Source organism: Lithobates pipiens, unplaced genomic scaffold (assembly GCF_037356315.1).
Source record: "Lithobates pipiens isolate NorthernLeopardFrog02 unplaced genomic scaffold, aLitPip1_a1.2 Scaffold_13, whole genome shotgun sequence".
In the NCBI taxonomy this organism is placed as follows: domain Eukaryota; kingdom Metazoa; phylum Chordata; class Amphibia; order Anura; family Ranidae; genus Lithobates; species Lithobates pipiens.
Genome location: NW_027507718.1, coordinates 404,058,877 through 404,174,143, shown reverse-complemented (window position 1 = coordinate 404,174,143; position 115,267 = coordinate 404,058,877). Strand labels below are relative to the sequence as shown.

The following is a 115,267-nucleotide window of genomic DNA, read 5'->3' as shown; positions in this document are numbered from 1 at the left end:
TGCATATTGCCTGTGGTCAGTAGGAGGAATAGTGTCCCATATTTGCTATCCTTGAATGGAATAGTGCCCCATCATTGGTGTCAGAGGGAGGAATAGTGCCCCATCATTGGTGTCAGAGGGAGGAATAGTGCCCCATCATTGGTGTCAGAGGGAGGAATAGTGCCCCATCATTGGTGTGAGAGGGAGGACTAGTGCTTCATCATTGTTATCAGTGGGAGGAATAATGAACAATAGTTGGTGTCAGTGTGAGAAATAGTGCCCCATTGTTGGTGTTAGTGGGGGGAATAGTGCCCCATCTTTGGTATCAGTGGGAGGAATAGTGCCCCATTGTTGGTGTCAGTGGGAGGAATAGTGCCCCATCATTGGTGTCAGTGGGAGGAATAGTGCCCCATCATTGGTGTCAATGGGAGGAATAGTGCCCCGTCATTGGTGTCAGTGGGAGGAATAGTGCCCCATCATTGGTGTCAGTGGGAGGAATAGTGTCCGATAATTGGTATCAATCAGTGAGAGGAATAGTGCCCCATCATTGGTGTCAGTGGGAGGAATAGTGCCCCATCATTGGTGTCAATGGGAGGAATAGTGCCCCGTCATTGGTGTCAGTGGGAGGAATAGTGTCCGATAATTGGTATCAATCAGTGAGAGGAATAGTGCCCCATCATTGGCGTTAGTGAAAGGCAAAACATTTTTGTATAGATATATAAAATACATTATAAATACCTTTTTTCCTCCTTTTTTTATAAGTAAGCGGGTGAGTCACATAGCAGGTCCCGCCTTCTGGAGCCTGCAGCGCTGATGGATGTCCCACTGGTCCAATGGGGGGCCGCGGGACGTGTGACATCCATCATAGGCGCTGCAGGCTCCAGAAGGCGGGAATTAGTGTGAGATTGGCCCTTTGGCTCTCCTCCGGCTGTCGGCTGTGAAGATGGGTGTGCACCGCACACCATGGCTGAGCTGCTGCTGCAGGACACATGAAGTCTCCTGGTCAGGTAGGTCAGTGTGTGTCACTACCATAAGCATGCCCACAGGGTGTGCCGGGTGTGCCCAGGCACACCTTTATCATCCCTGTGCTCTGTCTGTGTTTCGCACATTTTGTTTTGTGCTGACTGCCTGCAGCATGTCCCTGCGTAACTCAGTCACCAACACTGCCTGGGGTCGTGTCCGGCTGGCAAAAACAGCTGTGTGCTGCGAGCGGGAGGATTGAGCAGGAAGAGAACTAGGATCACAGCCGCAGAGTAACCCAGCCGGGAGCCACATTTGTCAATGCACCTTCAATAGTAACGGCTGCAGGTCCCGCAGGTGCCTGGCGGAGTGATCTACATCTGCGATCCGCCCCCTCCTCCGGCCTTTCTCTCCCTTAGAAGCAGCGGACTAGCCTGGATAGCGGAAGGTGTGTGGCTTCAGGCAGTCTGCTAGATTGAGGTGAGTGAGTGAGAGAGACAGCATTGAGCAGGGCAGCGGGTGGGCAAATGATGCACCAAAAACAAAAATAGCCAACCAGTTGATGGGCCTTGCCCTGGCTTGTCACTATAACTATATATATATATATATATATATCATTTTTTTTGTGTAAAAATAAATATATTATATATATTACGTATACAATTAAAACTATATGAACCCTGGCTTGTCAGCAAAAAAAGTGCTTATATATATATATATATATATATATATATATATATATATATATATATATACTGCATGACTTTGGTATAAAAAATAAATCCCAAGTGTATATTAACCACTTCCCATATGGCCACAGGCTGGGAGATCTATTGTTGCTGGGGGATATTTCCTTGTGGGGTGATCTATTGTTACTGGCAAGATCTATTGTTGCTGGGAGGGATCTATTGTTGCTGAGGGAATCTATTGTTCATGGGGGCACCAGTAAGCCAGGCAGCAACCAGTAAGTGAGCTTACCCCCTGCCACACAACCCCACCGCCCAGCCAAAAAAACCCACGCTGCCGCAGCCCCCCTCCCCTTGTCGGCCTTGGACTTTGGGCTGAAGCCCCTGGTCTTTTTGACACCTAGAAATGCCCCTGATAATCACATTCCTTCTGTTCTCAGCTACATAAGAGCTACGGGGAGGAGAAACAGCAGCACACTGAGCTTCCCAGTGGCTGTGCAGCAGGGGCGTGTCAAGTCTAATTATTGGAGAGCACACTGAATTCCCAGCATAGTTAGAGAACCGACCATAGTGTGTTCTCCTACCTAGTGTGGTCAGTTTTTAGTAGGAAAGCAGAGGGATTGGTAGGAACACTGGGGATTTCACATAAAAGAACCACTACAAATAGAACAGGAGACTTTCTCATACAAGTATGGGGTACACATGCACATTTAAAATGCTGAGGTAACAAACATTTTAATGCAGCATACACACGAGCGCAATGTCCTACAGTAAAAGTCAGACGGAAGCTTTTCATTGTATATTCCAATCGTGTGTATGCCTCATCAGACGTTTTACTTCGAAAATTCTGATGGACCTAGAAACGGAACATGTTCTAAATATTTCAGATGGAACCAATTCCTATCGGGAAAACTGCTCGTCTGTATGCTGTTCCGATGGACCAAAAACGACACATTCTCTGAAGCAAGTATGTGACGGAAGCACTCAGTGTGGTAAAACTAGCGTTCGTATTGGAGCTAGCACATTCCTCACGCAGCAAATTCTGTGATCTTTTAATGCAGCGCATTCCTTTCTTCTTTATAATGCTGGAAGAATTAAGATGTTTTGCTGCTTCTCACAAACTTCTTTCTTCAGTATTTCTCCTCATCTCATGAATAATATTGTATTTTGTTAAATCACGATCTCCATAATAATGTTTACAATAATTTTTTATAGTCATATTTTATTTTTATTTTTATTTCATCAAGATCTCCTTTTTTTGTATTATTGGAAAATTATTTTCTAGTGATCTCCATATATAATTACATTTTTTGTGTGTCAAGTTACCACAATAATATTATTATCTTGTATTTTTTATTAACCTCAAGGAGGTTGGTGTCCCTTGTTAATTTGACTTTGTATTTTTGAAATGTACCTGCCTACTCACAAACAAACTGTCCTTTTTGAATAAAAACACATAGGCAAGTATTTTCAGAAAATAAAATCTCCATTTATTCTGGTTAACAAAATAAAGAGGAAGGCAACACTAGAGAAACTTTTGGAATTTGCGAAGCCTTTTGTCCTCCAGGGTACACATCAAGTCTGTGGAAAGGAAAATTGGTATCTTGAGGAGTACATATAATAGGGAGCACAATCTGGTCCAGGAATCTCAGAGATTAGGACCAGCAGCAGATGACATATCTATCCCCAGGCCGTGGTACTACACCAGCCTGCATCTTCTGTCAGACCAGACTGAACCTAGGTCATCACTTCCATCTCTTCGCTACAGCCTTCCCTCCAAGCTTCCCTTCAGCCTTCCCTGCACCCTTCCCTGCAGCCTTCTTTGGAGGCTGTGCCTCTGGTGGTGGACTTGTAGCAGGAGGAGGAGGAGGATGGGCTTGCTCATATATGTGGCTGTTATCATTCAGCTGGCCCCTCAACAATAATTCCCTCACAGAGGAGGGAAGGGTCTCAACAATAATTCCCTCACAGAGGAGGCGATGGCCCTTCTCCAATTTCAGAAATCTTATGGCTAGATAGCAGTCATAGGCCTTTCCAGCGTTGGGAGGGCTCCTGAGGACATCACTTGCTTCCCTAATGTGGCCCAGTGGTGCCTCCTCCATCATCGTCCCCTTCCTGGGCCTTTTGGTTGTAAGGCAGAGGGGAGGCACCTAGGATTGGTTGAGGCTCCTACTGGGCCCAGCCACCTCCTGGCTGCCACTGTGCACATCCTCCTCCTGGCTGCCACTGTGCACATCCTCCTCCTGGCTGCCACTGGGCACAGCCTCCTCTTGGCTGCCACTGGCCATGCCCTCCTCCTGGCTGCCACTGGGCATGCCCTCCTCCTGGCTGCCACTGGGAACGGCCTCCTCCTGGCTGCCACTGGGAATGGCCTCCTACTGGCTGCCACTTTCTAGACCCTCCTCCTGGCTGAGCTCATCATGTGTAAAAAAAGGGACATCGTTTTAGTTTTTGGTTCATCAATCACATACAATTTTCAGCTCATGACTTGCAAATTGAATGTTAAGAAATGGAAAAGACTATCATTCTTAAATTTTTAAATCATTAATTTGTAATCAATTATAACATCTAGTTAACATCATTAATACTAGGACAATAAATATGTCTAAAAATAATATACCTGGGTCCAGCTGGGCACATCCACTTCTTCCAGGATGGAAGGCCCAGGTTGTTGCTCGACAGCCTCTGCTGGGGTTGAGGGAAGGGTGGAGGGAAGGCTGCAGGTAAGGGTAGAAGGAGATTCCCTGCCTTCAGTCTGTTCATCCAGGAACCGCAGTTTGTTGAAGTGCCACAACCTGGGGACATACACTTGCGCTGCTGATGCTCCTGATCGGAGTGATTTCTGGATCTTATTATGCTCCTTCTTATACATGTTCCTCAAGATCCCAATTTTCTTTTCCAAGAACACGATGGTTGCATCGGGGACCCAAATCTTCCCAAATTCCAGAAGTTTCTCCAGCGTTGACCTCCTAGCTTGTTTATTATAATATAAGCTGTGTTTCACCTCCCACAAATTCCTTATCTCCCTGTACTTGTCAATGAAACTGGCCATAAATTCTGGGTCCTTAAAGTGATTCATATTTTCTGTAAGACAATATACAAGACAAAAACACTAATGTCAGCCTAAACTCTCCTAATCTTATCCCAATATAGGCCTCAATCTTGAAGCAGTATAGGCCACCGATGTACCAAAGTTAAGATTTTACCTTCGTTAGAATGTTCGTCCTCCTTCCTCAGCACACTGAACGCATGTACGACACGCGCGTGTTACTTTATATACACTGCACATGCGTCGCCCGCCCTGACGTTCTTTCTAGTCTATTCCCCATCCCTTCACTTGGTGCTCAGTAGAAGCGATATGCCGGAGATACAGCAGATGTGTGATTGGAGTAAGGAGGAGGAGGAAAGCCCGGAGGCCGAAATGTCCCAATTCTGAAGGCGACTGTGACAGTGGGGTCACTTTGGACACAGGGTGAATAAAAGAATCCCCCGATATGGTCTGTGATAGCCATATTCAAGGCTGTATATACATTGTATATAGATTGGATGTATACTGTATATGGGGGTTAAGTATCATTGCTGTGAGGAATTAAGTTGTTTTGCATTTCTATTGTTCATTTAAGTCTGTCCTTGTGTGTATTGTAAAGTGCCAGACAGACTGGCTGCCAACCCTTTGTGAAAAGATGTGTATTGGGTGGGATCGTTTGAAGCCTAGCAGACGTCAGGATGAGGTGTTGAGTCTTGGGATGTGTGGGTGGAGCTGGGCCCTTGTTCATGTTAAAGCATGTGCCTTGAATTGTGTATAAAGTTACAATGTTTCTCAATAATAAAGTCATTCCTACTACAGAAGAGACAGAGTGCGTCTCGTCTTCTTCCAGAGGGGTCGGCTCCTATAGGAAAGGGTCGTTTAGCTGTGGATATTGGTAGCGAGTGGATGTGTGTCTAGGAGAGGGAACATCGTAAACGGCGTTAACCCCCAGTATATTAGGGGTGCCGTTACATTGGTGGCAGCAGTGGGATCTTCCCTCCAGTTACTGAGACACTTCAAACCACCACAGTAAATGACCAGCTATGCAGCCTGCAGGAAAGCCACACTGAAAGACTTACTTGAGAGCCGTGGAGGGACCAGTGGGACAAAGAACAAGGCCACCTTGATCAGGGAACTAACCGAGATGGATCAGAGGGATGGTGATGCAGGACCCCGGTCAGTTGAAGACTTGTTTCAGCAACGAGTTCGACAGCGGGTGGCATTATATGGTGCTAACCCATCAGAGACCGCCATACAGAATGCCCCTGTCTTGGCTGCCCCAGTACCTAACAAACGTTTTCTTGTCCACACGGATGCTTCCATGTTTGGACTGGGGGCGGTGCTGAGCCAAGTTGGGGAGGATGGAGGAGAACACCCTGTCGCATACCTGAGTAGAAAACTATTACCCCGGGAAGTGAGCTATGCGGCAGTGGAGAAGGAGTGTTTGGCCCTGGTCTGGGCCCTTAAAAAGCTGAACCCTTACTTATACGGACAGGAATTTTCACTGGTCACCGACCACAACCCATTGGTCTGGCTTAACCGGGTCTCCGGAGATAATGGCAGGTTGCTGCGGTGGAGCTTAGCCCTACAACCTTACAACTTCACCATCAGCTACCGACCCGGTAAGCAAAACGGCAATGCTGATGGGTTGTCCCGGCAAACCGATGCCCTCCCGGGCTCCTAGTGCAATGTTGATGGGTTATCCAGTATTGGAAGAATGGACCCATGGACTAACTGCGGAGTCAACCCGTCAGGGGTCCCCTCCTCTGTTAGTCCCCTGCCGAAAGGGGAGATGTGTGACAGTGGGGTCACTTTGGACACAGGGTGAATAAAAGAAACCCCCGATATGGTCTGTGATAGCCATATTCAAGGCTGTATATACATTGTATATAGATTGGATGTATACTGTATATGGGGGTTAAGTATCATTGCTGTGAGGAATTAAGTTGTTTTGCATTTCTATTGTTCATTTAAGTCTGTCCTTGTGTGTATTGTAAAGTGCCAGACAGACTGGCTGCCAACCCTTTGTGAAAAGATGTGTATTGGGTGGGATCGTTTGAAGCCTAGCAGACGTCAGGATGAGGTGTTGAGTCTTGGGATGTGTGGGTGGAGCTGGGCCCTTGTTCATGTTAAAGCATGTGCCTTGAATTGTGTATAAAGTTACAATGTTTCTCAATAATAAAGTCATTCCTACTACAGAAGAGACAGAGTGCGTCTCGTCTTCTTCCAGAGGGGTCGGCTCCTATAGGAAAGGGTCGTTTAGCTGTGGATATTGGTAGCAAGTGGATGTGTGTCTAGGAGAGGGAACATCGTAAACGGCGTTAACCCCCAGTATATTAGGGGTGCCTTTACAGCGACTATTTAAGGCTACAAAAATGGCCTTTCTTGAGATGGTGGAGATGGTGGTCATCTTGAGGAGGAACGACTATGATGGCAAGAATAGACCGTACACCAATCCGAATATGAGAAAGGACAAAATTATGACGAAAGTTGTGAAGTCTGCACACAAATTTTGGGGTACAATGATCAAAGGAGCAAATAAGGAAATGCTGGTCAGACCTGAAACTGAGGGAGCTGGATCAGTATAGAAGGATCAAGAAAGTGCTTAGAAAAAGTAGGTTGTTGTCTTGTGTTCTGATTCTTATTATTACTTGCATGCTGTGCCATGTGATTTTCTTTACTGTAGGACATTTTAAAATGGCAAGTTTCAGGTTAGTGGGCACAGTAATCGGTCGTAGGAAACATTGTTCGCTCATTAAATACAATGTTTTGGGCAGATACAGGTTAAATACATTTGGTCATGCCTAAATATCTGTGTGCTAAAGTATACCTTTTGTTTCATTCTCATAGGGGACCAAAGACTTGGAGGACACCACTAGGGATGAGCCGAACACCCCCCGGTTCGGTTCGCACCAGAACTTGCGAACGACCCCCGCATTCGGTACGAACGTTAGAACCCCATTGAAGTCTATGGGACTCGAACGTTCGAATTGGAAAGTGCTAATTTTAACGGCTAATATGCAAGATAGTGTCCTAAAAAGGGTTTGGCGACCTGCCTCCTGCCTCAGGGGACATGGGTCACTGCAAAAAAAAGTTTTAAAAACTACCGTTTTGGCGGGAGCACTGATTTTAATGACGATTAAAGTGAAAAAAAAAAGTGAAATATTCCTTTAAATATGGTGCCTGCGGGGTGTCTGTAGTATGCCTGTGAAGTGCCACGTGTTTCCCGTGTTTAGAACAGTCCCTGCACAAAATTACATTAAACGGAAATAACACCATTTAAAACTGCTTGCGGTTTTAATGTTATATCTGGTTCCTGCAATATGGTTGAAAATCATTGAGAAACATGGCATGGGTAGCCCTCCCTGCCCATTACCAGCCTATTTGGGTCTTGTACGCATATTAAGGGGAACCCCGTACCCATATTAAAAAAAGGAAATGCGTGTGGCCCCCAGGCCCTATATACTCAGAACAGCAGTATACAGGCGGTGCAAACAAGACAGGGACTGTGTAGGTTTGTTGTGTTAAGTTGAATCTGTTTGTCATTTTCAACCGGTACATTTTTAAAGTGTAGCTCCAGTCAAAAAAACTATCTTTAAGCTTTTTGGAAAACATAGGGAAGGGTTATCACCCCTGTATAATTTGTTTTGTCGTCCATCTTTTTTCATCTCACTTGCTACTGTCTCCTTGCGTTTGCAAGTAGGAGATGTTTGTAAGTTGGATGTTTGAAAGTAGGGGCCTGCCCTATATTATAGCGGTATGTACTGGGTACAGAGCACGCAGACAGCACGCACTATCTCCTAACACTACTGACTGCAAGCTCTATTATTAACCACTTGTTAGCCCAATGTTTGCATAAAGTGAAAGATGAAGTTATGCTGAGTAAATAGATATCAAACATGTCACTCTTCAAAATTGCACATGCCCGTGGAATGGCGCCAAACGTCGCTACTTAAAAAATCCCCATAGGCGACGCTTTAAATATTTTTTTACTGGTTACATGTTTTGAGTTGCAGAGGAGGTCTAGGACTAGAATTATTGCTCTCGCTCTAACATTCTCGGCGATACCTCACATGTGTGGCACATGCGAGCACATGGGGACATGGGCGCTTTAATTTTTATTTTATTTTTTTATTGTTCATTTTACTTTATTTATTTTAGTTTGACATTTTTTTTCCCAAAAATATATTTTTGATCACTTTTATTCCTATTACAAGAAATGTAAACATCCCTTGTAATAGGAATATGGGGTGACAGGTCCTCTTTACAGTGAAATCTGGGGGGTCAATATGACCCCACATCTCACCTCTAGGCTGGGAAGCCTGAAATAAAAAATAAAAAAAAGATTCTGGCTTTGATCGTACTGGCGAGTTGGTAGAAGCACCGGAGGGCGGTGAGGGGTGGGGGGCGTCTATGGCTGGGTATTTCAGGGTATCACCGAGTATGGCTGGGTATCTCTGAGTATGGCTGGGTATGGCAATTTATGGCAGGGTATTACAGAGTATTGGCGGGGTATTGGCGGGGTACTACAGAGTAATAGCAGGGTACTGCAGAGTATTGGGGGTACTGCAGAGTAATGGCGGGTACTGCAGAGTATTGGGGGGTACTGCAGAGTAATGGGGGTTACTGCAGAGTAATGGGGGGTACTGCAGAGTAATGGCAGGGTACTGCACTGCAGAGTAATGGCGGGGTACTGCACTGCAGAGTAATGGCGGGGTACTGCAGAGTAATTGCGGGGTACTGCAGAGTAATGGCAGGGTACTGCACTGCAGAGTAATGGCGGGGTACTGCACTGCAGAGTAATGGCGGGGTACTGCAGAGTAATTGCGGGGTACTGCAGAGTAATGGCAGGGTACTGCACTGCAGAGTAATGGCAGGGTACTGCACTGCAGAGTAATGGCGGGGTACTGCACTGCAGAGTAATGGCGGGGTACTGCAGAGTAATGGCGGGGTACTGCAGAGTAATGGCAGGGTACTGCAGAGTATGCACTGGTATTGCAGAGTATTGGCAGGGAATTGAGGGGTTAAATTCGGTGAGCAGCGATGTGGGCACTGCAGATGCAGCCCACATCGCTGCTGACACCGATCTCTTTCCCCTCCGCTGTACCGATCGGTACAGAAAGGGGAGGGAGGAACAGGCGTCATAACATGACGCCGGTTTGTTTCCAAGTGATCACTCCGTCATTTGACGGAGCAATCACGTGGTAAACGGCCGCTATGAGCGGCCGTTTACCGTGATGCGCCGGGTCCTATGGACCCGGCGGTCACGGATGCTCTCGAGTGCGCACACCTCGGGGCACGCGAGAGCAGAATTCTGGGAGGCCGTTAATTAACGGCCTCTCTGAGTTAAACAACCGCCCTGAAGCCGTTAATCGGCAATGGGCAGTTGTTAAGTGGTTAAAGCTAGATCACTAGCTATATAGGTGAGGTGAATATAGTGGTGTATACTGCAGTCAGGGCACAGACAACAACCACTACACAGCAGCAAGATAGGAAATCAGCCAAAAACGATTGGTGTGTACTGTGTTGAAGGTACACAGAACACCCACTGCTTCAGATGCAAAGTAACACACTACAGGAGGCCGCCTTAAAGGCGGCCTTATATAGTGTGGGGCGTGCACTACACAGCCTGAGCTATGATTGGCCACAGGCAGGATGCCTGTGGCCAATCATGGCTCTCCTCGCTGCCGGCGCTGCGATTGGCCAAGCATGCGGGGTCACAGTGCATGCTTGGCCAATCATCGGGCAGCAATGCACTGCGCCAACGCAGTGCATTGTGGTCCGCGCGCGCGTCACTCGAATTTTGACGCGAACGGCCAAAACGTTCGGAATTCGCCGAACGGCCGAACAGCCAATGTTCGAGTCGAACGTACGTTCGACTCGAACACGAAGCTCATCCCTAGACACCACTTAACAGAGGACACCAGGAACCCCCCACCTGACAAAGAAAGGGAACTCCCAAAAACACCAAACCCCGAGGATCTGGAGGAAGGAGAGGTGGAGGAAGTGGGCGAACTTGTCACAACAACAGGTAAGTGTCTGACACCCCAGCTTCAGGTAATATATGTATGCCTGCATATTTATAATACATGTTTTTCCCCAAATTTTAGGTGATTTGCTGGTTGTGGAAGAGCAAGCTCCAAAATTCATAAGTGCAAGTGCACAACTCCTAATCCAGGACATCATGACATGGAATCATGAAATCGACATCATAAGTAATAAACTAATTTTTATTGAACAACAAATGAAGAACTTGATTGGTGTGTTGGGGGGAATTTAAAAGATCTTAAAAATGCAACCATTGTAATCATTGTTCTAAAAACACTTTTTTTGTAATTAGTAAGAGCCAAATTTTGAAGATGCATACAGTGTGTCAACATGTGCTATCTGCCATCAGGGGATTTCAATGTATGTGTTTTGTGGGTGCAACCCCTTCCTCACAAATGAAGTAGGTGAGAGGAAGGGGTTGCAACCCCAAAACACATCCATTGATCCCACATGATGGCACATGTTGACATTAGGTATGGGATCAGGAGGTAAATACCCATTTTGACTCCCTAATTGTGTGCATCTTCAAAATTTGGCTTTTACAGGGGTGACATCACCCCATCTGATGGGGACATATTATAATGTCTGATATTGCCTTCTGGTTTTCTACGTTGAACTTTGTAAGTTCCAAAGTTTTGTATGTTATATGTTATTAAACATGCCTATTTTGAACAAAAAACAAAAAAAAAACAAAAAAAAAAATACAAAAACAAATTATTTTACCCAAAAATTTGAAAACACACATGTGTGAATGTGCACAGAGTAAAAACTTTGCTCATCAACAATGTGTGGCTTCTTATTTCAATGGCCAATACCAGTTTGTGAATGTAATTTTGTGTTTACAGTGACAATGGGGCTTATTTACTAAAGGCAAATCCACTTGGCACTACAAGTGCACTAGGAGAACCTAGGAGGCAGCCAAAAACAAACACAAGCAATAAAGAAAAATCAAGATTTTATCAGATAATTTTTTTTTTATTAAAAAAAAAGTTTAGACATTGTCTGACATAGCAATGGCCCCCCATAAAATAATTTACATATTTCTGCCGAACTTCACAGGCGCTTTGGGGGGCCAAAGTCCAGCCTCAGGCCCAAGTGAGGCAATATAATTTTGGGCACTTTTCCTTACAAAATTGTGCAATATGCACAATTGCTGTCAGAAACAGGCAGAACCGGCTGGCCATTATCCCGAAGGTATTCTCAACAGCTCTTCTCGCTCTGGCCAGCCGGTAGTTAAAAACCCTCCTCTCTGGGGTGAGGGTCCTTTGGGGAAATGGCCTCATCAGGTATTTGCCCAGACCGAACGCTTCATCAGCAATAAAGACAAATAGGAGCCCTTCCACATTGTCCGCATCAGGTGGCAATGCCAGGCCATCAGTCTGGAGACGCTGGTAAAACTCCTTCTGGGCAAAGACTCCTCCAACCGACATTTGGCCATTCTTCCCCATGTCCACATAGAGGAACTCATATTGTGCTGACACCACCGCCATTAACACTATACTATTAAACCCCTTATAGTTAAAATAGTAAGACCCCGAATGTGGATGTGCTTCCCATCTATAGCCCCTCCACAGTTGGGAAAGTACCATCAGTCGACAAAATGGGAGGCCACAGTCTGCCATTCCTGTGGCGTTGAGGGGAACTGTGGAGTCAAAACAGACAAAAAAATATAAGCACTTTTGCACATAACATTGCAAGCAGATAAAACAAAAACATTCTTGGCCGAAATCAGTATACATTTTTTTTAAAGGAGTATTTATTTCAAGACAAAAATCTAAGGTCCACTTATATCATATTCCTCCCCCCCTCTGATGGCCCATTGTAAAATTTTTAGGGGGGGGGGGGTTTGAGGTGACTTTGGGAGCCAAAAAAAAGCCTCCAGCACTCTGCCTGAATTTAAGGACACACATAACATTTGTACACATTTTAGGCTGTGTTTTGGGTAAAGCACTACAATGGAGCTGACAAAATACATTGTTAAGGGACTAGGCTATAGGTGTATATGGGCCCAGGATAGCATGCTGGGGAGGTTAGTGAATGCAAATATGCATGAAAGCCAAAAAAGGAGCATTAAAAGCTTCCAGCATGCATGAGGACAAAGGGGACATTCAATGCATATTCCAATCATGGTAATTAGGGAACGATGAAATGAATACAATACATTAGCAAACACTAAATATATATATTGTGATGTTAAAGGAGAAAACTTATCCTAATATAGTCCTTCTGCAGGACCTGAATGATGGCAGAACAGGTCTCTGGAATAATTATCCCCAGAGCCATGGGGGAGATGCCTATCGAGAACTTGAGGTCCTGCAGACTTCTCCCAGTCGCCAAGTACCGCAAGGTGGCAACGAGCCTCTGCTCCGGAGTGATGGCTTGCCGCATGCAGGTGTCCTGCTTCATAATATAAGGAGTGAACAAAGCCAACAGACAGTGAAAAACAGGGTCGGCCTTTCTGAGAATGTTCCTGAAATCATCAGGATTATTCTCCTGGATCTGACACAGCAGAGGCATGTGTGAGAACTGGTCACGCTGGAGTAACCAATTCTTGGTCCATGAACTTCTCCTCGCTCTGTTCATGCACGGGACTTGAGTCAAAGTATAAACCCCAACACCAAGCCCCCACACAGCACAAACTGTACGACGAGTACATACTCGCAACATGGTTTCAAAATGGTTGGCTGGTCAGAACCAACTTAACAGAATGCACTGAAGAACAGCAAGGCCTGTGAAAATCAGCCACGAGCAAACAAGAACGCACTGAAAAACAGATATGAACTGATTGCATGCACTGAAAACCAGATACAAACCCACAAGTACAAACTGAACAGCAGTAAAACGACCTGAAAAGCACGAATCGTCTCTAACCAAACTTCTACAAACACGAGATTAGCAGAAGGAGCCCAAAGGGTAGTGCAGTGGCTATTGAACTTCCCTTTTCTAGTCTTGTTGTATGTGCTGTACGTCGCCACGTTCTTGACAGTTGGACTTTGGCGTGATCGTGTGTACGTAAAACATGTTTCAGCAGAATTCCCTCAGATCTCTGTCAGAAAAACCTTCAGAGTTTATTCCGATGGGAAAACCGGTCGTGTGTACAGGGCCTCACTGTTGATGTCAGTTGGAGGAATGAGTGCTCCAATGTTGGTGTCAGAGGGAATCCTATTGTGTTCTGGACTGTGTCAACTGTCAAACTGAGCTCAGAGATATACCAGGCTTCAGGTAGAACTTTTCCTGATTTATCTAATACTTTAATATATGTAAAGTGGTGTTTGGTGCACTTTAATTTGAGTATTCACACTACACAGACACACTCCACGGATACACTATAATATTGCAATATAATGTGCCAAACATACAGTGATGCACAGAACTGTATGGCGTTAAACTAGCAGTAACACACACAGAACTATATGGTGTTAAACTGGCAGTAACGCAGACAGATGTAAATGGCATTAAACTGCCAGTAATGCAATCAAATAGACGATGTTCAACCGTCACTACACTGGCGCTATCTGAACTGTCCCTACTCTATCTATACGCTAATGTAAAGATTACTGACACGGTCTGACTGGACTACACTGAAGCTATATGAGCTGTCCCTACTCTACACTAATGTATGTATGAATGACACGATCTCACTACACTACAGTGAAACTATCTGAGCTGTCCCTAATCTAGCTGCACACTATGCAAAGCTGAATGATGATCCTCCTCACTACACTCACACTATCCCTAGAATGACACTAATCTAATATTCTACACTGACAATTGAAGCAAAATAGCACAGTATAGCACACTAACTAACTAATAGCACTGAAAAGAGAGCCCTGTTCTATCTCTCTCCATGCCAAAATCACACAATAAATGGCTGCCATTGAAAGAATACTTTCTTGATCATCAGTGGTGGCTGGTGAAGTTTTAGGATGGGGGGGCGCCAGACCCTGCCCTTCCTTTTTGACCCTCCCCACTTGGTGAAAATGGGCGTGGTTTCAGCTAAATAGTGGGCGTGGCTCTAAGGTGGTGTGGTTAGTGTCTGAGATGAACGGGGGACAGAGGGAGAGGGAGGGAGGGATGGAGGGACAGCAGGCCCAGATCCTACACAACAATAGATATATGTGTATTTTGGAAAGTTTAACAATCAGCAGATAAAGATATTTCACACACCTGGTGTTAGCACTTCAATCACCCCGCCACCATGGTTGTTATAGTGTCAGGATGATTGAAGCGCATTATTTCTATTATAACATTGTAATATAAAATTAAATCATTCAACTCCCCATAATGCAGAATCAGTGGGAGCCCTGAGCGTGTCACTAGCCACATCGCCTGCCACCAGATGCCATCAGGTGTCCCCAGCGGAGTCCGTCCTTACATCAGGTGTCCCCAGCGGAGTCCCTCCTTACATGCAGGATGTGTCCCACCAAATTGCAGCAGCCTGTGTCACCATCAATTGCAGCAGCATGTGTCACCACCAAATTGCAGCAGCATGTGTTACCTTCAAATTGGAGCAGCATGTGTCACCATCAAATTGCAGCATCATGTGTCACCATCAAATTGCAGCAGCATGTGTCACCACCAAATTGCAGCAGCATGTGTCACCACCAAATTGCAGCAGGATGTGTCACCTTCAAATTGCAGCAGCATGTGTCACCATCAAATTGCAGCAGCATTTGTCACCACCAAATTGCAGCAGCATGTGTCCCACTAAGTTGCAGCAGCATGTGTCACCACCAAATTGCAGCAGCATGTGTCCCACCAAATTGCAGCAGCAGGTGTCCCACCAAATTGCAGCAGCATGTGTCCCACCAAGTTGCAGCAGCATGTGTCCCACCAAATTGCAGCAGCATGTGTCACCATCAATTGCAGCAGCATTCGTCCCACCAAGTTGCAGCAGCATGCATCCCACCAAATTGCAGCAGCATGCGTCCCACCAAATTGCAGTAGCGTGTTTCACCGCCAAATTGCAGCAGCATGCATCCCACCAAGTTGCAGCAGCATGTGTCACCATCAATTGCAGCAGCATGCGTCCCACCAAGTTGCAGCAGCATGCATCCCACAAAGTTGCAGCAGCATGTGTCACCATAAATTGTAGCAGCATGCGTCCCACCAAATTGCAGCAGCATGCATCCCACCAAGTTGCAGCAGCATGCGTCCCACCATGTTGCAGAAGCATGCGTCCCACCAAGTTGCAGCAGCATGTGTCACCAAGTTTCAGCATCATGTGTCCCACCAAGTTGCAGCAGCATGTGTAACCAAGTTGCAGCAGCATGTGTCCCACCAATTTACAGCAGCATGTGTCCCACCAAGTTGCAGCAGCCACACATCAAACCCCCCTTACTTACCTTGCAGTGTGTTGTCCTCTCCAGCGATGTCTCCTGTAGAGAGGTCTGTCCTCTCATACTTCCTGGTTCCTCTCTCCTGGAGAGAGAAAACAGCAAGTGACATCATCTCAGATGTCAATCAAATCGCCTGGCTGTAGTAATATATACTACGAATGGGTGGAAGCTAGTCGGCTCTTCAAAAAGCACCGCAAGGCGGGCTAAACACCCGCAAATGAAGCACCACATCTGCAATCTCGTGATTGCATAGACGTGGCGCTTCCCATAGGTGCACTGTATCCGACGTCGGACTGTGTGCCCTTAAGGACCTTTTTTTTTACTGCCTGGAGGGGGGGGGGGGCACCCAGGCACCCCCTATGGACGGGCCACCCCTGTTGATCATATATCACAGGACACAGAGCCTTCATTACATAGTGGGTTAGATAGGCACCTTCGGTGATTGGACACTGGCTAACCCCAATTAAGGAGAATTTCTCCCCTATATAACCCCTCCCATATCGGAGGAACCTTCAGTTTTTTTGTCAGTGTCTAAGGTGGTTGGCCATGTAAAACATGTGCTATGAAGAAAGATCTATGCAGGTCCCTGTGGGGGTCTAAGGGCTATACTATCCGGATCCATATCTCGGGCTGATATTTGACCCCCAAGATGATATGGTACCCGGGCCTTGTCATCTGAAGAAACAAGGTTTTGCCTGTTAGTCCTCTCCTATAGAAGACTGGGCTCTGGGAAAACCAGACTTGTTGTACTATTAAAACAGTGTCACGAAAGTTCTGGCAGAGTCTTTTACAGGTCCAGGTAAGAGGTTCCTCTGAGAAGGAACCCAAAAAACCCTGAAGGTTGGCACAACGCTACATGGCATGATGGGCGAAGATTGGAAACTGTTTTCAGCAGTTCCTGCGGTGGGGACAGGTAAGAGAAGTTAATCCTATATATATTGCATATTATGGATTTCTTCACAAGAGTAGTTGTATGTCTTACCTGGTTTCCACCACTAGAGGGAGTAAAGAGCAACCTGGTGTTTCCTTTCATGCCTTTCCAGGATACACGCTCAGTGAAGCTGGACCGCTCACATCCTCCGATGCAGGCTCTGCCACAGATCTTTATAAATATTGGAGGGTTTTAAAGGAAGAATTATGAATTTTATTTCAGCTTCCTTAAAATATAGCAGAAAAAGGGGTAGATACCCTCCCTCTGCTGCTATTTCTTTTTCAGATGATTCCTCTGACAATGAGGAGAGATCCCTATCATGGGATAGGGATCAAGAGCAGAGGAATCAGAGGAAGAGGAAAGAGTTTCCTCTTCTCAGGCACTCAAGAAGCAGGTCCAGTATTACACTAAATTGGTGCGTATCACTTTCAGAATGCCCGGTGCTGAGGCTGCTACATCCTCTGTTTCTTCCCTGGGGGTCAGGAAAACCCCACAGACTGCCTATTCCTTTCTAATTCATCCCTTAATGGATAAATTGCTGTATGAGGATTGGGGGCATCCCGATAAACTGTTTTCTCCTCCTAAAAGGTTTTCTATGCTTTATCCTCTGGAGGAAAGTTTCACCAAGAAGTGGGAGGTCCCATCTGTGGATGTGTGACAAACTGGGGTTTATATGGTCACAAAACAGACACCCCAAAGCAAAGTACATATTCATTTTTTTATATATTTCTAAACATCTCCCTTCTATTCTATTAATAACCAGTAGATGGCAGAGAAGGTACACAAACAGAGTCTATATAAGGCCACACACCATGTGACTGGAAATTAAACTACTTCCAGCCATAAAGTCAGTGGTCATATCTCATGCTGTTTGTGTGATTCTTTGCAGGTATGTACTCTAAATCGTTCCTAATCTGTATTAACCTGTGATAGAAAGATTCCTAAACATCTTGAGCAGATGCAGAAAAAGTCTCAGCAGATTTTATGTTATAGTTTTGCTGTAATTAGAAGTTTAGAACAGCATGTGTCAGAAACAAGTGAAAAGTGCATAAAAACATGAAAATACTGCATTAGTCAGAACAAATGTCTATGATAAACACTAAACCTTTCTAAATAGGTATATTTAAACCTGATTTATTGGAAATTGCATAGATTTATAGAAGCACATGTTTTCTGTTATTTAATATAGAAAAAAACCTATTGTATATAAAGCTTATGTATTGCATCATACAGACATGCAATGTGCACCATCTTGTGGTTAAAAAAAAGTACTACCATGAAAATATTTGTATTAAAGCAATGCATTGCTAGTATGATTATTGCACACTTAAAGTGTACCAGAGAGATAAAGATAATTATCTATAACACTGAATAACAGGGATATATATGTTATTAAATTTAGTAATGTTCATTGTTATAACTACGTTTTAAAATACTTTAGTTAAAATCGGTATTATATATATTGTTAATGTTTATAAACATGTGACTATAAAAATGTAAAAGATGTATTGTTATGTAAAAATTAAACTACTTCCAGCCATAAAGTCAGTGGTCATAGCTCATGCTGTTTGTGTGATTCTTTGCAGTCCACGCCAAGCTGATCACCTTATCTCATCGCGTCTACAATCATCGGCTCTCTTAATTCACATTTTGAGGCCGGTAACATTTTGGGGGCTCGTCCGGGATTCGTTGTGTTACCAGTGAGAAGGAAGCGCGAGACAAGCGTGAGCCTGCTACAGAGCTACAAGGAGAGTCGTGAGAGTCGTCTGCCTCGTGAGTGCAAGTCTTCAGATTGCAACAGGGATGACGTCTCCTCGTCGTGCGCTGATGTGGGATATCCAGAAACAAATTCATCTGCTTAATGAAGAACAGCTGCATAGCCTCGCTATTACGCTGGAAGATGAAAGAGATGTGGACGTTCCATCAGTGACTGGTACCAACGAAATGGAACTTGTTGAATTTATTGAAGACTACTTGAGAAGTGATCAGCTGGAAAAGTTGGAAGATCAAGGGATGTCTTACCTACTCATCATCCAAGACAAGATCAATGAACTAAAACTTAACAAGGAAAGTACACCAACTGTGGACATTGCAACCGCTGCAAAAAAAATAAGTAGTGGGACTGCAAGGACTGAACAGGTATCGGAGGTGGTGAGATTAACTGATGTTGTTGCTTTATTGCCACGTAGAGAATTTAAAATGCATGGTGGTGTAATTTCAGATCATGGTTCGGACTTGAGTTACAGTAGCGTGTGCAGACAAATTGACGAGGGTCTAACAGAAAAATTCCCTGAATCTGAAATTATACGCACAGTGTTGAGAATAATCAAAACTGGTAATTTTAAAGATATGTTGACTGACAAAGATGATCTTACTGTTGCTGAATTGAAAAGGTTTTTGAAGTCACATATGAGAGAACGAAGTGGTAATGAGTTATTTCAGGACCTTAGCAATGCTGCCCAGCAAGAAAGAGAAACAGCACAACAATTTGTTTACAGGCTAGTGGGGTTAAAACAAAAAGTTCTGTCTACATCACAACATGATAGGCGAGAGCTTAGCTATGACAAAAAACTGGTGCAAGGCATATTCCTTCATACACTGTATCAGGGACTAAATGAGAAAAATTCTAATGTTAGACGAGATATCAAGCCTTATGTGTCTGATTTGACAGTAACGGATGACTTTATCATAGAGCAGGTCACCAGATCAGTTGATGAGGAAACAGAAAGGCAGAGACGCTTAAACAGTGCACCTAAACATAAACCTATTACTGTTCATTCATCACAGACACCAGGGAATAGTGAAAAAGACACCTTGCAACAGAGAGTTGAGGGAGATGTTAAAGCAAATCACACTGCATTAATGGAACTAACAACACAGGTCTCTGCTCTCACAAAGAACCTGGAAAAGATGATGAAGCAAACTCCTCTTGTTGGAAACCAAATGACTAAGCCACTAACCAATGTTCAAGTTCCAGATACAACTCACTGCAAGCCCAGGTGTGATGATTGCATTAAACGAGAGAGTCAGAACTGCTACCATTGTTTCTACTGTGGTTGGACAGGACACAGAGCGGTTGATTGCTTGAAGAAAAGAAGGCAGTTGGGAAACGACAGACGGTCACTGGGAAAGGGACAACCAGTGACCACCTCAAATGATCTGTCCCATGCTAAGGTAAACAGGGTATTCACCCACCGGTCAACTAGAACACTCCCAAAAGAGAATGGATTCTCCAAACAACACGTAGCACAATTAATTGGAGGAAAATGCCTACTGTCATGTCGGATGAATGGTGTACCGGTTGGCATGTTTATGGATACAGGAGCTCAGGTCAGCATTGTCGGGAAGGCATGGTTAGAAAAGTTTCTACCCAGCGTCTCCATTAGGCACATACAAGATTTACTTTGTGATGACAACTTATCCATTACAGCTGCAAATGGTTCTATCATTCCATTCATCGGGTGGATTGAAGTCTGCCTGGAATTCGAAAGTAGTGGACATGGAAACTTAGCCATTTATGTGCCAATGCTGGTGAGTGACTGCTGTAATGACAATCCAATTCTTGGGTTTAATGTTATCGAAGAATTGATCAGAGAAAACCGTGACCGACCAAACAGCACCCAAAACCTGACTATCTTGCTGAGTGAAGCTATGAAAGTAAGACAGAGTGTAGCGAATAACATTGTCAATGCTGTCAGTCAAGCAACTGACCCAGGAGAAATATTCGATAGTCATATGGTCAAAGTGGGGAAGAAGGGACTCCAGATGAAAGGAGGCGAGTTCTGTGAAGTCAAATGCAGAATTAGAGCGTGGCCGAAAGGAGGAATCATGCCATTTGAACCACTTCCCGAATATCCAGTATAGGAAGGACTTGAACTATTTCCTTCAGTGGTAGATGTGCCAAATGGGTTCTCTAAACTGGTGAAGATACCTATACTGAACCGTGCTCAACATGACATCTACCTTCCACCCAGAACAGTATTGGGTACCATTTCTCCAGCAGCTGAGATTCTACCATTGTCGCCAAACAAAGACGATGGAAAGGGAATTGACCAGAAGAAAAGGTTGTTTCATGTAAACCAGTTGAATCAAGTGGACACTGGAAATCAGCTACCCACTAACAAATCTGTTAAGTGGCACCCACCTGTCAATTTGGAAGATCTCTCAGAAGAAGAACAGGAGATAGCGAGACAAATGTTATATGATGAATCAGATGTCTTTGCTCGAGATGAGGGAGACATAGGATGCATTCCTAACCTGAAACTGAGGATAAATCTGAAAGATGAAACTCCTGTCCAGAAACGCTACAATTCGATACCGAAACCCCTATACAAAGAAGTGAAAGAATATATCCAAAACCTTCTTGACCGAGGTTGGGTAACAAAATCTTCTTCTGCATACTCATCACCAGTTGTTTGTGTTCGAAAGAAGGACAGTAGCCTACGACTATGTGTTGACTTTAGGGAGTTAAACCGAAAGACTATCCCAGATAGACATCCACTACCCAGAATACAAGATCTGCTGGATAGCTTAGGAGGATTTACGTGGTTCTCAATCCTGGACCAGGGTAGTGCGTATCATCAAGGCTTTGTGCATGAAGACTCCAGACATCTGACGGCTTTCAGCACCCCCTGGGGACTCCTGGAGTGGAACCGTATTCCATTTGGATTAACGAATGCCCCAGCAGCTTTTCAGAGATGCATGGAGAATGTATTAGAGGGCATCAGAGACAAATGTTGTTCTCCATACTTGGATGACGTACTTTGTTACTCCAAAACTTTTCAGGAGCATGTCAATGATATTAGGCAAGTGCTTAGTCGAATGCGTGAGCATGGTATCAAACTTAGACCGAAGAAGTGTGAACTCTTTAAACGACAGATTCGATACCTTGGACGAATGGTGTCAGAAGAAGGCATAAAAATTGACCCAAAAGATCTTGAAGCGGTATTACATTTGAAAAGGAAAGAACCAAAAACAGTGGGAGGAGTCAGATCTTTGTTAGGATTCCTGAGCTACTACAGGTCCTTCATTCAAGATTTCTCTCGACTTGCTAAACCACTGTATGAACTTTTGCAGAACACTGAGAAAGAATCTGCTACATCCATCCCCAAAAACAATCGGAGGGAATCTATAAAGAAAAACGGGAACAAAGCACAAGTGCCATCTAAAACATTCAATGGACACCCAAACATCAAGCTGTAGTATCCAGACTGGTGGACATGCTAACCAATCCACCAATTCTAGCATACCCTGATTTTGATTTACCCTTCGTCTTACACACTGATGCTTCCAATGAAGGCCTAGGTGCTGTACTATACCAACGACAAGGAGAAAAACTTCGTGTTATTGGGTTTGGCTCCAGAACATTGACTCCAGCAGAGCGCAATTACCATCTTCACTCTGGTAAACTTGAGTTTTTAGCTCTCAAGTGGGCAGTCTGTGACAAATTCAGAGATTACTTGTACTACGCTCCAACATTCACCGTTTACACAGACAACAACCCATTGACATATGTATTGAGTACTGCCAGACTGAATGCTGTGGGTCATCGCTGGGTTGGCGAGTTGGCTGATTTCCACTTCGATATCAAGTACAGGCCAGGTAAACAGAATGCAGACGCAGATACACTGTCACGATTTCCGGTGGAACTCACAAAGAATCTGAGTGAGTACACAGAGCTTGTACCATCTGAGGTTGTGTCAGCTATGTGGCAAGGGAGCAAAGCTGTTGACGAAGAAGAGGCATTATGGGTGGCTTCATTGACTCTTCACTCAGAAAGTGATGTGGCCGAAGAATTGCTGAAAGGACAGACAATCTGCCCAATGACTCAGGAGAATATCAGAGCATTACAACAAGACGATACCAACATTAGAGAAGTGGTCTGGCTTAAGGAGAACGACTGGATTCCAAACCACAAAGAAAAGGAGAGTATGACCAGCAAAACAAGACGTTTGATACATGAATGGAATAAACTCAGAGTCGATGAAGGAATCCTCTACCGACACTCTGGAACTCGAAAACAGCTAGTTCTACCAGAAAAGTTAAAACCATTGGTCTTAAAAAATCTTCATGATGACATGGGTCACGTTGGTACTGACAAGGTAACCCACCTAGCACGTGAACGATTTTACTGGCCATTTATGCAAAAAGACATTGATGAATATGTGCTGAAGAAGTGCAGCTGCATCAAACAAAAGCGTCCAAATATCACCGAAAGAGCACCTATGGGTTCGATTACTTCCAGTTCACCTTTGGAGTTAGTATCCATTGATTATCTTCACTTGGAGAAAAGCAAAGGAGGATATGAGTATATACTTGTAATAGTTGACCATTTCACACGCTTTGCACAAGCGTATCCAACTAAGAACAAATCTGGAAAAACGGCGGCAGAAAAGATCTTTCAAGATTTCATACCACGTTTTGGCTATCCAGAGAAACTCCACCATGACCAAGGAAGAGAATTTGAAAACAACTTATTTCAGACATTGCAACGATTGGCAGGGATTTCTCATTCAAGAACTACTCCATACCATCCACAGGGTAACCCAGTGGAGAGACTGAACCGTACTTTGTTACAGATGCTTCGCACCTTAGAGGAAGAGAAAAAGTCAGATTGGAAAGAACATCTTCCACATATGGTTCATGCATACAATTGCACCAGGCATGAAGCCACAGGATACTCGCCATTCTTTCTATTGTATGGAAGATCTCCTCGTTTGCCAATTGACCTAATGCTCAACCTAAATTTGGAAAAGGAATCAGAAAGTCAACCAACATTTACTCAGAAATGGGCATCTAGAATGCAAGAAGCTTACAAAATCGCATCCGAGAATAGCAAAAAATCATCTGCTAAAGGGAAGAAGTACTATGACAAACAGATAAAAGGAGCACCTCTTCAACCGGGTGATCGGGTCTTAGTACGAAATCTCTCTGAAAGAGGAGGACCTGGTAAACTTCGTTCATACTGGGAAGAATCAGTACACAAAGTGGTAGAAAGAATCAAAGATGGGCCTGTGTACAAAATTCAGCCTGAAAGTGGTAAAAAGACTATTCGAGTACTGCACAGAAATCTTTTACTACCAGTAAATGACCTACCAATTGAAGGACACATTCCAAGAGTACCGATGAAACAAAGACAATCAAGTAACAGAAAGGATACCAGAATGGATGTGGACCAGGAGGAGGAATGTTCAGATGAAGAAAGATGGTATTATCCTTATATACCAGAGACTACAGAAAGTCATGATTGTGTTGTGTCTCAACCAAACTCTCAAAACGTACAGAAAATCCCATTAAGAGTTTCTGCTGAAGAGTTCTATCCTACAACTACCACACCCAATCTTGAACAAGAACAAAATGATGGAACAGTAGTTGGTGACCAAATCTGGGCTACAGACATGGTGGGACTAGACACTGCAGAATTACCCTCATTAAGTCAAGACTTACCTGTGAACCAAGATATGCAAATGGAGAATGATGTTGATGGAGAAGACTCAACTCCTGTCAGAAGATCTACCAGACAAGCTAAGCCTAAAGAGATCTTTACATATGACACACTAGGTCAGCCAAGATACATACCAAGTCAGATTCACACCATACAAACTCCTACAATGCTAGCTACTCCCAGGACATGCCAGGTAGTTAACGTAGCTCCTTGGTGGCAACGAGTACCTATTTGGGTTACTTAAATCACTAAATAGTGTTCAGATACCAATTGAGTTTAATGTCGGGAGCCATTAACTGAAGGAGGGGAGAGTGTGACGAACTGGGGTTTATATGGTCACAAAACAGACACCCCAAAGCAAAGTACATATTCATTTTTTTATATATTTCTAAACATCTCCCTTCTATTCTATTAATAACCAGTAGATGGCAGAGAAGGTACACAAACAGAGTCTATATAAGGCCACACACCATGTGACTGGAAATTAAACTACTTCCAGCCATAAAGTCAGTGGTCATATCTCATGCTGTTTGTGTGATTCTTTGCAGGTATGTACTCTAAATCGTTCCTAATCTGTATTAACCTGTGATAGAAAGATTCCTAAACATCTTGAGCAGATGCAGAAAAAGTCTCAGCAGATTTTATGTTATAGTTTTGCTGTAATTAGAAGTTTAGAACAGCATGTGTCAGAAACAAGTGAAAAGTGCATAAAAACATGAAAATACTGCATTAGTCAGAACAAATGTCTATGATAAACACTAAACCTTTCTAAATAGGTATATTTAAACCTGATTTATTGGAAATTGCATAGATTTATAGAAGCACATGTTTTCTGTTATTTAATATAGAAAAAAACCTATTGTATATAAAGCTTATGTATTGCATCATACAGACATGCAATGTGCACCATCTAGTGGTTAAAAAAAAAGTACTACCATGAAAATATTTGTATTAAAGCAATGCATTGCTAGTATGATTATTGCACACTTAAAGTGTACCAGAGAGATAAAGATAATTATCTATAACACTGAATAACAGGGATATATATGTTATTAAATTTAGTAATGTTCATTGTTATAACTACGTTTTAAAATACTTTAGTTAAAATCGGTATTATATATATTGTTAATGTTTATAAACATGTGACTATAAAAATGTAAAAGATGTATTGTTATGTAAAAATTAAACTACTTCCAGCCATAAAGTCAGTGGTCATATCTCATGCTGTTTGTGTGATTCTTTGCAGTCCACGCCAAGCTGATCACCTTATCTCATCGCGTCTACAATCATCGGCTCTCTTAATTCACATTTTGAGGCCGGTAACAGATGCGGCTGTCTCTTGTGTGAATAAAAACCTGACCTGTCCTCTGGATAATGCTCAGGTGTTTAAGGATCCCACTGATAAGAAGCTGGAAACGTTATTAAAAGCCCCCTTTTCCATGGCTGGCGCTATAGTCCAACCTACACTCGCGACTGTGGGGTCATGTCAATTCCTCAAGGAACAAGTTAAAGAGAAAGTAAACCCTGATGGGTTTACTTCCTCTTTGTTTCCTTGCAAAGGCAAAGCATAATGGGCTACTATGCATCGCATAATAGCCCATTATGTGTCATTTACCTGACACAGGAGCCAGTGATGTCCCCAATTTCCTCGCTGGCTGGAAGCGTCCAATTTCCTCACTGGAAACATGTCTGGCCGGAGTTGCCTGACGTCACTACCGCGCGGGAGCCGCCAGTCATGGCATGTCGTTTAATGAAAACGGCACGCCTTGACCCTTCTAACGTGCGCATGCGCCGAGTACATCGGCGCATGCCCAGAAGGAATCCTCGTACGGGGAATTGTAAATATCTCCTTGTAGGTTCAGGAGATATTTGCAGCACCTACAGGTAAGCCTTAATCTAGGCTTACCGGTAGGTTAAAGTGTGTTGTAAGGGTTTGCAACCACTTTAAGCAAATGCTTAGCCTCCTTCCCAGTGAGGAAGTGGAGAACTATGCAGACCTTCCTCAGGTTCTGTGCTTTATAATTGATGCCATTTTGGATTCCGTCCAACAAGCATCGCGTTTATCACTCCTGTTGGTACACATGCGAAGGTCCCTTTGGCTCAAAAATTGGGCAGCTGAGCTTTCATGTAAAAAATATTTGACTGGATTCCTGTTTAAAGGGGAACGCTTATTTGGGGATGACTTGGATAAATTCATCCAAAAAATTACTGGTGGTAAATCTACTCTTTTACCAATCAAAAAGAATAAACGCCCATCATTCAGATGTTCTCTTTCTCCATCCCCTGGAGCATCAGGCTCTAAGCAGTGGCGACGGCCTTCACAATCTACCTCTAGAGGAAAGGCCCAAAGTCACACCCAAGGGCAGAAAAAGACTTGGGGGCGAAAGCCTGCCAAGCAGAGCCCCAAAGCTTCTTTGTGAAGGGGCGCCCCCACTCGGCCGAGTGGAGGGAAGGCTGCTGCAGTTTGCAGAAGCCTGGCGGGAAGAGATTCAAGCCAGATGGGTATTCCCCTCAGTATCTCTGGGCGACAAGCTAGAATTCCAGGAGATTCCACCATCTCGCTTCCTAAGGTCTGTTCCATGCCTTTCTGCAGTCTTCATCCCAGGAGTGGAAAATTGGCAAGCGGATTTTCTTAGCTGCCAGCAATTATGCCCAGGAGAATGGGCTCTACCTCCCGACATATTTCAGACCATATGTCAAAAATGGGGTACTCCCAATGTAGATCTGTTTGGATCCAGATTCAACAAGAAGCTGGACAATTTTGTGTTGAGAACAAAGGATGTACTTGCTCAGGGGTCAGACGCTCTGACAATTTCCTGGGATTGGTACAATCAAATCTATGCCTTCCCGCCTAATCAATTTCTGCCGCGGTTCCTGGGAAGAGTCAAAAGGGAAACAACGTTGGTTCTTTTAGTACCCCCAGCTTGGCCCAGATGACCTTGGTATGTAGAGATCGTGAAGATGGCAGTAGGCAGGCCTTGGATCCTTCCCCTCCGGCCAGATCTGCTCTCACAGGGTCCAATTTACCATCCTGCTTTACACAGTCTTAATTTGACGGTTTGGCTGCTGAGACCCACATTCTAAAAGACTGTGGACTCTCTGAGTCAGTCCTCTCTACTCTGGTTAATGCCAGAAAGGTTGCCTCCAGGCTTATTTACTACAAAATCTGGAAGGCATATGTTTCCTGGTGTTAACCCAGGGGATGGCATCCTAGAAAGTATTTTTTAATAATACAATAATAACAATAATATAATTATACACAAAGCCACGCTTAGGTTAACAATTACAGTCACGGTTGCTGCCTCCCCTAAAATAAAGCCCCCTAGAGGGATTTAGATATAAGTTATTATGTTACAATTGGGGTCAGTGGTGCTATCTAAGGTATAAGCATATATATTAAATCATACCTTAAAAAATCCCCACTAGGGTTGTCATACAACACTATATAGTAGGCTCCCCAAAAAAGCACCCATCAGTATCCCCTAACAAGGAATACGTATAATAATTATATATATAGAGGTATACTAGTTCCCTGTAGTAATATGACTTATTGTAGGGGAATTTAAACCATATCAAATGTGTTATAGTAAACCTGTGCACACAAGCATGTGTATGTGCTATAATCTATATTAGTGCATGTGATAACCAGATGTCCTAAAATATAAAAGATAATAATAAATAGTAGGTTCCAATAAAACTGATCGACTAAACAGCGAATCAGTCAATCATCAACAAAAACACCCTAATAAAAGTGTGCTGTGCATGGCAAAATATTATACAATGTGACCAGACTAAACAATGTCCAATGTGCAAACACAAAAAAGTAAAAATAAAAATGAAAATAATAAATAAATAAATAAAAGTGAAAAAAACAAGATAATAATAATAATATTGATAGTGATATCCGTGACACCTTAATATAATGCAAAAGAACAGAATTATAAAGATATATAATCTGTATACATAGAAAATTGTCCATATAATTGTTTATAACTTAATATGCAAAAAGGCTAAAAAAGCTGTGAAAAAGTGACTTTTGTGCTTGAAATGTCTCCAAGTGACTTGAGTGCTCCCCCTCAAGGGTTCCTACTCACCAGATCCTGACACCCCTACAGGGGTAATAAGCATATAATTCCACTCCTTCTGGCTGGACCGGCCCGGCACCCTCAGCTTCAGGCTCCACTCTGCACACCTCCAGGGGTCCTCTAATTTACAGGGGCATCTCCCCTTTTATATATATATATGCTAGATGTATTCGAGTCTAGTTCTCAAAAAAGACAAAGGATGGCTCCCATAGTGTAGTAATTGCAAAGTTCAAGTTCCATTTATTTAAAAATCAGTAAAAAATGAAAAATAGAAAATAAAAATAAATGTAAAGAGAAAAATATAAGTCCATCAATTAGATTACACCAACGTCCATCCAGTTAGGTAAAACGACAAAGTCACTCCACTAGCTGGTAAGCAATGTATCTAAAAATATAGATATAATATATATTGTAAAGCTCTAAGCTATATGAAACCAACACCCGTCCAGATTGATCGTTTCAGTAAAGGAACTTGATCTGTGAATGAGCGGCGTGCGCTCCAGCTGCGTTCCACTCGATCGAGCCCCCGGAAGTGACGTAGTGTGCGTGGCTCCGTTGTACGCGTTTCGTCATTGACGTCCTCAGCGGCGGTGCCACTCCACTACATACTACATGCTATAAGGGAGAACATCCAGACGATTCACACCCCTTTACAACAGGGCAGCCAATCAGAATTTTAAAAGAGTCTAAAAACATTTATATGAAGCACCACGTGTATATATTGTTTACGCTCAACATAAAAGTAAATATGTTTTTAAATGCTAATATTTAATAAATCAGCATATCGCTCTCCCATAGGCAACATATTTATCATAATTTAAAGTCAGAGAGCGCACGCTTATGCATTTCAAACTAAACAGACTAGGAACTGCTGGCTTGCACCATTATTATCTATCAGAGGAGTGTGCAATTCAGATACTATTAGGACATCTGGTTATCACATGCCCTAATATAGATTATAGCACATACACATGCTTGTGTGCACTAGTATGCCACTATATATATAATTATTATACATATTCCTTGTTAGGGGATTCTGAGGGGTGCTTTTTTGGGGAGCCTACTATATAGTAGCTAATCCTCCCTTTTTCTGTTAGAGTACCTATAGGGGTGTTATATGACAACCCTAGTAGGGATTTTTTAAGGTATGATTTAAAATATATGCTTATACCTTAGGTAGCACCACTGACCCCAATTGTAACATATTATCGTAGAAAGTATGTCATTAGCAGGATCTTGGCCTTTCTCCACTCAGGCCTAGAAATGAACTTGGCCGTAAGCACTATCAAAGTCCAGATTTCAGCTTTGTCAGTGTTTTTTCAGAAGCCACTTGTGTCACATTCACTTGTCCAGGCTTTTATTCAAGGGGCCGTGCGGTTAAAACTGCCAGTCAAACCTCCAGTGTGCCCATGGGATTTGAATTTAGTTCTGTCTGCATTACAGGGACAACATTTTGAACCATTGAACCAGGATTCTTTAGCACTTTTGACTAAGAAATTAGTCTTCTTGATAGCTATATTCTCGGCCAGGAGAGTTTCAGAGCTAGCAGCTCTTTCAACCAAGGAACCTTATTTGATTATTCACAAGGACCAAGTAGTGATGCGTTCTAATAGGCCCTTCCTACCCAAGGTGGTTTCAGGATTCCATTTGAATCAAGATGTGATCCTGCCATCCTTTTTCCCAAATTCGCAGTCCGTGGAAGAAGAATCTTTGCACACTCTCAATGTGGTAAGAGCAATCCGTATATATCTGCAGGATACCACTCAGATAAGAAAGACTGATTGTTTATTTATTTTGCCATAAGGCCCTAAAAAAGGCCAGGCAGCATCGAAATCCACTCTCTCGAGATGGATCAGACAAGTTATTCTTCAGGCTTATGGTATAAAGGGGAAGACTCCTCCTTTTCAAGTGAAAGCACACTCAACTAGGGTTGTTAGTGCTTCTTGGGCAGTGCATCACCAGGCCTCCATGGCTCAGATCTTTAAGGCTGTGACTTGGTCATCAGTCCACACATTTACCATATTTTATCAGGTGGATGTAAGAGGGCAAGAGGATATCGCCTTCAGGCGCAGTGTACTGCAGGCTGCAGTTTAGTTCCTCTTGTCCGTGGCAGTCAATAATTCTGATCTGTGTCTCCCTCCCCTCAAACTGAGCATTGCTTTGGGACATCCCACTATGTAATGAAGGCACTGTGTCCCGTGATGTATGATCAAGAAAATACAATTTTTAAATACAGCTTAGCTGTAAAATCATTTTCTTGAGAGTACATCACGGGACACAGGCTCCCACCCTTTTTGGATTTTATATGGTTTCCTATTGCTTTGCTACATATGGGAGGGGTTATATAGGGGAGGAATTCTCCTTAATTGGGGTTAGCCAGTGTCCAATCACCGAAGGTGCCTATCTAATCCACTATGTAATGAAGGCTCTGTGTCCTGTGATGTACTCTCAAGAAAAGGATTTTACAGGTAAGCTGTATTTAAAAATCCAATTTTTATACAGTGGGGCAGGAATGAGCCATGATTGGATAAAATCATGATGAAAGTGTTCAATCATGACTCTGATAGTGCTCTGTGCCCTGATTGGCTGAAGCTTTCACTGCTTTAGCCAATCAGGGCTTGCAATGCACTGTTCAGTGCCGCAATGCATTGTGGTTGGTTTGGGGGCCAAACAAACTGTTGAACGACCCACTTGTTCGGCTGTTTGTCGAACGTCCGAACAGCAAAAGTTTGGCCTGAACTTATGCTCGGGCCAAACCGTTCTCCCATCCCTAGTGGGGATGCTTTTCTTCAGCAGGGAAGCTGGTCAGAGTTGAGGCAAAGATGAATGGAGCCAAATACAGGGCAATCTTAAAAGAAAACCTGTTAGCCCTTGTGTACACACGGTCGGACATTCCGACAACAAAATCTGTCGGATTTTGTCCGAAACTGGTGTTGCATACACACGGTCGGACAAAGTTGTCGGAATATCCGATCGTTCGTAGCGTGATGACGTTATTTCGTTATGACGGGACTATGTTCAGGTTAGTAGCCAATAGCTTTGGTCTCGTAATTTGATCTGAGCATGCGTGGCACTTTGTCCGATCGGAATTCTCTACAAACGATCAGACAAAGTCAGATCGGATCATGTTATCGGAAAATTTTATAGCCCAGCTCTAAAACTTTGCCGATCGGATATTCCGACGGAAACAGTTCAATGGAGCCCACACACGGTCGGATTATCCATCGGAATGTCCGACCGTGTGTACAAGGGCTTAGAGCAGGCATGTCCAAAGTCCGGCCCGCGGGCCAATCGCGGCCCGCAGGCTGGTTTTGAACGGCCCGCCTGGTTGTTTAAACACATATATCTTTTGTGGCCCCCGGCGATCTCCCAGCGCCGGGGCCACAAAAGATATATAGTCCGGCTGCCTCGGAGGGAGGAGACGGGACGAGTGCTGTGCACACAGGAGGAGAATTTCCTGTTTACACGGCAGCTGTAATAGGAAGTCCCGTCTCTGCCATTGGATGACTGTACTGTCCATCAAAGGAGGCGGGACTTTCTCTTAAAGAGGCTGTTGTGTAAACAGGAGATTCTCCTGTAAGATGTCTTTGGCGCTCGTCCTGCCCTCCATGGCTGCACTGATGGTAATGGTAGCTGCATTCCTGGCAATGGTGAGTGAATTCCTAGCAATGGTGGCTGCATTCCTGGCAATGGTGGGTGAAATTCCTGGCAATGGTGGGTGAAATTCCTGACAATGGTGGCTGCATTCCTGGCAATGGTGGCAGCATTCCCGGCAATGGTGAGTGAATTTCTGGCATTGGTGGGTGCATTCCTGGCAATGGTGCCTGCATTCCTGGCAATGGTGCCTGCATTCCTGGCAATGGTGGCTGCATTCCCAGCAATGGTGAGTGAATTCCTAGCAATGGCGGGTGAATCCCTGGCAATGGTGGCTGCATTCCCGGCAATGGTGGCTGCATTCCCGGCAATGGTGGGTGAAATACCTGGCAATGGTGGCTGCATTCCTGGCAATGGTGGCTGCATTCCCGGCAATGGTGGCTGCATTCCCGGCAATGGTGGCAGCATTCCTGGCAATGGTGGGTGAAATACCTGGCAATGGTGGCTGCATTCCTGGCAATGGTGGCTGCATTCCTGGCAATGGTGGCAGCATTCCCGGCAATGGTGGGTGAATCCCTGGCAATGGTGGCTGCATTCCTGGCAATAGTGGCTGCATTCCCAGCAATGGTGAGTGAATTCCTGGCAATGGCGGGTGAATCCCTGGCAATGGTGGCTGAATTCCCGGCAATGGTGGCTGCATTCCTGGCAATGGTGGCTGCATTCCCAGCAATGGTGGCTGCATTCCCGGCAATGGTGGGTGAATCCCTGGCAATGGTGGCTGCATTCCTGGCAATGGTGGCTGCATTCCCGGCAATGGTGGCTGCATTCCCGGCAATGGTGAGTGAATTCCTGGCATTGGCGGGTGAATCCCTGGCAATGGTGGGTGCATTCCTGGCAATGGTGGGTGAAATTCCTGGCAATGGTGGGTGAAATTCCTGGCAATGGTGGCTGCATTCCCAACAATGGTGAGTGAATCCCTGGTAATGGTGGCTGCATTCCCGGCAATGGTGAGTGAATTCCCGGCAATGGTGAGTGAATTCCCGGCAATGGTGGGTGAATTCCCTGGCAATGGTGGGTGAATTCCCTGGCAATGGTGGGCGCTGCATTCCTAGCAATGGTGAGCGCTGCATTCCTAGCAATTGTGGGTCTGCAGATAGACACTGACCCTTGTTTTGCTTCACAGTTCTTTATTTAAAATTTTACGTTTTTTTTCCTGAAGCTTCCCTCTTAAAGTGAAGGTGCGTGTTATACGTCAATAAATATGGTGTATCCAAATAATACACTTGAGTTCATCTATTCACCACACACAGCCACAAAGGCAAGAGAATTCTTGTTGGGCCGTGTATTAGTGCTCGGATGGACACGCTTAGACCGAATTTTAGTGGTTCAAAGAATGTCAGGCAAAATGGTCGGCCCTCGCGCATGTTCAGTTCATCAAATCTGGCCCTCTTTGAAAAAAGTTTGGACATCCCTGGCTTAGAGTCTGCAAAAGACTTGAGACTGGGGCAGAGGTTCACCTTCCAGTAGGACAACGACCCCAAAGCTATAATAGAATAGTTTATATTAAAGAAGATTCATGTGTTAGAACGGCCCACTAAAAGTCCAGACCTAAATCCAATTGAGAATCTGTGGCTTGAAAATTGCTGTTAAAGCGGTTCTGCGCCTTAAAAAAAAATATTAAAAGCCAGCAGCTACAAATATTGCAGCTGCTGACTTTGAATAAATTGACACTTACCTGTCCCAGGGTCCAGCGATGTCAGCGGCAGATGACGAGCGATCGCTCGTCTCTCTGCTGCCCCCGCCGCAATCCTCTGTCAGGGAATCGGGAAATGAAGCGTTGCGGCTTCACTGCCTGGTTCCCTACGGCACATGCGCGAGTCGCGCTGCGCATCTCTGCTGGTCCCCGCTGTGTCCTAGGAACTGTGTGTTTCCCAGAACACAACGGGGGGGCGGGACATCTGCGGCGGTCTGCGGCGGTCTGTCCCGGAAGTGGGCGCAGATACCTGGATTATCCAGGTAACTGCACCCCCTCCCCCCTGAAAGGTGCCGATTGTGGCACCCGGAGGGGGGGAGGGATCAGATTAGTGGAACTTCCACTTTAGGGTGGAGAACCGCTTTAACAGATGCTCTCCATCAAATCTGACAGAGCTTGAGCTATTTTACAAATAAGAATGGGCAAAAATGTCACTCTCTAGATGTGTGTAGCACCCTGATGTTTAGGCAGGGTTGCTATTAAATTTATTTACCAAGTGATATTTGCCTTGGTCAATTGTTAGGAGGTCAACCAGAAGTAACGGTTCCTCCAGCCGGGGAACCAGTCGTGGTCGGAGGTAGAAAGGAAGCTGTCACCACAAAGGTTCCATCCGCCTTACTACCGGAGATCATTGTGAGCAAGCTGAGGCCAGTACCAGAGCAGACTTCTCGCCAGCCGGGGACGGTGAAGAAGTGGGAAAGCATCAGCAAGTGCCAAGTCAGTTGATGCTTGTGGAGTGCCAAGCCAGGGACCTAATGTGTCAACAGGGGTGAAGCTTGACCTAGCAGTGAAGCGGGTTGACACTTGAGGAAGATACTGAGTGCTACAGTGAAAGAGCTCAGGGGATCCAGTGGCTAGTAGATCTGAAGTCTAGTGAGAGAGACTGGGAGCTCATTGAGTGAAGACCCACAGTGAGTGAGTGTGGGGTAAAGAGAACTGTTTGTGTTGCAGATAGTTGAATACCTTTATTGTTAGTAACAGATACAAGATTGTTGCCATAGGAGACAGGGGTCCTACCTATACAGAAGTGGTGTCCGGCTGGAGGTCTTCACCTGTATAACTCTCTACCTATAGAAGTTTTGGAGTCTGCCAATCAACATTGCATCTACCTAAGGGTGTCCTGGCTAGGGATGAGCCCGATATTCCAGTCAAAAGAAAGTTCGACTTGAACATCAGGTGTTCGCCGAATAATTTGGGGTGTTCGCAGCAAATTTGAAAGCTGCGGAACACCCTTTAAAAGTCTATGGGAGAAACAAAAAGTGCTAATTTTAAAGGCTTATATGTATGGTATTGTCATAAAAAAATTTTGGGGACCTGGGTCCTGCCCCAGGGGACCTGTATCAATGCAAAAAAAAAGCTTTAAAAACTGCAGTTTTTTGGGGAGCAGTGATTTTAATAATACTTAATATGAAACAATAAAAGTGAAATATTCCTTTACATTTCGTACCTGGGGGGTGTCTATAGTATGCCTGTAAAGTGGAGCATGTTTCCCGTATTTACAACAGTCCCTGCACAAAATGACATTTCTATAGGGAAAATAGTAATTTAAAAGTACTCTAAATGGCATGGGATTACCCCACAGTCCATTACCAGGCCCTTTGGGTCTGGTATGAATATTAAGGGTGTGGTATGAATATTAAGGGGAACCCCGAACCAATTTTTTTTTTTTAAATTGCATGGGGGTCCCCCCAAATTCCATACCAGGCCCATCAGGTCTGGTATTGATATTAAGGGGAACCCTGTGCCAAAATTTAAAAAAAAAAGTGGCGTGGGGGTCCCCCTCAAAATCCATACCAGACCCTTATCCGAGGATGCAACCTGGCAGGCCACAGGAAAAGAGGGGGGATGAGAGAGCGCCCCCCCCCTTGACCGTACCAGGCCACATGCTCTCAACATGGGAAGGGTGCTTTGGGGTAGCCAAAGCACCTTGTCCCCATGTTGATGGGGACAAGGGCCTCATCCCCACAACCCTTCCCTGGTGGCTGTGGGCATCTGCGGGTGGGGGGCTTATCGGAATCTGGAAGCCCCCTTTAACAAGGGGACCCCTAGATCCCGGCCTCCCCCCCTTATGAAATGGTAACGGGGCACAAATTGCAGTGGACATGGTGCGCAGCGACTTATAACAGCACAGTCCCCGCATGCCCCGGGACCCTTCCCCTTATGACGTCACCACCCGGGGCATGCTGGGACTGCACCATCATAAGGGGCGGGGTCACCGGATAACATCACCACACCGCATCCACAGCATTACAGAGGGAGAGAGTGTTGTGTCAACATTGGAAGAACAGAAGAAGGAAGAAGAAGACTACGAAGGAGAAAACCGGGCCACCACTAGCAAAAGAGCAGAAGATAGCGGAGGAGCCTGGGAGAAGAATCGGAGAGCAGGAGAAGAGGCCGGAGAGTGGGAGAAGAACCAAAAAGCGCTGAGAAGTCGGAAGAGACCCCTGAAGTCGAAAGAAGACCTCCGGAGCTGCCTAATAAATTACTTTAAAAACCTGTCTAGTGTGTTTTTTTATTGACACTTTTTCCCCCAGGTGAATGGGTAGGGGTACAATGTATCCCATACTTATTCACATAGGGTGGGGGGCTGGGATCTGGGGGCTCCTTATTAAAGAGGGCTTCCAGATTCCGATAAGCCCCCCGCCCGCAGACCCCGACAAACAGCGGCCAGGGTTGTCGGGAAGAGGCCCTTGTCCTCATCAACATGGGGACAAGGTGCTTCGGTGCTTTGGGGTGGGGGGGCCCGCAAGGCACCCACCCACTCGCCATGTTGAGGGCATAGTACGGCTCAGGAGGGGGGGCGCTCGCTTGTCCCCAACCCCTTTCCGGACTGGCAGGGCTGCAGGCTCAGATAAGGGTCTGGTGTGGATTTTGGGGGGACCCCCACGCTGTTTTTTCGGCGTAGGGGCTTCCCTTTAAAATCCATACCAGGTGACAGGGCTTGCAAGGTGTCAATCTCGCCGCTTTTATAGCGGCGAGATTGACTTCCTTTTCTAGTCCCGTCGTAACTCATCACGTTCAAAATGAACAGATGTCCGTGTGAGCAAGTCCGTTCATTTTGAAGTCCGCCGTAACTCCGTCGGGAAGACCGGTGGACCTAGTCCGCCAGAAAGTCCGGTCATGTGTGGGCAAGTCGGCTTGTTCTGGGACTGGAACCAATTGTAAATTGTAAAAAAAAAAATTGTAAAAGAATAAGTAAAAAGTCAAATGGGGCATATTCGACAGAGCGTAACTCCACTTTTGTTGAGAAAAAAAACAATCCCCTTTGGGTGATCTATGTACCCACAGTGGAGGATTGCACTGGGTGATATTTGGACATATTTTTTAAAGGAGCAAGCTGTGAAAAGAATTTCAGCAATTTGTGGACAGAGGAGATGCTTATTTCCATGTAACTGTCTTCTCTTTGCACCAGTAATTTGTGCATTTTGCAATCAGGGAAATTCACTTCCAGGTCGTGGCCTTGATCTTGAGCCTACTTAAAGCTGTAAAGGCAGGCTTTTACCAAGATCCTGGCCTCTGTATGGGGCACCTCAGTTGTGGCATACATTAATGACCACTTCTCTGTCCTGCATGAATCTGCAGATCATTATTCAGATAATCTGGAGACTCTTTTGAGTTTTTGCTAATATTTAACCCACCTTAAATCATGTCTGACTCCATAAACAAAACTAGAATACCTAAATACCTATGCATGCTGTTGGATACTAGGGAGGCAACCCCCCCCCCCCCCCCAAAGATAAGGGCATTAAAGCAACACATCTCACTTCTTATAGTTCAGCCTATCTCTCCCTGATGTCTGTGAACATGGGTATTTGAGCGTATAGTCTCCTTTTTCAAGGCAATTCCTTACGCCCAGTTTGACACTAGGGTTCAAAATATCATGGCCAAATACAGGCCACTGCGTTCTCTAGGGAATTACCCTGTCTGCTCAGATGAGGCTAGGCATACTGTTAATCTAACAAGCTGCATTCCATATTACATGCCACTAAATGGGATCAAATTCTTGCAACAAAGAACACTGAAGAAAAGTAGTAGTGTTTTAACCACATGCCAACCAGTGCATGCCGTTATACGTCGGCAGAATGGCACGGACAGGCAAATGGGCATACAGGTACGTCCCTTTTAAATATGCCACTGTGCCATCATGCGTGCGCTGGTCGGGACCTCCTTGAATCCGATCGCGGGTCCTGCGGACGTGATTGCCGCAGGGATACCCGCAATCGTCTCAGGTGGAGGAAGAATGGGGAGATGCTAATGTAAACAAGTTCTGCCTAGTGACAGTGTCACTGATCTCTGCTCCCTGTGATCGGAGCAGAGATCAGTGACGTGTCATACACAGCCACGCCCCCTCATAGTTAGAAACACTCCCCAGGGCTCACTTAACCTCTACACTGCCACCTAGTGGTTAACCCCTTCACTGATAGTGTCATTTACACAGGAATCAGTGCATTTGTATAGCACTGATTGCTATATAAATGACAATTGTCCCAAAAATGTGTAAAAAATGTCTGATGTGTCCGCCATAATGTCACAGTCTCTGTAAAAAAAACACTAGGTAGAGTTGGCGCTATACCTTTAAATTTGTTATATGTATCAATTCACAAATCTCTTTACTCAAAAAACACTGTTCGCCACCATTACTAGTAAAAAAAAATGACTAATAAAAATGGCATAAAACTATCTCCTATTTTGTAAACACTATAACTTTTGCGCAAACCAATCAATAATCGCTTATTGTGATTTTTTTACCAAAAATATGTAGAAGAATACGTATCGGCCTAAAGTAAGGAAAAAAATTTTTTTTTAAAATATATTTTTGGGGGATATTTATTATAGCAAAATGTAAAAAATAATTTTTATTGTTTATAGCGCAAAAAATAAAAACCGAAGGGGTGATCAAATACCACCAAAAGAAATCTCTATTTGTGGGAAAACAAGGACGTCAATTTTGTTTGGGAGCCACGTCGCACAACCGCGCAATTGTCAGTTAAAGCGACACAGTGCCGAATCGCAAAAAGTGCTCTAGTCTTTGGCCTGCAAAATGGTCCGGGACTTAAGTGGTTAAAGACATATTAAATAACTACATTTTTCAACGCATTTCAGTGGGCAACAAACCAGGTAAACCTGGGTGGCTAAATATGTAAAAAGGCACATACCAAGAAAACTCAGTCCTTTAAGGCTGAAGGATCATCATTGACATTTCAAAACTACAAAGAATGCTATAGGAAATGCAAGAGTGTGATCAGGGCAGCTAAGACACATTGCAGAGCAGAGTAAAAGAATCCCAACATTTAAAAAAAAAAGTATTAATAGTGTTGAAAAAATATTTATTAGCATTTTCATAAAAAAGACAGTGTTATGGATATGCAATAGAGTTTGTCTGTTTACCTGTCTCCATGTGTTCATCTCTAGAGACCAGCCAACCCTCACCTGACTGCATTTGTAATCCCTTCTCTGGCATGGCTCCACCCTAGCTCCTATCAGAGAACTCTATATTAACCTGTGCACTGCAGGCCAACCCTGCTGATCAACCTTTGTGTGTTTGGCTTCCTGTTACTTGCCGTGTGCTCTTCTGTTGTTCTGTTACCGACTTTGGCGTGTCCCTGACTATCCCTGTTTGCCTGGGATCCTGACCTATTGGGGTGTCCCTGACTATCCCTGTCTGCTCTGTGGCCCCGACCTTGGCTTTATCCCTCACTATCCCTATCCTCCTGTTGCCTACTGTGGGTGTGAGCTGGGGGACCCTGGGGGTCGCGACCTGGAGTCAGTTGCAGCCCAGTCCATCCTCACCACTAGAGGCTCTGGTGAACACCTGCTGGCTCTTAGACTCCGCGCCCCAGGAAATCTTACGCTCTAACCCCGTTGGGATCCGTTTTGGTGTTCTGGCTGCCCTGCCTTCCTTATCACCTTGACTCCCGTCCGCTGCAGTCAGCCGTAGTGTTCACAACCTTGCGGTGCACTCCTGATCCCTACGGTGTGCATCTGTCACCTGGCCTCAAGGTGACCTGACAGACAGTGAACAACATGAGATGAACAAAATCAATAGACGGTTACAGATTCACATATACAAGGAGTCAGTCCGGTCGCTATCGCCCATAGCTAGGCTCCTGCGTACTGGTCTGGTAGAACTGAGAAGAAAGGCCGTCTTCTGGTGTATTAAACGATTCTAGTTAACAGTTCTCGGAGTTCACAACATAATGTAATACTTGTAGGTTGCATTGAGTAAAAGAAAAGAGAAGGAAAGACTAAGGTAGAGAGAGGTAGGTAGAAAGGGGGGGGGGGAGAAGAGAATAGAGGAAGGGGGGGGGTAATGGGGTTAATCAAGAGGAGACATGTAGACATAAGGTAGGGAGGAACTGCGGGAGGGTTGGAAGGGAACTGAGGAGCACTAAGAATTTGCCTGCGGGTTCAACAGCTTATTCTTTAGGGTGTCAGAGGTGGAGAAGCGGAAGCCAGACAGACCACAGCATTGCAAATTTGACAAACGTGTCATTTTTAAGGGCTAACATCTCCTCCATCCTCATGGTGTCATTCATAGTAGAAACCCATCGCGACAGTGGAGGGGTGATCTTAGTTTTCCAATATGATGGTATGAGTTGTCTTGCTGAGGACATGATAAAGCAAAGCGGGTTTTGTTTTTGCGATTTTATTGACCCAGGTAACATAGAAAGGAGAGCAATCTTTGGAGAGGTCGGTACTTTCTTATCATAAATATAATTGTAGCATTCATATACCTGAGTCCAAAAAGGGCGGATTCTCTCACAAACCCACCAGACATGTAGGTAAGTCCCGGCAGAGACATCGCAGCACCAGCAGGTGGCCGGAGAAGACAGAAAGATTTTTTGTAGAGTGGCTGGGTCTCTGTACCACCTAGATAAGATCTTATAATTCTTTTCTTGAGAGTAACAAGAGATCGTTGATTTATGTGTAAAGTGAAACGATGTTTGCCATTCCGGTCTGGAGATGTCCTCACCCAGGTAGGTGAGGACAGTTGGTCGTGTGTTAAGGCCTGTAACAAACTATAGAGGGATGAGAGAAGGTGCCTGGGTGTTTCCTGGAGGGAACACAAATCCTCAAAACCGCTATACGTGCAGTTTATTTGGGAGGAGGGGTGTAGGTGTTTGGTGTAGACATATGTAGGGCAGTGAGCCAGTCACAGGGTCCCCCCTGGGAAACTGGCGTCCCCTGTGAGTGGTGTACAAAAGAGTGTGCTTGAGGCCATTCAGAGCGTTTGAAGGACCCCAGAGTTGTTGCTCCAACCCCCTGTGGGAATGCGGGATTGTCGAAAAGGGGAGTCAAGGGGCCCGGGTCAGAAGAAAGAATGGTGTGAAGGCCCCTTTTGTACCAAAGTTTAAGGGATGTGAGCATCAGTGGTGAGAGGGAGGGTAGGCTAGTGTGGTCACCTTGTGGTTTGTAACCCCAGAGAAGGGCCCGGAGGTCTAAAATGTATTAATAGTAAAAAGGTGAGGTAAGAAAATATTAGTCCCTTAATAAAGATGGCCAGAGGAAGTTGGTCACAAGTGACAGTGAGAAGGCAACTGTTTTAAATCCATTCTACTCTTGGGGTTATATGAAAGAAAAGGAGAGGTATAATAATTAAGACAGTAAGATTGATAACAGTATATTAAATGTACCCTTGTGAATGACAGAAACCTGTATTCAAAAAAGACTAGAACATCTTAATGTGAATAAATCACCAGAAACGGATGGCTTACACCCTAGAGTTCTCAAAGAAGTTAGCTATGTTATAGCAAGACCTTTGTTCCTAATTTATAAGGAAAGCTTACTGACTGGAATGGTACCAGATAATTGGTGAAAAGCAAATGGTACCAATATTTAAAAAACGGTTGAAATATACCTTACATCACAGTGCACACCTCCTGTGCTGCTGCCAGGAAGAAGCTGGGGGTGGATCTGGGAAGCAGAAAGTGCGGGGTCTGGAGGAGGACCAGTGGGAGGGCAGTGTCTGGTGAATGTTGAGACCAGGGGAGGCGGAGACAAGTGGGTGCTGCAGCTGAACAGAAAGGCGCAGGATCTGTAGGAGGCCTTTGGTCCTCCTCTCTGCTGCCGACTGCTGAGACGGGGGGAGAAATGCGGCTGCTTGGAGAAATGCAGGATCTAGTGGAGAAATTTTGTCCTCTTCTCTGCTGCTAACTGCAAGGTGGGAGATGTAGCTGCAGTAGAGGTGCGAATGCGACATAAAGCGGCCTGGAAGGCCAGATTCAGCCTGCGGGCCTTGTGTTTGGCACATGCTTTAGATGGATACATTTTTTACCTGAAGAGCTGTTTTTACACAGAGGAAAGAGATCTCTCTTAACTGTGTTCAGTTTACTCTGGGCCTGCTCATAAAGCCAACGGAACTTATCCTTTTACATTTGTAAAACTTTCATATTGGACTGAATCTTGATGATGTGCTTTTCAAACCTATCCAGCATCTCCTGCAGCTAATCTCTTTCCCTGGGGACTCACCAATAATCAGCATGATACCATGTTCTTTTGTCTGGGGAGCTGTGTATTCTGCTTGTCTCCAGCCATGCTTTATAATGGCTTAAATTGTTCACAAAAGAGTCCAGCCTAGAAGGTGCGCGATCAGTGCACAAAATACTATACTGTCTTCATCTGGTTTACTTCTAAGACAAGCTCTTGTTCTGTCAGTATACCCCCCCCCCCCAACCCCTCCCCCACCACTACTGGAAAATGGTGGTTTACTTTCATGATGTGGAGGGCTTGTTGGTGGATGTGACAGTTTTGAAGTGCCAAAATTGCAATTGGAACGGGAGCCACCCTTGTTGTGGAAGCTGACCTGATACAATAAGGATATTAGAGGATCAGAGGAAGGGGCCATTTTAAATCAAAATGGCACTTCTTTTCGAATAAATTTTATATTTTTCATACTGTAATGATAGGGTGTCCTAAATGTCTTCCTAGCATTAAACTGCAATTTATAGGTTTCGTTTTGCTCTAAATTAGTATTACTTTTTTATTCTTTGTATGCTGTGCATGATCTTTTAATGATCTTTCTTTCTTTGAATTTACATTATGGATGTAACTATATCAAATGTGAGCACCTATTTTCCCCTCTGTTCCAGCGCTGCAACTTCTAAAATGCCCTTTGGTATTCAACACATCTAACATATATAACTGTAAGTTATAAATGCCCATGTTCCCCACCATGTGCTATGGTTTCATCCTCTGAACCCCTGTTCTGCCCAGCAACCATCACCGCTGCTGTCATTCTCACAGAGCCCACAGCAGGAGGCAGGACATCTTTTGACTTAACAAGCAGGTGATTCTGTTGCTTGAACCCAGGGCAGTCCTAGCAACCAATTACCTCACCAGCTTATAGATTCTGCCCTCCGCCCTGTCTGTGTAAGGTAAGGCAGGAAGGGGGGCAATGTGAAGGAGGACATTTTATGTGAAGGAGAGGGAACTGTGCTGTGGAGTGGGGACTGAGGACACTGATGTAAGACCAGGATTGTGATATGAGGCTCAGTTCAGTTCTCTGCATTTTCACATGTACATCTCAGGCAGGGCAGCCCATTCATTTTAATGTACTGCTCCACCCACAAGAAATATAATATCTGTTTTGGAGCCTCTGAGTCTACACCACCACTAATTAAGCAAAGTGTAAACTGAGGAGCTCTCTAAACAGGTCAGGAATGAGGTATGAGGAATGAGGTAACCAGAATCTCTGACCATTCTCCGTTCTCTGTGGACATTGGCCTGGGGGTGGTTAGGAGGGGGGGCACCTGGAAACTAAATCCATTCTGGTTGTCCCTCTTGCCGCACCCTGACCCGATACAGTCTCTTCTGGCCTCCTTTTTTCAGCAGAATATAGGATCCACAGATTTGACCATTGTCTGGGTGGCAGCTAAGGCTTACCTCCGCAGACAATTTATAAGAGAAATATCCTACATTAAGTCCAAAACTAAAGAATGGGAAAATTCAGTACTGGCAGAGGCACGAAGAGCAGAAGCACTCAATGTAGCTGACCCCAATGACAACACCAAAAGAGGGTGGTTGTCTTCCTAGTCTTTACTTAAAAACCTAACCCTACAACTAGCAGAAAATAAACAGTTCTTTTTAAAACAAGCTCATTTTGAGGAAGGTGAAAATACGGGCCATATGTTAGCTTTGTTAGCCAAATCACAGCAGCCAGCATCTCACATAGTAGTGGTGAGGGACAAGCAGGGGAATCTTTGCTACTCCACACAGGCCATTATGGAAACGTTCAAGCAGTTTTTTCAGGAGGTTTATACATCCAAAGTACACCCTTCTAAGGAGGATATTTGTAATTTTTTAGACAGATACCCCATACTCTGTCTATCTGGGAAGGACACTACCCTGCTGAATGCCCCACTGATGGAGGAGGAATTATTAGAGGCCCTAGCTCATGCACAGAATGGGAAGGCACCAGGGGCTGATGGCCTGCCCTCGGAGGTCTACAAACGTTATGCTTCATAGTTGATCCCTATCCTTCTTCAGGTTTATAATAGAGTGTTTGAAACCGGGACAGTCCTCACCTCTATGAGTGAGGCACTAGTGGTGGTCCTGTTGAAACCTGGAAAGGATGCCCTGTCCCCGGATTCTTATTGACCTATCTCACTGCTTACATTCGACGTTAAACTGTTGGCCAGAGTTTTGGCTAACAGATTGGCCAAATGTATTCAAACAGTGATACACAGAGACCAGTCTGGGTTCATTCCAACCAGGTCGACTGCTCAAAATTTACGCAGGTTATTCCTCAATTTACAAATCCCTGTCGATAATCCGGGCAATAGGGCCATTCTTTCATTAGACGTGGCCAAAGCGTTTGACAGTGTCGAATGGCCATACCTCTGGGAGACGCTGTAGAGGTTTGGGGTGGGTCCTTTTTTTAAATGGGTCCAATTACTCTACCATGCCCCGTCAGCGAGAATGAGAATCAACGGTGACGTTTCGGACCCCTTTAATCTCTTTAGGGGCATTCGACAGGGGTGCCCTTTGTCACCCCTGTTGTTTGCTCTCGCGCTTGAACCTCTAGCTATCCATATTAGAGCCTCAGGGGCCATAACAGGGTTTCGCCGGGGCCTTAGACAAGACTTAGTCTCTCTGTGCACGGACGATATGCTGATTTATCTTGGGGACACCGACCACTCGCTGAAAAATGTGATGCATTTAATTGCAGATTTCGGAGAGCTGTCGGGATTTAGTATTAACTGGAATAAATCTGTGCTCCTTCCCTTAGACCCCCTGCCGCAACCTCTTCCTGAGTGTGCCAAGGATATACTTACAGTGGATGAATTCCGTTATCTAGGCATACAGGTGATGGTGGACCCCAACCAATACCTTGCTTTGAATTTGGCTCCTCTACTTCACAAATTTAGAGAGAAATTCACTGCATGGGTGAAGCTCCCTCTGTCGGTCACCGGGAGAGAGAACCTGATTAAAATGGTGTGGGCCCCACAACCCTTGTACGTCTTTCATAACTCCCCCATATGGATACCTCACAAATGGTTCACGCAAATAGATGCTCAATTTCGAGAACTAATCTGGGGAAAAAAGGCAGCAAAAATTAGTTTACATTCGCTGCAATTAGCGAAAGACCAGGGCGGCCTAGCTGTCCCACATGTTCGATATTACATTGTAGCTTCCCAACTTTAACACTTGGGTGGATGGGGGGTGCCGGATGTTGAAGACCCTATTAGATCCCTACTGGTCCCACAAGACTCTACGCTCACTGCATTGTCTCACCTAGACGCGGGTCTAACTCATATAGTGCAATCTATCCCTACAATAAGGCTCTTACACACTCTATGGAAATATGTTAGATCTATTCTGAAGGTAAGGGGAGCCTGTCCCTTCACCCTTATATGGAGGAATAAATATTATAAGGAATTATGTAAACTTACAAATTTTCGTCAGTGGGAAGCAGCAGGTGTGCATTTTATCGCGCAGTTATTTAAAGGTACGGTAATCAAATCCTTTGCAGAACTACAGGAGGAATTCCCAATCCCCAGGACACAGTTTTATCAATATCTGCAGCTTCGGCATGCAATGCATAGCGAGCTTAGGCTGTCCTCTCTGGCGATAGTGACGCATCCCCTGATGAATGATGTGTTGTTGTCGGGGGACAGGAAGGGCATGATCTCGAGAATATATGCTAGATTACTTAATTCAACACATGATGCTTCTAAACTGCCCTGCAGACGGGGGTGGGAGCGGGATCTGGGCCCTATAGACGGAGAACAGTGGGAATTATGTCTGACATCGGCCCCAGTAGTTTCAGTTTCTACTTCGCACAGGCTGTCACACTTATTTTTACTACATAGAGCATACCGAACTCCTTCCAAGTTGCATAAATGGGGGTTTCGTAACTCCCCACTATGCCCAAAATGTAACAGAGATGAGGGTGACTTATTGCACATGATGTGGAAATGTCCAAAACTATTCAGATATTGGCAGTATGTATTAACGACTATATCCCAGGTATATCAAATTCCGATTCCACAGGATCCAGTGGTGTGTCTGCTGGGCGCACTGGAGATTCCCTCTCTCTCGCCCAGTGGCCACACCGCAGTTCTACGTTTACTGTATCTTTCACGCAAAGCCATTGCGAGATTCTGGATAACTCCGAAAGTCCCAACAGGGAAAGGATGGGTGGAATTGGTAAACAATATGCTTATACGTACCTACCAACATAGAAACGTTCTTAAAAATTTTTATGCAATGTGGCAACCCTGGTTGGATACACCTGGACTGGCATCAACTCAACTGATTATGGATAGGCTTCTGCAGATATGATGGGCCGGTGAATTGGTTATGAGAGGGTAATCCACTTATATGAGAAATGGCTGTACCTATACCTGGAGGATCATGGCATACAATTATAAATGCATAACGAGTATGATGAGGAAGTAGATCTCTTTTATTGTTCTTTGTTTGTTGTGGTTTGTTTGGTTTGACCATTTCATGTACCTTGAGGTTCTCATACTCCTTTGGAATAAATGCAGACCTAGAAGAAGAGACCTCCTGTGGGTCACATTGGCCCTGTTAGGGAAAGGTAAAAATTCTGCTAACCCATTGGTTTTCGATACATATGCGTATAAAAGCTAATCTTGTAGATATGACAGTAGGTTACATGTTATAAGCTATATGTAGTGATTACTGCTCCTTCTGTACTTGTAACAACATGAATCTGCCTATGTATGTAATGTTATCCGGTTTTCCAATAAACTTCTTTTCTGATTTAAAAAAAAAAACAGGTCAGGAATAAAGTTTTTATGGAAAATATAGGTCAGGGCTGGGTTATAAAAAATTATCCCATACTATGAAGAGCCTACAGAGCACCATTAAATCCATTATAACAAAATGGAAATAATATAGCTTCATTATAAACCTGCCCACCAAAACATACACACCAGGCAAGAAGGACATTAGCGATGAAAAAATAAAAATAAAGATAACACTGAAGGAACTGAAAAGATCTACAGTGGAGATTGAAGTACCTGACCATAGGACCACTTTAAGAGAGGCTTTATGGAAGAGTGAATAAAAAAAGGCATAGCTTTAGGGGGGGGGGGGGGGGGGACACATTCGAAGCACATAACAGACTATACAAACATATAGAAAAAGTTCTCTGGTCAAAGGAGCCTAAATTTGAACTTTTTGGTCATCATGGGAAACACCATATGTGCAACAAGCCCAATCCTTCGAATGTACCCATGAACATCATCCCCACAGTGACACATAGTGATGGCAGAATTAACAGGGACTTGAAAATTGGCCATGAGTAAAGGAAAAATGGATGGTGCTGAATACAAGGAACTTCTTGAAGAAAATCTGTTTCACTCTGCCAGAGATTTGAGACTGGGGCAGAGGTCCACCTTCTCAGCAGGACACTGATCCTAAACACACTGCTAAAACTACACTGGAATGGTGTAAAGGGAAACATTTAAAACACTGTGGAATAACCAAGTAAAAGCCCAGACATTTATCCAATTGACAATATGTGGTATGAAGATTGCTGAAGACCAATGCAAACTATCTAACTTGTAGGGCGGGGATGTATATATGTTTTTTTTTTTCTTAATTAATGTACGTGCTCAGCATAAATGAGTACACCCCTTTTGAAAAGAAAGAAAATAAAAATATTTTTTATTTTTTTCCCTCAATAGATTTTTATTAAGATATTGTAAATGTTACAGATTCAAGGAAACATATATATGCATTTTTCATAAAGAAACATATTCAACAACAATGTAAAAGAGAACAAAAATGAATCAAAACAAATAATATCCGCTTTGTGAGGTGCATAAGTAGTTGAGGTGTGGCAAACATAGTGAGGCAGATAATGTAATTTCTAAGGTAAGTAAAATTGTGGATTAGTTCGTCTAAGACAAGGGGAAGGGAGTTACTCCACCCAGACACCCCCAAAGGGATCTAATCTGTTCCCGTGAAGAGCTTTGGTACCATGTCTTAGTGGTAGGACCGTTTTGTGTGTAAAATGTACATGTGTGGTTTGAACTATGTCTGTAAGTGTAGGTCGATCAGGATTTTTCCATTTCCTATCTATACTAAGACATGCTGCTAAGAGTATGTGTATTATTATATTTTTCATCTGGGAATTTTTCTATATTCAGAGACAAAAGGGCTAGGGAGGGTGTTCCTGTGATTGTTAGTTTAGTGACATCAGAGATTAATCTGAAAACAAAGTGCCAGTAACGTGTGAGTTTGGGGCAGTTCCAGAATGTGTGAAGTAGGTCACCTTTTTGTCCACAGTTCCTCCAACATGTATCATCATGTGTTGTGTCAAATTTGGAGAGTCTATCAGGGGTCTAATACCAACGATAGGTCAGCTTAAATGACAGCTCCCAGAGAGTAGAGCAGCAAGTAGCCTTATATGTGGAATGACAGGCCTTTTCCCAATGTGCTAGTGTGAATTTTTAGTCTTATGCCGCGTACACACGATCGAAATTCTCTTCGGAAAAAGCTCTGATGGTTTTCCAGACGGAATTCCGACGGAATTCGGCTCAAGCTGTCTTGCCTACACACAGTCACATCAAATTCTGATCATTTATAACGTGGTGACGTAGGACGCGTACGACGTGACTAGAAAAAGGAAGTTCAATAGTCAGTAGCCAATAGCTTCTGTCTCGTAGTTGAATCTGAGCATGCGTGATTTTAGGCGTGTCGGAATTGCATACACACGATCGGAATTAGAAAGTTTTTCCCATCGGGAAAATTGAGAACATGCTATCAATTTTTGGCTGGCGGAAATTTGGACAACTAAATTTCGATGGAGCATACACACGGTCACATTTTCCGATGAAAAGCTCTCATCTGTCTTTTTCTGGCCGGAATTCCGATCGTGTGTTTTTTTCACAGCGTAGCATTGCTGCCGAGCTAGTGAATGTAGTCTTATGATGGAGTAAGTTATAGAAAAGAGATATACCTTTTTGGTGTACTGTGGTGGATCTGAAGAAAATCCAGGCTTTCTGTGGGAGTTCGCACATCCAGGTTTTTAGTGAAGCAAGGCAGTGTTTGGTACGGATTTATAAGAATATATCAGAATTTGGTAGTGAGTATTCTTTTTGGAGTGCGGGAAACGTTTTTATTGCATTTCTATCAATCAGGTCAGATAAGTAAGTTATGCCTTTGTTTTGCCACCCTGAGTAAGATGTTGATAGTATTAGGAGTTGTAGGGTTTCTATGGGTATGTGGATTGTCGATCTATTTGGGTGGGTGATCGATGATTGAATAAATCGGGACCAAACTTTGATAGTCGCCGCCATGGTCGGAGAAGATCGGCTAGGGAGTTTTGCTCCGAGAGTAGTTGCGAATATCCAACAGGGTAAGTTTCCACCTGGAATAAGAGAGGCTTCCACTCTCCCCCAAAGGGTGGTAGGGGAGAAATTGGGAACCACTCCTTTGATTGTGTGAGGATAGATGCCATGTAGTAGTCTTGGAAGTCAACATAACCTGTTTCTCCAGCTAATCAGTGTTTAATTAATTGGGGGCGACCACATCTGGCTTTTTTACCCTGCCAAATGAATTTAGACAGTATCATTTGGAGGGATTTGAAGTAACTAAGGGGGAGTGGAATGGGTATAGTCTGGAATAGATATAGTATTTGGGGGAGATGGAATATTTTGAACGCTGCCAGGTGACCCATCCAAGAGAACTCAGGACGCCAGCCTGGCAAGATCTGTTTGTAGTTTGATTCGGATCGGTATCCGCATTTGGAGCGTACAGTGCCTTGCGAAAGTATTCGGCCCCCTTGAACTTTTCAACCTTTTGCCACATTTCAGGCTTCAAACATAAAGATATAACATTTTTATTTTTTGTGAAGAATCACCAACAAGTGGGACACAATTGTGAAGTGGAACTAAATCTATTGGATTTTTTAAACTTTTTTAACTAATAAAAAAATGAAAAGTGGGGCGTGCTACAGTATTCTGACTGATAAGTAAAGCTTTGCTGATCTTCTTGTAGCCTTCACCTTTTTGTGTAAAGAAATGATTTTCTTTCGCAGGCCTTGCAACATTTCTCTTCCATGTGGTGAAATGGGAAGGGATTTTCTTTGTTAATGACTTCAGCTCCAGAAGGTCTATCCCTCTTCATGACCAGGCCATTTTTTGCAATACGACACTGCGCTACTATAACTGACAATTAGTGTAGGTGTAGTGAGCTTGGTTTAATAAGAATGGCAGGCGACCCTGTTACAATTTATCTAAGTAGTTGTCCAGCGCTGGGACTCCTTCCTTCAAGCCCCTGTGTTTCCGGGTTTAAGCCACCACTTGTGATGGGCCAGTGTTGGCAGGAAGGATCTGCCAGTGGTTAAACACACACACTGAGGGAAGGCCTGACCACCTGTGTTAGACCTGAGATCAGCAGTGAAGCCCAATGATTAGTTGACGGGAAGATAGGCTTTTACAACAAACATAGGGGTTCTGGCCACTTGGGACTCCTCAAAGACGTGTCCACGCTTCTTGTTCAGCACACCATAAATGCCACCTAAACTTGCTCTGGACACTGGATCTCCACCAAGTAGATGGGCTCCATTAGCCTGGGCTGGGCAGTGATGGCAGCAACCCCAATGCAAGAAGAGGACTCTTCTTGCAGTGGGAATGATCTGTCCACCTCCACGATGAATGACATCAGCATGCAGGCTGACGTCATGAATGTCAAACCTGGCACCTCGCATGTTCTCTTCACACAGAACTCCCTCTTTGGTGTCCCACAAGCTAGCAACAACACTGTCCTTGAGCTCATTGAGGTACTGGACACCTTTGATAACATCAAGGACTGAAATGGATATTTTGATGATAGGCAACTCCTATCCTCATATTGATTAGTGGTTCCAAATTAATAACTACTGCAGTAGGGAACAGACACAAAAGATACGCTCAGCATCTTTCCAAATAACCGTTCTCCTTTATTATGACGCATTTGAAGGCTTTTATACACATGATTACGTAGGTATCACATTAATATTACAATTGTACGTTTATGGTAACAAGGGGCGTTACATAGGCAGGCTTATTCTAATCAGAACTCGAAAGAATGCAAAACATGTACTGAAAACATTATTAGTGCCGTGTGCACAGTGAGGGCATCGTGCAATACATATAAAATAGAATACAATTGTATACAGAACCTACAAATTTCCATAACAGTCTCCTCTCTTTTGATCAATATTTTGATCACTAACCATACCTGCTATCACCTTTAACCTGGAACCTCCACACGCTTAGGTGGAGGTAGTCCTGGCCAAAGAGGCAAAAATGACTTTTCACTGTGAAAAACAAATGATTGATAAGACATATTTACAGAGTACTGGCTGTACACTCCTGTGGCCAGAATGGCCTTCTAGCTTAATTGCTGGTATGCTGACTTATCAGCACATGTAAACACAGACAATTGTACATAAAATGGAAGAGGTACAAAAGACAAAAATGACTTCAACATGGCTAAACTACTTTTCAAATATATGTATCCCTTACAATTAAAGTAATTGAATCAAAAAGTACCCAAGACTGTGATCGCAAGAGGGAAACAAATCAGACACAGAGATTTCTTTAATTTGGACATTTTTGCAGTCTGGTGTGGATTTGGGTGACTTTTCCTTCAAGTTTTGCAAAACTGTACATAAAATAGATGCTGTATTGAGTCTCCAAACATTTCCTTATATATAAATGTGTCTTAACAATCCACATGTCACCTGGCTTTAGTTTTAGATCCTTCCAAACTTTTAGGATCTGGAATTGGGGAGAAAACACATAAATGAGTTTGTCAAAAACTTTAAAAATACAGCAACATTCTCTGTGAGATCCGAATGGAGGACTTCAGCTGCTGAGACAAAATATAAGCAAGTGAGCAACACACTCCCAAACCAATTCCCATAGGGAGAGAGTCCAACATCCCCCTACGGGCTTGATAAAATATAATAAAACATTCAGGCAAAAGTTTTCTAGTTTCTTATTCTACTTTGTCCGCTATGTTGTAGACAGTAGGGGGTGTAAAAATAAAACCTCAAAACGTCTAGTAAGGACTCTCCTATAAAAATGATTTCCTCTGTTACTGTCTGTAGATTCTGCACTCTGTACTTATGAACTACTTCTGAGAACACCTTTTTACTAACTGTGGCCTTTGCAGTAGCATTTGCCACTGGACATCCAGAAAACATGTCCATACAAACAAAATACATACTCATAAGATCCTGACTTGGGCATCTGGATATATATTTTTGCTATTTCTGGAAGGGATGTTCAGCTTTTGGTAACACCTTTGGTAACAGATAAAACAAAAAGTGGTATGTTATAAAAACAACTGTGGAGAACCCTGGCTCTATCCCACGCTCATTTACTAAGGCAGCCATAACTACTTGTGACTGATGACATGGTCCATGTGTCAAGCTGAAGGGAAAAGAGTGTCTGGCAGACATAAATGATCACCTTTTCCAAAGTCTTGTTTCGTAAGAAGTTGCCCTCTGTGGACCACTTGTGCTTCTCGTTCTGGGGTCCTTAAAGTTGAATTATTAATCCCAGCTATACTGGGCCAGAACTAGGGTGGAATCTGTGAGCTGCACAGACCCAGCAAGTGTCCGGGGCTGTCCCGAAAATGCCTTACCGATCAAGGAAGTCTGGTAACTCAAATGTAAGCAAAAGGCTTACCTCAGCCGGCTGATTATCAGAAATTCCCGGATCGTCTCAAGCTCCTCGTTTCGGATACTCAGGGTCACCTGATAACCCCTGCTGGGCTGGCTTCGCCACCTAATATGGATATTTTGATGATAGGCAACTCCTATCCTCATATTGATTAGTGGTTCCAAATTAATAACTACTGCAGTAGGGAACAGACACAAAAGATACGCTCAGCATCTTTCCAAATAACCGTTCTCCTTTATTATGACGCATTTGAAGGCTTTTATACACATGATTACGTAGGTATCACATTAATATTACAATTGTACGTTTATGGTAACAAGGGGCATTACATAGGCAGGCTTATTCTAATCAGAACTCGAAAGAATGCAAAACATGTACTGAAAACATTATTAGTGCCGTGTGCACAGTGAGGGCATCGTGCAATACATATACGGTACAAAAGGTAAACCGCGCTACTCAAACAACAAAAGAAAGCAACCTATAAGCAGCAACCCTAATCGTAATACTCCGATATCAAACTAAATAGGTGAACAAAATGAGCTGCGCTAAAAACAATGAAACTAGAAAATAATCAAACACCAAAAAACCTAATCAACCTATACCAATAGACGTAAAAACAATATTAAATTGACAGAAAAATGTGATTAGTGAATAGTATACATGAATACTAACGTATCGTCATAAAGTGAATAAAGTGTATACTAGACCTAAAATGACATTGATGTGAATATTACAAAGAAAACCCCCACAATAATTAATGTAGATTGACACAAAAAAAGGGTTATAATGTGTGCTAGATTTAAACGAATAGTATTAACTAAAATAATATTCAAAAAACCATAAAAAGTTCATATGTGATGAAAAAAATATATTTATATATAGTCCCAAGATTAATATTGGTTCTTCAAACTTGACATAAAAGTGCAAAAATATCCACAAATGCGTGTATATAAAAACAAAAAAAATTTTTCAAAACAATCCTCCACCAGTGAGAAGAGGGGCCGCTTACCAGAGCTTTAGATCCCAGTGTTAGTGAGATCAGTAAGGCAACAGCACAGAGGTTTCTGGGTGAACCGTCACAGGCATCCCACCATCTCCATCTCCAATATGAAGCCTCCAATCGAGAAACGAAGGTGTCGTAGATTGCTGACACCACGCTGTCTCTATCTCCAATACGAAGCCTCCAGTCCGGGAACGAAGGTATCGTGGATCATATAAAAAATCAAAGACACTCGCATAGCGTAAAACCACTTGGTTTAATAAAGTAAAGTTTAAAAGATTTACACTCACATGCGTAAAGAAAAAACGATCATATAAAAACGAGCCGGCCGGACTCGTGTGCCGCCCGCACTTCCTGGTTGGGCGTAGAACGCGGAGACGTCAGAACGCCTATCTCCCTACGCGCGTTTCGTCACGAACGGACGTGTTCACGGGATGCGGGACGGCGTTCTGACGCACCGCCTATATACAAATTCCTAAACGGACAGCCTCGGTCTGAGCTCCATGCTGTCCTCTCAATCCACCATGTTGGGTGAGGGAAAGAGGACTGGAATGCCCATATTAGCCCCCAGTCCACCATTTTACATAAGAAAAAAGGGGTAAAGATTTTTGCCCTACCATTACGCAGAGGCAAACCCATAATAATAACCCTCCCGATTCTTTTAGGAACCATAAATTAAAAATACAAAATTGTTATAGAAGTACATAAAAAGAAATTAAAAAATTTCTTTCAAATATCAATTGAAAAATATATTTATCAAAAGGTATCCAATAAAATAATAAAACAATATTAAACACAAACAAAACAATCCAAACGGATAAACAAGACAGCTTCTGTAGTAAAGATATATACTGTCTCGTATGTCCAGATACTAATACGTTCTTAATTGAAAGAATTATATACCAGTGGAAATTGGAAACTTTTTATAGTAGTAAAACCACTGATATGGCGTGTCAAAAAATGATAAGGGCAAAAAAACCTCATTGGGGACTCATGGAACTCACACCAAGTTTACAGTTGAAAAAGCAGCAACTACCACAGGAAGCTTAAGCTATGTAAATTATTCCAACCAATCATATACTATTCAAGAATTGTCAATAAACGCATTTACGTCTACTTCAATATTAAGACCATGAGGAACATAACTTTTTAATCTGTGTATCCACATCATTTCAAGCTTGGAAATGCTTCTTACCAAATGGGTTCCCCTCCAATGGGGGTTGAACTTGTCAATTCCCATAAATATTGTGTTGGTAGGGTCTCTATTGTGTGCCAGCAGGTAGTGTTTGGAGACCGAATGCTGGGTATATCCTCTACGAATATTCCCAATATGCTCATTCAAACGTACATGTAAAGCACGTTTGGTCCGCCCTACATACTGGAGGCCACAAGGGCACTCCAGCATGTAGACCACTGCCTCTGAACAGCAGGTAATAAAGGGTTCTATGGTATAAGACCTAGATGTGACCGTAGATCTAAAGGTAGTACTTCTCCTAGACCGACAGCCATTTAAGCTACATACCGTGCACTTCCTGCATTGATAGTACCCAGTAAGGTTCGAGAAAAAATGCGGACGATTCGTGGGTGGGTCCAAAACATTAGGGGCCACCCTATCCCTCAAAGAAGTTACGCCTCTATAAACTACTTGGGGTCTGTCAGGCAAAATGGTTCCCAATACCGAGTCGTTCCTAAGTACATGCCAATGTTTTTTAAGTATATGTTTGATCCTAGTGTGTTGGCAGGAATAATTGGTGATGAAGGGGTAACGAAAATTGTTTTGACGGTCTCCTTCTCGTTCCTTTAGTAAATCGGATCTTTCTACTTGACTAATCTCATCTATCAGACGTGTCAAGGGTTCAGGTGGATAACCTTTATCAATGAACCTCTGAGTGAGAACGCGGGCCTGTTGTATAAAAACATCCTGTTCTGTACAGTTACGTCTCAATCTTAAGAGCTGACTTCTAGGTACTGATTTGAGCCAAGATGGATGATGGCAACTAGTAGTAGGTATAAAGGAGTTCCTATCGGTGGTTTTAAAGAAAGTTGATGTAATAAAACGTTCTCCTTTAATAGTGATAGTAAGGTCTAAAAAATTTATTTTAGTAAGACTGGCTTCATAAGTGAGGTGTATACCCCTGGTGTTGGCGTTAAGCTCACTCATAAACAAGGAGAGATCCGATTCACTCCCATCCCATAGGAGGAGGATGTCGTCTATGTACCTGGCCCAAAAGGTCAGCTGTGGCCTGACACGGGCATAGACGACATCCTCCTCCCATTTCCCCATAAACAAATTCGCCAAACTAGGGGCATATTTGGCCCCCATTGCGACCCCTTTAATCTGGCGAAAAAAATCCCCTCCAAACCAAAAAAAGTTATGCGTAGCCGCATAGTCTAAAAGTTTCATAATAAAGATTATTTGTTCTGAGGGGAGGTCAGAAAACCTTTCTAGGGAATCTGAAACGGCCTCTAGGCCCATATTTTGGGGTATGCTTGTATAAAGTGACGCAACATCTGCAGTCACCAGCAGAGTCCCTGGTTTAGGATGGTATCCCTCGAGAAGGTTAATTATATGCCTAGTGTCTTTAATAAATGATGGCATTCGACGCACTAGAGGTTGTAAAAAGAAATCTATATACCTGCCCACCCGGGAAGTGATGGAATCGATCCCACTAATAATGGGTCGTCCCGGGGGGCAGGTTAGACTCTTATGGACCTTAGGTAGGTAGTAGATTACAGGGATTCTAGGAGTTTTTGGGACAAGAAAGGCCTTTTCTTTCTTATTTAAGATTCCCTGATCGAATCCCTCGGCAACAAGGGACTCCAAAGTTCTTTTATATTGTACATTTGGATTAGAGGGTAGGGAGATGTAGGTAGCCCTATCTCCCAAAATCCGATTCATCTCGCCTATATAGTCATCCTTATTAAGGATGACTATGCCCCCCCCTTTGTCCGCTGGGCGGATGACCACATTTTTATTGTTGCAAAGGGATTCAATGCCAGCATCAATCACCTCTTTATTTCTAACTTTTTTTATACGCAATTCTTCAAGGTCTTTGAGGGCCAGATCGCGAAAGACTTTTAAAGAGGGACACAAATGCCCAGGTGGGTTGAAAAGTGATGGATTAGAAAGCCCCGAGTGACAATAGTCGCCAGAGGTATTTCTAAGAAAGTTGGTAGGATTTGAAGCTACATATCTTTGAATATTGAGTTTTCTAACATACCTATGAATATCCATGTATGTTTGAAACTTGTTCATGTTTTTGGCTGGGGCAAACTTGAGGCCCTTATCCAGGACACTCAGTTCACAATTACTAAGAGTGGCCGAGCTAAGGTTAAAAATACCTGCACCAGTTATGTTCTTGGTCTTTTTGGGCTGAGTACGCCTCCCCCCTCTAGTTCCTCTCTTAGCTCGACCACTCTTTTGATGCCTTGGTTTGGCCTGGGAAAACCCCAATTGCTGTGGCTTGGGTTCATACCCAAGTTGCCATTACCAGAGCTTCCCTGAATGTCATTATAGGGACCCATATTGTTAGGCCTCAGATTAGTCTGACTAATCTGAGGCCTAACAATATGGGTCCCTATAATGACATTCAGGGAAGCTCTGGTAATGGCAACTTGGGTATGAACCCAAGCCACAGCAATTGGGGTTTTCCCAGGCCAAACCAAGGCATCAAAAGAGTGGTCGAGCTAAGAGAGGAACTAGAGGGGGGAGGCGTACTCAGCCCAAAAAGACCAAGAACATAACTGGTGCAGGTATTTTTAACCTTAGCTCGGCCACTCTTAGTAATTGTGAACTGAGTGTCCTGGATAAGGGCCTCAAGTTTGCCCCAGCCAAAAACATGAACAAGTTTCAAACATACATGGATATTCATAGGTATGTTAGAAAACTCAATATTCAAAGATATGTAGCTTCAAATCCTACCAACTTTCTTAGAAATACCTCTGGCGACTATTGTCACTCGGGGCTTTCTAATCCATCACTTTTCAACCCACCTGGGCATTTGTGTCCCTCTTTAAAAGTCTTTCGCGATCTGGCCCTCAAAGACCTTGAAGAATTGCGTATAAAAAAAGTTAGAAATAAAGAGGTGATTGATGCTGGCATTGAATCCCTTTGCAACAATAAAAATGTGGTCATCCGCCCAGCGGACAAAGGGGGGGGCATAGTCATCCTTAATAAGGATGACTATATAGGCGAGATGAATCGGATTTTGGGAGATAGGGCTACCTACATCTCCCTACCCTCTAATCCAAATGTACAATATAAAAGAACTTTGGAGTCCCTTGTTGCCGAGGGATTCGATCAGGGAATCTTAAATAAGAAAGAAAAGGCCTTTCTTGTCCCAAAAACTCCTAGAATCCCTGTAATCTACTACCTACCTAAGGTCCATAAGAGTCTAACCTGCCCCCCGGGACGACCCATTATTAGTGGGATCGATTCCATCACTTCCCGGGTGGGCAGGTATATAGATTTCTTTTTACAACCTCTAGTGCGTCGAATGCCATCATTTATTAAAGACACTAGGCATATAATTAACCTTCTCGAGGGATACCATCCTAAACCAGGGACTCTGCTGGTGACTGCAGATGTTGCGTCACTTTATACAAGCATACCCCAAAATATGGGCCTAGAGGCCGTTTCAGATTCCCTAGAAAGGTTTTCTGACCTCCCCTCAGAACAAATAATCTTTATTATGAAACTTTTAGACTATGCGGCTACGCATAACTTTTTTTGGTTTGGAGGGGATTTTTTTCGCCAGATTAAAGGGGTCGCAATGGGGGCCAAATATGCCCCTAGTTTGGCGAATTTGTTTATGGGGAAATGGGAGGAGGATGTCGTCTATGCCCGTGTCAGGCCACAGCTGACCTTTTGGGCCAGGTACATAGACGACATCCTCCTCCTATGGGATGGGAGTGAATCGGATCTCTCCTTGTTTATGAGTGAGCTTAACGCCAACACCAGGGGTATACACCTCACTTATGAAGCCAGTCTTACTAAAATAAATTTTTTAGACCTTACTATCACTATTAAAGGAGAACGTTTTATTACATCAACTTTCTTTAAAACCACCGATAGGAACTCCTTTATACCTACTACTAGTTGCCATCATCCATCTTGGCTCAAATCAGTACCTAGAAGTCAGCTCTTAAGATTGAGACGTAACTGTACAGAACAGGATGTTTTTATACAACAGGCCCGCGTTCTCACTCAGAGGTTCATTGATAAAGGTTATCCACCTGAACCCTTGACACGTCTGATAGATGAGATTAGTCAAGTAGAAAGATCCGATTTACTAAAGGAACGAGAAGGAGACCGTCAAAACAATTTTCGTTACCCCTTCATCACCAATTATTCCTGCCAACACACTAGGATCAAACATATACTTAAAAAACATTGGCATGTACTTAGGAACGACTCGGTATTGGGAACCATTTTGCCTGACAGACCCCAAGTAGTTTATAGAGGCGTAACTTCTTTGAGGGATAGGGTGGCCCCTAATGTTTTGGACCCACCCACGAATCGTCCGCATTTTTTCTCGAACCTTACTGGGTACTATCAATGCAGGAAGTGCACGGTATGTAGCTTAAATGGCTGTCGGTCTAGGAGAAGTACTACCTTTAGATCTACGGTCACATCTAGGTCTTATACCATAGAACCCTTTATTACCTGCTGTTCAGAGGCAGTGGAATACATATAAAATAGAATACAATTGTATACAGAACCTACAAATTTCCATAACAGTAACATCAAGGACGTTGGGTCCTGTTCCATCAGGGCCAAAGCACCAGATCCTCCTGGCCTCTGTCACATCCCATTCATACTTCTCTGTCAGGTAACTGACACGCAGCTTCAAATCCTATCAGAACTGACATCTCCTTTGTCAATATCTTCAGCCAGACCATCGGGGAATGGCCAGGCTTTCATGTACAGATGGTTATACTTGTTGGGGGACTTTTGATAAGCAGGGCACATAGGACTCTTCGCTTATAGTCTCATGGTATGATAGGACAGGGTCAGATTTCTTGATGTGAATACAGCATGGTCCTCTTTCAGATCTTTAAGGCAGATTTCCAGATGAAGCTCACCAGCTCCAGCAATGATGTGTTCTCCAGACTCTTCAGTTATGCACTGCACCATAGGATCAGACCTGGCCAGACATTTCAGACTTTCAACTAGTTTTGTCAGCTGGGTTTTTTACCTCCACAGCCACATGGTCGACAGGTCTGACTATATTACCACAAGGTATGTCCTCAATGGGCTCAACATAACGACCCATCATCAGGATGGTCCTCTGAATAGGTTTCAAGTAGAGAGCCTCTTTCTTGCCTGGTGTGTAGTTGGGATCCATAATACACACTTTCTAGCCTGTAGATACAACCCTGGAGAAGACACGGCCAAGGCATAGATACGTCCCTTATCAGATGTAGGCACCATCTTGGATATATACATCATCAGGAGTCCCTTAGGATCACAGTTTTTCACATCCATGGCAGCCTCATAATTGGGTGGTCCCTCGTACAAGAGCTCACAGTGGTATGTCTGTGCAGTGACAAGTGATGGCAGATGGATTGTGATCATCTGAAGCAAGGCATCGCCAGCAGGCAACCGGCGTCTTATTACAGCCCGCTTTCATTCCTCGTCTTTGTCCTCTGCATCCAGCTTCATATCCAGCTTCTCGATCAGTTTGACGTTTTCATCTTTCTTGAAATTCATGATGTCGTCAAATACCTTGAAAATAGGATCCAGAATAAGTTGGCTAAGGGTCCTTTCACACGGGGCGGATCAGTTCTGATCCGCCCCGTGGATGTCCGTTTGCTCAGCGGGGATCACTCCGCCGATCCCCGCTGAGCAGGGAGATGACAGGTCTGTCTCTGCACACTGCGCAGGGACGGACCTGTCACAGCGCCGCTCTCCCCTATGGGAGATCGGATGACGACGGACCGCAGTGCCCGTCGTCATCCGATCCGATGCGCAGACGGATGGAAAAATAGCTTTTTCCTCCGTCACACTTTTTCGGATCGGAGCGGGTCGGATGTCAGCGGACATGTCACCGCTGACATCCGACGCTCCATAGAGCTCTATGGAGCACCCGTTCAGGTCCGCCTGAAAAACTGACAGGCGGGCCTGAACGGCACGTTGGTGTGAAAGAGGCCTTAAGGTACATGGTAACTTTTTTTCATCAGGAGAGGTTGCAGATTTGCTGAATGTACCAGAAGCTGGATTAAAGCACTTGTCTCCCCAAAGCTTTTTCATCATGTCTTCTACTTTCTTTGCACGTTCTGTTGATGAAAGCTGTGCCTTCTCTCCTTTGGCAGCAAATTTGGTGACATACATCTCAGAAAACTGCTTTAGGGTGAAAGCCCATCCAAGCAGACCGTAACGGAAGCTGACTGTGCCGATTACTGGATCGACCATGATGTTCCCCATAGGTCCAGTTTCTCCCTCTCCATAGTTAGAGGTGATCTCAATATTTCCCACTATTCTCTGGAAGGTCAGGTACAATTCTTCAGGCTCCAGTTGAAGTTCCAGCAGAGCCCGGGCCATTTTATTCATCATGAGAACTGGCTTGACCCTTTCTGCAATGGCCTGCCACAAGGCAGTCTATGTCTGTGCACACACACCTGATACACTGCCAACAACTACAAGAGCCCCGTTTGTGACACGGAGAGCAGCAATGACCTCAGAGGAGAAGTATTTGTGTCTGGGAGAGTCGATGAGGTTAATAAGGAAACCAGAACCATATCCTTGCACTGCTTGATGAAAGCCAAGTCAGTTTCCATGAACTCATAAAACAAGGAAATTGACATAGATTTGATGATGATACAACGTTCTTGCTCATCTTTCTGAGTATCTGTGAAGTGTGTTTCACCAGCTCTGGAGGAGGCGATGATCCCGGCTTTACATACCAAGGAACTCATCAAGGTGGATTTGCCATGGTCAACGTCAGCAATCACAGACATGTTTCTGATGTTGGTCTTTTTGTCCATGATCGCTTGGATCTAGTTTACGGTGAAGTTCACCATGGTGTCGGATGTCTCCAGATTCTCCTAGAACAACGGAGTTTGAGAGACACCTCACTGATGGAGGGCTTGGGGAAAAAAGGCAAATAGAGCTTTCTTATGGTGGTATTTGATCACCTCAGCAGTTTTTATTTTTTTGAAGTATAACCACTTTCAGACTGGACCATTTTGCTGGTAAATGACCAGAGGTCTTTTTACACTTTGGCACTGCGCTGCTTTAACTGGTAATTGCGCGGTCATGCAATGTTGTACCCAAACAAAATTTGCGTCCTTTTCTTCCCACAAATAGAGCTTTCTTTTGATGGTATTTGATTGCCTCTGCGATTTTTATTTTTTGCGATATAAACGTAAAAAGACCGCAAATTTTGAAAAAAAATGATATTTTCTACTTTTTGTTATTAGAAAAATCCAATAAACTCAATTTTAGTCATACATTTAGGCCAAAATGTATTCAGCCACATGTCTTTGGTAAAAAAAAAGTCAATAATTGTATATTTATTGGTTTGCGCAAAAGTTGTCACATCTACAAACTAAGGTACGTTTTCTGGAATTTACGCAGCTTTTAGTTTACGACTGCCTATCTAATTTCTTGAGGTGCTAAATTGGCAGGGCAGTACAAAACCCCCCCAAATGACCCCATTTTGGAAAGTAGACCCCCTAAGGAAATTGATAAGAGGCATGTTGAGCCCATTGAATATTTTATTTTTTTGCCTCAAGCGATTGAATAATGACAAAAAAAAAAATATTTTATTTTTTTTACACAAAGTTGTCACTACATGATATATTGCTCACACATGCTATGGGCATATGTGAAATGACACCCCAAAATAAATTCTGCTGCTTCTCCTGAGTACGGGGATACCACATATGTGGGACTTTTTGGGAGCCTAGCCGCGTACGGGGCCCCGAAAACCAAGCACCGCCTTCAGGCTTTCTAAGGGCGTAAATTTTTGAGTTCACTTCTCACTACCTATTACAGTTTTGAAGGCCATAAAATGCCAAGATGGCACAAAACCCCCACAAATGACCCCATTTTAGAAAGTAGACACCCCAAGCTATTTGCTGAGAGGCATGTTGAGTTCATGGAATATTTTATATTTTGCCACAAGTTGCGGGAAAATTACAAACTTTTTTTTTTTTTTTCACAAAGTTGTCACTAAATGATATATTGCTCATGCATGCCATGGGCATATGTGAAATGACACCCCAAAATAAATTCTGCTGCTTCTCCTGAGTACGGGGATACCACATATGTGGGACTTTTTGGGAGCCTAGCCGCGTACGGGGCCCCGAAAACCAAGCACCGCCTTCAGGCTTTCTAAGGGCGTAAATTTTTGAGTTCACTTCTCACTACCTATTACAGTTTTGAAGGCCATAAAATGCCAAGATGGCACAAAACCCCCACAAATGACCCCATTTTAGAAAGTAGACACCCCAAGCTATTTGCTGAGAGGCATGTTGAGTTCATGGAATATTTTATATTTTGCCACAAGTTGCGGGAAAATTACAAACTTTTTTTTTTTTTTTTTTTTTTTTTCACAAAGTTGTCACTAAATGATATATTGCTCATGCATGCCATGGGCATATGTGAAATGACACCCCAAAATAAATTCTGCTGCTTCTCCTGAGTACGGGGATACCACATATGTGGGACTTTTTGGGAGCCTAGCCGCGTACGGGGCCCCGAAAACCAAGCACCGCCTTCAGGCTTTCTAAGGGCGTAAATTTTTGAGTTCACTTCTCACTACCTATTACAGTTTTGAAGGCCATAAAATGCCAAGATGGCACAAAACCCCCACAAATGACCCCATTTTAGAAAGTAGACACCCCAAGCTATTTGCTGAGAGGCATGTTGAGTCCATGGAATATTTTATATTTTGCCACAAGTTGCGGGAAAATTACAAACTTTTTTTTTTTTTTTTTTTTTCACAAAGTTGTCACTAAATGATATATTGCTCACGCATGCCATGGGCATATGTGAAATAACACCCCAAAATAAATTCTGCTGCTTCTCCTGAGTACGGGGATACCACATATGTGGGACTTTTTGGGAGCCTAGCCGCGTACGGGGCCCCGAAAACCAAGCACCGCCTTCAGGCTTTCTAAGGGCGTTACAGTTTTGAAGGCCATAAAATGCCAAGATGGCACAACCCCCCCCCCAAATGACCCCATTTTGGAAAGTAGACACCCCTAAATTTAGGGGTACACTAGTGAGACTAGGTAATAAATGGCGGGTGCCCTGAAACTATAAAAAAATAACTAACCAACCAGCGTCACCTGTAACAGTTATATGGTGATCACTGGTGAAAGGGTTAACTAGGGGGCAATCAGGGGGCTTTATGCGGTAGTATATGGGGGTCCCTGGCGCTATAAAAAGCTGCGGCGAACCTAAATACCTACCTGCCTAACTAGCGTCACCTGTGACACTAATACAGCGATCAGAAAAACGATCGCTTATTAGGCTGGGTTCACACTGGAGCGATGCGGGAACGCCACGAATGCGCGGCGGGTTCCCGCATCGCATGCCTCCCGGCGGCAGTTCACACTGCCCTATGCGAACTGCTGGGAGTGTCAGTGAAATGTTAATGACACCCCCAGATCAGTTCGCATATCGCAGTGCGATCTGCAAACTTGGATCGCATGGTGTGAACACCCATGCGATCCAATTCTGCTGCGGACCAAAAAAAGGGTCCCGTGCCAGTTTGCGTCGGGTGCGGCGGGTGCGACACGAATTCAGCCATACTATCTGTATAGCTGAACTCGAATCGCACAGAGATCGGATGTGATTTGCACTGCAGTGCGGTGCGAATCACATCCGTTCTCATAAACCGCTGCAATGTGAACCCAGCCTTAGTGACACTGGCGACGGGGGGTGATCACGGGGTTAAACCTTTATTGGGGGGGTTAGGGGGTACCTTAGAACTAAAGGGGGCTAACCCTAACTGCCCTAACAGTTATTAGTCACAAATGACACCCGCCGGGTGATCAGGGGGTTAAACCTTTATTAGGTAATAAATGGCGGGTGCCCTGAAACTATAAAAAAATAACTAACCAACCAGCGTCACCTGTAACAGTTATATGGTGATCACTGGTGAAAGGGTTAACTAGGGGGCAATCAGGGGGCTTTATGCGGTAGTATATGGGGGTCCCTGGCGCTATAAAAAGCTGCGGCGAACCTAAATACCTACCTGCCTAACTAGCGTCACCTGTGACACTAATACGGCGATCAGAAAAATGATCGCTTATTAGGCTGGGTTCACACTGGAGCGATGCGGAAACGCCACGAATCCGCGGCGGGTTCCCGCATCGCATGCCTCCCGGCGGCAGTTCACACTGCCCTATGCGAACTGCTGGGAGTGTCAGTGAAATGTTACTGACACCCCCAGATCAGTTCGCATATCGCAGTGCGATCTGCAAACTCGGATCGCATGGTGTGAACACCCATGCGATCCGATTCTGCTGCGGGCCAAAAAAAGGGTCCCGTGCGAATTTGCGGCGGGTGCGGCGGGTGTGGCGAATGGCTGAACTCGAATCGCACAGAGATCGGATGTGATTTGCACTGCAGTGCGGTGCGAATCACATTCGTTCTCATAAACCGCTGCAATGTGAACCCAGCCTTAGTGACACTGGCGACGGGGGGTGATCACGGGGTTAAACCTTTATTGGGGGGGTTAGGGGGGCACATTAGAACTAAAGGGGGCTAACCCTAACTGCCCTAACAGTTATTACAGTCACAAATGACACCAATGCAAAAAAAAAAAAAAAAAAAATGACATTGGTGTCACTGTGACTGGGGGGCAGGGGTAATTGGGGGGGTGATCGGGGGGTAAAGGGGGGGTGTGAGTGTGCCTGGCATGTTCTACTGTGTGTGTAGAGTGTTGGTGCAACTCACCGATCCGCTCTCCTCCGTGTCGGAACGAAAAATACCGACACGGAGGAGAGAATACATCACTTCCTCTCCTGTGTTTACATTACAGGAGAGGAAGTGATGTCACGGGGGATTTCTATTCGTCGGGAGTGATCGCGAGGGGGTGGCCATGAATGAATGGCCGCCCCCTCGTCCCGGATCGCTCCCGGACGAAAACCGACCGCCGCAGGCACCGGGCGGGGGCCCGATCGGGCCCCCGACCCGCGGGAAGGCAGGGACGTACAGGTACGCCCATATGCCTGCCCGTGCCATGCTGTCGACGTACATCGTCGTGCGGCGGTCGGCAACTGGATAAACAAAAAAAGACCAACATTTTTGGAAAAGGAACGATATTTTTTACTTTCTGCTATAAAAAATATCCAATAAAAACTGTAAAAAAACAAATTTCTTCATCAATTTGGGCCAATATGTATTCTGCTACATATTTTTGGAAAAAATCCCAATAAGCATATATTGATTGGCTTGTGCAAAAGTTATAACATCTACAAACTATGGGATATTTTTATGGAATTTTTTTTTTACTAGTAATGGCAGTGATCAGCGACTTATAGAGAAACTGTGACATTGCGGAAAATTGGACACTAAGTGACACTTTTTTGGGAATCAGTGACACTAATACAGTGATCAGTGCTAAAAAAATATGCACTGTCATTGTACTGACACTGGCAGGGAAAGGGGTTAACATCAGGGGCGATCAAAGGGTTAAATGTGTTGCCTGGGGGTGCTTGCTAACTGTGTGGGGGATGTTTTGACTGGGGGAAGACAAAGATCCATTTTCCTGCTTAGCAGAAACACAGGATGTCTGTCTTCCCCTATCACAGAATGGCGACCCGCTAACTGGCTCCCACTGTGTTCAATCACAGCAGGAGCAGGTCGCCGGTGGCACGCATGTACGCTCCAGATCTGGAAAAGAAGATGACGTACAATTACCTGATTTTGCGCTGAAGGGCCGACCCGGCCACAGTACATGTATGTGAGGCGGTCCGGAAGCTGTTAAGTAAGTAGTTGAATTCTTGTTAATTAGGATTTTGGTGTCTAAAATTTTGCTCTGCCCCAAGGACTTTTATTGGGATGTATTTATTTTTGCAACATGGTCTTGAATGAATTTCTTAGGAATGTTAGACTTACCAGTTACGGTATTTCTCTGAACCTTTCAGGATGGCACACCTGTGAAATCAGGGCTCCTCCCTACAGGAAACACAATCAATTGACAGCTTATTATAAGTTCTCACCCTTCCCTGTGATCCCCAGTTTGTAATAAAGTAATCCCGAACTGGTTCACAAGGAGAATCATTCCACATAGGTACTCATCACCTAGTGTTCCATCCATTTTCCCTCCAACATAGGGCGAGAAGTAGGCCTGCTGTCCTGGAAGGTTTGTAGAAATGCTGTTACGTTAAGTCTAACATAGGTTTTCTCCTTTCACTTTTGGGGACGGCACACCTGAAAGGCTAATCAAGTAACCACATGCCTACCTTCAGGGTGGGACCACAGTTGGTAGGGTCTTCTGGCCAAAGGCAAAGTCTAACTGTGACAAACTAGGGGGTAATTTGGGACTTTAGATGAAGCGATTGGAAAGTGGAGGTGAGTTGTAAGTACATAATATTCAATTGATGACATAAATCTAAAAGCATAAAGAGTATTTATTGATTTGATATATAGTACAAAGCACATATAAAAAGCATAAACATGATGAACGAATTAGTACAAACATCATAACACATGATCAGGGTAATAAAAAATATATTTAAGTAGATACCATGGCACATAGATGCCACAGCAACCTGCCCAAGACCGCCACATGTGCCCACATGGTGTGTATATGTCTATTAAAAAATATAATATCGTAAAATATAAAAATGCTGGATAAGAATCAATCCATATGGAGTATTAACTGTGGCATCAAGTGTAGCTCGACGCGTTTCATGGATTTTTTCCTTCCCAATGGCAGGTATTTTTTTTTTTTTTGGAATTTCACACCCACACACACTCATGTGTTTTTTCAGAACCACTTCACCATACATGCTTTTGCACCAATACTTTTTGATATTTTCTTACTTTGAACACTTTTTTGTGATGTCATATTGGGTTCACTATTAGATTTAAATTATCCACTTACACTTACATTTCAACCATATGCCTACATACACACTTAGTTTAATATTTTTGTTTCTAGATACTCCGGCTTCATGGATTACACGTCATCACTTTTCGCCATAGGAAGTTGTTCCGTTTATATTTCACCCACTTTTTGTCTACCTGATGCTGCATCTTTATATTATGCTGCCTCAGCTCCCGCGGTGGGGTCTATATCTGCGGCCTGCCCTTGGCCGGTCACCATGCGTTGCGGTTGCTGCTTGGGTTGGTGAGTGCGGTTGGTGAGCCGTTTATAGATATCTTGTATGTTTCTACTCTAAACAATTATATATACTTTATAGGAATCACTGATGCATCTGCTCCTGACGAGTGGAAAAATCCACGAAACGTGTCGAGCTACACTTGATGCCACAGTTAATACTCCATATGGATTGATTCTTATCCAGCATTTTTATATTTTACGATATTATATTTTTTAATAGACATATACACACCATGTGGGCACATGTGCCGGTCTTGGGCATGTTGCCGTGGCATCTATGTGCCATGGTATCTACTTAAATATATTTTTTATTACCCTGATCATGTGTTATGATGTTTGTACTAATTCGTTCATCATGTTTATGCTTTTTATATGCGCTTTGTACTATATATCAAATCAATAAATACTCTTTATGCTTTTAGATTTATGTCATCAATTGAATATTATGTACTTGCAACTCACCTCCACTATCCAATCGCTTCATCTAAAGTCCCAAATTACCCCCTAGTTTGTATACATTACCGGGATGGAAGCACCTTGAGGTGCTTCATTTAAAGTCCCAATTCCCCCTCTCTTTTGCAAGTCTAACTGTGACAATACTTTCACATGGTAGTGATTCAGGAACGTATCCTGACTGGACCAGGTGGCTGTGTTGCAGATTTGTTCCCAGGAGGCCCGTTTTCTCAGCCTAGGAAGTTGCTAGTGACCTGGTTGAATGGGCCTTAACCTTTGCTGATAGTGGGACCCAAGAACTCTCATAAGCCAGGGAGATTGCTCCCATGATCCACTTTGAGACTGAGGCTTTAGAAGCCGGAATTCTCTTCCTTGGCCCAGCATATAAAACTAGTAACTGATTGGATCTCCTAAACTCTTTTGTTCTTTGTAAATCGGTAAGGAAACATCTTCTTACATCCAGGCAATTTAATTTAATTTCTTTCTCTTTTTTTTTGTTTATCACAAAAGGACGGCAATGTTATATCTTGCGTCCTACGAAATAAACATGCTACCTTTGGTAGATACAAAGGGTCTGGCCTGAGGGTGACTATCTGGCTGTATCAATAAGAAGGGTTCCTTCATGGACAGCCTTTGTAGACCCCCAACCCACCTGGCTGTGGTAATTGGTAACAAAAATTATAATTTTAAGGTTAGAAACTTAAAAGGAACCTCCTCTATTGTAAACAAAGCATTTCCCCGTTCTGCCTAGTGACAGGGCAGTGATCACAGCTCTCTCTCATTGAGAGCTGTGATCACTGTCCTGTGTTTTGAAGTTCAGCCCCCTAACAGTTAGAATCACTCCCTAGGACACACATAACCCCTTCACTGCTAGTGTCATTTACACACTAATCTATGCATTTTATAGCATTGATTGCTGTATAAATGACAATGGTCCCAAAATAGTGTCAAAAATGTCCGATGTGTCTGCCATAATGTCGCAGTCCCAAAAAAAATTGCAGATCAGATGGGTACAACGGCACGCAACCGCCAGTTAAAGCAGCGCAGTGCTGAATCACAAAAAGTGCTCTGGTCAGGAAGGGGGTAAATTCCTCCGGGGCTGCAGCTTGCGAATCAAGCTCTCCTTGGCCACCAGGGCACTATCAGGAGGACCTGGCCTGGGGACTGGTTGAGCTTCTGAAGGACCCTCGGAATCAGTGCTAGGGCTGGGAAGGCGTATGCCAGCCTGTACTGCCAGCTGTGAGACAGGGCATCTAATCCTTTTGGGAAATAGAGAAATATGTTTCACCTTTCTGTTCTCTAGGTTGGCGAACAGATCTATTTCCGAAGTGCTGCACCTGACCTTGGGTTTTTCCTTTCTTAGGTGGGCCCCCCACCTCCAGGTGCTGGCATCGGTGGTCACCTATACTAGATCCCACGATCTGCCCCCTTTTAGGTTGTCAGGCACTGTCCACCACTCCACACCAGGGAAGATAGCTGGGGTGAGTACTATATTCTGGTCCAGGGACTCCCTCTTCTTGTTCCAGGGGGACATGAGGAAGAAGTGAAGGACTTGATTGAAGTTGCGCCCAAACAATGACCGGTATACTTGCTGATATCAGGCCCAGTGTTCTTAGCACCTCCCTTCTGGAGCATGACATGGTTTTTATCAAGTCACCCTTTGATGAAGCTAGTTTTGCCACCTTGTCCTTTGGCAAGAAGAGCTTCTGTAGTTTTGTGTCTACTAGGTAGCCTAGCAAGGTCTTGACCTGTTCTGGTTCGAGGGAGGATTTTTCCGTGCCCATTATCCAGCCCGGGCTTTCCAGGACCGACATTACCTTGTTGGTATCTGATCTGACTTGGGCAACTGACAGTCCAGAGACCAGTAGGTGGTCCAGGTAGGGAATCAGAGATATACCCCGCAGATGCAAAAAGGCTACTGCTTCTGCTAGGATTTTGGTAAAAATTGGGCTGGCTGTTAACCTGAATGGAAGGGCTCTGAACTGCCAGTGAAAAAATCTCCCTCCCGACGACTACTATGAACCTCAAGAATGTCCGATGAGCCAAGTGAATTGGAACATGCTGATAGGCATCCTTGAGGTCCAGTGTTGTCATGAAGGCCTCCTTCATGAGGTTTTTGCATACGGAGCAGATACTCTCCATTGAAATCTTTTTGTATTCCAAGAACTAGTTCAGGTTTCTTAGGTTTACTATAAGCAGATACTTTCCTGGCGGCTTGCAAACAACAAATATATGGGAGTAGAATCCTTGGATCTGGCAAATGTAGGTGCTGTCTGATATCTTTTCCCACTGTGGGACAAAGTGAGACAGGCGACCCCCCACCTTGATTTCGGCGTCACTTAGTTTTTTTGGCACCAACCCTGGGGGAGGAAAGCAGTAAGTTTCTCTTTTGTCTACCCCTACCATTCGTGTAGGATCAAATCCTTTAGGGACTGGTGGAGCGTACCTTGTCCTGTGCAGAGGTCACTCTGGGGGGTCTGGAATCTCCTCTGTGGCATATATCACCTGTAGGAGCCCATCCAGATCCTCCAAGGTGAAGAGGTGCCTCCATAGCCTGTCTCCTGTGTCTTGCTTAGCTGGTCTGGATTCACCTCCCCATCTAAGCTGTGGTCTGATTTGACCTGGCTTACCATTTCTCCCCATCCTCCTCTACCTGGGCTAGTAGTAGTGACTGTGAGGAAGGGAGGAGAGCACTAGGTCCCACTCCAGAGAAACTCTCCTGGGAGGATGAGCCTTCTCTAGGAGCAAGCTCCTCTGGGTCAGGGCCCTGGGCTGTTGATTGCCACGCCGGCTGGAGACCAAGATGGCCTTTTATTTATGAGGAAGAGAGCAGCTGGCGGCAGCATTTTTTTGTGCTTACAGCGATGGCATGCACTCCCTGCAACCAGGCACTGGTGCAGCCTTGAGGGCAACCTGTGAGGACAAGCCTGCAGGTTAGTTCAGCCCTCCCTGGCTGCCCTAGAACCTGTCTCAACAGGGGACCATCCATCCCTCCCCGATCATTTGGTCTCAAACAAAACAAACATGCTGCTGTGTTTGGAAAAAAACACTATCAATAGTGGGGGATCAAGGGGAAGGATGGGGACTGTCAATTGATCCCCAAGCTGCCAATTGATTGTGTTTCATGCAGGGAGGAGCCCTCATCTCTCAAGTGTGCCATCCTGGAAGGTGATAGGAGAAAATAGTTTTTTGCAAGCAAATTAACAAATTTTGGTTGCAATCAATGGCCCACATTTGTATGAGTAATTTGTAGTATAGTGTCCCATAGAAAATGTTGATTCTGAAAGTAAAGGTTTTCTGACAAATCTGTTGGGGGTGTACTCATTTATGCTGAGCCTTGTCTATAATGAAAAGATACCGGAACAAAAAAAAAAAAAAAAGTGGTGTGCACTGCACACATCTACAAATGACTGGCTGGGTCAGATGTGTGGACAAGATTTGTTGCAGCTGAGGTAGAATTGGGACTTAAACAGAAGAGTACAACTTGCAAAGACGCACTTTATTGCGTGTCCAACGTTTTGGTGGGGTGCAGCCTTGATAAAGGTGGGCTGAAGCCCACTGAAACATCAGACATACAATAAACTGCTTTTTTTGTAAGGTCCTGAGTGTGCATCAACTTCAACAAATCCTGTCTAGGGAGAGAAAAGCCTAAGAGGATGCCAGAAGACATTGCTAACCATCTTTTCCTTTTTCTATTTCTTTTGTGCATAGTACTGGCCTGTGCCAGTTACGAATTATGAATTTAGTGCTCATAACACTGGCAAAACGAAATATCAAAACAAAAATAGGGGGGGAGGGGGGAGAAAGAGAGAGGGGGGGAGAAAAAATAAAAAAAACAGTAGGTACTGTTAACACTTTTTATTAATGAACACAATGAAAACTGTTTCCTTCGCTTTAATTTGAAATACAGAATTCCACAGTACCCATACTGTGTGGATAAATTGTTAGAGTCTTTACACAAGACTGAGATGGCTGCTTTCTGAATTACAAATAAAACCCTGAATTTAAAAATGAACTAGGACCTGGACTAACATTCACATGTTGAAGTTGTAGAAAAAAAATAAATAAAAAAAAGTGCAGTGGTTTCTCTAACTGCATGAGCCTCTTGAATTCAGGCATATAACTTATACCTAACAAGTGCATGTCCCTTTGAATACCGTACATTTGATTTTATTCCCTGAACACAGAAAGAAAAAAAAGAAAACAGAAAATAAAAATATAGGGCATAAAAACATTTGTCTTGATTTCAGATTACCTGTTTGAACCCAGCACACCCTTACCTTTTCACATAACCCTTTCCTTTCCTCCACAGCAAGGGAAATGATTAGCTCCTTGGTACACAAATTTTCCAGCCTGTTGGAATTCTGTGCGTCAAAGAGCTCCTTTCCTATTAGAAGTACTTAGCAACCTCTACAGAAGCCAAAATAATGGTGTGATCCTCACAGAAGTGCTATGTTAGCATGAGATTATGATCATGCAAAAAAAATAATCACCAAATAGAACCAGTCAGGTTTAATATTGCAGCTACTATTGTTGACCATTTTTTAAAGGTTTCGTCTCCACTACTGCAAGTTGTTGTGCAACTTGACACGTGAAGTTGCATGACAAGTCAAATTCCATGTATTTCAATGGTCGCCGTTCTAATTGGTGTGACTCAAGTAACAGCAACTCCAGAAAAGGTTTTTGTACTACTTTGGTGCAACTTGTTCTCCCATGGTTCACCAGTTGCACGACATTGCGTCAAAAATCACATTGCAAAGTCGCACTGTAAATCACACAACTTTGAGGCCGCAATAGTGGAAACCTAGCCTAAAAGGTGAATGTTCCAGGTTGATCATTATCCTGCCTTCATATTTAGTGATATATGCAATTTATGTGCACAGCAAGAGGCTACAACCAATTACCAGTCATTGACGCTCCAGGCAGAGAAGAAAGGCTAAAGCTGAGAGTCCCAAAACATACACCTTCACAAACAAGTCAGTTATGTAGCTCCCTCATTTCATTCATGATGTACTTTTAAAAAGGGCCTACAAACAATGTAAACAAAACCTGCACTTTAGCCTAGCCATAGACAGTTCAAATCTCAGTTCAGCAGGGACCAGCCAAGATTCAAACCATGTATGGGCAGGCTGAATGTACCCAAGTCGATCGATCAACTTGGGAACAAAGCCGTCAGACTTTATATGCAATTACTGCTAGCGACTGTTATAGCCGCAAGCAATAATCACTAGAGGGATGGTTTCCCTCGCCAGGAGATCTTAATGGCTCTATGGGAGGGATTCTGCTAGCAACACAATCCGTGCCAAACGATTTTCTTTCCTGCTACCATCACTTTCAAAATGGCCATTTTTTTTTCCCTCAGTTTAAATATTTGATATATTTCCTATTGTGAATAAAATGGGTTTATGAGATTTGCAAATCATTGCATTCCTTTTTTTTTTATGGAGATTTTACACATTGTCCCAGCTTCTTCAGCGTTGGGGTTGACAGACATGTGCACTGCTAAAAATAAAAAATAAGTGTTTGTTTCTGTTTCAAGTTCCCCCCCACCTGTTCTTTGGGTCAATCATAACGATCGCAATTTGAAAAGAAACAGAATCCGAAAACTTGAAAAGAACAATTATAGGTATTAGAATTGCCTTTCAAATTTGGTGGTTAGTGAACATAACAAATACAAATTTATCTAAATTTACAAATTATCCGAAATAACAAATGCCACATCTAAAACAAATGGAACAGAAAATAAACTTTTTATTCTATTATAAAATTTGTTATGTTCCATTCGTTTCAAGACGGCATTCATTATTTCGCAACTTGGTGAACGTAACAAATACAAATTTAAAAAGGAAGTTCCAATACCTACCTATATAATCTAATATTTGTAAAATTTCACAAGTTATCAATTCGTATAGTTTCCGAATTCTTTTAAAAAAAAAGTAATGTGGAACTAAACAAAATTGCACATGTCTACTTGAAACTAGAGCTAAACCTTAACAGCACAGCATTCAGATTGATGAGATTTTTCAGCCACTTCCTGTCCCCATTCACTTGATTCAGCACTGGGACAGGTTTTCTGAAAGCATCAATGGTGGACCATGTCTGGCCATGACATAATGGCCACATGTAATCACTGGAGGATGGAACATGTACAATTCGGCATAAATTGAAGCCATACAAAAGAAGTACCTGAAGAAGAATCATGGCAGGATCACCAGGTATTAATGTAGGGAAAACTGATGTATCCACTTTCCACCCAGCCGCCTTCATTATACAGCAGCAGGTCGGCTCCTTCCTGTGAATCGCCATACTGATACATCAGCTCCTTTAAGAGCCATAGAAGGTGCGCACACTTGCTGGACCCGATGTGCGTGGCCATGATATCCGCCAGCCACCTGCAATTGCAGGCACGAGAGCCAGAATGGGGATTTGCGTATGTAAAAAACACAAATACCCCCGTTCTGAGAGGAGAGACAGAACATCTGTTTCCAGTAATTAGGAACAGCGATATGTCTCCTTCTCCAGGCAGTCACATTCCCAAACAGTTAGAAACAGATGAGGAAACGCATTTAACCCCTTGATCGCCCCCTAAATTTAACTCCTTCCTGGCCAGTGACATTTACACAGTAATCAGTCCCAACAAATAAAAATAAATTAAATTCGTAGATTGCTGCCATTACTAGGTAAAAAATAAATAAATATATATATATATATATATATATATATATATATATATATATATATATATATATATATATATATATATATACCCCCCCCCCCCCCCCTTCAAAAAAATTGTTGCTTTTGTGTTTATAAAGAAAAAAAAAAACCTGCATAGGTGATCAAATACCACCAAAAAACAAACAAACTATGTGTGTGTAATTTTTCATGGTACAATGTCACACGAACACGCAATTCTCAGTTAAAGCGATGCAGTGCCATATCGCAAAAAATGGCCTGGTCATTAAGGGGGGAAATCTTTCAGGGCTGAAGTGGTTAAAAGACTCAATGGCTTTTGGAATTGTGTTAACATGTTAAAGCTTACATGAAAATGTTAGCAATTGAGTCACAACGGATGCCAGTGTACAAAAAGCCATAGGCTGGGTTCACACTACATGGCACTCTTGGGTCATCTACAATGGTATGCAGCACACAAACAGAAAACAAAAAATAAAATCATTGCTGTACATTCAAAGTGAATGGATTTGTATAATGCAACACATAGCAGGGGGCATGTAAGAGGGACCTTTATTCTGATTATTTAGCAATTCAGGAGACATTGCAGAGTAAATAGGCTTAGATTTAAGTCAGTCAGTCATAGTGCTAGTGCCCAAAAAACAAAAACAAAAGACAAATCTGGAATACAGGCTCAGACCTGATAAACAATCACTTAGTGCAGTTCAACCTGAGAAGTAGAAATTAACCCAGTTATATTATTTGTGTAAATAATAAGATTCCTTTGTACCACACAATTAATTGCAGCTTTGTGTAAACCAACACATGGGGTCTACTCAAATTGTGAACATGTACATTACCCATTAAAGTAGCACTCCAGTCTGCTATGAATTTTTTTAAATAAACGCTACCCCTCGATTCTTATTCCTACTGTATAATTTGGATATTGTAAGAAGTGTCTTCATGTGCTGTAGTCATAAATCTTAAATTACTTGCATGAGAAGCAACAGCCCACTCCCATTTCCAGGATACCCAGCATGTGCCACACCTGTGCAGTAAAGACACTGTGCCATGCACTGTTGATTATAGGTTGCCATAGTAATGGCACCATCAGCAGAAGTTCCCAGCCAGTTGTTATGGCAACCTGGGAAGTCCAATAACTAATTTTGATTGGCAAAAACTCCTGGGATAGACGACATGGATAACCCAACCCACTCATTGGGAATCACCTAGGTGCCTGGGACTGGAAGTGCCGCCTACATACATTTAAAAAAATATATATTTCCAACTGTAGTGCGGGTAGGCCCTGCGAACAAACATGTCAAAATAGGTGGAACTCCACTTTAAGTTTCTAATAATTTTTCTTTAAAATTGCCACATAAATGTAAAATCAAATATGTGCAATATCCTTTAAGAGATATTAACAACCAACAGCTAAGACACAAATACTGCATAGATAAAATCAGAAAAACACAGCCATGTAGGGAAAATCTCCATTCACAATATCATGGACTGAAAGCAGCAAAAAACGACACTTGGAAGTATCATCAATTCAAAATAAAGTTAATTTACATATTAAAAAATAAAAAACCTTTATACATAGTGCAAAACAAGTTTTGTAACTCAAAAAAAAAAAAAGCCTTAAGTTTTTTCACACTTTTCTTATTTAGAACGTGTAGTTCCAGCTGGTGGAGATCCACAATAGTCCAATTTGCTCAAGCAAATGTCAAATGTGCAAAGACAGCAAAAAATGCAGCTGTGATCACAGTCAGGGCTGGGTACGTTTTCAGGAAGCTCCAGGCGGTTAGTCATTTGGATTGGTCTCTTGAAAAATAAGTCAATATGTGCTGGATTTTCAGGAGACGATCCTGTAGTGAGCTCATGGCCAGAACTGAGAGCTGATACCGGGGATCCACAGGCAATACAGCTAGAAGCCACCAGCACCAGGCTGGTCCATTTGGGGCTACCTGAAAATGTAAATTACAAGCTTAGATATTAGATAATAGTATTTGTATACATATTATTTAAATGCTCAACAGAAACCATTTCTCAATGCAAAAAAAAAAAAAAAAAAAAAAAAAAAAAAAAAAAAAGAAGAAGTACACTTAGATATTATATTATTTTCTAAAAAAAGTCGTGGCGACACTGTGCTGTTCTAAGCTTATGCCCGAGAGCAGGGTCCTGGGAAGGTCCCAGCAGCCTCTGCCCACTACAGGCTGCCTGCAGAAACTACAAGAGGGACAGATAAAAAGACCAAGCACTCTGCAAAGAGGGAGAGCAGCAGTAAATGTTCTTCATTGAGATTCTGTACAGAGGCAACAGTTCACACAGGATTACTGCACATCTGTATACATATGACTCTTGTATTTAGACATTTGTTTAGACCAGAATGCAGCTTTAAATGGCCGATGAATATTTTTTCCCCCCAAATTTTGCTGTATCCTGTATTACCACCAAAAACTTTGCAGTCTGATCGTCACATGTCTTATACAAATATATGTATCAAAAAGAGCAATGCAGAAAGAAACACATGACACTTTCCTTAAAAGGGGTAAAGGGGAAAGATAATCTGTTGTAAATGTTGGCAGCCTGCATCCTTGGGTACACCTTCTGTTCCTGAGTGCCACTCTGCAGCATGCATACTGGAGTCAATCTACTTCAGAAAATAACCATCCATTTATGTGAAACCCAGGGAACTGCTGAAGGTTCTGTTCTTAGACGTCTCCTATTCTCAATCTACACCTCCTCCCTGGGTCAACTGATAGATTTGGGCGTTATCAGAGTATAAATTATATCAAAAGCCATGGGATGCACCCTTTACCTCTCAGCTCACTTCATTACATCCATCAACCCATACCCACATGTCAGGGGGTATCCTGGACCCTGAATTATCCTTTCAGCCCCATATCCAATCCCTGCTGCCTCAACATCTCCCAAATACACCCCTTCCTAAGCAATTGACACCATAAAGCTCCTAGATCAGTTATGGCAAACCTTGGCACCCCAGATGTTTTGGAACTACATTTCCCATGATGCTCCACTACACTGCAGAGTGCCTGAGCATCATGGGAAATGTAGTTCCAAAACATCTGGGGTGCCAAGGTTCACCATCACTGTCCTAGATTACTCCCTGGTTATCCCTTGACTACTGCAACTAACTCCTCAATGGCTTACCCTCACACAGGCTATCCCCCCTCCTTCAGGCCATCATGAATCCTGCTGTCAGACTCATCCACCTTACAAACCAATTAGTGCCCACTACCCCTCTCTGCCAATCCATCCATTGGCTTCTGCTCACCCAACAAATTAAATTCAAAGTACCAAGAATAACTTGCAAAGCCATCCACAACTCTGCCCCCAGCTACATCATTAACCTAGTCTCAAAATACCAACCAAATAGTTCTCTTCGTTCCCATCAAGGCCTCCAGCTCTCGGTCACCTCCTCACCTACAAGACTTCTCCCATCCTTTGGAATTCCCTACCCCAAACCTGTCCAACCAACTCAATCTGCTTTTCGGCAATCCCAGAAAACTTCTCTTCAGAGAAGCCTATGCTACCTCCACCTAACAACTGTGCTTTTATTTTCTCTATCAGCACAGCCCCCATAGTTCTTACCTTTTGAATCACTTGACCCTCCCTCCTAGATTGTAAGCTCTAACACACAGGGTCCTCTAATCCCTCCTGTATTTTAACTGTAGGGTTTGCCCTAACATTGTAAAGCACTGTCCCAAACTGTGGGCTATAAATCCTGTATATTATCAATAAGACAACACCAAATATCTCTCAATGGCAGCCACAGAAGGTTATAGTTCATTCACAGATGAAGATTTTTAGAGAATAGTTCTTTAATGGATTTACTGAAATACAACCAGCCAAAAAAATAAATAAAAAAATCTCTCGCACTCTAGAGTGAAGGGATAGAACCCATTGTTGAGGGTTATTGCCATCTGGGGCTGCACAAAGAAAAGTTGATACAGGCTAAATAATAAAAAAACCCACACACCACACCGAAACACACACACACACGTATGATGCTGCATGGCTGACACTGAGAAATCTTATTTGTACTCCCAAGGTTCTCTGGTAGAGCAAGCTTTTTATCTATTGCACAGACTTTTCCTTGTATGAAGGAGTCTGTTGTACAGTCCTTAAAAACATCAACTTTACTACAGATTGGCTTTACAACAACTTTTTAATGCAACAGTCTACCTGGTCCAAATGAAAGGGCTATCCGTTCTCAAGAAGAAAACCAAGACTATAGCGTAGGACATTCAAGTCAAAGACAAACCTGTATGTTGTCCTCCCTCTCCGGCATGGAGCCAAAATGATGCAGGATCTGGCTTCGGAACCTGTATCTCAGATTCTGGAACCAGCGACAGGCCTGAGTGTAGACCGCATTATGGAGCTCCTGGAGCTGCTGGACTTCCTCCATATCAACCTGAATTATACACAAAATACAACACATAAATACAGTAGACCGCATTATACAATACATTCCCAAAGTAATTACTGTCAAGCCCACTACTACTATAGTTCTCTCTGCCATGGCAAATCATAGAAATGCCCTGTACACACCTACAAAAAAACAAACAAACAAACCCCACACACACACAGCTTTCTGTGAATAGCAGCAATGCCAAGTGAGCAACAGTCTGTGTGCAACGGAGCAACCATTTTCTGCCAACTTCAACAGCAGTCCCTTGGGGCATCAAAGCAAGTATGCCATTAATCACTTTACTACCGGGCTATAGTCATGATGTCCGCAAATGGGATTTCCGATCCTGGGCGGGCGTCATGGCGCCCTCGGTTTCTTGTGGCGATCGGGGATGAGGAGTGTCCCTCACACACAACCCATCCCAGATCCATGTAAAGAGCCAATTAAAAAAAAATGGCTCTTTACCACTTGACCGGCTGTGTCCAAGCCGGTCACATGTACTGTCCATGTGAACGGGCGTGCCGATCGGGGACGAGGCTAGCCACCCTGACAAAGCCCAACCCTGATCGCAGTAAAAAGCCAAAGAATTTGGCTATTTACCAAGTGACTGGCTGTGTCCAATCACAATCAGAGAATCAGTCAACAAACCGCTGTAAAGAGATGTTACCGGGTTCTCTTCCTCACACACCGATCGTGTGTGAGAAGGAGATTGCGGTAACATCTCGTTACCACTTACAATGTACACCAACCACATGGATTGCACCCTCCCTAATAATAGAGGACCCATCACCACCCATCAGCGTGCCAGTCACTGTCCAGAGTACCTATCTGCAGCCAATGCCTCACAGAATATATGTTGGGGTGTTTGCTTTACAAAAATGCAGTCATTATACGGTCCTGGTGCTCAAAGACCTTCAAAAGTGTGATATGTAGGCATGAAATGAGATGTGTACTTTATGCTCCTAGAACGCCTGAAGGTACTACTTCAATGTTGGGCCTCTGTATGTGGACTGGCTGCGTAAAAGTCTCCCACATGTGGTATTGCCATACTCAGGAGTAGCAGAATGTGTTTTGGGGGCGTAATTTTTGCTATATACATGCTTTGGAGTTAGAAATATCTTATAAACTGACCACTTTGTTAAAAAATAATAAAAAACGAACCGTTCAAAAACACTCATTATGCCTCACAGAATAGACGTTTGGGTGTTTGCTTTCCAAAATGCGGTCATTTTGTGGGCAATTCCACCGCTCCAGGACCTTCACAAATGTAATATGTAGTTTGGAAATATGAGGTGTAATTCATGCTCCTAGAACCCCTGATGGTGCTCCCTGCATGTTGGACCTGTGTGGCCAGTAGGGGCGCAATGGATCGTCACCGATCTTTGATCCGAACGGGTCACCCTGTTCGGATAGGCACACTGCGTGATCCGCTGATCACGTGGCTTTGGAAAGACCACGGCTTCGGCCTACCCCTGAAGCGGCGGCCATCTTGGCACACCCGGAGGCGGCTGTCTCGTCAGGAAGTGGCGTTTCGTCACCACCATCTTGCTACACCTCATACTCCTGCACAGTAATGATAGTGAGAAGGGGCCCAAGCGGACATCTTGTTACACCCAACGTAGTTTTAGATGGTTTACATGGTTGCTAATGTGACAGAACACCTCTGATTTTCACATTTAGTTAAAAGTGAAAATCAGAGGTGTTCTGTCACATTAGCAACCATGGAAGGTCAGCAGGTTTGCTGCCGATTTTAAAATTGAACATATAAACAGTCCTTTGGATTTACAAATACTGTATTTAAGCATATAAGCTCAGTTGTGTTGAAAATAACTGAAATCTAAAACTCCAGTGGGTGTAACAAGATTTGTCTTGTCGTTTTCTTCTTTTGCTGATCCGAAAAATTATCCGAATCCGAGGAACGATCTGATCCGTGATTTTTTTGATCCGTTGCACACCTAGTGGCCAGGCTGTGTAAAAGTCACACACACACACACACACACACACACACACACACACACTGCATCGCCATACTCGGGAGGAGTAGCAGAATGTATTTTGGGGTGCAATTGGAAGTATGCATATGCTGTGTGTGAGAAATAGCTTGGACCATTTTGTGAGAAAATAAAAATAAATAATAACAATTCTTAATTTAATTCAGTTGTGGGGAAAAATTACAAACTTAAAAAAATAAATAAATAAAAAAAACTCACCATGCCTCTCTTACTAAATACCCTTGACTGTCTACTTTTCAAAAAGGGGTACTTTGGGGAGTATTTGTACTTTCCTGACATCTCAGAGCCTCAAGAAATGAGAGGTGTAATCAATTTTCAGTGGTTTACACCATCGCTTGTAGACTAAACATATTATCCACTAATTTGGGTTTTTACCAAAGAGATGTAGCAGTATAAACGTTGGCCCAAATTTATGAAAAATTTATTTGCAAAATGTTATCATGGAAACGGAAAAAAAAAAAAAAAAAGAAAAAAAAAAAAAAAAAGTTTTCTTCTAAATTTTTTCACTCTTTTCAATTATGTTGCAAAAAATAAAAACCAGTGGTAATTAAATACCACCAAAAGAAAGCTCTATTTGTATGGAAAAAAAAAAAAAAAAAAAAAAAAAAAAAATTTTGTTTGGGTACAGTGTTGCATGACTGAGTAATTGGTATTCAAAATTTGAGAGCACTGAAAGCTAAAAATTGGTCTGGGCAGGAAGGGTGTATAAATGCCCAGTATTGAAGTGGTTGAGATCATACCTGGAGCTTTAATGAGGGAGTTGAACACTGGCACTCTGCTGCACAGCAATCAAAATCCTCCAAAGCATAGTCTTTGGAAAGCAGGGCTGTTTTACATTGAAGACTAGCAGCTCTCCCAGTTTGTCTGGGGTTCCCAGACATTGAAACTGACTAACCGTTATCACTGAGATTATGGTGAAAACAGCAGTTTAAAAAAAAGTACCTGAATGTCGATTAGATATTCAATGTCTGCAGTGCAATAACCATCTCGCATTCCTCTTTTTAAAACATGAAATCTCTTTCCACCAATAGTGTCAACTACAGAACGACCATCAGGCAAGAAATGGACATTCCGGATCTGCAGCATGCAACCATAGTCTGCAAAACTAGAGAAAAAAAAAAAAAAAAAAAAAAAAAAAAAATAAAAAAAATAAAAAAAATAAAAAAAAAGACAAAAAATTTAATCCAGGAGAATTTTTTTAAAGATGAACAACTAGTAATTTAATACAGCTCGTAAACATTAACAAATCCTTAAAAAGAAAAGAAAAGAAAAGAAAAGAAAAAAAAAAAAAAAAACAAACACACCCAACACACAAGTTTAGAGCTCAACTTGAGACCACAAGAGAGGTGTTAGTAGGAGTCTTATCAGGTACAAATTGGGGCAGAATATTTCTTTGATTTAAGGCGATTATATATTAGTCCCTGACAAAAGTCTTGTCGCTTCTCTATTTTGTAGAAACTCCTGCTAGTAACCGGACTTTTAATCAATCAATTGGTGTTAGAAATAGCTCATGAAAAGCTAAAGCCCTCCCAAATGATGTTTAATGCACTGAAAAATTTATTTCACTGAAAAAAAAGGATTTATCATTTAATCAAGACAGACAGGTCAAATTTTGGCAAGACAAAAGTTGTCGCCTATACAGAAATTGAACAACTTTACTGAAAATCCAAAAGTATGTCAGCAAATTAAGTAGTGGTGCTGAGAGATCCAAATTTAAAATCTTGTACGACTTCCATGAGGTTGAAGGACAGCATCCATGCAGTTTGGCAAGGATTCATACAATTTATTGATGAAGTCATCAGGAATAGCAAAGAAAACAGTCTTGCATGCCTCCCAGAGTTCATCAATATTTTTTGGTTTCGTCTTACATGCTTCATCTTTCATCCTACACCACATATATGCTCAATGATGTCTGGTGACTGGGCTTGCCAATCCTGGAGCATCTTGATCTTCTTTGCCTTAAGGAACTTTGATGTGGAGATGGAAGTATGCGATGGAGCACCATCCTGCTGCAATATTTGGCCTTTTTTAGGGTTGGGAATATAAGAGGTAGCTAAGATTTCTTTTTATTTTAGACTATTGATGTTGCCTTCCACCCTGCAGATCCCTCGCACACCCCCATACTGGATGTAACCCCAGACCATGATTTTGCCTCCACCAAACTTCACTGTTTTCTGGGTAAATCTCAGCTCCATGCGGGTTCCAGTAGGTCTCCTGCAATATCTGCGGCGACTGTGGTGTAATTCAACAGAAGATTCATCTGAAAAATCCACCTTCTGCCACTTTTCAAAAGTCCATCCTTTCAGCAGGCTGTGGCCCTTGGCAAACACCACACGGCTTTTCAGTTGTCTTGTTTAGTGCTGGCTTATGGGCACCGATTCGACCATGGAGGCCATTTCGAGACAGAATCCGAAAAACTGTTCTGGTTGACACAGGGACTTCAGGTGACCAGGTCTCGTGGAGCTCTGCTGCAGTGGAAAATGGGTTGGCCTTGGATTTTTCGAGTCAACAAACGGTCCTCTCGAGCAGTTGTCTTGCAGGGTCGGCCTGACCTGGCCTTGTCCAAAATGTCTCCAGTCTCTTCAAATCTTTTTTTATCCTCTGAACTTGACACAGACACATTGAAGGTGTCTGCCACATCAGCAGTGGATCTGGTCTTCAGCCTCTTGATAATCAACACTTTAGTCTCCGGGTGAATCTTAGGCATGTTTGCAGAGGTCTAGTTGCAGTTGAGAAGGTCTAGTGTACTGGTGTTTTTTTATACACACCTGAGACCTAATTGATCCATTATTAGTCACAGGTGAAGCTCATATAACAAGGCGACAACACTTATGTCTTGGCAAAAATTGACTCAATGGGCTTTACCAAGCTGTGAATATTAGAATACTTTTTGGTCAGTTTCGTTTTGCACTGAAACATTACTACAACAGCTGTTGGGATTAAAATGACCCATTTCTTGTAACAAAATCTTGATTAGAAATATATTTTAGCTGCACTTCAGGTCAATTTGTACACAAACGACAAGACTTTTGTCAGGGAATAAAAAAAAAAAAAAATTTATATATATATATATATATTATATTTTATTACATAGACACACACACGCACGCACCTGTGCCCCAGGTGTTACACAGGGTGTAGCATTACAAGACCTGTAACAATGTACCACTGCCCCTTAATGGAGAACACCAGGATGACACCCATGGCAGCCTAACAGCAACCCGCTCTTAAAAGAGCCTTACTACCATGCCCGACCATGTGTACAGGACATTATGGCAAGTAAACATTTTGAGGAGCAATTTATTTTTTGTGTGCAGATGTAGTTTCTCTCTTTGGTAATTTCTCCATTATCCTCATTCCGCCACCTATAGGGGAATGGACACGGACAGAAAAGATACAGGCTGCTCCTCACAGTTTTTTCACCAGTGTCTGAAGGTGATGGTCATTGAGTGCAGCTCTCAGCATGGTAGTACCAAGTTCTCAATTGATTTCAGCAGGCATCAGATTGGTAGTCTGGATCCATTCCTACAGCTGGGATGCCACGATAGATAGTACCTGGTCTCTGCTACCATTGGATTGGGCATTTAAGCAGAGATTGCCTAAATTGTGGCCAGAGGGCACTGGACCCTGCAGATGCAAAACTTTGTGCAGTTATTACTAACCAAAGTGTTTTTAGGTTAGAGTGCTGTACAGTCCAGGGGCAGTGAAGCCCAGGAAGTATAGTGTCCCTTAGGGTCCAAAGGGGCATAGCCCACCATGATGGGTAAAGTTTGGGTCATAAGTCTGTTGCTGGATTTAACTAATAAATGTTTGTAGAACATAAATCACAATTTAGCACAAAGTGTTGAATGTATTTTCTGCTTTCATACAAGTTTAAAGTTCATATTACGTAAAACACAAATTAACTAAAGCCACATACCCTTTCTCTGGATCACTGATGCACATTCCAAACTGCCTTGTACCAGTTTCCATACACCTTCGAATCATCAGCCGATACCGAGGTTCAAAAACATGCAGTGGGCAAGGCACAGTAGGATATGCCATTGTGCATACAAACACAGGCACATTTTGAGTTAAACTAAATGAACAAAGAAAATTAAAATTTAATGCAACATTAACAAAATGTCCATTTTAACAGGCCAAAATATAAAATAATAATTATATATACCACCCAGCATGAATGCATAAACCAACTGTTGGTAACCAAAAATGAACAGGTCTAAGAAATGGGGTGACAAGATATAAAAATAGTCTAGTGTTTTTAACAGTTAAAAATTAAAAGCCAAACTTCTTGCTTATGGGACAAGAAAACAACTATTAACTCCTACAAAATTTCAGTGCATGGTTATGGGGTCCTGCTTTATCCTAGATTTGACTTCCCTCTTCAGTCTAGACACCAGTGCAATCATGACAGAGCCTAGTATTCACTTTTATGAAAGGAAATGGCTGAGCCATATGTTAAGGGGGAAATCTGATTGCAATTAGACATATTGACAGCTTGAAAAATCAAATAAACAGCACAATATTTACTTTGATAGTTCAAGTGTTTCTTCTTCATGTATTCTTTTTCTCTCCAACAGCTGTTCTGGAAGATACTGCTTGATTAATTCTTCCAGCAAGTAGGTCACATTGTAGCTTCTACATGCTAGATACTAAAAAAAAATAAAAAATAAAAAAAAATAAAAAAAAAAGGAAAAAATTAAATAAAAAATGAGTTTTTGACATATAAATTTTCTCTTCACACCATCACTTAACAAGACTACATTACAAGGCAGTACTATATTTACTGAAATGAAACATAAGGAAACAAACCGTATCATTAAATCTTACCTCTGTCAAGCTCTGTTTACATAAGGGACACTGAGGTGTGTGATCCAGGCAGCGCTCTAAACACTTTTTACAGAAGGAATGTCCACAAGGCGTAGTAACAGGTTCATAAAACAACCTGAAAGCACATTGTAAAAAAATAAATAAAAAATAAATAAAAACGATGTCAATACATAGACAAACACAATAATCAACTGTTGCAGAGACATAATTGAGATTGTCCAACAGTGTCCCTGTATTCCTTGTGTAAGATAAATAAATCTGTATGTTACTAACCTCATACAAAGGGAGCATTCAAAATCACTTCCATCAATCAAGGCATTTAGGATAGCGTTGTCAGCTAATGAAATGGCTGGATTGGACATTTCTAGGAGGGAGAAAAAAAAAAAAATATAATAAAGTTTTCTCCCCTCTAAATTAACATTAAAATGGATGATAAAAAATTATATATATATATATATATATTACAACTCACTGTACAGTAATGTTGCATGATTTTAATAAAAAGCAGAAGTTGACTAAATGGAGGCCAGTGCATTTGTAACATGGTACACACTGAATATGGGTGCAACATGCTGCAAAAAAAAAAAAGGAACTTATCTTTTAAAGGTGAACTTCAGCAAAACACAAACACGCTCTGAATTCAGTCTTCTGTAATCACCTAACAGCAGCTCCAAGTAGAGGAAGGGCCAGCAGAGAAAGCCACCCGGGCTCTATTGTACTGCACAGTGCTGTAACCAACACTAATAGAAGACGAGACCGATGACCTCACTGCACTGGTGGCCCGACTTCCAGCATGCACACGTGGCTCAAATGTGCCGAAAAAACACGACCACAGTGTGTTTTTTGACAAGTTCAATTCATTAATGAGAATTGGTTTATAAAAAAAAAAAAAAAAAAAAAAAAAAAAAAAAAAAAAAAAAAAAAAAAACGCACCAAAAATATAGATATAAGCAGGACTTTTAAAAAATGCAGCTGACTGGTTTGAAGAGTTCCATAGGATTTAAAAAAGGGAGGCATTCTTATGAAAAACTTTAAAAATTCAGTGTGAAAGTGCCCTTAGACACTTTTCTGATCTGCATTGATGGTCTTGGTCAGACATCCAGGTTCTTACCTCCTTGCTTTATGTGTTTCTTTGGACCATCTTCACACACATTTGTGTCTTGCTCAGAAAGGGAGAACTTTCTTTTAAGTAATATGCCATTCTCCTTGCTGGATAGGAAAGGCTCTGAGGACACCCTTTTTAAGCCATCTTCGCTGGCAGTTTCATGAAAGTGCAGGATGTGCACAGACTGTGCACGGTGTAAATTGCTACTGGATGTGCTGGTGCACTTCACTGATCCTTCTGTACCTTCATCCTGAAAAGAAAAAATAGATTAAGACCTTGACCTAAAAAGCCGCATTAAACCCAATTTTCTCTTTTGATAAACTGAGTAATGTCAAGCAGTGCAACGTCACCCAGTACATTTTTTCTTAATATCTGTGCCAAAAGAATGGATCTACCCACACCTGCCAGCTCCAGGCCCTCAGTGCCACTCCCCTCCAACCTGAAGTTCAGGGTAGTGGCGCGTGCTGCTCCCTGTGCCCACCACAGGCAGAGTAGAGCAGGGACTGCACAGGCTTCAGTCACTTTTTTTTTAGTTCAACCAGTGGCCTGAGCAAAAAAAAAAAAAAAAACCCACAACCCCAAACACTGGCTTGATTCACTCATCCACATTATGTGGATACACTGTGCTGGCTATAGCCTGTAGTGCCTACGAGCAAGGAATACCCGACAGCGTGGTTGCAGAGAAGTCGATTGGTTGATAGTTGCAGGCCCAGCAATAAGTGGGGGGAGAACACACCTGAAAACAAGGTGTAAGCAGAGGTCTACTGCACTTTTTTCAAATCTTAGGTTTAAATATTTTAAAAGCTTTTTATAGCTGATCGTACACAGCCTTGTGGTATAGAAAATGTCCTCTGCAGTAAAACCAGGCATGTCAAAATTAAGGGGATTCTGGGGGGAGAAGGAAGAAGTGGTGCACACTTACTTATAGGAAATGCCAAACTAAAATTGCTAAAGGGGAATATTTGTGATAAAGTAAAACAAATTCTCATAATACCTGCTCCAGACTTGGCTGAATATGATGATATGTAGTTTCACTCTTGTCTGATCCCAACACAAAAGGTTTCAATGGTAAATTTGGCAAAGTTGTCATTTCAAGATCCTTAAGTATACCTTCAACCGTCTCTTGTCCAGGTGAGAGGAAGTCACATAGAATCTGCATAGTGAACAATATACAAAGATAAAGGCTCACTTCAGTTCTTTTTAAAGCATCTATAATAGTACATATACATTGAAGATTATTTTATTTTTTATTTACAATTCTCACTAAAAGCACAAGGGTTTTAATTTTAATTTTTTTAAAACCCAAAGCTGAAGTTGAACTTTGTTCTTGGGATACAGCACCAAACAGTTGTGTGTAATGGTATGTACCCCCACCCCCTTCTGCACCATTTCACTGGACTCCTACTATTGACCCACAATTCATCCACGTGATCCTCGTGCGGTCCACATAAAGCATATGTGCGGACAAAGAGGGTGGGCTTTAATGGCCACACAAATACAGATGTGGTTTCTGAGCTTCAAGTGTGCTCACTGCACACTCCCAGCACTGACTGAGCTGTCATAGGCAGCTCTCTGCCCCTAGTCATTAGGAGCCAGCAGAACTGACTCTCGAAAGTATTACCACTGTGACAGCCAATCAGTGGTCACATGATCGGGAAGTCTGTCCTATACCATCCCACCCTCCACAGGTGTAAAGACACCAGTTTAAAATTTAAATTGAGTTCAGTCAAATTTGTACTCAGGAAACCACCACATGAAAGTCTGTGGGAGTTTACCTATAAATGGAATAGACTCAGTCAGGCACAGTACCTTTTCAATCTCTGTTCTAGCAGATAGAAACTCCTCATCTAGTCCCAAGCACTGAAGATAACATCTTAAAGATTCATACAGATTTCCCGTGTCTTGTAGTATTTTGGCTTTTCTGTAGTGCACCTAAAAATAAAATAAAAAATAAAAATAAATCAAAAATAAGATTATATATAAATAAAAATCCTTTAAAAGCATATTTGACAACAGATGTGTTCACTTTCCAACATTTCCAAATAACAAAAATGTATGCTTTGCACTGTGAATGTGTTAAAGCGGAGGGCCGGTTTAAAAAAATAAAATAAAAATTAAAAGTCAGCAGCTGCAAACACTGTAGCTGCTGACTTAATAAGCACACTTACCTGTCCAGGGCGCCAGCGATGTCGGCCGCCCGAGGCCGACCCGTCCCTCGGCTCCCGGTGCCGCCATTCTATCTAAGGGAAACAGGCAGTGGAGCCTTGTGGCTTCACTGCCCGTTTCCTACTGCGTATGCGCGAGTCGCACAGCGCTTTGTGAATAGGACGCGCTGTGTTCTGGGACACACAGTTCCCAGAACACAGCGCGACCCATTACCCTGAAGATGCGCACGGAGGAGAGAAGAAAGAAGATCTCCGCGGAGGAGGAAGAGGCAGATTAGGATGATGTGCCTAGCAACAGGCATTTCTGGCAAGTTAAAACAAAAAAAAAAAAAAAATTTCTTCATTTTGTTTTCAGATTTTTTTCCAATTTTAATTGTCTTTTTTTTTCAGGGTGGCCCTCCACTTTAAGCAAAGGGTTGCTGAAAAAGGAAAACATGGCCCTTTTGGAGCTGGCAGATCTGCATGCTAATAAGAAAAATCTCCAAATCACTTAGTGTACCCTTCAAACCCAAATTCACGGTCTTCATAGCACCAAGTTGAATTTGAGTACCAAGTACTGTCTAATTCACATACTGCTATTAAACAAACACCACCAGAGCCTTAAGGCTCACTCAGACTGTACTCCTGGGAATGGAGATTTTAGATTGCACAAAATGCAGTTTAAAGATATACTGTACATCAGGGATATGCAATTAGCGGACCTCCAGTTGTTGCAAAACTACAAGTCCCATCATGCCTCTGGGTGTCATGCTTGTGGCTCTCAGAGTCTTGCAACAGCTAATTGCATATCCCTGCTGTACAGCATACTCTGTATACAAGAGAAAAAAAAAATAAAAAAAATAAAAAATGTCAACCAACCTCAAATATCCTGGCCACCCCTCCTGGCCCCGCATACACGAGGCCTGCTTTTCCATTGTAGCGGTCCGTACACTGCAATACACAGCCTCGGCTCGAGTAGCCACCATAATCTTGACAATGGCATGTGCTCATTGACCAGCACAGCCACGTGTCTGGCACAATGACTAAGAGGTGTGTCTGATGCTCCCGCCTCAGTAAGGAGCTCCAGAAGAAAGAATCACTTATCGCTCAGTGCAGTCACATGGCTACGCGCTAACCAGTGACTGCCATTGCCAGCAGTATGGGGAGTACACCCTCTGGGGCCATTGCGGCATGTATTGCAGCATACAAACCACTGCACCAGCAGTACGGGGTATCACTGCTGCTACATGCAATGGGATCAGGAGGGGTGGTCGGGATATTTGGAGTTAGTTCACTTTTAGGCTTAACTCACATCTGTCTGCATCCACTAGAATTTATTTATTTATTTTTTTAAACATACGTTATACGTGATTTTCTTTTATTCTATTCGGAAACACAGAGCATATAATGGAGAAAAAAAAAAAAAGGTTTTAGGTTTACAATGCAGATGTGAACAGCCTCCTTTGAATCAATGTTCACGACACATACAAGTGTTATGGCAGTATGCCTTCTTGCTGGGATCTTTGAACTCTGCACCCCACCTTCTCTCTTCTCCTTTTGCACTTCTTTCCCCACCCTTCCACTAGCCTAGCACTTGTTCTTTTGCCCCGCAGGCTGTGAAGGACCTCCTTATGACCTGACCTACTCAACAGTGGCCTGCTTAACACTTTGAAGGGTTAGCCCTGGCCCAATCCTTGCAAGTAGCTGATAATTCATGGAACCTATCAATTATTACTCTTCCTCGTCCTGCGCAAATACTGTGTGAGATAAAAATTTGCAAAGACTGCCATTGTGTTCTCCAGGCTCTTTGCAAAAAAAAAAACATATATAATGATTTGGGATTCTATGTAATTTTCTAGCAAATAAATGAACATTTTTACATGTAGGAGAAAAATGTCAGAATTGACCTGGGTGCGCCAGAACACCTGATGGTGCTCTATGCATTTTGGGCCTCTGTATGTGGCCACAATTGGTTTTATTGGTTTGACTGGAGTTCAGAGATTTCTACTGATCACATATCATTTTTATAGTTGGTAAGGTTCAATAAAGACACCAATCCATCTATTTGACACATCTTGACACATTGAGGTCACAGGAAGAAAATACCCAGTTGGAGGATTTTCCTCTATTCTTGTTCAGTTGGCAGCTCCATTTAAAAGTTTACCCTCACTTTTACTTCTGGTGACAGTGGTGATCAGGACAATTAGGAAGTGAATACTCCTAACAATAACAGATTACGGTTTAAACCTGTCAGGGGTTCTAATCCTTCAATGTTCTATTGAAATCTAAAAAAAACTTGATTCGCTTTTAGTTTATAAGAAAAGTAGGAAGGAGATCGCAGCAAACAAGTATAAACTTGTTCTGAGGCGTTACTGGTACCTCATCCTCTTAAAACAGAGCACTGAAAAATAGTAAGTTCCCTACAAAAAAAAAGGTAAAATAGTAAATAAAAATGTCAATGTCAGGCATCCTGGGAGCTCAGATAATATACTGGCATGATCTATAAGTAAAAAAGTAGAACATGCTGCATTTTTCCTACACTGGAACACACCTAAAACGGACCAAAAAAAAAAAAAAAAAAAAAAAAAACACACATGTTCTTATTCGAGTATAAAGTGGATTTAAACCCTCATATACCCAGTGAAGCGAACAGCCTCCGATGATACACAGGGATGAAAAAAAAAAATCTCCCTACATAAGTTTTACATGCATCTGTTGCATTCATCATTTTATACAGTTTAGAAAGTGCACATTGTGTTAGGAGATGCTCTTCCTGTTCAGCACTGAAGTGAAGCCTGGGCATACAGCCAATGAATGAATGAATGACTTGTATATCGCTACCTATGGAAACTGAATCGCCTCAGGTCGCTTTTTGCCACTGGTGTCCATCTGCGGCATTTGCCCCATAGGGTCCTGACATGCTTACAAAAACATATACATACACACATTTGGCCAATTTTTCGACAGGATCTAATTAAGCATATCTTTGGAGTGTGGAAGGAAACCAGAGTACCCGGGGGAAACCCACACCGGCACAGTGAGAACATGCAAGCTCCAGGCAGATGGTGTCGTGGTCAGTATTTGAACCAGCGACCCTATTGCTGCTAGGTGAAAATGCTAACCACAACACCACTGTGCTGCCAAGACAGCTGATAGGAGGGGAGGTGTGTGCGTGCGTGCGCGCGCGACATGTGCTCGGCCCCTATCGGGTTACATATATTATCCATCAGGCATGGGGGTTTGGATGACATTTAGCGTTTTTTCAAGCATTGGTGGGATTCCTCTGATCTACACAGCACTTACTGGGGTTCATATTTTTGCATTTAATTTGTAGTCGTTTCTTTTTTTACTTTATAGAATTTGTCTTCTTATGGTGGTCTCATCCCATTTCTCTTGAAGCCGTTTGTATGGCGATACATGTAGGAAGGATTTGACCCATCAGCACACCAAGACTTAGAACATCTTGGCCCAATGTTGTTATTGGATGTGCTTTTGACCATCTGATTGTATCAATTTCTCTGATAACTACTGTGATTTTGTATCTTGTTTCATTTTATATTTTTCTTTCTTTGTAAATAAATTTGTCTTTTAATAAATTTTCTTGTCTATTACTAACCTAGGCATCACAATAATCCCCCTTCTTCCAAATTACCCCTTTTTTTCTAAATACTTGGGGATGAGGTGCCATATCTGAAACAAACCCCACTGCCACACTCCTCCACAAAATTGCTAAAAAATTTTATAATTATTATATATATATATATATATATATATATATATATATATATATATATATATATATATATATATATATATACATATACATATATATACATATACATATATATACATATACATATACATATACATATACATATACATATACATATACATATATATATATATATATATATATATATATATATATATATATATACATATACACACACACATTTTTTTTTGCGAGAGCAATCATTTTGGCCCTAGACTTCCTCTGTGACTCAAAACATGTAACCAATAAAAAAAAAAAAACAACATTTTAAAGCTTCGCCTATGGGGATTTTTAAGTAGCGAAGTTTGGTGCCATTCCACAACTGTGTGCCATTTTGAAGGACAACATGTTGGGTAGCCATTTACTCGGCATAACTTCATCTTTCACATTTAGCCCAATGTTTTTGCATACTTTATCCGTTTTTTTTTTTTTTTAAAAGCACAAAACTTTGCAACAACCGCCACTGTATTCTCTAGGCTCTTTGCTAAAAAAAAAACATATATAATGTTTTGGGGTTCTATGTAATTTTCTAGCAAATAAATGATGATGATTTTTATATGTAGGAGAGAAATGTCAGAATTGGCCTGGGTGCTCCAGAACGCCTGATGGCGCTCCCTGCATGTTGGGACTCTGTATGTGGCCGCACTGTGTAAAAGTCTCACACATGTGGTATCGCTGTACTCGGGAGTAATAGCAGAATGTGTTTTGGGGTGTAATTTGTGGTATACATATGCTGTGTGTGAGAAATAACCTGATATGACAATTTTGTGAGAAAAAAAAAAAAAATCTTGATTTTGCAAAGAATTGTGGGGGGAGAAATTACAACTTCAAAAAAAAAAAAAAAAAAAAAAAAAAAAAAAATACTCACCCAGCCTCTTAATACCTTGGAATGTCTTCTTTCCAAAAAGGGGTTATTTGTACTTGTGGCATGTTAGGGTCTCAAGAAATGAGATAGGCCGTCAGTCCTTCAGGTGTGATCAATTTTAAGATATTGGCACAGTAGCTTGTGTACTATAACTTTCACACAGACCAAATAATATACACCAATTTGTACTTATTTTTACCAAAGATATGTAGTAGTATAATTTATGAAGAAAAATGATTTGCTAAATTTTATAACAGAAACGAAGAAAAAGTCATGATGTTTATACTTGCCTATTCTCAGTGCACTCCAATCCGGTTATGTGATTTCACCAACGTTTGGCTACCGGGGAGAGGAGAGCACCATCTCTTCTCTCCCCTAAGACCGCCACCAAGAGCTGATCACATGAGCAGACCAGAACTCCCTGAGAATAGGAAAGTATAAGCAGCTTCCTTCTACAGGGTATTCATAAGGTGGATGCGAGCCGTTTTAGGCTTAGAGCCTGGAATTGCAATTTAAATCTCTTTTGGATGACATTAGTACTGATAAAAACAGAACAAATAGGATAGTCACCTCTGGCCAGTTGTGCTGTTTTGAAAGGACAAAGTCCAGTCCCTCAAGAGCTTTCCCAAATTCGAACAGTGCAGCCAAGGACTCCGCTCTGTAAACACGCAGTATCAAATCATTAGGATCTGCAAGGCGAAACATGTATAAAACTTCAATAAATTATGACATTTGCCATGTATTTGCTTTAATGGTCAGTTCTCATGCAAAATGAGCCAAAAATAAATTTGAATAATTATATATAAAAAACACACACACACACACACACACACACACACACACACACAAATTTAAAGCCTCAGCTTTACTATACAAAGTATTCATTGTATACAGGAAAAAAAAAAGAAAAAAAAAAAAAAGGAAGGACTATTAACCTGGTGTAAAAAGAAAGATGGAAAAACAGTAGGTGACAGATTTAAGACTTTTCTCTGCCTGTGTGTGACCTCAGATTACAGTACTAACACTGCCTTATCCTTAAGAGACCGTGCAATTATCAGCAGAGGGCACATATATAGATTCGCTCCCTACCAAGAACGTTTTTACCACCCCTGACAAACACACAGCAGTGTGGGCTGCTCCCTCCCCCTCTACCCGTTCCATAACAGTATAACAGTTAGGTATGCATGCTCGTTGTGTAACTCATGACATCAGAAGTGGCTTGTTTCATAACCACAAGTCATGTGACCATAAAGGGGCATAGCCTTTCAATTGCAGAATAATGAGAATGTTTTTCAATCTCTTTATCCGATTCCTTATCACTGCAAGCAGAGCATTCCGATTCACAAACCTGGCAAACAAAGCTAAACCAACAGACACGCAGGAAAGTGAATCAACAAGCTACTATGACTGCACTGAAAGCTTGTATTATATCTGTATATTCCCCCATTATATTCTATTTCTAGACTAAAGGAAATCTGACCAGAACTGGAAACATTATGAAGTCATAAAATTCATTAAAAAAATGCAATGAAATAAAAAGGAATCTTTTCATCGGCACATTAAACCTGTGACAAGACAGGTACTCACATTCCAAAGGCTAGCAAATGTCAAGTTGAAGTTCATAAATTTTCCTTTTAAAAACACATCTGAAGACACCTGGGATTTCTGATTAAAATATCCCAGGATTCAACAGGAGCAGATGTTTGACATCATTGGCCTAAGCAGGAAGTGGCCAAGATCTATGGAAAGGGGCGGCGGGGGGAGGAGCAGGAATTTGTATTCCATGCAAAGAACCACATTAAGTTACCGTATTCATTGTCATTATACCCAAACCCTTTGGTGACCAAAATAAATTTGACATATTCCAAACCAGTGTGAAGAAAAAAAAAAAAATCCAATTTTTTTTTTTTTTTTTTTATTATTTAAATCGATTTCTTTGATCTTTATTAAATTTTAATAAAAAGCCTTTGGAGAAAAAAAATAAATAAATCTATAGATCATTTTCTATTTTTGGTAAATTAATAAATTTTGTTTATTCAGCATGACATGGAGTTTAGTTAGGTAGCATGAGGCTATATATTATTCAATATTTACATTTTTGGTAAACTCATTCAATGAATCCAAGCTCTGCAAGCTGAGATAACATGCACTGCATTGATGCATTCACACAATTTCACAGTAACCATGAGATAAACCAAAGTTCTGGAATATTCCTTTATCCCATTGTTTTGCAAATCTATGTACACTACAAACTATATGATTTTATTGGTCCCGATATCGCCGTTTCACTAACCTGATCACTTATTCTAAATAGTCTAATATTTGCAAACAAAATTGTTTCCCCAACTACCAGCAAGAATAAGTCCTTACATTTAAAGAGCACCTGTCAGTTCAGATCCATCATGGCAGCACCTGCTAGCGGGCATCCACTCACCTACTACCAACACCGCATTCACCAGCCGGCCCATTAAAGGGAAGGGGACTGTTGAGGAGTCAAGAGCGGGTCAGAGATGACAGCCGCTCTTTAAAAATGTAAAAGGAGTCCACCCTGTTCCATATACAACCAGATCATCTCCATACAAAATGTTATGGAAGACTCAAAATTTGCTTCAACTGTCAAACATTTAAACACACCTAGCAGCTTCTTCAACTGTCATTGATGTCATGGCTGCCCTATATCAGTGAGGCAGGCTGAATGGAAAAAAAAGGATCATCAACACAAGCGAGGAGGATGGAGGATTCCCCCCAGGATATTGTATTCTGACAGAAGGGACTCTACTGCCAGAAAACTGATCACTGACCACAGATCAACGGGTTTTTTCCAGCTTCTGTTGAACAGGGCTGGTGTCACAGCACATTTTGCTACCCGCTGGAGTGCGAATGCGCAACGCCGCCATATGCGTTCCAACAAAGCTCCCCTCGCGGGCTCAACGCGCTTCGGGCACGGCCTCGCTTCGCTCGCCATAAATATAAACAAGCTCTATGTCCACTTGGATGGTGGGGCTTGAACTTGGACTCAGGGGTGGAACGCATACAGCGGCATTGCGCATGCATAGGCCAGCGGGTAGCCAACTGTAATGGGTCGCCATATGTGACTAAACACTGGCCACACACAGATGGACCAGACGCATTTTGATCCGTCTATACAAACATTTACTAGCCCATGGACTCCAGTGTCGTCTTCCTTGCACCGCTATGTTGAAAGTTCTGTTCCTGCCTGGTTTTGGCCCCATGTATGTGCAGACACACGGTGGGTCTACACATGCATGGGAACTGCATTATGCTTCATGCCCTTTGAAGCACTGCCTCCTGGGGGGGGGTTGACAAACATTCCAGGAGGCAGTAGGTGGCCGACCGCTACGCCATCCTACCTAGGCATTCAGAAGTTCCGGGCTGCACAGAATAAAAAGGGATACAACATTCACAGATTTTGTGAAAAGGAAGCTCACCCCATGGGTGGAGGCACCCCCCCTTTGCAAGAAAGAAAGACACCCCCCCCCATATACATGAGGGCAGACATGACACCCCCCCCCATATACATGAGGGCAGACATGACACCCCCCCCCATATACATGAGGGCAGACATGACACCCCCCCCCATATACATGAGGGCAGACATGACACCCCCCCCATATACATGACGACATGACACCCCCCCCCCCATATACATGACGACATGACACCCCCCCCCCATATACATGACGACATGACACCACACCCCCCCCATATATGAGGACAGACACCACACACCTCCCCCCCATATATGAGGACAGACACCACACACCCCCCCCCATATATGAGGACAGACACCACACACCCCCCCCCCATATATGAGGACAGACACCACACCCCCCCCCCCCATATATGAGGACAGACACCACACCCCCCCCCCATATATGAGGACAGACACCACACCCCCCCCCCCCCCATATATGAGGACAGACACCACACCCCCCCCCCCCATATACGAGGACAGACACCACACCCCCCCCCCCATATACGAGGACAGACACCACACCCCCCCCCCCATATACGAGGACAGACACCACACCCCCCCCCATATACATGAGGACAGACACCACACCCCCCCCCCATATACATGAGGACAGACACCACACCCCCCCCCCATATATATGAGGACAGACACCACACCCCCCCCCATATATATGAGGACAGACACCACACCCCCCCCCATATATGAGGGCAGACACCACACCCCCCCCATATATGAGGACAGACACCACACACCCCCCCCATATATGAGGACACACACCACACCCCCCCCCCATATGAGGGCACACACCACACCCCCCCCCCATATGAGGGCAGACACCACACCCCCCCCCCCCATATATGGAGGACAGACACCACACCCCCCCCCATATATGAGGACAGACACCACACCCCCCCCCCCCATATATGAGGACAGACACCACACCCCCCCCATATATGAGGACAGACACCACACCCCCCCCATATATGAGGACAGACACCACACCCCCCCCATATATGAGGACAGACACCAACCCCCCCCCCATATATGAGGACAGACACCAACCCCCCCCCCCCCCCCCATATATGAGGACAGACACCACACCCCCCCCATATATGAGGACAGACACCACACCCCCCCCATATATGAGGACAGACACCACACCCCCCCCCCCATATATGAGGACAGACACCACACCCCCCCCATATATGAGGACAGACACCACACCCCCCCCATATATGAGGACAGACACCACACCCCCCCCCCCCCATATATGAGGACAGACACCACACCCCCCCCCCCCCATATATGAGGACAGACACCAACCCCCCCCCCCCCATATATGAGGACAGACACCACACCCCCCCCATATATGAGGACAGACACCACACCCCCCCCATATATGAGGACAGACACCACACCCCCCCCATATATGAGGACAGACACCACACCCCCCCCATATATGAGGACAGACACCACACCCCCCCCATATATGAGGACAGACACCACACCCCCCCCCCCCCCATATATGAGGACAGACACCACACCCCCCCCCCCCATATATGAGGACAGACACCACACCCCCCCCCCCCATATATGAGGACAGACACCACACCCCCCCCATATATGAGGACAGACACCACACCCCCCCCATATATGAGGACAGACACCACACCCCCCCCCCCCCCATATATGAGGGCAGACACCACACACCCCCCCCCCATATATGAGGACAGACACCACACCCCCCCCCCCCATATATGAGGACAGACACCACACCCCCCCATATATGAGGACAGACACCACCTCCCCCCCATACCTGACTGGATGGCCAGGCGGAGTGTGTGTAGCGCCCCCCGATGGTCTCCGTCCTCCATCCTCCGGGTGATGTCTCGGTGTAGTCGGCTCCCCCCCGGGTGATACTTGTCGGTTATCTGTCGGAGGAGCACACAGCTCCGGTGGGGAGGGCGGCCGAGCTCTCCGTGACACAGGCGACAACGTCTCCGGTGCTCCCCCTTCAGGCAGTGCCAGCAATAGGTGTGTCCGCACTGCACGGTCACCGGTTCTCGGAGGAAGCCGTCACATCCCGGACACAGCAGACTAGTCCCGCCGCCCCCGTCCACACCGCCCCGGTACTGCCGCAACAAGCACTCCAACAGGCCGTCCAGCTGTAACGGGGGCGCCGTGTCCCGGGCCTCCTTCACAGCGGGGGTCACCCCGCACACAGCTCCGTCCTGCGAGGACATGACTATCTGTACCCTCCGCTCATACCAGCCCGGAACTCCCTTGTCTGCTTCCTCCACACACTCCTTACATAAAGACCAGTACGGCCACCGCGTCATGTGACCCGCCCCGACACTTCTCATTGGCTGCGGCGCAGAGAAGGTTATAAAACACAGCGCGGCTGCCAACCGCTTTCATAACACAGGAGGTCACGTCACTCATATAACAGTCTGTCTGTCTACACCTCCACTCCCCGCCCGGTGACAACACTCACTTCTTATAGAACAGCCTCTGTCACAGTGTCACCCACACCCTCATATAACAATGGATAGCCTGGCACAGAGCAAACCTTTCTCTTTCAGGTCAGATAAACTTAAAACCCCTGGCAGGTTTTATGTCACCATCTGTGTTACACTAGGGAGATTTCCTTTCACTTCCTGTCCCATAGCCAAAACAGGAAGTGGGGGGGATAGATCCCCGGTTGTCATCAGAACTAGTGTCCCTATTGGAAGATTTTCTGACTCTGATTGTTGTGAAGGACTATCCCTTGTGAGACCTCTATAAGATATAATTACTGAGGACAATCCAAAGGCTAAGAGCAGAATAAGTTCCATGATGGGTATAATCAAAGTCTTCACAGTCCCTTGTCTTGAAACCTTCACCTCCACCTTACACGCCTTACCGTCATCACTAGGAACGCTCTTTACAATAAGTCCCATGGGCCATTCAATTCATTCAACTTGCAGATCCTTAAGCAGAACAAGATCTCCAACTTGTATGTTAGAGTTCAGCCGTTGCCATTTCCTGCGTCCTTGCAGAGTAGAAAGATACTCCATCTTCCAACAATTCCAGAAGCAGTTGGTGAGGTGTTGTATTGGCTTCCAATGGTCATAGCACAGATTTCCCGCTTTAAAGTTTCCAGGTGGAACAGGAACAGACCCAAGCTTCTGGGTAAGAAGAGTAGCTGGAGTAAGGATAGTTGGGGTCTCTGGCTCTTTGGACACTGGAACAAGTGGGTGAATTGAATATAATCAATTCAAGACTTCAGCAATGTCTTTTGCAGAAAGAAGCTTTTGGCACACGTGCCAACCTTAACAGTCAGTATCTGTGGGCTTTGTGTGGAAGTAATCTGCAATATGAACTAACCTTGTGATGGTGGTTACAAACCTTCTCCACTTGGAGAAACGTTCAAAGTGTTGACAGCCAGAGACAAGTCTTTGTTCAGTTTTGGTGACGAGGGTTTTGACTTCAGGATAAATCTCTGAATCTTTGGCAGGTTCTATAAGACCGAAGGCTTCAGCTGTGTTTTCATCTGGAAGATCCAGCAGGAATTCAGGCCCTGTTAACCAAGAAGAATGTGCAAAGACACTTGCAGATACTGGCCTAGTGGCATGATCTTGCAGGGTTAATTTCAGATGGAACATAATGCCATTGTTCAAGTTTAGATGATTTCCCAATTCTCTTTACAAGGTTGCTGACAGACAGAAATGTGTAGTCTGGTTGTATACGTAGCCCAGAACAACTTTGCTGTTTGTGTAGAATCTGACATTATCTATCTGAATGTCTAGCTCACGCAGTATGAAATCTGCTATTTCTACAGCTAGAACAGTCCCACAAAGGTCAAGCCTGGGAATCATGTTCAGGCTTAGGCGCTAACTTAGCTTTCCCAAACAGAAACCCTATGTGGGCTAGATTAGAAGAATCTCTTACCTTGAGGTAAGCGACAGCTGTTACGGCCTTAGTAGATGCGTCTGAGAAGATGTGAAGCTCTTTCCTTTGACTTGTGGCAAGGGAAGCAGAAGTGTAGCAGCGTGATATACGGATTCCATCTAAGGCATGTAGAGATTTTTTCCAGGACTCCCACTTTGAAAGCTGGTCTGTTGGTAGCGTTTGTTGAAGCGAGTTGAACTTGGATAGAGCCTGTTTGTACTTTTTTTTTTTTTTAAAGTAGAGGTTGTAAACTGATCTTGACCTATTATGTTAAAGTCAAGAAAATTGATGTTAGACTGACTTGCCTCGAAGTTTAACCACTTAAGACCCGCGCTATAGCCGAATGACGGCTACAGCGCGGATCTCCTTTTCCGGGACTACGTCTATTGACGTAGTCCTGTGCGCGCGCGACGCGCTCTGTGATCGGCGAGTCTATGAGACTCGCCTGATCACCGATCAGAGCAAGGGGTCGATCCCGACCCCTTATCACATGATCAGCTGTCAGCCAATGACAGCTGATCATGTGATATAACGGAGCCGGTAATCGGCTATTATTCCTCCTCGCGCTGACAGCGGCCCGATCACGGCCAGCCCTGCCAGTGCCCATCTGCCCCCTGCCAGTGCCCACCTGCCCCCTCATCAATAAAGATGATTAAAAAATAAGTGCCCCCGTCAGTGCCACCCAGCAGTGCCCACAGTGCCACCCAGCAGTGCCCACAATCTGCCTCAAAGGTGCTGCACCCCAGTGCCACATATCCGTGCCCATCAGTGTCATCTACCAGTGCCCAGCAGTGCCACCCATCAGTGCCCAGCAGTGCCACCTATCAGAGCCACCTATCAGTGCCCATCAGTCCCATCTATCAGTGGTACCTATCAGTGCCCCTTAGTGCCACCCATCCGTGCCATCTTATCTGTGCCCATCTTTGCCCATCAGTGCCGCCTTATCTGTGCCCATCGGTGCCGCCTTATCTGTGCCTATTAGTGCCGCCTTAACTATGCCCATCAGTGCAGCCTATCAGTGCCCACCAGTGCAGCCTATCAGTGCCGCCTCATCAGCGCACTTCAATGAAGGAGAAAAATGACCTGTTTGCAAAATTTTATAACAAACTATTAAACATGATTTTTTTTTTTTTTTTTGCTTTTTTTTTTTGTTTGTTTAGCAAAAAATAAAACTCCCAGCTGTAATTAAATACCACCAAAAGAAAGCTCTATTTGTGGGAAAAAAATGATAAAAATTTCATTTGGGTACAGTGTTGTATGCCCGCGCAATTGTCATTCAAAGTGCATCAGCGCTGAAAGCTGAAAATTGGTCTGGGACTGAGGGGGGTTTAAGTGCCCAGTAAGCAAGTGGTTAAATGAGTACCCCTAGTGTTATTGTTGAGATGTTCCATGAAACACTCAAGTTTGTCCCGAGTGCCATCCCATAGGAGGAGGATGTCATCAATGTACCTAGCCCACAGTCGCAGCTGGGGTCTCTGGCCAATATAGATGACATTCTCCACCCACAGGGCCATAAAAAGGTTGGCTAAACTGGGGGCATATTTGGCCCCCATGGCCCACCGCAATCATAGGAAGGCATCTTAGCCACCAAGGTCTGGAAAAAAAAAATCCAATATACCTGCCCACCTGGAACGTGAGGGAATCAATCCCACTCACGATGGGACATCCCGGGGGGGCAGGTAGGATGTTTATGAATTTTTGGCAGATAGTATTTAACAGGGGTGCAAGGTGCCTTGGGGATGAGATACAATTTCTATTTTTTTATTTTATTTATAATGCCTTTAGTAAATCCTTTTTGTACAATACCATCCAGTATTTTCTGGAAGGTCACCTTAGGGTCAGAAATAAGAGGAGTATATGTATCACGATCTCCCAAGATCCTATGCATTTCTGCCCTATAGTCACCCCTGCCATATAGTCAACCCTATTTAAAACCCCACTGCCCCCCCCCTTTGTCTGCGGGTCTTATTATCACATAAGCGTCTAAACCCGCCTTCATTTCCCGATTGGTTCTGGCCTTTTTGATGGGCATCTTATCGAGATTCCCCAAGTAGAATATCACTGAAAACCTTTTGGGGAAGGAGCTAGTGCCCCAGGGGGGTTAAACAGGGAGGCATTACCAAGTCCTGAATGTTTATAGTTAGTAGACACTTTCCTATTGTCTCCAATAGGGTTAGAAAGCATATATTGTTTGATGTTTAGTTTGCAAATAAAATTTATGTATATCCATGTAGGTCTCATTTATTTTTTTAAACCTTTGTCAAGCACTAGTTTCTCAGATTGACTCAGAGTTACTGTGCTAAGGTTGAAAATGCCTGTAATAGGGCCAGAGACCCCAGCTGCAGCTGTGGGCTAGGTACATTGACGACATCATCCTATGGGACTCAGGACAAACTTGAGCGTTTCATGGAACATCAACAATAACACTAGGGGTATTCATTTAAACTTCGAGGCAAGTCAGTCCAACATCAATTTTCTGGACCTTAAACATAACAATATTATATATTATCAGTTTACAACCTCTACTTTTTTTTTTTTTAAAGTACGGACCATAATTCATATATGAGTGGATAGTTGTCACCATGAGCCCTGGCTTTGTTCTGTTCCCAAAAGCCAATTTCTGCGCTTCAAGTGCAATTGCACTGATGCTGACCAATTTTTGGAACAGGCTGATGTTCTGATGAATAGGTTTGTAGATAAGGGTTATTCTGTTGACTCTTTAAAAACCACTCTGGGAGAAATTATAGCCCTAGATCGAAATGATCTATTGCTAGAGAGACCGCCACGTGAGCACAACCTTGTCCTGTTCATTACAACATTTTCAGTGCAGCATTATGGCATCAAGAACCTACTAAAAAAGCATTGGCACCTTTTGGGAAATGATTCAGTATTAGGCCCAATTCTACCGGATAGGCCGCAGGTAGTCTATTAGGGGTGCTCCCTCACTAAAAGACAGGCTGGTCCCTAATGTTTTAGATCCTCCTACCATTAAGAGAGGCTTTTTTGAAAACCTTACAGTGTACCATCAATGTAGACAATGTTGTGTGTGTTCCATCAATGGTTGCACACAGACGCACTCAGAAGTTCACTTCATCTAGTACCCAACAAGAACACGAGATAAAACCTCTCATTATTTGCTCGATGGAGGGGGTCATTTACCTGCTCCAGTGCCCTTGGGGCCTGCAATATGTGGGCAGGATTAAACTGCCCTTCTGTCAGGTTGAATGAGCATATTATAAATGGTTTCACTAAGCATTCGGTCTCTAAGCACTATCTTTTAGCACACAACAGTGATCCCTCCATGACCATCTTTATGGGGATCGATAAACATAGTCCCCAGTGGAGAGGGAGTTCTCTGGTCAGGAGAATTTCCAGGCTGGAAATGTCTTGGGTCCACAAAATTAGATGCTACACCCCTTATGGTCTAGATGTGGACACAAATGCCTTTATAGACAATTGAGGCATACATTTTTAGATGGTTGTCTATTGAACCCTAGTGTTTATATATTTTGACTGTGTACTGTAAACTTGTTGTGAGTTAGAGAGCAACATTAACAGTTGACCAATATTTTTGGCCATTTTTTAAATCATTTTTATATCCTTTGACCCTTTACAGGGTCTTGGGTTTTGTTCCTAGTTTTTTTAATTTTTTTTATTAGCTTGTACTCCTCTTCTTTGCGAATGGCCCTTTTGCCTGTTTTTGCTAATGAGTGTATGTGGGATATCTACATTCATCCTATCTATGCGTATTTTTTCCCCTTTTTTGATGCGGGAGGGATAAAGTGGATTGGCGAGTTTATTCCTTCTTTGTGCTCCTAACGCCATGTTATGACAATAATGTGTTTTTATATTTTTGAGGGCATTTTATATGCCCATAGTCTGGTTAACACAGTGGAAAATCTGTAAAGACCAACATTGTCCGTACGTTTATGTTAGACATGGGACAAAAAAGGTACTGATAAAAATAAATACCTTTGTCCCTCTTCTCCCCCCCCCCCTCTTTATTTTAAAATATTTAAAATTCACCGTTAGTTTTTTACAATATCCAGCATGGCGGTATGCCGGTGTTCTGGCAGATAGTGTCCTGCCATCATATAGTGTCCGCATGCGCAGTACGGGGCAGAAGAAGCTTCGGAAAATCTCCAAAGCTGAACGGCGCCTGTGCCGTGAGTGGAGGTGGTAGCCCCACCATCCAGGCGAACATAGGGGTCGGAAAATTAGAGGGCCCCTTGCGGGCGAGCTTCGCTCGCCACTCTTCGGGTTTGGCCTCGCTGCGCTTGGCTCTTTTTTATTCCTACTCTATGTCCACTTGGATGGTGGGGCTAGAACCATCCTCGGCTATTTTCGGAATCTGTGTTGCTGTGTACTGCGCATGCGCAGTACACAGCGGACACTATCGGATGGGGGACCTTATATGATGGGACACCGGCTCTCCTTGGATTGTTGTTTGATGTTCCGGTCTAACTCACAGTGAGGCTTGGGTCTATTTGTTTACATATATAACGCGTCAGTGTGTCGCCCGTGCCCCAGACGTCATTTGAGAAAACGTACGTCGGGAGGAGCTAAAGTCATCGCATACAGTTGTCTAAGCGGACGGGCATTCTGCACAGTCGTCGGGCTATTTTTGCTATCTTTTAACTGCAACATTGTAAGTGCTATTTTTTATTATTTGATTAAACAGTTATCATCAGAATTATGCTATGGTGAGTCTGTTTCATTATGGGTATCAGCTGACCACTGTGGTGATAATCTTTTCGATTGGGGGTTCTGTACTGTTTGGTCGGCCATACCCCACAGATCACTTGGAGGCTCCTGTTCCCATCCCTGGATAAAGGCCCCAACCGGGTTTTTGGCAATCTGGTAAGCGTGCATTCTTTGTGGTGATCACACTCTGGTGGTGGTGGAGGAACTGTCACTGATTCCAATTACTATGCACATTTTTTTCATGGACCTTTGGTTTTGATCAGATTTCCTGCGGAAGAAGTTTTTAATACAGTTTTTTTGTATATCTATATTTTTTTTTTCCATGATTGCAGTACCAAGTCTGATACATATTCCTTTCTATACATATTGCTTTATGTTCATCATATTATTTAAACAATCTTGTTCACTTATTAGCGCTGCTACTTTTTTTTCCCTATAGATGCACTTGTGTTGTAGACTTGAAGAGGCTTAAGCATTTGGAGCTGAGAGGTCTCTGTGTTGAGAGTCAAAACAGTGATAGTAAGACGTACAGGAGATAACTCTGTATCATTGCAAGCATTATGCTTTAGTACATATTCAATGGTGCGTTCAACTGGGTCTTGCAGTTCTGCTGGGATTGACCAGTCTGAGTTAACACTTTCTCCTATCGCTTGTTCGAGGACTCTAAGCCTTGTTAGGGCAGCTGCTTCCTCCCTTTCTATTTGCAGAATCTTTATTTTGGAATCTGCCTCTGCTTGATGAGCTGCAATCTCTGCTTCAAGAGTTTTGCTTTGAGTATCCAGCTCTGCTTGGCGAGCTTTGCTCTGAGCTTCCATCACTGCATGGCGAGCTGCCTTTTGTGTTTCTACTTCTGCTTCCCTCCCGGTGAAAAGGAGTTTCGCACTTTATTTGCTTCCAGACTTGCACGGGCCTCTACTAGCTTGTCACTTAATGATGAACTTCTGGATCAAGAGGATCTAGAAGAACGTGCAATGTGCTTGGTTGACATGGATCTGTGAGATCCGGTCTCCTGCAGTTGAGCAATGCAGAGTTCTGCATTACACTGAGCATTCTGCACTAAGAGATCCTTTTTTGGTTTAGTGCATCAGTCCTGGTCAGTTCTGTTGAAGAGTCCTCTAGATTACAGTCCTGCAAGAAGGCTGTGTATTTTGCAAACAGCCGCTGGTAGCGTTCATACGTGCCAGACCAGGGGCGGATCCAGGGGGGGGGGGGCAACGGGTCAATTGCCCCCTCCGAGAATACAGCCAACTGGTCCAATCGCGGCCGGTTCCGCGGGTACCCGCGGGCCGGTTCCGCGGGTCCAATCGCGGCCGGTTCCGCGGGTCCAATCGCGGCCGGTTCCGCGGGCCCAATCGCGGTCGGTTCCGCGGGTCCAATCGCGGTCGGTTCCGCGGGTCCAATCGCGGTCGGTTCCGCGGGTACCCGCGCTGAGTGGACGGGTGAGGGGGGGGCAGCTGGGCGGCTTAGGAGGGCTGCTGGCCAATCAGGAAGCCAGCAGGCAGGGGAGCAGGGAGATGACATTATCTCTCACTGCCCTGCATCCCTCCAGTTCCGCCCTCACTGTGTAGGAAGCTGTGTGCAGCAGAGAGATTGCATCATCTCTCTGCTGCCTATCTTCACTCTGGGACCCAACAAAAGACCACCAGTAGGTGACAATCCGCAATGTGTGGCAGGCTACGGGGCAAGTGGCAATCCGCAATGTGTGGCAGACTACGTGGCAAGTGGCAATCCGCAATGTGTGGCAGGTGACGTGGCAAGTGGCAATCCGCAATGTGTGGCAGGTGACGTGGCAAGTGACAATCCGCAATGTGTGGCAGGTGACGTGGCAAGTGACAATCCGCAATGTGTGGCAGACTACGTGGCAAGTGGCAATCCACAATGTGTGGCAGACTACGTGGCAAGTGGCAATCCGCAATGTGTGGTAGGTGACGTGGCAAGTGACAATCTGCAATGTGTGGCAGGCTACGTGGCAATCCGCAATGTGTGGCAGGCAACGTGGCAAGTGACAATCCGCAATGTGTGGCAGGTGACGTGGCAAGTGGCAATCCGCAATGTGTGGCAGGCAACGTGGCAAGTGGCAATCCGCAATGTGTGGCAGGTGACGTGGCAAGTGACAATCCCCAATGTGTGGCAGGTGACGTGGCAAGTGGCAATCCGCAATGTGGGTCAGGCAACTTGGCAAGTGACAATCCGCAATGTGTGGCAGGTGACGTGGCAAGTGGCAATCCGCAATGTGTGGCAGGCTACGTGGCAATCCGCATCTGGTGGCAGGCGACGTGGCAAGTGACAATCCGCAATGTGTGGCAGGTGACGTGGCAAGTGACAATCCGCAATGTGTGGCAGGTGACGTGGCAAGTCACAATCCGCAATGTGTGGCAGGTGACGTGGCAAGTGGCAATCTGCAATGTGTGGCAGGCTACGTGGCAAGTGACAATCCGCAATGTGTGGCAGCTGACGTGGCAAGTGGCAATCTGCAATGTGTGGCAGGCTACGTGGCAAGTGACAATCCGCAATGTGTGGCAGCTGACGTGGCAAGTAACAATCCGCATTTGGTGACAAGTGACAATCCACATTTGGTGGCAAGCGACATGGTAAGTGACATCCTCAGGGCTCCCACTGATTCTGCATTATGGTGAGTTGAACCATTTAATTTTATATTACAATGTATTAATAGAAATAATGCGCTTCAATCATCCTGACACCATAACAAACCATGGTGCCGTAATGATTGAAGCGCCAATACCAGCCATTTCCCATATAAATTGCCCCCCAAAAAACATATTTTATAGCAGTGCCCCTCCCGAGATTAGACTCTGGATCCGCCCCTGTGCCAGACATGTGAGCTATAGAGTCTTAGTTCAGCTGGTTGATCATTAAAGTGTGACAAAACTGACATGCAGTGTGAAGTTCTGTTCCATAAGTCTAACAGATTGCTGGAGAACTCATCTCTAATAGTTTCAAAGTTTTCTCTGAGTTTTTGTGTCAGTTTTATTGTATGTTTGGGTCTTGCACTATCTGCAGAGTCTGCTCCCTGCACATCTGCACGTTCAGAGGCATGATGAATCTGCGTCGGTTTAGCCACAAAAGGGTGCTCAGAGTCTTGTCTAAACATTTTTTCATAAGAAATGGTACTGTCTCTTTAAGAAGACGAACAGCAGCTTAGACAGGGGGTAACACGGTTCAATGTGGAGAAACAGTTAACATTCACATGAGGTGCAGTGAGCTTGTGCAACCATGTGCTTTCACAAGATGGCCGATGGCACTGAGCTTGATTGCAAATCAGGCACATGAGCATACACAGCAGGCTGTAGGGATCTTTTGACTATTCTGATTCCTAATGTTGTGAAGCGACTATCCCTTGTGAGACCTCTATGCCTGGCCTGTATAAGATAGAATTACTGAGGACAATCCTCAGATAGTTTGAACTCAACCTTAAACCTGAACTACGGTTTGGTTTGGGTACAATTGTCTAAATTTGGACTTCACCATCAGTCTGACTGGACTATGAGATGTTCAGCCTGATCACAGGGGGCACTGTCTCTTCTGGCAGGCATGGAACTATGGTCTGGTTGGGTGCTTAAGTTACTCTCTTTCGGAGCCCGCCCAGTGGGAGTGGTGCTCTTGCTGTGCTTTCTGGGAGAGGGTATTTAAGATGCGGATGTCACATGGTTTGGGGGATCCGGTCCAGAAGGATGTACTGACTTCATGGTCCTGGTCCTCCTGACCAGCCCCCAGGAAGGCTATGGCCTGGGGTGCGGATCCACCTGATCTTGTTGTCTCAGGGCTGGCTAGCCCAAGGCAAAGTCACTAAAGGGGGATTCTGAGGTGTTTGGGTGCCATCTCCTGTTTGAGAGGGACCCAGTGACTTCACACTATCCAGGGGAGGACTCTTCAGAAGAAGGCCATGTATGGTTTGGTTTCTTAGCAAGAGCCTGGAGGAGCTGAAGTACCCAAGAGAATCCGGTCTCGTGGGTATCGCCAAGGTGGCTGAAAGATCCAGGTATCACACAAGTGTTCTACAAGTTCAGTTTTCTTACGTGTTCTACAACAACGTCTGTGGCAGAGACTTGTTCCTGAGTAAGTACGTTGTTGGCTGCTAGGCCTTGTGATAATAATAATAAATAATAATATACAATCCAATATACCCAATTCTATACCCACAGTTGATCCAGAGGAAGGCAAAAAAGCCCAGCAGAGCAGGATACAATTTGCTAAAGCAGGGAAAAAAAATAAAAAATTCCTTCCTGATCCCCCGAGAGGCAATCGGATTTTCCCCGGATCAACTTTACCTATAAATGTTAGTGCCCAGTTATATTATATACACTTAGGAAATAATCCAGGCCCTTCTTAAAGCAATCCACTGAGCTGGCCAGAACCACCTCTGCAGGGAGTCTATTCCACATTTTCACAGTTTCTATTGTGAAGAAACCTTTCCGTATTTGGAGATGAAATCTCTTTTCCTCTAGACGTAATGAGTGCCCCCTTGTCCTCTTTGTTGACTGTAAAGTGAATAACTCAACACCAAGTTCACTATATGGACCCCTTATATATTTGTACATGTTGATCATATCCCCCCTTAATCTTCTCTTATCAAGAGTGAATAAATTCAGTTCAGTTCCTCTAATCTTTCCTCATAGCCGAGTTCCTCCATGCCTCTTATCAGTTTGGTTTCCCTTCTCTGCACTTTCTCCAGTTCCCCAATATCCTTTTTGAGAACTGGTGCCCAAAACTGAACTGCATATTCCAGATGAGGTCTTACTAATGATTTGAACAGGGGCAAAATGATATCTCTCTCTCTGGAGTCCATACCTCTCTTAATACAGGAAAAGACTTTGCTCGCTTTGGAAACCGCAGCTTGGCATTGCATGCTATTATTGAGCTTATGATCTACCAAAACCCCCAGATCCTTCGACACTATGGATTTCCCCAGTTGTACTCCCCCTAGCATGTATGATGCATGCATATTCTTAGCCCCCAAGTGCATAACTTTACATTTCTCAACATTAAACCTCATCTGCCACATAGTCGCCCAATTAGACAGAGCATTGAGGTCAGCTTGTAAATTGGAGACATACTGTAAGGACGTTGTTCCACTGCATAGCTTGGTGTCATCTGCAAAGACGGAAATGTTACTTTTAATCCCAGACCCAATATCATTTATAAAGATATTAAAAAGTAAGGGTCCCAGCACTGAACCTTGGGGTACACCACTGAAAACCTTAGACCATTCAGAGTAAGAATCATTAACCACTACTCTCTGAATTCTGTCTTTTAGCCAGTTTTCTATCCATTTACAAACTGATATTTCCAAACCTGTAGACTTTACCTTACACATGAGCCATGTGTGCGGAACTGTATCGAACAGTTTTGCAAAATCCAAGTATACCATGTCCACCGCCACCCCTCTGTCCAAGGTTTTACTTACCACCTCATAAAAATAAATCAGGTTCGTCTGACAACTTCTGTCTTTCATGAATCCATGCTGTTGCTTAAAATATTTTTTTCCTGCAAGAACTTGTCTATGTGGTCTTTTATTAATCCCTCCAGTATCTTCCCAACTATAGAAGTTAAACTAACAGGTCTATAGTTTCTTGGTAAAGACTTTGTTCCCTTTTTAAATATAGGCACCACATTGGCCCTGTGCCAATCCAGTGGTACTATTCCTGTCATTAATGAGTCCCTAAAAATTAGATACAATGGCTTTGAAATGACAGAGCTCAATTCTTTTAGGATCCGTGGGTGGATGCCATCAGGTCCAGGTGCTTTATCCACCTTTATTCTGTCCAAATATTTCTGGACCATATCACTTTTGAGCCATTGTGGATTTGGGGCTGCGTCACTATCACCCCCATTATGGACATGAGCTCCCCCATGCTCCTTTGTATACACAGAGCTGAAGAAAGTATTTAATAAGTTAGCCTTCTCTTTGTCTCCAGTCACCCACTCCAGATTATTTTGTAAAGGGCCTACATGCTCAGACTTTACCTTTTTACTATTAATATATTTAATTTTTTGGGGTTTGTCCTACTATCTTTTGCAATCTGTCTTTCATTTAGAATTTTTGCATCCTTGATTTCCTTTTTACATATTCTGTTATATTCTTTGTAACATTTAAATGACACTAGCGTTCCTTCATTTTTATATTTTTTAAAAGCTTTTTTTTTTAATAGTTTATAGCTTTTTTAACTTTGGCCGTGAGCCACATCAGTTTTATTTTTAGCCTTTTAAACTTATTGCCCATGGAAATATACTTTGCCGTGAGATCACAAACAGTCTTTTTGAAGAATTCCCCATTTCTGTTCTGTGCCCATTGATGCCAATATTCTCTCCCAGTCTAGGTCCTGGAGAGCAGCCATCATCCTTGGAAAATGTGATCTCTTGAAATTAAGTGTTTTTACCTTTCCCGTATGTGATTTTTGCTTACAGATAACATCAAATGAAATCATGTTATGGTCACTGCTACCCAGGTGTTCCTTTATCTGAACATTAGTAATACGTTCTGCATGGTTTGAGATTACCAGGTCCAACAGAGCATCATTCCTAGTTGGGGCCTCAATAAACTGGACCATAAAATTGTCCTGTAATAGGTTTATACATTTTTGCCCTTTAACTGTCCCAGCAGTGCCATTACCCCAGTCAATTTCTGTGTAGTTAAAATCCCGCATTATTATCACTGTCCCAGCCCTTGCAGCCATTTCTATTTATGCAAAGAACTTAGTCTCCACCTCCTCATTAACATTGGGTGGTCTATAACAATTCCAATGATTAACTTTGAACTACGCACATCTGTATGCAGTTCCACCCACAATGCTTCAGACTCATCACACTCTCTGTCCACCAGGTCCTCTCTTTCTCACTCACTTTGAGATCACTTCTCACATACAGACAGGCCCCTCCACCTTTCCTTTTTACTCTGTCTTTCCGAAAGAGTGCATAGCCAGGAATATTAATAGCCCAGTCATGTGAGGAATGAAGCCAAGTTTTAGCAATACCGATTACATCATAGCTCTCCTGGTGCACCAGAGCTTCCAACTCACCTATTTTGCTTGGCAGACTTTTGGCATTGGTGAACAAACATTTTAATGCATTAATATATTTTGACCGGTCACATACTATCCTCTTGGGTGTTCCAAGATTACAACTAGGACTTGCTACTATATTTACCTTGGGTTTATGTGCTTTGGTTATCCTACCACTAATGCCCCTAATATTACCCTCTGAAATAGGCTCCACGCTGACCACTCTCTCTCTGGACCCCCCCCCCCCCCCCCAATAGCTTAGTTTAAAAACCCCTCTAACTTTTTGGCCATCCTTAATCCCAGCTGAACTGTACCCTCCTCATTTTAGGTGCAGTCCATCCCTTCTATAGTACCGGTTATCGACTGAGAAGTTGTCCCAGTCCTCCAGGAACCCAAACCCCTCCTTACTACACCAGCTCTTGAGCCACTTGTTTACTTCCCTAATCTCCCTCTTCCTTTCTGGTGTGGCTCGATGTACCGGTAGTATTCCTGAGAATAGTACCTTGGAGGTCCTTTTCCTCAATTTAGCTCCCACGTCCCTAAAATCATTCTTTAGGTTCCTGTCACTGCATGTTCAGTCATAACCTGTGCTGTCATGAGTGGATTCCAGTTGCAGCGGGTTCCAGGTGCAGTGGGTCAGTCAAAGTGGTTCGTTCATGGCATTTTCCTGTCATAGCAGATCGGTCACAGCAGTTCTTGTCAGCGTGGTCTGCAGTCCTGTCATAGCAGTTCTGTCACAGTGGGTTCATCATAGCTTTTCTGTCACAGTGTTTCTTCTGTCATAGCTGGGTTTCTACAATCAGCAATCAGTCGTTGTTGGCAGCATTCCTGTCGCAGCTTTAATCGTAGCATTTCTGTCATGGCATTTCGTTTGCAGCATTTCATTCATAGCATTTCTGTCGTACTGATTTTCCTGTCGCAGCATTTTCCCCATGTAGCTTTAGACCAGGCATATGCAATAAGCAGACCTCCAGCTGTTGCAAAACTACACATCCCATCAAGCCTCTGCGTGTCATGCTTGCAGCTGTCAGAGTCTTGCTATGCCTCATGGGAGTTTTAATTCTGCAACAGCTGGAGGTCCGCTACTTGCATATCCCTGCTTTAGACCATACCAAACTCATAGCTGAGTTTCATCTCTGGTGTACCTCTAACCCGGCCTCAGCTGGGGCCTTCTTAACCCAGTTTCATGCTATAATTTTTTTTTTTTTTTTTTTTTTTTTTTAAGGTAGGATGGAGGGGTTCATAGCCCGCTCAACTAGAGCCGTGGTGTCAGTGGTGACCCCGGCTCCTGCTCTTCTCTGGGTGCCTGCAGGCGATGTTGGCATTTCTTCAGAGTGGCATGTGGAACTAGGGGCTAGCCTGGTCACAGGCGATCGATCTGGCCTATGGTTCTTTACCCAGAGTATTTCAAGGGCTTCTACCAAATGTGGGAAGGTTTCATAGGTTCATGTCTCTGGCTTTCGCTGCATATTGCCTCTGCATTTTGGCCATCTGCCAACACTATCAAGTATCAGGTGACCAGCATTTCA

At 43.6% G+C, this 115,267-nt stretch overlaps 1 protein-coding gene and 1 pseudogene across 1 annotated transcript; both read right to left on the bottom strand.

Annotated features, from left to right (window-relative positions):
- Positions 1–50,547: 50,547 nt before the first annotated feature.
- On the bottom strand, positions 50,548–62,017 carry LOC143975242 (elongation factor 2-like; annotated as a pseudogene).
- Positions 62,018–75,983: 13,966 nt separating this feature from the next.
- LONRF1 (LON peptidase N-terminal domain and ring finger 1) lies at positions 75,984–100,448 on the bottom strand. The gene is made up of 12 exons (XM_077477434.1): positions 99,902–100,448; positions 95,160–95,278; positions 89,618–89,740; positions 88,803–88,961; positions 87,815–88,058; positions 86,977–87,067; positions 86,704–86,818; positions 86,404–86,525; positions 85,793–85,951; positions 82,816–82,978; positions 79,715–79,864; positions 75,984–77,393 (listed from the first exon to the last, which is right to left on the bottom strand). The coding sequence occupies exons 1-12, from the start codon at positions 100,446–100,448 to the stop codon at positions 77,235–77,237; spliced, it is 2,151 nt and encodes a 716-aa protein (XP_077333560.1). The 3' UTR covers positions 75,984–77,234.
- Between the last annotated feature and the right edge of the window lie 14,819 nt (positions 100,449–115,267).

Bases quoted from the DNA above. Each gene is read 5' to 3' on its own strand.
- LONRF1 (XM_077477434.1), bottom strand. From the start codon at position 100,448: ATGAGAAGTGTCGGGGCGGGTCACATGACGCGGTGGCCGTACTGGTCT. The intron at 86,526-86,703 runs GTAAGATTTAAT...ATTTTTTTTTAG, and splicing joins GTAAACAGAGCTTGACAGAG to TATCTAGCATGTAGAAGCTA. The intron at 82,979-85,792 runs GTATGTGGCTTT...TTTTTTCTCTAG, and splicing joins ATCAGTGATCCAGAGAAAGG to TTTTGCAGACTATGGTTGCA.